Genomic DNA, 143,093 nt, shown 5'->3' on the forward strand with positions numbered 1-143,093 from the left:
GGGCTTCCCTGGTGGCGCAGTGGTTGAGAGTCCACCTGCCGATGCAGGGGACACGGGTTTGTGCCCTGGTCAGGGAAGATCCCACATGCTGCGGAGCGGCTGGGCCCGTGAGCCATGGCCGCTGAGCCTGCACGTCCGGAGCCTGTGCTCCGAACGGGAGAGGCCACAACAGTGAGAGGCCCTAGTACCGCAAAAAAAAAAAAAAAAAAAAAGGAAAAAAAAAAGGTGGGCAGCACGGGGGCCTCCACGTGGACCCTGATGTCTTAGTACAAGTGACTGTCCTCAGCAAATAATGACAAGTGCAGAAACCATGTTACGTCTTAATTTAAAAATCCACGTTGGTTTCTGCTTTGAAATGCTCTCAGTTTAGTGATCTGATATGAAGATGCAAATTCTTTCAGAAAACAGTTTTTGTCTGAGAACAGTATTAAAATGGTAGGTTTTTAATAGTTTCTAGGAGAACTGCTACCTCCATTGCCCCCTCTCAATAGAAGAAAATGCTCAAGGAACAGCTTTTGACTTCATACTGGTCCAAAGTGAGAAACCGCTGTCAACATCTGGGTGGAGATTCCCCACATCCTCCAGCTCCAAGCTGGTCCCTGTTGGAATCCTCGGGCTGGGGGACATGGGCTTTGTTCCTGGGTCTGGCCGGGCTGCCCACACGCTGACAGTCAGCTGTTTGGAAATCCTTAGGCATCCCCCCGGGAGACTCTGTGTGACCAGAAGCCAAGGTCCTTGAGGAAGGGGCAACAAGTTCTCTTTGCTGGGCCCGGACCTGAGCCTCCAGCTTCCACCAGGCCCCCAGACCACTGGAGAGGCTTCGCCCACCCAACACAGACTCCCCCTCCCAGAAGTTCTGTCACTCCTGGTCTCACCTGCCTTCTGAGTCCTGGAGGAAAAGCCAGGAACAGTAGGTGGGGAGACAAGAGCTTGGAGGCCAGGGGATCACATTCCCCTAGAGAAGCGCAACACCGGCAGCCAGAGCCAGGACTTTGTTGCTTGAACCTGGACAGCTCGGGGCAAGTCTTGCTCTCCAGCAGGAAGGGACGCATCATGCGTTCGTTCATTCATCAAGCGTCTACCACGTGCCATATACTCCGCGAGGTGCTTCTACAATATGAGGGTAAATACAAATCTAATTTAAAACTTAGATCTAATTTAAAAAGGGAAAGAGAACTTCCATCCTCTTTAGCATTCCCTTTAGAAAACGTGAAATTGGAATGCTTTCTCTGTCTCTGAGACGTATGTAAATCTTTTTAAAGGCCAAATGAGCCTGTTGCTAGTTTTGCAGTTGCAGCGGGTCTTGAAGCCATCCCTGAAATATGAACATCAAGAAGGGTGGCCCCCTTCTATTTGTCTCTGTGGGAGTTTTAGCCTAGGTGCTTGGCTCCAGAGGTAACTTCCTGCTGGTTGAAAAGATCTGAGCTGTTTTATCTTTCCTTCAGCTAAAGACAGCTAACCTATGTAATAGGTTGTATCTGCTTGGCTGCATGAAATGGTGAGACTTCTTTCTGTCTTTGCAATCTCTTTGGTGGATGCCTGTAATGTGCATGCAGCCTGGTTCAATATTTATTCAATAGTAAAACTGTTTTCTTTCTCTTCTACCTTTGTGGAGTTTTTCTGGGTTGGCAGGTATCTTAGTCAATTTGGGCTGCAATAGCAAAATAACATAAATTTATTTCTCACAGTTCTGGAGGCTGGAAATCCAAGACCAGGGTACAGCATGGTCAGGTTCTGGTGAGAACCCTCTTCCAGGTTGCAGACTGCCAACTTCTCACTGCGTCCTCACATGGTGAAAGGGACAAGCTAGCTCTCTGGGGTCTCTTTCATAAGTACACTTATTCCAATCCTGAAGGCTCCACCTTTATGACATAATTACCTCCCAAAGGCTTCCTGTCCTATTACCATTACCTTGGGGGTTAGGTGTCAACATATGAATTTACAGGGGGACACAAACATTCAGACCATAGCAGCAGGAGAGTTTATTTTTAATTACTTGCCCAACAATTGGGATGTAGCAGTGAACAAGGCAAAAATGGTCCATGCTTTTAGAAGGTTCCAATCTATTGGTTTGAGGCAAGATGCAGACAACCTTTAAACACTGAGTAAGTGAACATAGAGTTAAGTATGGGGACAACCCTGAACAATAAGAAGGTCCCTCTTCCCAGGGCCATCCAGGCCCTTTTTCCTGGGGGAGAAGGGCAGGGAGGCCTGTTACCAAGAGAGCTTCTCCTGGGTTATTAGCAGATCAGCACTGGAAGTGTTACCCAGAATACAGGTAGAATGAAGACAAAAAGACCAAAAGAAAACTTGATTGACTGTAAACTCTGCTGGCAGAAGGAATATACTGTGCTAAGATGCAAAGGAAGAAATCACAACAGAAAACATGAACAGATGTGATTATATAGGAATGTACAACTTCTGTAGATTTTTCTTTTACCTTACCATAAGACTTATCCAAGTATGGAAAATATTTACAGCAAGATTATATAAAGGGTTCATAAATGCTGATAAAAACACTAAGCCCGGGACTTCCCTGGTGGCGCAGTGGTTAAGAATCCGCCTGCCAGTGCAGGGGACACGGGTTCGAGCCCTGGTCCAGGAAGATCCCACATGCCGTGGAGCAACTAAACCCGCGCGCCACAACTACTGAGCCTGCGCTCTAGAGCCTGCGAACCACAACTACCAAAGCCCGCCTAGAGCCCGTGCCCTGCAACAAGAGAAGCCACTGCAGTGAGAAACCCTCGCACCGCAACAAAGAGTAGCCCCCGCTCGCTGCAACTAGACAAAGCCTGTGCACAGCAACAAAGACCCAACACAGCCAAAAATAAATAAATAAATTTATTTTAAAAAACAGACAACGCTAAACCCTTAAAAATAAATGGGCAAAGGATAAAAACAGACCCTTCTCAAAAGAGAAAACACAGTATAGGAAATATATTCCACCCAGAAATAAAAACATCTGCAACTTAATCCAGCAATGAGAGACTATTTCTCACCTCTTATCAAATAGAGCACCTGTGAAGGGCAGGTGCTGGAGGTAATACAGAGAGGAATGGAATCTAGTGAGTCTCTACGAGCCTATCATCCAGAGGGCGGTGAATAAGGGATCAGACAAGTGCCGTCTAGGAATTTAGGTAAGCGCCTTAAGAGGCCCCATGGTGGGGTACAGAAGGAGAGATGCCCTGCCTGGAGGTTCAGCTTTGGGGAGAAGTTTTCAGGGAGGACTTGGCCTTGAAGGAAGGTGATTCATGGACAGGGAAGACTAGCAGAGGAGGAAGAGCCAGATGACAGGAATATATTCACTTGGGCTGAAGTGTTGTGAGAGATAAAGCTGGAGAGAGAGGGGTTGCCATACTGCAGGGCGTACATTCACACTGGGGGTGGGGCTGAGTGTAAGGCGGGGTCAAGCTCACACCCTGGCCCCAGTTCCCAAAGAAACAACCCTTCCCTGTCCTGCAAAGGAACCTCCAGACCTCAGACAAGCCACAAGCCCACTGCCCAAAAGTAAGTCCTGCCCTGCCTAGGCCTCTACTTGGGGGCCTGAACACCAGACCCCAGGGGACAGGTGAAAAGAAGAATCATTGTTGTGGAAGCATATTATTTGTAAGGGAATTTAGCTACAAAGGGAGCACATTCTTTTTTTTCTTTTTTTTTTGTGGTACGCGGGCCTCTCACTGTTGTGGCCTCTCCCGTTGCGGAGCACAGGCTCAGCGGCCATGGCTCACGGGCCCAGCCGCTCCGCGGCATGTGGGATCTTCCCGGACCGGGGCACGAACCCGTGTCCCCTGCATCGGCAGGTAGACTCTCAACCACTGCGCCATCAGGGAAGCCCAAAGGGAGCACATTCTTGGTGAAAGTTAGGCTGGTTTGTTTTGTAGCACTCTGACTCTCCTGTTTGCACTGGAGGGCCACACATCTTCAAAGCTATGAAAGGAAAGCTTCGGTGCCAGATAACAGACTTTCAGGGTGCCATTTAGTGACAAAGATAATGAAGTTTTTCAATGACAGGGTTCAAGTATAAGTGGGGTATTGTATGCCCACATAAATTATGGCTGAGCCAGGTTAATTTTTTTCTAGGGTTACATATGGATGAGAAAAAGGGTGTTAGCATTTTTATGAGGTCACAGAATGTCAGGGAAGATGAATGTCTCTGGTGAACTATATCATGGATGGAATTTAATCTCCCAGATGCCTCTGAGAGGACAGCCACCCACCGTCTGCCATTCTTGTGTTAGAGAACTTGCTAAAAAACTCACCTTCCGATGTGGACGCCCATGGACTCACTCCTCATGGCAGAAAAGGACTGGTAATCACACTCCTGTCCCTTTGGGATGCTGGACCAAACAATGAGAAGTGCACATGCCTGTGACCATACGCACTGTCTTCGTGGGGTTAGAGTCACATTTCAGGTCCCACACCCAGAGGCCCTGCGATAGTGCTAGATTAGTCACAGATTAGTGTTTCACAGCATTCCTCGGGGCTTACAATAAGGCTTTTCCCAATTCCCCAATAATGTGGAAGACAGGGGGGAAAAGATTGTCCTCTAAGTGGTATCAAACAGAGCCTGGAAAGAATACCTAATCAGGACTCTGTCTGATCCGTCCCTGACCACCACCAGCCTCAACAGAGAGAATGGCTAACATTTGTGTACAGATTTCTGTGCGAACATATGTTTTCTATTTTCTTGGGTATTTACCTAAGAGTGGAATTGCTGGGTCAGATGAGAACTCTGTGTTGAACTTCTTGAGGATTGCCATATTGTTTTCCAAAGTGGCTGCACCAGCAGTGTATGAGGGTTCCGATATCTCCACATTCTCACCAACGCTTGTTATTATCTGTCTTTTTGATTATAGCCATTCTAGTGGGTGTGGAGTGGTACCTAATTGTGGTTTTCATTTGCATTTCCCCAATAAAAGATGTTGGGCATCCTTTCACGTGCTTATTGGCCATTTATATATCTTCTTGAAGAAATGTCTATTTGGATCCTTTGCCCATTTTTCGTGAGTGGTTTTCTCCTGACACAAAACACATGGTGTCTTTTCCAACCTCACTTTTCCAACTTTCCAACACCAACTGTGTGTCCTACAATCTAATCCTATGCTGGCACTAAGTACCTGGAGTGAGCATCAGATTCCACAGGTTTAAGAGCTCAGTCCTGTAAGACTGGCCCACTTCAGACACCAGCCACAAGTATCAAGTCCCCAGGTCACCTATAATTCTGTCCAACTTGGCTACAAAGTTGGAGGCTCCCACCTGCCCCAGGTTCAATGGTTTGATAGAATGACTCATAGAACTCAGGAGAATGCTAATGGGTCCTGAGCACAGGGGCCTCTGTCCCTGTGGAGATGGGGGTGTGCCACCCTCCTAGCATGTGGATGTGTTCACCTAACTCAGCAGCTCTCCAAATGCCATCATTTAGGGATACTTATGGAGAACTGTGCCCATTGGTGATTAACTCAGTCTCCAGCCCTTCTCTCCTCCCTGAGGGTTCCGCGTGAAGCTGAAAGTTCCAAGTTTCTAATCAAGGCTTGGTCTTTCTGGGAACCAGCTCCCATCCTGAGCTACGTAGAGATGTGCCGAAAGTCACCTCATTAGTAACAAAAGATGTTCCTATTACCCTTATCACTCAGGAAATTTCAAGGGTTTTAGGAGCTCTGTGCCAGAAATTGGATTGGATTATTTGCCTTTTTATTATTGAGTTGTAAGAGTTCTTACACAGTCCCTTATCAGGTATAAAATTTGCCCATTCAGTGGGTTGTCTTTTTCTTGTTGGTATCTTTTGAAGCACAAAAGCTTTTAATTTTGAAGAAGTCCAATTTACCCATTTTTTTTCTTGGTTTCTTTTTGGTGTCACATCTAAAAAGCCATTACCAAATAAAGGTGATGAAAATTTATCCCTATGGGTTTTTTTCCTAGAAATTTTATAGTTTTAGCTAATATTTAGGTCTGTGATTCGTTTGGGGCTAATTTTGTATTTGGTGTGATGTGGGTATACAACTTTAACTTTTTTGCATGTGAGTTTCCAGTTGTCCCAGCACCATTTGTTAAAGACACTGATTTGTCTTGGCACCCTTGTGAAAAATCAATTTGACTGCAATGTAAGGTTTATTTATAGACTCTAAATTCTATTCCATTGATCTATATTTCTGTCCTTATGCCACTACCACACTTTCTTAATCACTGTTCTTTTTAATACATTTTGAAATTGGGAAGTCCTCCAACTTTCTTCTTTTTCAAGATTGTTTTGGTGTTCTTGAGTTTTCATATGAATATTTAAGATCAGTTTGTCAACTCCTGCAAAGAAGCCAGCTGGGATTCTGACACGGATTACACTGAGGCTGCAGATCAATTTGCGGAGTATTGGCATTTTAATATTAAATCTTTTGATCCATGAACATAGAGTGTCTTTCCATTTATTTGGAATTTTAAATTTTCTTTCAATAATATTTGAGAGTGTAAGTTTTACACTTTTGTTGTCAAAGTTATTCCTAAATTCCTAATAATTTGGTGTTATTGTAAATGAAATTGTTTTTTGTTTGTTTGTTTTAATTTTATTTATCTTTGGCTGTGTTGGGTCTTGGTTGCTGCGCACGGGCTTTCTCTAGCTGCGGTGAGCGGGGGCCACTGTTCGCTGCAGTGCGCGGGCTTCTCATTACGGTGGCCTCTCCCGCTGTGGAGCGCGGGCCCCAGGCTCGCAGGCTTCAGCAGGTGCAGCACCGCAGGCTAGCAGCCATGGCTCGCGGACTCCAGAGCGAAGGCTCAGCAGTTGTGGTGCACAGGCCCAGTCGCTCCGCGGCATGTGGGATCTTCCCAGAACAGGGATTGAACCCGTGTCCCCTGCATTGGCAGGCGGACTCCCAACCACTGGGCCACCAGGGAAGCCCCCGAAACTGTTTTCTTAATTTCATTTTCATATTGTTCACTGCAAGTGTATAGAAATACAATTGATTTTTGTGTATTGATATTGTATCTTGCAACCATGCTGGATTTATTTATTAGTTCTAATGGTTTGCCATACTTTTTTTTTTAACACTGTATGATAACAACAGGAGAAGTTAGGAAAGCTTCCTCAACCCATCTCATTCCAAAAGCTCCAAAGAACTAATTTCACATAAAAAACGAGGAATACAAAGTATCAATGTCAAATATCATCCAAAGTTTCTGTAAGAAAAAAAAAAAGAGAATAAGGAGCAGAATAACATCAATACAATGAGCGAAACTATACCAACTATACCAACTCAAGAAAAAAGACGTTATAAAATTTAGAATTAGAAAAACTCAGAAGTGAGATGACAAATTTAGGACAAATTTAGAAATAAAAGAAAAATAAACTCAGAAATAAAGAATCAGAAGAAACAAAAGAGTGAATCAAACGATGCCTCATGAGAAATAGAATGTGAAAAGTAGAAAATATTTTAAATCCAAAAGAACACATAAAGGGATTTAAGAGAAAATGATAAATATTGGAAATAGGCAGAGGAGTTCTGAAAATGAAATTCCTAGCAAGGGAACAAAACAAATACTAAAAACTAAAATTCTAGGAAACTTTCCTGAAATTAAAAAAAAGGAAAAAAACCCATTTGATACCTACATTGTACTAGTCAGGATCCATTTAGGAGAGAGAAACCACGAAGTAATTTGAATAGGGAAAGTTTCACATGAAGAATTACTAACTATAACAGCAGACTGGAATAACGGGGGAATGGCTAGTAAAGAGTAAAAGGAACTCTAAAGAATACAAAATAGCAGATAAAGGCAGAAGCCTCTACACCTAGGTCTGAGACAGAGGAACCAAGAAGAGGTCCCTCATCCCAGGGCGGAGACTAAGACCTTGGGAGAGGACACAGCTGTGGCTCACTGAATGGTGAAGTCAGCTGAGGCTCTGAAGCCACCCAAGGGGATGCCAAGGGAAGCTCCCCAGCGGGAGGTGCTCTGTGCTGCTGATCACCAGGCACAGCTGGAGCTAAGAGCTGCATGCGCTGCATTAATCTGGTGCATGAGGCACGCTAGAGTGAAGAAGGGAAGCCCCTTCCTCCTCCATTGCTCCTAGAGCGCCCTCTACTGACAAAGTTTAACATTGGGCCAGCCCTCAAAAGGAAAAACAGGTACAGGGTCCACTTCCATGACTGCACAGAGTAAAGGATGGCTTTGGGAGCTGAGACACAATAGATTAATAACCTGTACATATTAATGTACATATCATGTATTAAAAGAGTACGTGATATACCAGAGAAAACTGACTCAGAATGAGCAACACCAAGACATATTTTAGTAAATATACTGGATATTAAAGGGGAAAAATCCTTTAAACATCGATGGGGAAAGGAACAAGTGACTTATGAAAGGACAAAATTAGATCATCATCAGACTTTTCAACAACAATGCTTGGTACCAGAGGAAAATGGTGTGACCCATCCAAGAGGGCAAAAGTGTGAGCCAAAGAAAACTGACTTTATACCCAGGAAAACTATCAAGTATAAAAGGTACAAACTGTTATCAGTGTACAAGAACTCAGGGAATATTGTTCCTATGAACTCTTCCTGAAGGATTTACCAGAAAACAAGCCTCAGACTGACAAAATTACTTGACACTTCAGCATAAGAACTAGTGGACAGCATTATATACATAATTACTTGGAGAACCAAAACTATATGAGGCTTAAAAGGAAGAGAATATAAATGTGGAATCTAAAAAAACAAAACAAATAGACAAAACAAAACAAAAACACACTGTTGGACACAGAGATCAAACAAGTGGTTGCCAGAAGGAAGGCGGGTGGGGGGAAAAGAGACAACAGGGATTAAGCGGTACAAACCTCCAGTTAAACAATAAGTAAGTCACAGGGATGTCACATATAGCATAAGGAATATGGTCAATAATATTGTAATAACTTTATGGGGAAAGATGGTTACTAGACTTACCACGGTGATCATTTCATAACGTACGCAAATGTCAAATCGTTATGTAGTACACCTGATCTAACATAATATTGTATATCAACTATATTTCAATAAAAAACATAAAATAAAATGGAAGAGAATATGGTATAAGAGGGCTATAAGCTCGACTGATGTAAATATAGAATAGCTATAAAAAAGAGGGTGAGGGGGCTTCCCTGGTGGCGCAGTGGTTGAGAGTCCGCTTGCCGATGCAGGGGACAGGGGTTTGTGCCCCGGTCCGGGAAGATCCCGCATGCCGCGGAGCGGCTGGGCCCGTGAGCCATGGCCGCTAAGCCTGCACGTCTGGAGCCTGTGCTCCGCAAGGGGAGAGGCCGCAACAGTGAGAGGCCTGTGTACAGCAAAAAAAAAAAAAAAAAAAAAAAAATTGGGGTGAGAACTTTAAAACTATTTTCGCTTATCATTCTGGTGGTGGCAGCATTAGTATTCCCTGTCGTGTGTGTAATGTTGCCTGAAACAAATGAATAATTATGGAATATTTTAACTATCATCCCCTGTGTCCTAAAAATCAGGATTCTCAGTGTGGAAGAAAGGAGATGCAGCTGTAATTTTTTTAAAGATTAAATATAAAATCTATAGTCCTGAAATTTAATTGGAAATAACAGTATGACCTTACGAGGGATTTCATCTACCATTCTATCTATACCTATTAGCTCTGACCACTGAAACGACCTAGAAACCATGACCAAGCCAGTAGCAGTGAGCATCCCTGGAGTACACATTGCGGTCAGGAAATGCCATTTCCCACTAAAAGTCAGGGCTGTGTGGAAAATGACTGACTACTGGTCTGAGGAGAAAGTGTACAGAAGGAGCCTGGAACATCTTGACATAAAGGACAGCACACAAGCCATCACAGGAAGGTTATGTGTAGACTAGGGTAGTCTCAAAAGAACACAGGAGCCCACCCACAGATGCTCCCACTGGCCAGAGACAGGCCAATTTGAGCTTTGAACATAGTAATAATTACAACAAACTACAACTCACCAAATTTAGTTAAATCCATGAGTTCACAATGATATTGAAAAACTGAACTGGTCACCTCCAGAGAATAATAAGGAGCCAGTCTATTATTTTGCAAACTGGCAAACATAGCGAAAGAGGAAAGCATTTATCCTGCCTCTCCTATGTGAGCTATACCATGGGGTAACCTCATGATAGATGAAAGAAAGCATCTGTTTATAAAGAATTCCAGCAAGTAAATGAAAAAGAAATGATGGAATTAGAATATCATGATCATTTTGTAGCAGTGGCAGCTGTGGTTCTTTTCATTACCTTATGTAAAACACGGGAACAGTCTCATCAATGTTGCCATCATCTGTTTACCTCAGTATATTTCCTCAAAGCCTGTTTACTCATAAATTGTGTGGAGTGACAAAATTAATAGGCAATAAAATGTGAATCACAGCACAGTGAAAACAATGTATGTCACCATTTTGGACCCCCAGGGAAGTAATGGATCTAGGGGCTGAACCTCCAAGGCTAAGAACACCCAGAAAGAGGCAGTTGATGAAGGAACACATCACACTAGAGTCTCGTCAAAAGGATAGAAGCTGGGTCTGGTCGAGCCTCTAGATCCAGCTGACAATGGGCAGCAAACACAGCAGGCAGCAGAGCATGCCGAGAGGCCCCATGAGTGGGCAGCCAGCAAAATCCAGACTGTGGGAAACACTGCAGTCAAATGGCCTGGATTCCTCAACCAATAAAATGAAAGGAAAAGAAAGGGATGAAGGAAGAACCTGTGGATTAAAAGAGGTAAAATATGTGGGTTTTTTTTAAGGGGGCATGACTGAACCATAGTCTAGGGATGCACACTTGGATGATGAAACTGTAAAGAAACAAAAGGAAGTGACTGCAGTAAAAGCCAGGTAGTGGTTACTCTGCAGTGGCAGAGAGGGGCTGGGACGGGGACAGGGAATGTGGAGGAGCTGCTGGGGGCGGGGGGGCTGCAACGTTCTACCTCTCGGATTACAAGAGCATTTGCGGTGTTTGCCTTATTATACTTCATTAAGCTCTACGTTTGTCTTGTAGAGTTTTCTGTATCTATTTCATTTCACAATAAAAAGATTTTTAAAACAAGGAGTGTTTAAGAATTGATGCGTATCTATTAAAATACATCGCATACCACAATGGTATGAACAGCATGCTTGGAGAAATGCTGACCTTTTCCATAAACCTGAGTATCTTGGGGTGCTAGAAGCCACCTGCCCCAGGACAGCCTCTCTCTGAAGACCTCTGTGTCCACTTGGAATGGATGGACTTCATGGCGGTGAGTAGGGAGGAGTACAGCAGGAAACTGTTGTCCGTACTGGACAGCAGGAGGGTACAAGGGGCAGCCAATGGGCATGGTGTGGTAGGGTCGGGGGGGTCCTATCGAAATATATCCCCAGCCCTACCGAACATATGCAGCTAAAACCCAGGATCCTGCTTCAACCATAGCATCTCCTCTGCCGCCCACTGGGCCCCTGCAGACCTACACCAGGCCAGTGGGAGTGACTAGAGATGCCATAACCAGGTTAACATCCTGAGGCGTGTGGAGATCTGCAGCAGAACGGTGTTTTAGAGACACAAACTGCTACTGTGGTAGAGACCTCCTGTCCAGCAATCACTCCCCCTGATGCAAAAACTGCACACCCATCCCAGTAGTCATGCCTCTACTATATGGTCCTGTCCTCCTGGTCATAGCTGATTTGACCAGGGAGGGACTCAAGACTCCATGTCAAAGATGGAAGACATCTGTGGTTTACTGTCCAGCATCTATTTCCCCTCTCTCAGGTAACATGACCTCAAATTCCTTTTCAGACACTTCCCCTGTCCCATGTGGTCAGGGGGGACACTTCCCATCTGAGATTAGATTAAACCAATAAATTATCCCAATCACGAGGTGTTCATGGAGGGGTTAGGAGTCCAGGCATGAGCCAACCAATGTATCTCATTCTCTTGGCCCTGCGATTGGTTGAGACATGGGCACTTGACCCAGGTTGGTCTAATCAGAATGAATCTTACAACTTATATAGGGAATGATGAGATCCCCCCACTCCCTCTCTTCTTCTGTGTGATGTGGGGTGAGGATGAAAGGTCTGGAATCGCCACTGCCACTGTTGGGATCTTGAGGGAGGGTGCCTGAGAAAAAGGCCAGAACTCAGAGGTGCGCAGAGCAGTGGCCGGTACAGAGAAAAGGAGTGAGCTCTCTGATGACATCCTGAACCGCTGGCATCCGTTCAGTCATTCCTCTGGATTTTATTACATGAACCAATATTCCTCCCCTTCCTTTTCTTTCATTTTTTTTTTTTTTTTTTTGCGGTACACGGGCCTCTCACTGTTGTGGCCTCTCCCGTTGTGGAGCACAGGCTCCGGACGCGCAGGCTCAGCGGCCATGGCTCACGGGCCCAGCCGCTCCACGGCATGTGGGATCTTCCCGGACCGGGGCACGAACCCATGTCCCCTGCATTGGCAGGCGGACTCTCAACCACTGCGCCACCAGGGAAGACCTCTTTTTTTTTTTAAATTGAGCCGGTTTGCATGAGGTTTTCTGCACCTTGTAATTGGATGTTAGGGTTAGGAATGTTGAGGCTTCAAGTAACAGAAAACTCTACTAATGATGACTTAAGCAGACATGGGTACACCTTTGGCACAGAACACAAAGTCCAAAAGATGGTGATCCAGAGCCGCTCGTATAGCTCAACAATGTCATGCGTGCATGCACACGCATGAGCACGTGGAATCCGAACAAGGCCTGAATTATATCAAATTTCCTGGTTAAAGTTATGTGAAATGTTATAATTGGGGGCAAGTGGGTGAAAGGTACACAGAACCTCTCTACTATTTTTGAGACTACTTCTGAATCTACAATTATTTCAAAATTAAATGTTTTTTAAAATAAGATATGTAAGTGCATAGACAATTCTGCGAATGATTTCAGGGGCTTCGCATCTCTCTGAGGCTCACCTAGCTTCCTACAGTGAAAGGCTGGGGCAGCATTCACTGGCTCTCTCCTCTCTAAAACCTCACATTCCTGCATTACCACCCAGGCCCTGCCTATTAAGTTGCTTCAATTTCCCAATGAGACAGAGAACAAGACAGCTCAGAGAGAGAGGTTGGCACATGTGAAATTTATTCAGGTACCTTTCTGGCGGGTGGGGCACACATTTGTATGCACACACACATCCCATACTCTGGCAACAACCTGGGTCTACCATCAGACAGAATTCATTTACCACTCTGGGACCTACAGTTTTATCCCTTCAAAGTCATCTTCTTGTCCCAAGCCCACCTACAGACTTTCAGACAAATAACTCAATTTGGAGAGGAAATTAACCCCATTATCTAAGTTCCCCTAGTCCATTGATGCCAAGGCCCCAGGGCCCAGGCTGTGTCTTTGTCCAAAATATACTGTTCAGGTTCAGGCTCCAGCACTATCCCCTTGGCACCCTGATGCACTGCTGCCCTCTGCTGGTTGTTTCTAGGTAGTACTTAAAAATTCATATAAAAAAAGCAATGACTCCAGTGGAGAAATGAGTAAAGGACAAGAACAAGAAAGTCACAAAAGAATAAATGCAATGGTATAATCAGCATATGAAAAATAGCCTCACTGGTAATTAAAAAGATGTAAACTACAACATCAAGGAGATAATACTCCCCTCAGTCAGGTAGGTGGCTAATGGAAAAAAATGACAATGTCTATCTAGTGCTGTCCAGGGCTCGGAACACATGGTTCATCACAAGGCACACATAGAAGTGATCACCTCAGCAAGGCACCCTGGGCTCCACTGAGTCTCAGGGGTGGGAAACGTTTATACTCTTGGCACCTGTAACTCACTCGGGCTCTGGCACCCTGGCGCCCTGTTGTGAAGCTCCGGCTTGCACAGTTTGGAGGAATGTAACTGAGCAAAGCTTTCTGGAGGAGTAGCTTGGTTCCCTGTAGCAATGGCCTTTAAAATCCAAACTACTCTGAATCTCAAACATTCCACCTCGAGGAATTTTTCCTAAAGCAGTTATCAGACAATCGAGTGAAGGAATTATAACCAGAAGAGCCAATCTTCATGCCTCCACGTTCTCAGGCAAGGTGCCCCCATTCTCCCAGAAGCCAACCAGGAAGCCATGTCAAAATTCACAACCAGGCATGTGGTTTCTTTAAGGCTGACCTCCGAGAGGCTGTCTTTGCTGCTTGAAACCCTTCCCCAACCTTCCCTCTACGCTCACAGGAATGGGGCCAGTTTTTAGTTATTTTTATCTTATTTATTGCCCATCTCCCCACAGAACAAAAGCTCAATGAAGTCAGAGATGCAGTCCAGGAGTTCCAAGGGCTGACCAGCAGCGGGATAGTGACCTGAGGCCCCAGGAGCCAAATGAGCGCTGAGGAGCTACAGTGTTAAACTGACCCAGTGGGTGAAGGACCACGTGCTCGCCTCCCAAACATGCTAGAGGAAGGTGACAACCTGCGAAAACAGAAGAGTGACTTCTGTGTTATGTGTGTGTAAACCCCTGCGTGAACAGGGATTTTTTTCACAGGGTTATTTACAATAAAAGACAATACTGGATGACCCTTTACAAATTGACATCCACAGGTGGAATTCAAAACAAGGGGGTAGCATTATTCTTATTGACAACTATTCCAGGTAGCCAGTGCTGAGTAACAAGCCACTCAAGCTTGTAGCTTAGACAACAGCAGCACTTATTTTCCTCATCAATCTGCAGTCTGCAAGGGCTGGGCAGGGAGAACTCGTCTCTGCTCCATTTGGCCCTTGCCTTGAAGGCTGGATGCTGGAATCATCTGAAGGCTCACTCACTCCCAGGTGGCACCTGTACTGTGAAGACCCTTTGGGCATCTCTCTCCCTCCTTCTTTCTCTCCTCTGCTCCAGCCCTTGCCCCTCCAGGTGACGGTCCAGCAGGGTAGCTTCAGCAAAGCCAAGGGACCCCAAGGCATGCATCCCATGAAAGACAGAGCTGCATGGAAGCTGCGTCGCCTTTTCTAATCCAGCTTCAGATGTCATTCAGCATCACTTCTGCCACATTCTATTCAATAGAACTGTGTCACTGAGACAGGCCCACATTCAAAGGTAAGGGAATTGGGCTCTCTCTTTTGTGGGAGGAGTGTCCAAAAATTTGTAGACATATTTTAAAACCACCACAGCATGGAAAGACGTTCACAATACATTAAGAGAAAAAAGCAAATTACAGAACAGTGTGAACAGCCTGGCAGAGCTAGTAGCCCCTTTGCTGTCCACACCACACCTAGTCCCAAGACCTAAACCCGGCCACCTCAAGCCTCCCTGCCTCCCAGCCTCTGGAGGTGCGGCCATGCCTGAGCTTCAGGGTTAGTCTCGGAGTGGGATCTGGATATAAACCCAGCTCCACCATGTCGTTACTCAGAGCTGTTTCCTTAGGAGTAAAACCAGAGTTATAACAGAACCGACCTTAGAGTTGCTGTGAGGGTCCAGTGAGCTACCCTAAAAGCATTTAACCCGGCACCTGGCACATAACAAGTGCTCACGTGCTGTGGCTCCATCTGCACAAGCCTCGCCTGGTGGAGGCTACACAGCTGGAGCCAAGCCCCTGGTGAACAGCTTGCGGCAATGACAGGACGCCGCGCCACTGCTGTAAGCCCCCAAACGGCGAAGTGCCACTCCCACTCCCCAGAGCTCTGGGTAAGCAAAGACGCCACCCTCCATCCACAGCAGGACCAGACTGTGCGTCCGCTAGTTCCCTCCCATAGGACAGGCATTGTTCTGCGTGCTGAGCACCCCGCCACGCAACGCAGACAGGAGAGGAGACCACAGCCCCTGCCCTGGAAGAGCTCACACTCTGGCAGCGGGTGCAGATGACTGAACACGGGGCTATACTGTAGGCAACAGGCGGGGGCGCAGAAAAAGATGTGGGGCACCAAACGTGCAGAGGGAGGCACTATCCTCGGCAGCGAGAGGTTACAATAGGGCTTCATGGATGAGCATGTGACAGGTGGACGAGGAGGAGGGGAGGCAGGAAACCCAGGCAGACGGTACAGAGGCACAGAGGTCATACGGGCAGACGGGCACCCAGGCAGACGGTACAGAGGCACAGAGGTCATACGGGCAGACGGCATGGCGCTTTCTGAACAACCGTTCAGGGAGACTGGAGACTTGGGGTGAGGAGAAGAGGGACACGTGACATACAGCTCGAGGGATTTCTCAAGCTCTGACAAACCTGGACTTCATGGAGGGGAGGACGCTGGAGAGTGTGCAGCAAGGACTAACACTGAAAGAGGACTTGGGAGGCAGGGGGAGGCTGCACCGACTGCAGGAGAGGCTGCCGCCGTAGACAGGGAAGTACGGAGGGGCTGAGAGACGAGGGAGGCACAGGGGGGAGCGGGGGAAGGGAAAGGCAAGGAAGTGAGGGTGCAGGGCTTGGGGAGGAGGGAGGACCAGCCAGCACAGGGATAGAACACTGGGACGTGGCAGATTTGGGCTTGCAGAGCTATCAGCCTATTTCCTGGGGTCCACGTTGTTGAAAGATCTCCATTCTAACCGAAAGCATCAAGATAGAGGGTTCTGAAATGAAGTGTGCCAAGATCCTGACCACCAGTGGAACCCAAACATCTACAACAAAAATACGAACATCAGTTAACAACCACTAACACCTGTGCTCATGGCAAGTCTGGCTTTGCCTCCTGTAATCCTCACAATCCCCCTAATAAGGGGATTGTAATCCGTCACAATCCCCCTACTATTGTGCTCCCTTTGCAGAAGAGGGAAGAGGCCAGAGCGGAAGGTCACACTGCCTGCTACAGGTCTCTTTCCCCTAACCAGCAGGACACACTGCCTCTCACTGGCTCTGCTTCACCCAAGACTTCAGGTGTTCAAGAAACTTGTCAGGTGACTGAAGGGCGCTTTCCCTGCACCATCAGTCACCATTCAGATTCACAGCTCATTCTGAATGGCCAGCAGCACAGCATGACCACTGCTTTAGTGGGAACACCCTGGTGTATTTACTGAAATGACAATGTGGTCCCTGGACTTAATATACATAGTACTTTATCATGCTAAGGAAGCATCTCTTCCCTAGCTTCCTAAGAGATTTTATTAGGATTGTATATTTAACTTTAGAGAATTCATCTATATTCATAAACCAGATTAAGAGAAAAAAACCTATCATTGTTAGATTTTGGTATTAAGGCTCAACTAGAAACTTTTTTTTTTTTTTTTTGGCCGCATGAGGCAGCTTACAGGATCTTAGTTCCCTGACCAGGGATCAAACAAACCCGGGCCCTCGGCAGAGTCTTAGCCACTGGACCACCAGGGGATTCCCTAGAAACATTTTTTTTTTTTTTTTTTTTTGGTGGTACGCGGGCCTCTCACTGTTGTGGTCTCTCCCGTTGCGGAGCACAGGCTCCGGACGCGCAGGCTCAGTGGCCATGGCTCACGGGCCCAGCCGCTCCGCGGCATGTGGGATCCCCCCGGAACCGGGGCACAAACCCGCGTCCCCTGCATCGGCAGGCATGCTCTCAACCACTGCACCACCAGGGAAGCCCGAAACATTTTTTTTAAATTGAGTTTTCCATTCCTTCTTTTTTTACAAAAACCTATTTAGCCTATGATGATGAAAGGAATCACTGAATCCTTTAATAACAAGAATTCACCCAGTAAACAATATGAACCCAGAGCCTTGTTAGATACATCCTCAGTAGCTTTTACATTTCATTTCTTGATTTTTAGCCAGTTCCAGTATTTTATTTCTTGAGTGAATTACAGTCACTCAATTTTCCAGAAAATTCTTTTTATCATTGAATTTCAGATAGATTGATAGTGGGTAACATCTTACAGTTTTAAAATCCTAACTGTTCCCTTTATTCATTTATTGTCTTTTATTAATTAGATTTTCCAGGTATATATCTTTCTCATTATTTAAAAAACCCCTTAGACTAACTTTTGATCTTGCCGGTTAATTTGTTTCTGTATTTATCTTCATCATTTCCTTCCATATACTTTCCTTAATCTTGTATTTTTTAGCTTTCTTTGGCTGCCTTCCTAGTATATAATGGGTATCCAAAGAGTATACTGAATGAATGAATGAATGTTCAAAGACGTGAAGTGGCAGAAAAATGGAAAAAGGATGGGTTCAAAAAATATAAAAATAGAATTGTCAGGATGTGGTGAATCAGACACAGGGTAGGGAGGAGTTAAGGATGAACCCCAAGTTCTGGCTCAGGTAACTGTTTTATGGACTGAATTATCTTCTCCCCAAACTCATATATGTTGAAGCTCTAACCCCAATGCGACTGTATCTGGGGCTAGGCCTTTAAAGAAGTAATTAAGGTTAAATGAAGTCATAAAGGTGGGGCCCTAATCCAATATGACTGATGTCCTTATAAGAGGAGGAAGAGACACCAGGGATGCACATGCTCAGAGAAAAGACCATGTGAGGACACAGTGAGAAGGTGGCATCTGCAGTCAAGGAAAGAGGCCTCAGGAGACACCAAACCTGCCAACACCTTGATCCTGGACTTCCCAGCCTCCAGAACTGTGAGGGAATAAGCTTCTGCTGTTTAAGCCCCCTGGTCTGTGGTGTTTTGTTATGGAAGCCCTATAAAATAATGCACTTGGTGAACTGTGGGCACCATTTGCTGACTATGTGAGCAGACCTGGGAGACAGCAAGTAGAAATGCCCAGTTGTCTGTTGACCATATGTGTTGGCAGAATGAGCCAGAGATAGAGATTTGGGTGTTATAAATGGAAGTGGAACACCATGGGATGTTTACACAGAAGTAAAATAAGACAGTCACAATGAAACTCCAGCAGACATCTCCACAGGACTCTAAAGGAAGAGACGCCCCTGAAGAAATTTTAGAATAGGCAGAAAAACACATGGAAACCCCAGAGAGATTATTGGGGCCGTGAAAACTAAAAGAAGAACACATAAAGAAGTGGACTCAACATTGCCAACTGTAACGTAAAGATCAAGCCAAATAAAGACCAAAAAGGTTAGCAAGTTGGAGATCTATGGTCTCCTTGACAAGAAAACCATCAGCAGATGGCTGGCAGTAGGAGTCACGTGGCAAAGGGTTCAGGTGTGGATGAGGGAGGAGGTAGAGACAGAAAGGGTAGACAACTCTCAAGAAGCTTGTTTGATAAGAAGAAAAAAGTGGTGGCTGCAAAGGGACGTCAGGCTCAGGGAGGGTCTCCTTAACGTGTGAAGTTCTCCATCACATACAGCCACTAGAGGAGAGGCCAAAGCCACGAGTGAAAACCCTTGGGAGAAGAGGTGAGGCAGATCAATACCACGCAGGTGGACAAACGACACTCCCATGGAAGGAGGGTTGCCTTTTCCACTGTGATAAGAACAAAAGTGTAAAGGGTGGATGTAGATGATTCTGTAGGTGGAAGACAGAAACTGACAGTTTCCCCACCTAGTGTGATTTTCACTCTGAAGTAGGAATAGTCATCTGCTTAGAGTGAGAGGTATGGAGTAACTGGTTTTAAAAAAACAGGGAGGGCTTCCCTGGTGGCGCAATGGTTAAGAATCTGCCTGCCAATGCAGGGGACACGGGTCTGGGAAGATCCCACATGCCGTGAAGCAACTAAGTCCGTGAGCCACAACTACTGAGCCTGTGCTCTAGAGCCCGCGAGCCACACCTGCTGAGCCCACGCGCCACAACTACTGAGCCCACGTGCCTAGAGCCCGTGCTCCGCAACAAGAGAAGCCACCACAATGAGAAGCCCGCACACCGCAACTAAGAGTAGCCCCCACTCGCCGCAACTAGAGAAAGCCCGCGTGCAGCAACGAAGACCCAACACAGCCAAAAATTAAATAAATTAATTAAAAAAAACAAAAGAACAGTGAAACTTAACAGCTATAGGGAATGAATGAGAGCTGACAAGGGGCATATGACGTGATGGCCCAACAGCTCTGAGGAGCCAGTTTAGAGACGAGTGTAGTGGCACCACCCTGCGGTTGTGTGATTTCTCCAGCGGTTGTGTGAGGGTGTTGTATGAGGCCCCAATCTCTTTAGATCTTCCTGTGTTTCTCTGCCTGTTCTAAAATTTCTTCAGGGGCATCACTTCCTTTAGAAGCCAGCTGAAGGTATTTGCTAGGGTTCCACTGTGACCTTCTTATTTTACTTCTATACATTCTCCATAGGTTATATGATTCACCCCCACGGTTCCAGCCCATTTCCTATGACTCAAAAGTTTGTAAAGGTAACTAACTGGATGAATCCATAGTAGGGTTTTGCTAGGAAAAAGCAATGTAAAGACAGGCACAAATGACCCCAAGAAGATCTGGGCTGGCTCCTATCTTGGCTCTCCCCATCACTGCATTGTGGGTTTCATCCTTAACCAAAAGACAACAGTTCTCATCCCTAATAGACCCAACATTCCTTTTTTATAATGAACACGCATTATACCCACTATTATTGCCCTGAGGTCATTATAAATAACCTGCTTAACAGACATAGGTTTAAAAGATCCATCTAATGCCCTCAGGGTAATGTAAAGGAAATGTAAAATGAAATTTATAATAAAAAATATATTTCAGGGCTTCCCTGGTGGCGCAGTGGTTAAGAATCTGCCTGCCAATGCAGGGGACACGGGTTCGAGCCCTGGTCCGGGAAGATCCCACATGCCATGGAGCAGCTAAGCCCGTGAGCCACAGCTGCTGAGCCTGCGCTCTAGAGCCCACGAGCCACAACTACTGAGCCCATGTGCTACAACTACTGAAGCCTGCACGCCTAGAGCCTGTGCTCCACAACAAGAGAAGCCACTGCAATGAGAAGCCTGTACACTGCAACAAAGAGTAGCCCCCACTCGCTGCAACTAGAGAACGCCTATGCGCAGCAACGAAGACCCAATGCAGCCAAAAATAGATTTTTAAAATATATACATATATTTCAATCTGTAAATCTCAAGCATAACTACAAGAAAAGAACTAATAAAGCAGTCAGATGTTCATGGCTGTATACAGGTCCCCAGGAAGACAGGTACAATCAAGTACTGAGCAGGGTATGCTATACTTGAAACTCAAACACAGGAGCACTGTGACATTCCATCAGGTCCAGTAAAAATCAACCAATTGCTACATTAAAAAAACAAAAAGTGGGCTTCCCTGGTGGCACAGTGGTTGAGAGTCCGCCTGCCGATGCAGGGGACACGGGTTCGTGCCCCGGTCGGGAAGATCCCACATGCCGCGGAGCGGCTGGGCCCGTGAGCCATGGCCGCTGAGCCTGCGCGTCCGGGGCCTGTGCTCCGCAGCGGGAGAGGCCACAGCAGTGAGAGGCCCGCGTACCACAAAAAAAAAAAAAAAAAAAAAAAGTTTTGAAGTCTCAAGCTATGAGAATAATGACTTTTAAGTACAAAAACTGGAATGTGGTTTGGTTTCAGGCAACCCAGCACATGAAAGATAGAGAAAACAGCAAATACGTAAAATATCACAAGCTGTTTGTCATATTAGCTTCTTTGATAACTACCCTTCCCTATCACTCTAAAGTTTGGGGATGGAAGTTCGTGACCAGTGGTGGTCATCTTGGATTTGGAACACAACAGCCTGTACTTGGGGGCTTTGACCACCTCCCTAATGTTACCCAAGAAGAACCATAAAGCCTCTCATCTGGAAAGAAAGTAAAGAAGGCCAAACAGGCCCTCAGGGAGCAGACAGCTTAGAGTTAAAGTAGCCAGAGCCAGGCGGTAAGCACTGCTACCAAGCGAACTGTTCATACTGCAGTGTCTCCCTCCTGACCTAAGATGCTTCCCTGTTGCTGAGGACACCTCTTCTGAACACTGTATTTTTATGTCAAACACCTATGCACATTTCAGACCCAAGCATACTAGACGGGAAACTGCAGAGCTCGGAGGCCTAGCCTCCTGCCAGAGTCCGACAGAGCAAAGAACATTCCAGCTGTTCCCACAATTCCTGGAGCCCCACTGCCACACTCTCTGCTTCCATATAAAGGGGCTGGGTGGGTTTGGGAAGCAGAGGCTGCGATGTGTTGGGTGTCAGTTAAGAGCAAGATGAGCCCTCAGAGGAATAAGCAGCTAGAAGGGTACCAAGGGTCAGTCTGGGGAGCAAACTCTAAATCAGAATGCAACACAGAGAAGACGGCAGGGCACATAAGTAAGGAGATCCAGGAGGCTTCGTTTTACCACTGAACACCAGGGTACTTCTCACATGCAAAGTGAGGATGACTGTAACAATACTTACCCTTACCAACCTCAGGAGATTGTAGAGCACTTTATGAATGTTGCTCTTATTACTCTTTTTTAAGGAACAGCAGACCCATGGAGAAGGTGAACCTAGAGCTTCCTAGGGCCTGGGGCAGTCAAACAACTAGTGGTCACACATTTCATACAAGTGAGTCACGCTTCCTACCTAGTCCACTCCCCAGTGGGAAAGATAAGGATGGAAGACCACTTGCAAGAGTGAGAGTGACTGTTTTGTCTGGAAAGAATAGCTGGAAAAAACCTATAAGGCTGGGAGGTGTTTTTGAGAAATACGTTTCCAAAAATTTCCCCAAAATGTGTTCCACTAAATACTACCAAAAAAGGATTTGGTGGTGAAATCAGTGTTGGGAACAGGCTTCCTCCCCCAGGCCTTCTTTGAGACCTTAACAATGAATTTCCAGTGAGGATATGGGATGCAGGATGTGCCGAATTTATTTAACAACAGAACCCCTTTTCCACAGAGCATCTATCAAAGGGTTTCATGAAACATACTTTGGGAATTAAACCCTCCAGCTGGGCATAATGTTATATGGGGACATAAATCATAAAAAGGGAAACAAGAGTATTTTGTTAACATTTGATCAATGGTAGGCAGCTGTTGGACATTTTGGAAAAAGGAGAAATCCATTTTTTAACCATGGCACTGAAACAGTATCACATTTTCCCTGAACCACCCTAATTCTAGCCCCTCAAGATCTACCAGCTATGCAACCTCACATTCCACAGTCACATACATTAAATCTACTTTTATTTTGTTTTCTAAAATGTGCTTTTTCTCTCTTTAATATCAGTCCAGGACCTCCACCTCCCCTTAAAAAAAAAAAAAAACACCACCACACGCACACATACACACACCCCACCCTCCAACCAGGTGAAACTCCCCGGCGATTAGTCTATAACAAATATTGACACGAGGGGGGAAAAAAGCATGTTGAAATGTATTAGAATCAGAACCTGTACAAAAAAAAAAAAAAAAAAATTAAAATATAACCTGAAACTGTTCAAGTTCAGAAAGGCTAGTCAAGTCCTTTTCTCTTGCCAGGAGAATGCCATCATCAGAGGGCTCTGGGTCACCAGCCAGGGAGGGTGGGAAGAAAGAAACAGAAGCAGCAACAGATCCTTCACCAGATAGAGGGGCCTCAACACCACCATCCCCACCACGGATGCAGCCGGGAAGAATTAAAGATCTCGGGAGAACAAGTGTTGGCAGACAGCCCCAGTGGGCAGCCGGGGCCTTGACACCAAAAACCAGTCTGAGTAGTCAGAGGCAGCAGGGAGCGAGGCCAGCGGAGAACACCAAGCCGGAAGAAACTTCCGCCACCCAGCAGACCCGCAGCGACCCCTACGGGTGCTCAAATTCCAGAGGTTAATCAGCCTGGTGCTCCCAACTAATGAGAGACTGGAGCTGGGCGTAAGAGGCTGAAAACCCGCAGGTTTAGTAAACATAGCCCAGCATCACATCCCTCCATGGCCTGATCTGAGCTGCCAACAAGGGATAAGGCAGGAGAGGGAAAACAAAGCATTCTGATACCTGGCTAGAGCGCCTGCACCATGGTGGGCACTGTGGCACATGGGGCTGGAGAAGGAGTGCCTCCCGTCACTCAGAGAGGGGCCTCCTTTGCAGTCATCCCTGTGGGCCAGTTAAAGCTGCTTCCAGCTTATGACCAGCCTGACAAAATGACACGAAGCAAAAGAAAAACTGGGAGGGATACAAGCCCTTAGACAGAGACAAGAACCTCCTGGAGGGAAGCTGGGCAGTGTCTGGCCCTGTTGGGATGGCATCCGTGGAGCCCCTGAGTCTGAAGGGAGCAACTGGGGAAGAGGGAGTGGGAGAGGGAAGGGAGTTAACGGTTCTTCTGGAACAGTACCAATGTGGGGGGAGGCGCTGGTGAGGGGATGGGCAGGTCTGGAACTCATGGAAGGTAGAGAGGGGAGGAAATAGGCCCTTGGTGTCCCCTCCCCACCTGACCCAGGCCTGGTGAGTGCCAGCTGCCCCAGCCGGCCCTAGTGGCGGCTGGAGACCAGACCTTTCACTTTGGACATCTTCTTAGTGGGCTGCCTCTGCTCAGCATGGGGGGGACACTCTCGTTCAGCCAACTGTTGCTCCATCTCCTGAGCTGAGGAGGACGCAGTAGCTTTGAGTGTCTTCTTGATGTTGGTAACCTGGAGGGAGACACAGAATTGGTGTGGTCAGCTTGTAAGCGCCAGAAACTCACTGCAACTTGTTCTCGCTATAAGGGGGGCCACTCAAGGGAAGAAGCCAGAATCCTCTGCAAGAAAATCTGAGATTATCTTCAGAAACTCAGATGAGGAGAAACAAGCAGGGGCTGCTCATGGAAGATACATGGAAATGAGTCAAGCAAAAAAGTGGAACTAATGCTTTCTTGGTTGAAAATGGGGAATAAGCCAAGTGGTAGTGGACCATTTGGCAAAAAGGTACAACACAGCAAGTGAAAGAAAGCACTGGTTAAAATGGCCATAGAAAAACAAAGGGTGACACAAGATGCTATACTCAGCTCATTACTGTTCACATATGAAACCACAGATATTTTCACCAGAACTTTGGGAATACAATTCCCGAATTCCCACGAGCCCTTCTTGAATAAGCAACTAGAGGATAAACTTCAGCCAACTAAGTGACAAATGACAAAAAATGTAGTAAAAGAAAAATGCGACCACAGTACTGTTTTCAGCATTCCTTTCTTCGATTAACAGAAAGGCTCCGAAATATTTAAGCAACTCCTAAGCATATCCTATGCAATATCTGTGTACTGCTCTAGGATGAATGTTCTACCATTTTTTAATTAGTTCCCAGTTTGTTTTTCACTTATGTATGGTGCTCCTGTGAACAGCCCCCCATGTTTACCTTTGCATACTTTTGTGAACACCTGTGGAGGACATATTCCTAGAATTGAGCTTTCCACATCAAAGGGTTTACACATTTTACTTTAGTAACGATTGCCATACTGCCTTCTGAAAAATGATTGTACCAACTTGTCCTTCTACCAATCGTGTACTCCTGTGCCCGTATTTACACACATTCCCCAACACCAATTCTAATGGATTGTTCATGCCTTTGCCCTTCAGCTAGCTGAGGTGTATTGGTGCAGAGTGAGGTGTATGTTTGTCGGTAAGAAAGTAAAGGCGGGGACTTCCCTGGTGGTGCAGTGATTAAGAATCTGCCTGCCAGGGCTTCCCTGGTGGCGCAGTGGTTAAGAATCTGCCTGCCAGGGCTTCCCTGGTGGCGCAGTGGTTGAGAGTCCGCCTGCCGATGCAGGGGACACGGGTTCGTGCCCCGGTCCAGGAAGATCTCACATGCCGCGGAGCGGCTGGGCCCGTGAGCCATGGCCGCTGAGTCTGCGCGTCCAGAGCCTCTGCTCCGCAACGGAAGAGGCCACAACAGTGAGAGGCCCACGTACCGCAAAAAATTTAAAAATTTAAAAATTTTAAAAATTTTTTAAAAATTAATAAAATCTGCCTGCCAATGCAGGGGACACAGGTTTGAGCCCTGGTCCGGGAAGATCCCACATGCCGCAGAGCAACTAAGCCCGTGTGCCACAACTACTGAGCCTCCACTCTAGAGCCCGCGAGCCACAACTACTGAAGCCCGCGCGCCTAGAGCCCATGCTCCGCATCAAGAAGCCACCGCAATGAGAAGCCCGCGCACTGCAACGAAGAGTAGCCCCCGCTCACCTCAACTAGAGAAAGCCCGCATGCAGCAACGAAGACCCAACGCAGCCAAAAATAAACAAATAAAATTTTTAAATAAATAAATAAAAGAGATATTTGTTTTTGTTTCACTTCAGTGTATTCTGATGGCCTTGGGGGAAAGGTTAAGAAATGTGATTTCTCCGTTATCACCGCTTTATAAAATAACAAGGTTTGTCCAGTTTGATATGTTTTCTAAGCATTCATTCAAATGCCTATTTACCTCCTCAAGCAGCTTTTTCTTATAGAAACTATCTCCCAGTAAGCTATTATTTCAGGTGCTCAGTGACCCTGGTAAGCCAGAAAAAGAAATGAGACTTACCCCAAGGAAAAACCTGGTTTGTTCTGCACTTCTGACACGCCACTCAAGACCCTGTACCTTCCTTCCCTTCCACAACATGTGCCCTCCACTCGAGCCACGCTAGTCCCCGGCCTCACACCCGGAAGCAGTCATTTCTTCTGCCTTGTTGCCTTTCCTGCACCCTGTTATCCCAGCCTGGGCAAGCCTCCTCCTTCGCTAGCCACCTCTGACCCTACCTCTTCCACAAACCCGTCCTGACCACTAGCCTCCCCTCAACCTATATTGCCTGGCAGCGCCCTCTCACTCTCGGGTGGTGGCATCCTGTGTGCTGTGTCTCCTCTGTGTTTCAGGAGTTCACATCTAGCTTCCAGTAAGACTATGTACTGACAAAGTTGAATCCTCCACAGTCAGGTAAACATGCCATAGGGAAAAAGAGGGCTTCTTGGGCAAGTGTCTCTTAGCCTAGGAAACGAGGCCCTTTATCTTAAACAAGGCCTCAGCCTGGATGGGGGGATGACGTGGCTCACAGGGGCCCTATTATGGATATGTCATGCTCAATCAGTTTGATTGTTAGCATTTTGAACACAGGGAACTCACAAAGTAGACTGCCGAGCCAATAACAGACTCTCATAGTTGAAGGGGAGTTAAGAGTCAACTAGCTTTTCGTAATAGCTGTGCAGGTCTACCTGCAGATAGCTCCTTCCGGGATCCAAGAGTGGCCACTCATGTAGGTCCACCAGTTAAGCCCATCTCAGCTTCAAGAAACAATCCTGAGAAGTCTAACTGCTCTTGCACAGAGCCGCCCTTTAAACGACGACTAGTATCCCGCAGACTTGTCTTCTTTGGCCTAAATGCCCTGATCCTTCTAATTTTCTTCCTTGAGTAGTCTGGCTTGCAGGCTATCCCCATCCCATTACCCCAGATGACCTAGAGTTTGTCAAGCCCCTCAAATCATGGGCCTCAGGAGTTTTCAGGTGGGACTGCGCCTGCTAACAAAATCACAGCCTAGTTCTACTAGAGACGTTAAATATTCAGGCAAAAGGAGAAAGAAGAGAGTCTTAGGGTAGGAAAACCTCTTTGAGCTATGGGGCAGAGCAAAGGGAGACAACAGAAGTAGAGTGCACAGTGGGGAAAGGGTTACATAGAAAAGAAGAACGGGGAGATGGAGAGAAGCACACTCTTGGCGCACCACACAGCCAACAGGCTCAAGATCTGTCACTAACTTAACTCCTGGGGCATTTTCTACATAAAGAAAAACAGGGCTTACTTTGTCCAATTATGCTCTATTACCTACCTGACTGGAACACAGCCTATTTTGTGAATGCAGCAAGAACTACAGATTGACATTCCAGAGAACATCAGACTTATAAGCACACTGAAATATAAAGAAAAATACACTCCAAAATCAAATGTAAATGAGGAGGTGCTTTGTGGAGGTGATCATTACCTCCCCTCCAGGGCATTTGCTCAGAGGTAATGACACAGCTCATAATGTTATTGTTCTATCTCCTCCAGGTATGCTGGAATTGTAACTAATTATGCGCTATTTCTGTGAAAAACTAAAAGGAGAGAATATTCTTAGGCAGTTTGTGATAGGGCTGACTTCGTTAAGAGGGAAGACTCTTAAAGCTAATACTCAACAGAAGATAGCTGCTGTTATAAGATTTTGGGAGGAAAACGTCAAGATTTCCCCTCTGGGAACAAGCAATCTAACTTAAGGACAAGTAAAGAAAAGATCAACTCAGTTGAGAAAATGACTATACAAGTTAAGTCAAGGGCTTCCCTGGTGGCGCAGTGGTTGAGAGTCCGCCTGCCGATGCAGGGGACAGGGGTTCATGCCCCGGTCTGGGAAGATCCCACATGCCGCGGAGCGGCTGGGCCCGTGAGCCATGGCCGCTGAGCCTGCGCGTCCGGAGCCTGTGCTCCGCAACGGGAGAGGCCACAACAGGGAGAGGCCCGGGTACCGCAAAAAAAAAAAAAAAAAAAAGTTAAGTCAAGAGTAACGGAAGCATAAATACAAGCAGAATAGGACAGAATTACAGCTGTGTTTGTGGTAGATCTGTTTTATTTTCAAGTCAACAAATACTTAGTGAGCACCTTCCATGTGCCTTCAGCTGGGGGACGGTCAGCATCCCTCACATAGTAGCCAGATCATGCATCTGTGAATGGAAAAATTGTCAAGGCTCTGGGCTTTGACCACACTCCCACTCTTCTCGTACCTGTCTGTTCTAGATTTCCTAGAAGATTATTAAATTAGTAAACTGTTTTAATTGGTAGCGGAGGTGACCTTGGAGGTTTCCTCAAATTTCTTTCTCTCAAACTTAATCAAATCTTTACTGCCACCTGGTGGCAGCATCAGGCTCTGCCAGCTGTGTTTTCCAGCAGTGGGCCGCCGCGAGCTAATCCATGTGTGCTGGCTCTCATTTAATAAACATAACCTAAGGAGCCCACACTGTTGTCTACGTATTGGTCGTGCCTCAACATTAGGCAGTGCCTTCTTTCATCAGATGCCATTTTTTCTGGAAATAAACTTCAGCCATTCAAAATTCTAAAACTAGTATCATTCAGTTTTGCAAATGACCACAGTCAAGCCCACCACCTGCCACACAATTAGCAACAGTCCGAGCACAATGGGGCAGCCAGTAGCGATCAGACTCCTCCTCCTGTGCCACCAACCAGGTTTAAGAGTGTTTCAGGCTATCCCAGGTCAGGTGGGCATTTCGCCTCCAAATCTACTGTTTCCAGGGTCTGATGTACAGGGAAGAATCAGTGAATACTGTCCTACTTTGCTCAGACATCAATCCCAGGTCAGAGAAGAGAGCAAAATATTCAAGAGGGGGATCACAGAGCTTATTAGAGAAGCTGCAGGCTTACTTTCCTAATTGCATCTGTCTTTGACTAATGCTAAATTAAATATAGTTCACACTTCTTTGGCTAGAAGTAGAGTTAAAAATTTACAGTGGATGGAACATTCACAGCGTAGGTATGCATATATATACAGGGATGTGTGTATCTGAAATAAATGCACTCTAGTTCATGGAAGCAGAGTTCAGCAGTCCACTGACACCTATAGGGTGTGCCTGAAATATAAACACTCATTTGAGCACCTATTATGTGCTCATTAGGCATGGGACAAGGAGCTGGGCTTACAAAGACCAGGTTTTATTTTCAAGGAGTACATATAACAGAGCAGGGGAAATCTTCAAATTTTACAAATCCCCCTTAGAAAGGCACAACTACTTATTTCTTATGTTCCTTAGCTGTAACTCTGGGTCCCATTCTGCTACACTCTAGGATACCTGACTTCTAAAATTCATTAAATACCATTAATGCTTCAAGCTCCATCACGCTAGAAAAGGACTTTCAGTGCTAAAATTCTGGTCTTCAGGGCTCCAAACAAATTGGGAGATGGCGCCACAGGTGTCCAGGCTATAGGCAGACAAACACCCACTAACTCAAGGGCTGGAGCCTGCGTCTCTCCCAGAGGCTAAAAATGTCCTGAACAACCAGGCATCTAACACCACAATCACACACTTTTATCTTCACCTGCATTTCATCCACCAAATCTTTTCCCTTTTTTCTTTTTTCAAGATGAAACATATCATGCATTTTAAATGGTTACAACATACACATACAGATTAGAGAAGAATACAAGGAACACTGTGCACCCACCACACAACCTAAGAGGCAGAGCAGCACCGGGGCCTTGAAGCCCCATGTGCCCCAGCCCAGACGCACCCCGCCCTCTGCCCCGCCTGGTAACCACCATCCCTCCATCCATCTTTAAGACCCATCCCCAAACTCGTTTCTTTTGCTCTACAGCTGCAAAGTGCGTGTAAACTGAGGAATTACAACATTCCGCTCCCCGAGCCCGCTCACGCTCTGGTGACCAGGAATCAGAAACGAGACGGACAGCACCAAGAGGAGGGCCTGGGTCACACTCGCCTCTACCCCAGCACCTCACCCAGTGCCCACGAGCGAGTGAGTGCTGTTTCATCTACGCCAAGATCACAAGACAAGGGACAAACAGGGATACCCTGGAGTGGGGACAGGCGTTCTCTTCCTCACCTCGGCCTCTACCTGCTGCTGAGTTCGGCTGTGGTTTTCCTTGTACTGGTTGGCTCTCAGAACTTGCTGCTCGATGCCCAGCAGGACTGCCTCGCAGCCATCGCACCTATATAAGAGATAACCAGCCCTGAGCCCCAGAAAAGCCTGGTAGTTGTCCTGCAGCCTCCCAAGTCTCCCTCCCCGATTCCTTAGAGACTTCCTGTAACACTCCGTCTGCCAGCGCTCTTGCCCCTTCACTCCTTCCAAAAGACAGGTGTTTCTGAATACATAACATAGGGCATGTGGAAACAAACATGGAGGATGTGGGGTGGTTTCTTAGAATACAGCTTTAATTTCCAACCTTTGTATCCCATGGGAAAGCTTCACGGACTGTGCAATTAAAGGAATTAGGAGGGACTTCACAGATGGCACTGATTAATCAGTTTTCTCAATAGAAAAATTTATTTTCTAAAAGCATCCTATTTTGAAGATTGCCCTTTTTCTCAGAAGTGTGTTACTTCCCAACTGCCACCCCCTCCTCATTATATCATTTTCCCCACTTTTTATTTTGAAATTTTAAATACGTTAAAAAAAAAGTTGAAGGTATAGTACAATAAATAGCCACATACCCTCCACTTCAGAGTCAACAGTTGGGAACATTCTGTGTATTTGCGGTGCCGCTCTACATACCAATTTTGTTTCAAATCTAACTCCAATGCATAAAAACAAGTTGTAGGAATTCATACGAGTAAACATCCTGGAATGGGGGCTAGAATAGGCCCTCTGGATGCAAACACGTTGAAGCCAGACTATGGAGGTGAAAGACGGTGTCAGTCGTCTCAAAAACGGAAAAAGACAGCCAACTTTAGTGGGACTGGAAACCTAGATTTTGTATGCCAGACCATTTTCATGTTAGGGGTGTTTTCTAAGTTTATTTCCCATTTAGTCTGACTTCACCGTTTTAAAATCTTTTGAAAGTTACTGCTTGTGTCAGATGTTGTAAAGGGAAGGGGTCTGGAGTCACACTTGGGACAGAACCTGGGGTAAAGGGTGGGCAAGTACATGCCTGGGGATCCAACAGTAGCTGAAGTGAGGGAAACTTAGGGGGCTGTGGACCCCCAGAGGGTCAAAGCTGGGCTGTACATCCCTGGATACACACCCCTAGAGGCTAAGCCAGAGAGTCAGTCTGTACATCCCTGGATACACACCCCTAGAGGCTAAGCCAGAGAGTCAGTCTGTTTAAAGACAAAATGAACCCCAGCCCTCTGCACAAAGTCTGCCTACTCTGCTTCATGGCCTCCGACGTGCCATGTGCCGCCTGGGAACACACTCTCCTCACCTCCAGTTATACTCTCACCCTGGCCCTCCTTCACAACTCAGCCTTGAATCACACCATGACAAATCCATGTAGAACGTGCAACAGCTCTTGCGAACATCAAATTCCATTAAAATGGAGTACATGCAAATGTTCCACTTCCTTTTATATACCAGAATATGGTTATCAAATATTCAGTATATGAGTCTGTGTTCCAACTTAGAATAACCCATTCCTTGTCTTTAATATCCTTCACAATGTTTTACAAACACTAGCCCAATGTTACTGATGCCGAACTTGGTTCTCTTATCCAAAGAATCTTACCAACACTAATTCCCAAGCTTGGTCAAACACTGAGGGTGAGTCTGCAAAGCACAGGATCAGTGTCACACAGCGAGGCTTCAGAGGCTCCACCTGCCAACTCTGGGCATTTTACAGCCTGCTACTAAACAGTCCCCAACTGCACAGGACAAGAACTATTTTACAACCATGGCACTAGGAAGCCTGAAGTGATTCCTACTGCCACACAGCTGTAGTCACAAATGCAGCCCCACTCCCTAGCTTGCTGTCCCAAGGCCCCAGCTCCCAGGCAGCCCCAGCTGATACCTGGAGACCACATTTCCCCAAACAGAGGCATAGAGGGCATGCTAGGTATCCCCTCCCTAAAGAGGGGGGCACCTCCTTCTTTGAGCCTCACCATTCATGCAAGGTCTTGACAATATTATTGATATCTTTCTTTCGGATGTCACGGCCAATGCAGAAATCCACTTCTAGCAGCTGGTTTCGCTGATCCAGCTTGCCCTGGATGATATCAGTGTAGACAGCCTCGATGATGAGGTCTTCCAGTTCCCGGAGATTCCGCATCTCCAGGTCCTTCAGCAGCACGGAGTAGGGGATACACTATAGATAAGGTACATGTGATGTTTACAAAAACCATTGGTAAACATTAAAGAAAATTCAGGTTATTACTCAGATAGCCAACATATGCCTCAGGGCTTTGGGAAATGCAGTCTAGTGGTAATTATTAACATCTATGGCAACAAGAGATGGATAAATGAGCTGTGAGACCCGTGGGATCCAAACAAGACCCACAGCATCTAGGAATGCGTTCTCCTCCATCCCCTGCCTCCTGGACTTTGCTCAGCTTCCAGCTTTCATGCTCTGAAGCACACTCTTAGAGATCCCAAAGACTCTTTCTAGAGGAAAAAGGGATATCCTCAGAATGTGGCACTCTGCTGCCTTTTGGAAGCTGGCAGAATTTGTATAAGACGCCAGATCATCAAAAAAAACTCCAAAGAATCTCAGACACTGGACCCACAAACTGGCTGCTTGCCCAGCAGAGCACAATTAAAAATCTTACAGTCTAATGCACCCACCTACAGGTGACCAGTGGATACTGCAAGCTCAGAGGTCATCCTGAAGTTTACATGTTTTCTTGGTCTCTGACAACCAATGTCAATTCCCCAACAGTAGTCCTGTAATGGACTGTACCGACATTCTGCATGACTCCAAGACAACTGGATATCTAAATACCAGTTTTCTGTAAATCCTATGACACATCACTATTAGTTTGAAAATTAACACAGCAATCAAATCTGCAGAAACAGGAGGAAGATGTATGAGGAGAAGAGGGCAAACATACCTGGGGGTTTTTCTATGACTAAAGGTCTGAAATCCAGGGTTGGTACAGGGGCTTAGAATGACAGGCTGGACAAAGGATTAATCTCCAAATTATACAAGCAGCTCATGCAGCTCAAGAGCAAAAAAACAAACAATCCAATTCAAAAATGGGCAGAAGACCTAAATAGACATTTCTCCAAAGAAGATATAGAGATTGCAAACAAACACATGAAAGGATGCTCAACATCACTAATCATTAGAGAAATGCAAATCAAAACTACAATGAGGTATCACCTCACACCAGTCAGAATGGCCATCATCAAAGAATCTACAAACAATAAATGCTGGAGAGGATATGGAGAAAAGGGAACACTCTTGCACTGTTGGTGGGAATGTAAATTGATACAGCCACTGTGGAGAACAGTATGGAGGTTCCTTAAAAAACTAAAAATAGAACTACCACACAACCCAGCAATCCCACTACTGGGCATATACCCTGAGAAAACCATAATTCAAAAAGAGTCATGTACCACAATGTTCACTGCAGCTCTATTTACAATAGCTAGGACATGGAAGCAACCTAAGTGTCCAGCGACAGATGAGTGGATAAAGAAAACGTGGCACATATATACAATGGAATATTATTCAGCCATAAAAAGAAACGAAATTGAGTTATTTGTAGTGAGGTGGATGGACCTAGAGACTGTCATACAGAGTGAAGTAAGTAAGAAAGAGAAAAACAAATACCATATGCTAACACATATGTATGGAATCTTAAAAAAAAAAAAAAAAAGGTTCTGAAGAACCTAGGGGCAGGACAGGAATAAAGATGCAGAGGTAGAGAATGGACACTTGAGGACACAGGGAGGGGGAAGGGTAAGCTGGGACGAAGTGAGGAAGTGGCATGGAAATATACACACTACCAAATGTAAAACAGATAGCTAGTGGGAAGCAGCCGCATAGCAAGATCAGCTCGGTGCTCTGTGACCACCTAGAGGCATGGGATACGGAGGGTGGGAGGGAGACGCAAGAGGGAGGAGATATGGTGATATAAGTATATGTATAGCTGATTCACTTTGTTGTACAGCAGAAACTAACACACCATTGTAAAGCAATTATACTCCAATAAAGATGTTAAAAAAAAAAAGAATGACAGGTTGCAGAAACGAGGGAAAAAGTCGCTCCTACTCTTTGCTACACTTGAGAAGTTCATGATCAGGACAAAAAAAAATTCAGGTCCTCATTTCCTAACAAAATAGGCCTCCCACCTGAAGTGCCCAGCTGAGAATCAGAAATTTGTGATTAGGCCAGATAAAATAATTTTAGCACGTGAAACAGCAATCCAAGAACAAATATACATCTCTCCAGCTCAATCACAGAGGGGAAATGCAAAAAGCAAACTTTTTCAAAGGCACAGCCCCCCAAAACTTTATAGATATTTAGGCTGGGATTGGGCAGAGAGCCAAAAATCAACTATAAATTAATCAAACCTGGATCTTCTTTGTTAATGGCTATAAGCAGCTGGTTGCACATCTTCTTCTAAAAAGAAGAACTCAGAGATATAGTGGAGTGGTATCTTACAGAAGGTTAGGGTCAGAAGTTAGCACAGAAGGCAAAAATTCCAATTAGTATAATTAACCTTGAAAATCCCCAGAGGAAGGCAGCATATTAAAAAATCTAAAAAAAAAAAAAAAAAAAAAAAATCTATCTCTCAGTAAGTTCAACATAGCAAGTTTTTCCTCCAGCACAGGAACAGTTCACTGTGCACTGAGCAACAGCTGAAGCAGTTAACTTGCCTTGAGATGCCTTGCTGTTTGAAAAATCTGTATCTTGAAACAGCAGTCTCCTTTAAGCATGGCAAAATGCTCACAGCACGTGGGGTACCACGGCATGCCAGAACTGAGACCTGCTGATTCACAATCACTCCTGGGCATACTTTTCCTAAATGGAATGGTGAGTAATTATCTACACTATTTTAACTGTTATCTTTTTCTCTTTTGTCCTTTGCCAGGCAAATTTTATGCATTTATGATGCAACTCAACTGTGTGTAGATGGGAGTTCCCACACTGATGCCAACGTGACACCTGCCTCGAGGTAAGGAGGAAGACAGGAAAGGGTTTGGATCGTACCTTCATCCTTGACGCCAAGCTCACGATGGTAAGGTGTTTCAGCTTGTTCTGCTGAGCTGTGCTCAGTTCTGGCAGGCTCTCCTTGTTGGCTGCTCAGTCCCACCCACCACAAAAATCAAGACACAAAATAAAATTAGGATTTCTTCATGGAATAAGCACACCAACTCCCCACATCAAACATGCTATTGAATCACTGTCATGACTCTGCACTTATTCACTAGGCAAATGTTCCATAAGCACCTCCCATCTTCTCTGAAATACCATGTGCTACCAAAGAAGACAAAACTGAATCTCTACACACAAGAAGCTTAGTCTCCTAAGAAGCCGGGCATGAGTGCACAAAACGGCATGACAATTCTCTTACTGGAGTACTATTTTCAACATGTCTTCACTGAGCGTCTGTTATGTCCAATGCACTGTCTTAAGTGATGCAAGGGGAACAGACGGGGCTTGTCAGGGCTGCTACACTCCGCAACTCCAGGAGCACCAACTACCACCCAGAGTTGTGCAACTCAATCGCCCTGGACTTGTCCTCAGTCTTACCATCCAATGTTTCAACAGCTACAAATGCAAGAGAACTACCAGAAGAAAGGTACAAACTACCAGAAGAGAACAAGAGGGTGAGGAGGTGGGGGAGAGGCAGAAAGGGAAACAGAGAGAGGGGGAGAGAAAAAAGAGAAAGTGCAAGTGAGTGCAGTCACACTGGGGAACTGGGGAGGTACAGGAGACAAAAAGAAAGAAAGGTGGACTATGAGATGATCCTTGAAGGACAGGCAAAACTTTAGCAATAACAATAATAGCAACAGCAATGGCACCAGCCAAGGCAACGTATATGGCAAGCTTTACTTAGTGTAAGTGCACACACAGATCCGTTCATATACACACACATCCAGTTAGTCCTCACAACAGCCCCACAAGACAGATTCCAAATGTCTTCAATTCCTTATCCATAATGCTGGATTCCAAAAAGGTGAATCCACACTGCTTTTGCTCCCTTGAGCACAGTGCTGAAATTCATTTGGTGGCAAATCATGACCTAAATTGAGTTAGGCTTTTTATCCCACTTGTTGTGAATATTCATTTGTTTTGCTGCAAAACTGTGAATGTGTTTGACTACCGGTGCTGCCCACACCTCTCGAGGGTGTTACATAAAAAAGTATATGCATCATATTACCTTTTTAAAGTCCCCAAAATTCTAAATTATGAAACATCTAGCCCAAGAAGTGCAGATAAGGGATTGTGGACCTTTTTATTACTCCCATTTTACAGATAAGGAGACTGAGGTACAGAAGACCATTTAATTTACCAAAGAACACACAACTATTGAAGTGGACACAGAATATAATGCAAGAATCCTGGTTCTAGAGTCTGTAAAATGCTGCTCTTTAGTGAGGATGGAAACAAAGGATACACACACTGGAACAAAGTGAAGGTCAGAAAAAGCTGGCAAGTGGCAAACTGTCCAGTCTGGCAGCAGCACCGAGTAAGTAGAAGTGACCATGGAGAAAGAAAATGAGAAAAAAGGGGAAGTCGAGGACATAGTAGAGAAGACCCTGAGTCACACCACTAAAAGAAACTGCCAGGCCTATATCATTATCACTAAAATAAACTAGGGAAGCCAGACAAAAATGGCTTGGGTGGAAGGTAAGTTAGTGTCTGGACATTCATGCACCTCATTCCTGATATTTAAGATTCTAATTTATCAATACAATGACTCAAATGATCTACAAAAGAGAATGGGGTAAGTAGATTATGGAGTATTCGATTATGGAATATTAAAAATGACTACAAAGACTTAAAACGTGGATAAATGCCTATGAAATAAGTGAATAAAGCAAGATATAAAATGGTACACATAATCTACTTACACCTACATATCAGAAAGCACAAGCACAAGGAAGAAAAGTCCAGCACCATAATGCTAACAGCAGTTTAATGGGAGTACAAGTGACTTTTTTCCCTGTTTTCCAAACTTTCTTCAATATGATGATAGTATTTAGATAATATTTACAACGCTTAAATACTTTACAAAGTATTCTGACATTTCACAACACTCCAAGTGTTCTACAAACACCAGTCCTCAAGAATCTCATCTGGAAAATAAACAAGGGCTATATTTATGGATGAGCATAAACATAGTCCCCATTTACCCACTAGGAAATAAAAGGCGGGAACGAAAGTCCTCATGCGAGGTCACTTACAGAGCACAGTAAAATGAGAAACAGCCAGGTTAGGAAGATACCACCCCATGTTTTATATCCCAGACCTCAGTGACCCTCATGAAGGCAACATATCCAGACAGAGCAACAAAATTAAGAAAAGTCTTTGGAGGATCTTAACCAACTCACCTATGTAATCTGGGTATGTTCCATAGGCAAACAGATTCAGCAACTGCAAATAAGCAGCATTACCTCCTTCTGCAAGCTGAGGAGGAAAAAAAACAGCAGTTCACAGACCGAGCTACCAATCACTGCAGTGTTCAAGAAGAGGGCAGGTGATCACATGCCACAGTTCTGACCGTTTTATTGCTTGGTCCCTGAGGTCCCTCCCAACTCTTTGAGTCTTTGGGAAAAAATAAATAAGGCCCCAAGTTTAATTTTTCTCTCTGAGGAATACATGCTTTATACTGCACAGAGCATGCCCAGGAGCTACTTTTGTCACACAGACGCACACACACACAAAGCAGTAAGCACTGGGAGCAGTTCAGGTTTGCTCAGGATTCCCCTGCCATCAAAACAGACTGGAGGGACTTCCCTGGTGGCGCAGTGGTTAAGAATCCGCCTGCCAATGCAGGGGACACGGGTTCAACTCCTGGTCCGGGAAGATCCCACATGCGGCGGAGCACTAAGCCTGTGCGCCAAAACTACTGAGCCTGCGCTCTAGAACCCATGCACAACAACTACTGAGCCCACGCGCCTAGAGCCTGTGCTCCACAACAAGAGAAGCAACTGCAATGAGAAGCCCGCGCACTGCAACGAACAGTAGCCCTCGCTCTCCACAACTAGGGAAAGCCCGTGCACAGCAACAAAGACCCAACACAGCCAAAAATAAATCAAATAAATAAGTTAAAAAAAAACCAGACTGGAGCAGTCTTGTCAATATACCAGCTTGGCGGGTACAGCACAAGCCACTATCAATCCAAACTGAAAAAAGTGTAGGGTTGGCTCCAAGCTTCAGGACTACATGTGGACTGTGAATGCTGGAGATTAGCACAGCATAAGGCGTGACAGAACAGCCCAGCTGCGACAGGAAACCAGGATACCAGCCCCAAATAAAAGTTTTCATTAGAATTACTTATTCCTCGCTAATGCTAATGGCAAAGAGCTATCTGTAGAAGAAAAACGAAAGAGATACTGTTCTGCCAGGAACTGCTCTACTCTGCTCTGCTGCCAGTTACCGTAACTGGGTGTTTCCCTTACTCACAAATATGTACCTGTTACTCTTCCAATTTACCAAACTCAATAAAGTCTAAACAGGAACCAAGTGGTATTCTGTGGACACCAACAATACCACTTGATTTTAACCATCTTTTAAAAAAAGCTTCCAAAAACTATGTCTGTAATTTCTGACCACTGAAAGGCAGCTAGCTTATTCCCAGCTCACATATGGAAAAAAACAAACTATGGGAAGATAAGGGTGATTTGCTAAGCACTCCAACGAGAACTCTAGCATCTGAATACCCCAGCCTACTGTCTCAGGTTACCGAGAATCTCCTGAGGTCCTGAATCATAAGTGGAAGAGACCATCAAATCTAGCCCCCACTTTTCAGACAGACGATTACAAAACTAGCCATAAAAGACTATTTTCTCTAAAGCAGACACTCCAAAATTTCTCCCACTGGCCTAAGTCAACAAGGTCTTTCTGGCTTTAATTTTCATCCATCTCCTCTTACCCAAACTTCCATATGAAACAACCACCTGGCATATTCATTCAGGCTTTTCACAAACTTGAAGAAACACACTACCCTTTGGTCATCTCTTCTTTTGAAAAATGATGAGCTACCAAGCCATGAAAGAGCAGGGAGGAAATTTAAATGCAATATTACTAAGTGAAAGAAGCCACTCTGAAAAGGCTCCATATGTATGATTCCAACTACACAACATTCTGGAAGAAGTAAAAAGATCAGTGGCCAGGGATTAGAGGGGAGGAAGGGATGAAGAGGCAGAACAGAGGACTTTCAGGGCAGTCAAATACTCTGTATGATACTGTAATGGGACATGTCATTATACATTTGTCTAAACCCATAGACTATAAAACACCAAATGTGATCCCTAATGTAAACTATGGTCTTTGGGTGACAATGACGTGCCAGTGTAGTTCCACACTGGTGGCAGGCTGTTCATGTATGAGAGCACAAGGTATATTAGAACTGTCTGTAACTTCCTCTCAACTTTGCTGTGAATCTAAAACTGCTCTAAAGAAATAAAGCCTATTAAAAAAAAAACTCAGTTTTCTTAAATTTCCCTCACAGGATTCCTTTTCTATCTCTGGTAATTAAATTTTTACTGAAAGTCTACTGTGTGTCAGGCTACATAATAAGCTCTAAGGAAAACAATGGTGAGCACAATAGATCTTACCGTCACGGAGCTTACAATCTAGCAAGACAGGCTGACATTAAACAAAAATTTACAATTAAAAAATAAAACTAGGTGCTCCCCTGGTGGCGCAGTGGTTGAGAGTCCACCTGCTGATGCAGGGGACGCGGCTTTGTGCCCCGGTCCGGGAGGAGCCGCGAAGCGGCTGGGCCCGTGAGCCATGGCCGCTGAGCCTGCGCGTCCAGAGCCTGTGCTCCGCAACGGGAGAGGCCACAACAGTGAGAGGCCCGCGTACCGCAAAAAAAAAAATAAATAAATAAAACTAGGTCTTCCTGTTTCCAGCTATTGCAGGGAGAGGAAATGATGCCACTCCACACACCTGCAATGGATGATCATGGGGAACTGCTCAAGTTTACTAACCAAGAGGAATAAGCAGATGTACAGCAGCAAGTCCAGTAACGTGAAGACCCATACTCCTTCTGCTACAACGGGCTGATTCACAGCAGGGCTACAGGCATGCAGCCAGCAGCCAATGGCAAAGGTGTCCTAGTGTCATGAAGAGAAGATCTGGCCAGCAAAAGTCAGCCACCCCATATGTGTGGACCACCATCAAGAAGAATGCCTGGGCGACACTCAGTAGCATCGCGCACATGATCCACAAGAACAAGTACTGCCCAGATCTGCACATGGTGGCCGTCAGCAGAGCAGGCACCACCCTGGTCAGCCAGGAAGAAGCTGTGATGGTGAAGAGGAAGCCAACGCACCCTACCAAGAGCTCCTGAGCACATCCTCCAAAGTAAGAAGATGTCACCAGACTTTTCGATCAATCAATATAAAAGTATCAATCAATAAATATAAAAATATCCAAAATGGGAAGTAGAGGTTGAAAAAGTATAGGTTGCTTTACATGTCTGTTCCACCTGGTTACTCTTCACCAGATCTTCTCATTTTTAAGGCACAACAACCAAAAGTGATACCCAAGGTTTTAATAACAACATCAAACAAGCAAACAAAGCAAAAAGGACTACTTCCCAGCTTTTCATGTCATATCTTTTTTTTTTTTTTTTTTGGCCAACGTTGGGGGAAGATGTGGAATCTTTTTTTATTTTTTTTATTTTTGGCTATGTTGGGTCTTCATTTCTGTGCGAGGGCTTTCTCTAGTTGCGGCGAGCGGGGGCCACTCTTCATCGCACGGGCCTCTCACTATCGCTGCCTCTCTTGTTGCAGAGCACAGGCTCCAGACGTGCAGGCTCAGTAGTTGCAGCTCACGGGCCTAGTTGCTCCGCGGCATGTGGGATCTTCCCAGACCAGAGCTCGAACCCATGTTCCCTGCATTGGCAGGCAGATTCTCAACCACTGCACCACCAGGGAAGCCCTGTCATATCTTTTTTACACACCTTCTTCAGCACAACACTGCCCTTTTCACAGGAACAATACATTCTTTTTTTAAAATAAATGTATTTATTTTTGGCTGCTTTGGGTCTTAGTTGCTGCGCACAGGCTTTCTCTAGTTGTGGCGAGCAGGGGCTACTCTTCATTGCAGTGCACAGGCTTCTCGTTGAGGTGGCTTCTCTTGTTGCAGAGCACGGACTCTAGGCTTGCCGGCTTCAGTAACTGTGGCACGCGGGCTCAGTAGTTGTGGCTCGTGGGCTCTAGAGCGCAGGCTCAGTAGTTGTGGCGCACAGGCTTAGTTGCTCTGTGACATGTGGGATCTTCCTGGACCAGGACTCGAACCCATGTCCCCTGCACTGGCAGACGGATTCTTAACCACTGCGCCTCCAGGGAAGCCCAACAATATATTCTTTATTCATGCCCATCTCATGTTCGATAACAAAAATTTTCTGCTATGTATGTATCTGACCAATTTTCAATGTCTATATTTGCACTGGAGGTTTTTTGTCCCTAAGAATGACTGAAACTACCCCTGTTAAACATCAGTCCATGCTTATACTCTACTTTTCTAATTCATCAGGTTCAGTTGGATTTTTTCCCCTATCTTTCGAATTACTAGCAACCCAATCAAAATTTGCCCCAAATTCAGATGAAAATATTGACCAGAAGGAGCCCAGGACATTATCCTTGCTCTCTTCCCCTGCCTCACCAATTCCTCAAAAGGATATCTCATGGGTCCACAATGCTTCAGCATGGAAATTCCTTGGAAACTTGGAGAATCACAGGAAGGTTGAGAACAAAGAAGACAGAAAAATTGTTTAGAAACTGCTCTTACCTCCTGCACATTGGCCAGCTCCAGCAGTTCTCCGAAGACATATACTCCAGGAGCCTCCAAAACTTGGCTTATGAGAGCAGTGAGGGCTGAGCCACTGGTACCTTTGGCTAGTAAGATAAACTGTTCCAGGAGGTTACTTGAGGGTTTCTGTTCGCCTGCCATTCTCTGGTCTTGAGATCTGTCCAAAGAAAAGTATTTCATTCTTCCTTCTCCTTTGCAAAGTCTATGCCTATTTAATGCTGGATTAGACATCAGAATACTTTAATTTTACAGTATTCAAAAAGGAAAAAACAGCTCCTCAGTCCAGATCTCATTTTGTGAGATGGGTAGCGTTTAACTGGGAGTTAAAGGGATTTTGTCCTTATTCTGAGGTTTAAAATACATTTAGTAAAAGCCATTTCATTCCATCTGGCCCTTTGCCAAAGGCAGCACCTTCTAAGCCCTTAAACCTAACCAGGACCTCAAGAAACACACAGGAGTATCTCAGTAGGTGTCTTATATCTACCTCATTTTTAGACTCTGGTTAAGAAGCAGAGAATCTTGCCAAAACACAGACGCAGCAAATGTAAGCAAAAGCAATCAGTTACAGCTTCGGTGTGTCATTAGAATCCCACCTATTGCCAGATGCAGATAAGGAAAGACAAAAAGCAGACAAGAAAGATGGCCCATTTATCAAATAAGTCATTGATCAGATAGAAAAAGGGGGAAATCATCTTGAAAGATAAGCAGCAACATATTCAAACTAAGAAAATACACACATACATGCTGTGTAAGTCCATGAGGAAAATCCCTTTATTTGGCCTCCTACTGATATGTGACATTTTACCAAACACGACTTCAGAATTTGTATAAAATCTCAAGAAAACAATAAAAAGATTTGAGAAAACAATGAAGATATACTATTGCCACCCTGAAGACATTAGGACAGGAGGGTCCCTCAACTGTATAATCTACTTACTACAAGCTGGGTGTGTGAACACACACACTGCGTATCTATTCTACAGGAGTTCTCCATGAGAAAAGATTACTCCTCCAAAAATGATAATATACTGGGCAGTGTGACAAAATGAAGAAGTATAGTACAGTGAAAAAGACAATAAATCAAAAAAGGTTAGCTTCGTGAGAAACTAAGTTTTCCTCTGGAGGCAGGCACCAAGAGTGGCAGCCCTTTCACAGTACTACAAAAGCAAGTATGTCGCTTCATCCAGGATTACCTAAGGAGGTCTTGTCGGAAGCAGCAAAAATGAAGTGCTAGGGAATAAAGGTTGCTGAGGGAAGGGGAAACTGAGGGGAGAGGGTAGGAAGGAGATGTCGGGGGAAGGTGATGGTTAGGAGAGGAAAAACAAAAACCTCTCTTCCAAGTGGACACGTGCGAAGACATTGAATGACAGGGCGTGGAGATGGAGAAGGGGTAGAAAAACGGACAGAACTTCGGTCCCTCAAAAAAACCTCGGCCTAAGGAGCAAAGTCCGCGGGGGCAAAGAGATGAGGAGGCGCCGATAATCGCTGTCTTCTGGAGTGGGAGAGCCCGAGGAGGCGGCTAGGAACTCAGGGGAGATGAATTCCCGTCCTAGGGGGAGGTGCTATTTTGATGGACGGCAGAGGGGCAAAGGAGCAGCCTTTACGGGTGGGGAAGCGAGAGCAACCGCGGTGCGGATGCTGAGAGTCGAGGACTGGGGTGTACTTCAGGGCGGGTGGCGTGTTCCAAGCAGAGCCGCGGGTGCAGGGTGATGAGCCGCGGATCGCGCTCCCCGGAGCGGGGGCGGGGCGGTGTGGCTGAGGGCTTTTCCCACGGCTGGCGCTAAGCCTGACGGCCCAGACGAATCTGGCACGCCGGGCCCCACCCTCTCGCCGGCCCCTACCTGTCCTCGCCGCCTCTCCGTCCTCTCGGTCGCTGGCTTGGCCTCCCGGCGCCTGCCCGCAGGTTGTCAAGCGTCCATGATCGGCCCGGCGTCCGACGCTTTTCTGCCTCCGCCGACCCGTTGCCCTTGCGGCTCCCCCGGAAGCCTCCCGCCGCTGCACTCGAGTTCCGCCCACACTAGGTTCCCCCGCCGCGTTTGCAGCCTCAGATCTCCAGGGCGGCCCCGGCCGGGGAAAGTGGGTCCCGAGCTGGGCTGTAGCCCAGGACAGGGTGGGGGCCCTGAGGAGAGGAATATAGCCTAGGCAGTACTTGGCCCCCCCAACCATCGCCATCACCATCCTGGGCCCTAAATCCATCCTCTTTGGCCGAGCTTTACCCTCAGAAGTTCCGTAGGGCGACTGTGGCTACCCTCGGGGTACAGAGACATACTAAGCCTAATAACTACCGTTTACTGAGCGTTTTTCCATGTGCCAGGTGCTGTACATTGTCTCACTGAATTCTCATAATAACTCTCGGCCTGTCATATTATTCCCATTTTTCAGGTGACATAACTAAGCCTAAAAATCCAAAAGCCAGGGACTTCCCTGGTGGCGCAGTGGTTAAGAATCTACCTGCCCATGCAGGGGACACAGGTTCAAACCCTGGTCCGGAAAGGTCCCACAGATCATGGAGTAACTAAGCCCGTGAGCCACAACTACTGAGACTGCATGCCACAACTACTGAAGGCTGTGCACCAACAGCCTGTGCTCCACAACAAGAAAAGGCACCACAATGAGAAGCCCGCGCACCGCAAAGAATAGCCCCTGCTCGCCGCAACTAGAGAAAGCCCTCGCGCAGCAACATAGACCCAACACAGCCATTAATTAATGATTTAAAAAATCCAAAAGCCGGTAAGTATGAAAGTCTGCTTTGAGGGCTTCCCTGGTGGCGCGGTGGTTAAGAATCCGCCTGCCAATTCAGGGCACATGGGTTCGAGCCCCGGTCCGGAAAGAGACCACATGCCGCAGAGCAACTAATCCCATGTGCCACAACTACTGAGCCTGCGCTCTAGAGCCTGCCAGCCACCACGGCTGAGCCCACGTGCCACAACTACTGAAGCCCGCACACCTAGAGCCGGTGCTCCACAACAAAAGAAGCCACCGCAATGAGAAGCCCGCGCACCACAACGAAGCCCCTGCTCGCTGCAGCTAGAGAAAATCCACGCGCAGCAACCAAGACCCAACTCAGCCAAAAATAATTTTTAAAAAAAAGTCTGCTTTGAAACCCAGGCTATCTGAAGCCAAAGACCATGCTCTTCATCTTTATTCAGAAAATATTTTAAAATAAGCAGAAGATGGGTTGAGCCAACAATGGTTCTGTGACCAAAATGACATCCGTGGCGTTGCATTTGGTACTTACCAACTCCCCTGGAAGATGGATAAGAATGCCATGTAACTGAACACTTAGGCTGGTTCCTTTAAAGTATACACCACAGACTTTCAGGTCTTGAAGATGAGGAAAAAAACCCTATTTACCTTTCCTGCATTCGAGTGCAGAAATTAGACAGATACAAAGGAGCCGAGCACCAACGCATTCATTTATTTTAAAATTTTCTTTAGCACATATTATGTTCTAGAAGTTTATATGAAGATAAGACAAGGTTCTTGCCCTCAAAAAGCTTCAATGTGTTAAGTGCTATGAGAGAGAGATGACAATACTTCGGAAGCACAGAAGAGAATGTGTTGAGGAAGAGAAAGTGGGCATCTTATGGGCAAAAAGGGGAAGAAAAGAGGGCAGTGACCATAGTCACAGAGGCCTGCACTGTGCAGCATACACTAATGCAGAGAAGAAACCCACAGTGACTGGAACCCAGGGTTCAAGGGTAAGAAATGAGGGCTACAGAGCTGGAGTCAGGTCATCAAGGTTCTTGGAAACCACATGCACAGCCCTATACCCAGTAAAAATCTAAATACAGCAAAGTTCCTACCTGGGAGAGCTCAAGGTTCCTGGGAGAGACAGGTCCATCTGGCTAGGACAGATGATGCCACAAGGAGCCCCAGGGGTACAGATAAGGCTCTCCTGGCTGTGTCCTGGAGAGAGGTGGTTTAAGGAAGCCTTCTGGAGGAAATGAGGCTTGAGTTGAGCCTGGAAGAAAGAGCAAACTCTTTTAGAGTTTGTTTGTTTGTTTTACCTTAAGGGCACTGGGGAGCTATTTAGGGTTTTTAAGCTGTGGAGGGGTCTGGATAATTGCCATTTTGGACACTAGCTGCTATAGGAATGTATTGGATGTGGACAGAACTGGAGGCTGGGAAATCCTTGAGGTGACTGATGTATTCCAGTTAAGAGATTGTGAGATCTTGAACAAAGGTAGCTGCAGCTGGGCATGAAATAGAAGGGACATTGTTGGAGACATTTAGATACCTCAGAACCTATCAGACCTGGTGACCAGTTGAATGCAGGGATAGAAAAGGAAGATACCCCCCAGGATTCTGGCTGGGGAGGCCAGAGCTGTCTGGAGGTGGTGTTAGAGGACAGGGCTGCAGAGGAGAAGGAGCAAAGTCGGTGGTAGAAGGAGAACAACTAAGTTCTGTTTAAGTTCATAAATATTCCAGCTGTGCCTCCCCGGCCTCCAGAATAATGTCCAGACTCCAAGGCTGCAGTTAAGGCCCTTCTCAGTGTGCCTCCCTCCTACCTATCCAGCTTTGTCTCGCCCCACCTCATTAGAGCCCAAACTCCATGCCTTCCCGGCCTAACAGGACTCACATCTTCCGTCTCTGACACCAGGGCCTATGCTCAAACTTGCTCTCTCTTCCTCTTCGCAGTGCTCTTCCCTCATATTTCTTTGTTCAAATTCCACCAACCATGTAGGCAAAGATTTAAACAATGCAAAAAGCACTAATCATAAAAAGGAAGCACTGAACTACGGCACTTGACTAAAATGAAGAACTTCTCTTCTCAGAAGACACCAGTACAAGACTAAGAGGCAAGCCACAGACTTGGAGAAGATATCTACAAAGCATGTATCGGACAAGGAACTCCATATCCAGACCATATAAAGGACAACAAATCGATAAGAATTAGCCCAATTAAGAAAGTGGGCAAAAGACCTGAACAGGCACTTCACAAAAGAGGACATCAAGTAGCCAACAAGCATGTGACAAGGGCTCAACACCAAAGACAATGTAAATGAAAATTATAACGAGATACCACATTTAGCCAAAATGGCTAATATTTTAAAAACTGACACCACCCTCTATTGCCAAGGGTAAGAGTCAACTAGAACTCTCTTATGTTGCTGGTGAAGGTGAAAATTGGTACAAACATTTTGGAAAACTGGCAATATCTACTATTGCTGATCGTATGCCGTCCACACAAGCCAGCAACTCCTCTCCTAGAAATAAATGCATGAATCCACAAAAAGAAACATTTAAGAATGTTCACTGCAGCTTCGTTAATAAAAGCCAGAAACTGGTAAATGAAAACCAAAATGCCCATGAACACTAGAGAAGGTAAATGGTGCTACACACATACAATGGAATACTACTTAGCAATTAAAAAAAAAAAAAGCTACTGCTACATACAACATGGATGAATCTCACAAAAATATTGATGAAGGAAAAAGGCCAGACTCATATTGCACTTACTGTATGATTACATTTAAATGAAAGTCAAGAATAGCAAAATTGATCTATGGTAATAGAAGTCAGAAGAGTGGTTATCAGGATGGAAGGATGCAGCACTAACTGGGCAGGGGCACCCTGGGAAGGGTGCTGGAAATGTTCAGTATCTGGATTTGGGGGTTGGTGACAGGTGTATACATATGCCAAAACTGTGCTCTTGCTGTATGTGTTACACTTCATTAACAAAAAAAATTTACAGATAAAACTTTTTAACACAGAAAAATATCCTACCCATGCCACCTCCTCCATCAAGTTTTGCCAGCTGAAATATATCTTTCCATGGGGGCCTCTGTAGCATTCTAATGTCCTTTCTTTTGTGCCATTCATCACAGTTCATCTTGAATTTCAGTGGAGTCTCTTTTTTTCCCTAACTAGATGGTTATCTTGCTTGTGGCAGTGACCATGCCTTTCACCTTCTACCAACAGAGAGTCTGGCAAATAACAAAAGCTGAAAAAGGTGTTTGTTGAATTACATGGAAGGAAAACTTGGGTGGGTGCCCAGATAGGCGAAAGGGGTACAGGAAGAGGAAGGAAGGCCTAGGAAAAGAGATAGCAGATCTCCAAGGAAACCTTAAGATACAATTTTACCTAGTTTCTGAAATCGTATTAAATGTCACCTTGAGTAAAAAAGAACAAATCAAAATACCAAGTCTTACCTAGACTGTGGATAAACAAACATTGCACTCCTTCACTTGCAGGAAAGCCACCAAATAAATGTTTACCTAATGTCGACTGAAGAAAAATGCACAACCTAAAAGTTGTGAGTTATGTTTTATTTGGGGACCTTACTGAGGACTATAGCCCAGGAGACAGCCTCTCAGATAGCTCTGAGGAACTGCTCCGAAGAGGTAACAGAGGAACCAGGATACAAAGGACTTTTTGCTGAAAAGAAAATATGTAATTCAACACCAAAAGATTAGTGCTAATCAACAAAAAACAGACATCTCAAATAAATGATTTTAGTGCTTTTCTATGTATGGGAAGATGCAAGTGTCTGAGCTCATTGAAATTATTCCTTAGATATGCATCTTAATTATCTGGGGCAAGTATCCTGTTTTTCTCCATCCTGAATTCCCCTCTGGGCCCATCTTCAAGGGTGGCTTCAGTGGCTGATGGCTTGATGGTGGCCAAAAGTTGTTGTTGTTTACTGGAATGGCAGGCAACATTGTTTACTGAAAATGGCAGACAACACCTCTGGGTGTTTCAACGGTGATGGGAAGACTTCACCAAGGAGAGTAAGATCGCATAGCCATGCTGCTAAAAATATCATCACCCTAGTGTAGTGGAAAAAGCCCAGACTGCAGGAGACTTAGAGCCGAATTCTAACTCTGCCCCAACTTGCTGTGATCCCTCAACAATCTCTTTGCCTCTCTGGGCCTCAGTTTCTTCATATATAAAAATAACAGGGGTTGGATTAGCAAATTCTCTGAAGTCTAACTGTACTGATATTCTGAGTATACAATCGATATCTCTCTCAGTCCAACGCAGGAGCACACCAGAAACCCCTGCAAAACACCTAAACGGCGCCCCAGGCCAACGAACAAGTACGACTTGAAGGAGTCATTTGTTATATTATCTTTCATAATTTAATCAGTGTTTGTGTTTGTTGTTTCGTCCTTACCATGATTTGCAGGAGATTTCTGAGTTCCATGCAAATAGAAGTTACCTCTCTGTGGGCTGTCATCTTTTGAGGCTGAAGAGGATCTTCCCGCCTGGTTTCAAGTCTAGGGATTCAGAAACCACGAAACCTACAAGCAGGTTTATGAACTTGCGCGCATTGCGCGGCACACTGGAATCTAAGTTACAGAGGAATTGAGTGCAGGGGATGCTGGGATTTGTAGTCCCTGGGCTTTCTGTTGCGTGTTGGGATCTGTGGTCCCCCGGGCTCTCCCCTGGAATTCTGGGAAGTGTAGTCTCCGCCACATCGCACAGGGCAACCTGCCGTTATCTCAGAGCCCTACTGTGCCCAGCGGCAGGAGCGGGCTCGAAGCGAGCGTCTGCAGATCTGAAGCCAACCCTCCGCAGGGTCAAACTCTAGGCAACAACACCAAATGAAAATTTTGTCCTACGGGACTTCCCGGGAAGGGCCCTTCCCATTGACGCTCTCCGTCCCCCTGCGAAGCCGCTGAATGTTTCTATTGGTTGATCAAGATGCCAATCGCCGAGGCAGGCTTTCCATTGGCTTCAGAGCGGGCGCTCCGAGGCTAGAGGGAAGGAGAAGGGATCAGGAGCGGGAGCTGAGGGAAAAGAGGTCGGTCCGGGTCTGGACGCTGTCGCTGCTCGCCCGAGGTCTGCAGGCCGGGCTGCGGCTCAGTCCTCGGCTCCAGGGCACAGTCTACGGAGGCTCCGCCGGGCCAGCGTGGGAGAGCCGCAGGCGGCGGCCGCCGCATCATGTCAACCAAGGACGAGCGGGCCAGGGAGATCCTGAGGGGCTTCAAACTGTATCCTCCCGGGAGCGGGGCTGGGCCGGGAGGACTTGGGAGGCGGCCGCTCACTGAGGAGACCGGCCGGGGGCGGGCCGCGCCAGGTGGGCACCCGAGGAGAGGGCGGCGGGAAGGGAAAAAAGGAACGCCGTCCCAGGCCGCCGGCGGGACCGGGCGCGGGAGGCGGGGAAAGGGGCGTCCGGAGGGAGGGAGGGGAGGTTGATGGGGGCCCCGTGGGTAGAGGCGGAGGAGCCGCGGAATTGGGCTGAGAGAGGGGCCGGGCGTCGGAGACAGGTGTCGAGAGGCGCGCTTGGGTCCGAGAAGAGAGGCCGGGAAGGGGCTGCGGCCCGCAGGGGAGGGCCGAGGGGGCGCGGTGGGCTGGCCTCGAAGCCTAGCTGCCTCTTTGGCGGGAAGCCCACCAGGGCAGCAGGGAAAAGTGACTTGGAGCGAGTGACCTTGTGTGGGACAAATGCAGGCGCTGGTGTTGAACTCTCTCGGGTTCTCCCCTCCTACCCCACCCCCCACCCCGGTCTTGTTTCCACAACTTCTCTTGCTCACTTGTGGCTTTTTCCAGGGTTGGAGCGGAGGAAGGTGGGGAGTGAGAAGTCCGAGGTGGACCTCATCTTAACTCTGTCTTGGCCCTTGGAGGCACTGGACGGTCGCTGCTTCTCCCTCAGATCCTCAGTTTTCTTTCCAGCGGAATGAGAACCCTAAATTTGCGCGTGCGAAGCCTTGAGGAGTTATGGTTTTGCACTGGGACTCCTGGCAAAGGTGTCTGCTCCCTCGATTTTGTGTGGTTAACGCGTAGACATGGTGGAGCTGTCCAGCAATTATTTGATGACGTTGGGGACACGGTAGCATTTAGCAGCATATCGAAATCATTGCCTCAGGCCTGTGGTGGTGCCGCGGGTGCAACCTTCTCCCCTTCCGTAGTGAAGCTTTGTGTTTTAATGGAATGTTAATCTGTGACCATATGATGCAGATAAAAAAACCCAATCTCGTTCATTCCAGTCTTACATTTTCCTGCTGACCTTAATCTCTTCTTACATCCTATGGCTACAATATGGAACACTCTTAAATTCGTCTCTCAGTGACGATGTAGGGTTCCTCTCCTGGAGGTTTCGTCAAGCACCGTTCTCTGAGCTGCCAGTGTGTTTCCACAGTGTCCATTTCACCCCTGCAAATTTTAATTGCTTTGTCATAATCAGAAACCAAGTTGGTAGTAAGTTTTAGAACACAACAGCAAAAAAGTTACAGGAAGTTTTGGATGTACAAATGAAACTTTTCAAGTGGAAGCTGACCTGCTGTGCTTTTTTTTTTTAAGGGAAGGCCCTTAAAAAAGGCCTTTACATACTGCCATTCATGATGAACTTTCAGTACTTTTATGCAGTGATGTTTAGTAACAGCCTCTTTTATAGCTCCATGTACCTTCCCGTGTTTCTCTTCATAATAGTGCCTATAAGTAGATAGGCATGGCTGAAGTATTAGAAAAGCTATGACATGGATTTTATTTTTCCCTTAAGTAATTTATATTATTACTTAACGTTTATGCTGTAAACAGTAAACTGGAGACTGGAGAATTGAGAGATTTCACAAGCCATGTTTTTGTCTGGAGTTAACATTGTTGCTGAAAGTAAGAGTCTTTTTAATGGCTTTTGAACACCCCAAAAAGGGAAAGTTTGAGCTTCTCACCTTCAGTCTTGTCTCTTGAACCTTGTTCAAGAGAAACTTTGGCTCTTGAGAAAGAGGCTAAGGGACAAATATGGAAAAGAATAGAAAGCAGAATCTGTGTTGTTTAGTGCATCAAGAAGCAGGTTTTCAGGGAAAATTTGACCTGGGCTGATTAAATCACAAGGGAAGCAGCCACCAAAAAACAGTTAGCATGGGAGCAAAGGAATGCTCATCCTCTGGTGGCCTTTATTGGCATCTGAGAATTAAGAGAGAAAAGGAAAGGAGTTCTAGGATTTGTTACTACCTTCAGGAGAAAATAAAATTAACATTTTAGTAAGAAACTACCTGACTATTGTCCACCTTTTATTGCATAAATTGTTTTTCTGAACTTTCACAGCATCTGTTTCTGAAGAGTTTTTACTACAAAAAGAAATCGCCATTTTATTCTTCTGCCAACAATGTTGATAATCCTCATTTGCCACATTGACTATGTTGGGCTTTTTTATTTTTGTCAGTTTGAACAACAGATGACATCTTGTTTTAATTTGTATTTCCCTGATGCCTAGATCCCTGGAGAGGTCATATAGGACAGTGGTTCGGTGCTATACTGGCCTGTAGAGCTACACTCTCAGCATTGGAATTCTAGCCCTGCACTCCTGGTTGTGTGTCCCTGAGCAGCTTCTTTAACTGCTGCCACAATTTCCTCCACTGTAAAAAGGGATAAAAATAATACCTTATCTCCTAGGGTTGTTGGGAGGATTAAATGAGTTGATATTGAAAGCACGTAGCCAAGCTCCCGATGCCTAGTAAGCATTATGTATTAGCTATTATGGTTGTCGTTGTTGTTAGTAGAGAAGTCACGGAATCTTCTGTTTGGCCATTTCTTTTTCTTCGTGAATTGCTTGTTGATATTGAATTGTTTATTTTTCTTACTGCTTTGTAGGTGTTCTTTCTTGTAGTATCAATCCTTTGCCTGTATTGTACGTTGCACATCTTTTCTCTCAATGTATTGCTTGTCTGTTTTTTGTTGAACAGAAATTTTAAATTATCACTTCAAATTCATCAATATTATTCATGTGGCTTCTGAATTTTGTGTCTCGTTTAAGAAGACCTTCCTTATCTTCAGGTTAATTAAATAGCCTATGTTTCTTTCTCTTTGTAATGTTTAGCTCTTTAATCCATCTGAAATGTATTTACACAGATGGTATGTGGTAGAAATCTAACTTCCTTTGCTATTTGGATAGCCAGTTGCCCACTACTGTTTCCTAAGTAGTTAGGCCATCCTTTCCCCTCTGTTTTGAAAGCTATCTTTGGTGTCAAATACTCAGTCTTCATAAGACATGGGTTTATTTTTGGAATATTTCTGTTTCATCGGTCTGTTTATCTCTTCCCATTCCTTTCCTGTACGCATTAGTTCAATTATTATAGTTTTATAGTATGATTTAGTACAGTTTACAATAGGATTGATATGTCATGAACAGAGTTATGTGTTTGAAGTCATATTATAAGTTCCTTGTAAATATTCATGCCCTTTTTATACAAATAGAAGCTTGCCCATATGCCCATAATAGATACTCAGTAAGTATGAATAACATACTTCATAAATCAGGGATAGTCTTTGTGTCTGAGAGAATTCAACATAAACTTTTGTATTTGTAATAAGTCTTTTCAAAAATAAAATATTAAAAAAAAATTTTTTTTTTCTTTTGGCCACACGGGCTTGTGGGATCTCAGTTCCCTGACCAGGGATCAAACCTGTGCCCCCTGCAGTGGAAGCTCGGAGCCCTAACCACTGGACCGCCAGGGAATTCCCAAGATTTCTTTTCCACATCATCTCCACCCCACTGCTTTTAGCTCATACACATTAAGAGTCTTACATTTATTTCTTGTTTGTTAAAAACATAACATTTTGTAGTTATAAACTAAAGTTGTGAATGAAATATTACTTGAGGAACAAATATGATTCTCCTGCAAAGTTTTGAATTTGAGTATTTTAAGTAGCTGATATGGAGATTTTGTTTGTAAATCCTGTGTTCCCCATTTCATTCATTCAACAGAGGTCTTTCGGGAGACTTCTGAACAGGCACTGTGCGCTTAAAGGACATAAAAATGAATGAGTCACAAACCCTTATTTCCAGAAGTCTAACCATCTTTGTGTCTGTTTAGAAGGGATATCTTCAAAAGCAATGCATTTTTTAAAATAGTATTGAATTTTTCTTTTACAAACTCCAGCTACCTAGAAATGACCTTTGTTAATATTTCAATATAGCCTTCTGATGTACCTAATGTTTAATGTGTTTCCTTTTATTAAAATGGAATCATAAGTATTATTTTGAAACTTTTAAACTTAATAAATTTACCACGTTCATAATTTTCGAATATAGTTGCTTTCAGTTGCTTTCAGTGACATAGATTTGTCACTGAAAGTCTTATACTAGTTTTCTAGTATAGGCTGAAATGCCCTGTTCAGCCTGTTCAAATTACTTTTTCCTCAACATAAATCCATAATTTTGTTAAATTAATACCAAGAAACTGACACATTGCCATAAGAAAGGATTATGCTTTTATGATTTCATTATTTTTGATCCATCTGGAATTTGCTTGGGTATAAGGTATGAAGCAGATTTAATTTTTTTAAAGATTAGCTAATTGTCTCCATTTCTTTCTTTACTTATACTCCAGATATTAATATAATATCCAGAATATAATTGACTGCCTGCAAATCAATAAGATAAATATTTAACTCAAAATGGGCAAAGGATATGAACAAATAGTTCACAGAAGAAAGGTGCAAATGACCAATGAATAAATTCAGAGATGTTCAACCCTATTAAAACAACAGACTATCCCTTTTTTCCCAATTAACTGACAAAAATTTAAAAGACTGATAATATTCAGTGTTGGCAACTATTGCGGAAAAGGGATGCTTCATTTGCTCTGTGTGTGTGTGTGTGTTTGTGTGTGTGAGTGTGTGTGTGTGTGTGTGTGTGTGTGTGTGTGTGAGAGAGAGAGAGAGAGAGAGAGAGAGAGAGAGAGACCTTTATGGAAAGTAATTGATATCTATCAAAAGTTTACGTGTAAGTGCAGTAAAGCAGAGAGCTGTCATCAGTAGACTCTAGGTTCAGACTTTATTACCCCACCACTGTGACCCGAGGCGGAGCACTCAAACTCTGAACCTCACTATCCATTTCATTTCTTTAGAGGGTTGATATGAGCGTTAAATGAGACTGCATATAAAATGCTTAGTATAGTGCCTCGCATACAGTAATAAATGTTAACTGCTGTATTATTTTTTAATTAATACTTAATATTATTAACGATAATAATAGCGTTAATATTTCTGTAAAACCACTTATTTTTCTGAGGTATAACCAATGACTTCATGCTATTATTCGCTTTCTAACTGAGCAACTGTAATATCTGTTTTGCCTCTGAAGAAATTAATCAATTGAGAAGCATTGTTGTGTACCTAGTGTTTAACTTGTTTTCTAGCAACTAATCACATTCCAATTTATGGCAGGTGAGCAAAAAAAGAACCAGTTTGGCTCAGAAGGTTTCTGAAAGCACCTTTCACTTGTGTTCTTGCATTTCCTCTCCATAGTTTGCTCCTGGATCTCCCACATTCTCTTTCTCACAGCACCTTGATCTTTAACTACCTCCAGTCAAAAATAGTTGGCTTTACATCTTCTATTCACTTAGATTTCCTTGTTAAGAGTAGTAGACTGTTGAACTTTTCTTGAATGTCAGTATTGCCTGAGAGGTGCCTTGGCCAAGTGTTAAAAATGAGTCTGGGGTTTATAATTCCTAAAATATAGTTTTTATCTTATCAACCCAAATTTTGGGAAAGCAACCAAAACATACCACCCATACAGCCAGTAAATACACAGATTGTGTTGATCACAGATTGTCTAGTAATAGACTTCATGTAGATTGTGATCAGTAGTTTGTTCTCCAGAATCCTCCTGCATGGGCTCCGAGAAGTTGTTATCGTTATCCTAAATGGATTAAATGACTATAACGTCCTATTGATTTTGTTATTTAGGATTTTTAAACAGGAATTGCTGCTTTTGCATTTGGGGGAGGAATTTGGAATATAATTAGATACTTATAGTCTTCTTCAGACCTTCTAAATTTCTTTCCAGGATTGTGTTTCTAGTGAAATATTAACCTCTGGAAAAATGAAACAGAATATGGTAAGACTCTCATGGAAAATTCTGGTTGTATCATCACTATATTTGATAAAGGACTGTCAATAGGGCTGAGGTTTGCCAGCGCTAGATTCTTATTAGGCTTGACCTCACTTTTGCCTCACAGGCTTCACTTGTCAGCACTCTGCATCCACAAATCCCCATGTTAGAGGAGGCCTTGACTTCTTAAAGTATGGACCTGTCCCTATTCCTGAGCTTTAGCATCATAGGAAGATATTGTAAAGGCAAGGCCATCTTTCTAGTAATCTGACTGTTCCAGACAGTCAGTTTGACAGTTTCTAATATAAAACTCAAATTATCAAGATTTTAGGAGCAACATTCTTCTTTTGCTTTTGATCTGCTGATAATTTTGAAGCTGAGAGGAAAAGCAAATATATTTTCTTATAGTCCAATATCCATAAAGATCTCAGTGGATTGGACTAAATAAGCACGCTGTTTATAGAGGAATTTGCTTAGGCTGCTGTGGGCGGGGAGGGGTACAGCAAAGTGGAACTGGTCCAGAGGAGAGGCACTTGAAACATGTCAGTACAATAACTGGAGAACTGAGGAGGATTAACCTGAAGATGAGTTGGGCAAAGGATATGAGTGTTCTAAAGTTTAAAAAACTGTACTAGGGGCTTCCCTGGTGGCACAGCGGTCAAGAATCCGCTTGCCAATGCAGGGGACACGGGTTAGAGCCCTGGTCCAGGAAGATCCCACATGTCACGGAGCAACTAAGCCTGTGCACTACAACTACTGAAGCTTGTGCTCTGCAACAAGAGAAGACACCGCAATGAGAAGCCTGCTCACCGCAACAAAGAGTAGCCCCCACTCGCCTCAACTAGAGAAAGCCCGCGCGCAGCAGTGAAGACCCAATGCAGCCAAAAAAAAAAAAAAATCTGTTCTAAAGAAGAAAAAGTAAATGTGTTCTGTGTGGCTCTCAGAGGATACAAGGTTAGAAGTTACAGGGGACAGAGTTTAGCCCAGTTTTAATAATTAGAGTTACCTGAAGGAAAAAGTTGTTTCAGAAAATATTTTAAGCACCAGATGGATGCCTGTCCATCAGGAGTATTGCAGAAGGAAATTATGTATGCATCAGATAAGGCATTAGAGTAGATAAACTCCAGAAGGACTCAAATCCTTTCAACACTGCAATTCTTTGATTTGGTGACAACCTTTCTTAGTTAACAAGGACTCTTTTCAGCAATATTTCTATTAAGGTATGTACTACACCTAAAATAGGCAAAACATTTTTTTGTGTGATTTGATATAATTAAAACATGATATTGTTTCCTTTTTGTTTTTCAGACAACTCTTTTTAGATTAATACTACTCAGTATTAATGATGTATTTTGTTTAGTGCATTGCGGATCCACTGATTTCAAAGTTAGGGAGAGCAATTTTTGCCTCTGAATTTGGATAAAGTCTAGAGAACTAAACATAAATAGCTCTAATATAAATAACACTTTAAATATAGCCACAAGAAGAAAGGGGATAGCCTAATAATATTTGACATTCTTGTAGTCTTTTTCAGTTTTTCAAAGTACTTTCACATATTATTACATTATTACAACTCTACACATTATTATCCATACTTTATAAATGGGGGTAATAAGGATTGACAAGGTTGTCACTCAGATAAAGTCAGAACCTTAATTTAAACCTTGGTTTGTCTTTCTACAAACTACTGTTTTCTATAGTATACCGTGATTCCTCTCTGGAGAATTTATTGTTGTTACCGTATTATCGATTTTGAGTTTAAAATTTTTCCTCAGTGTTTAAGTCACAGATTTATTTTTCACTTGAAAATTATTCTCTTCCATAGTGATCACATCCCCTGTATTCTTCTTTGTTTTTCCTCACCTCTCAGATACAGAGGGCAGGATTTAGCTTGGGATAAGGAAGAATTTTCTAACAATTAGCGTTAGCTGAAAAAAAGACATTTTCCAGAAACTATTGAAGCAGCATGTATTTTTCTGCTAGGGCTGCCACAACAAAATACCAAAATACAACAGACATTTATTTCTCAACAGTTCTGGAGGCTAGGAAGTCCAAAATCAAGGTACTGACTGATTTGATTCCTGGCTTACAGATGTCCACCTTCTCCCTGTGTCCTCACATGGTAGAGAGTGGATGGGCAAATTGTAGGAGTCATAACTATTATACCATGTGTGGCACCGCTACCTGTCTGACTGTTCTACTTGGAAAGGGTGGTTCATAGATCACTGCAGGGAAAAGAAAAAAAATTTTTAAGGGACTAAATGTGAGAATCAAGCCTGATCACTTACTTTCATGGAATAAGAAGTAAGAGATTTAAAAGCCTTTGCTTTTGAGCCACCTTCTGTGAGAAGGATAAAGGCAGAGGCCTTACTGCTGCCACTTATCTGGTGGTTCATTCAGACATGTGTTAACAGGGTCTATAAGTGCCAGGTAATTTGCTAAACCCAAGAGATACGAAATGATAAGCCAGTTTCTATATCCTAAGAACTTTTATGAGGGAGGGAGGGAGAGACAGAGACAGAGATGATAACAATCAAAATATAGTGTGATAAGTGCCTAGTAGTATAAAGTACTGTGGAACCTCAGAAGTAATGTGGGACCCGCTGCTGAAGGTGTTCTGGAAGACTTCAGAATTATCATTTGAATCGCATCTTGGATAATGAGTAGCTGTTGAGCAGTTTAATTTTAAAGATACTGGGGAGGACTTCCCTGGTGGCGCAGTGGTTAAGAATCCCCTGCCAACGCAGGGGACACGGGTTCGATCCCTGGTCCAGGAAGATCCCACATGCTGCGGAGCAACTAAGCCCGTGCACCACAACTACTGAGCCTGTGCTCTAGAGCCCGCGAGCCACAACTACTGAGCCCATGTGCCACAACTACTGAAGCCTGCATGCCTAGAGCCCACGCTCCGCAACAAGAGAAGCTACCGCAGTGAGAAGCCCGTGCACCGCAACGAAGAGTAGCCCCCGCTCACCACAACTAGAGAAAGCCGGCGCGCAGCAACGAAGACCCAACACAGCCAAACATAAATACATACATACATACATACATAAGTAAAAATAAAGATACTGGGGAGTAAGAGAGAAAGGAAGGTGATGGCATGAAAAATGAGGGAAGAGAGGATTTCAGAGGGGAGTTGGGGTCAAGAATGAGGAAGAATGAGGATCAAAAACAAGTCCTTGAAATTGCTGGAAATTTCATTCACTCATTGAATATTTGAGACTACTGAAAGTCCCATAATACCTTGTAGGTCACTGGTGATCTTTTTGAGAATAGCAGATTTTGAGAATAGTAGCTATTTGGGGAAACAAATTAACTATCATTTGCCAGGATTAAAAAATGGATACTAGATGAGGAAATAAATTCAGCAAGAATAGATTACTCTTCCAAGAAATCTGGTGACTTGAGAAAGCAGATATTAGGGGAGTAGGTAGAGAGATTTTACTAAAGGATGGAAGTCACTTATTTAAGCTTATCCAGCTTTGTGCAAGTTGCTTAACACCTGTAAAACAAAGATGCTTGCTCTGTCTGCCTTACAGAGGTGTTATGAAATTTGAGTGGAATAATATATGCCAACTAACTTTAAAAACTATAGCTCTATAGATGTATTATGCTTACTATAACATTGTTAAAATTATTTAGTTATCTTTGTTTTGAAGTTCAGGGTTGCTTTCTATTTTGCAAATTTGTAGGTTTCAGGTTTCGGGGTGTTGATAAAGCCAGAGTCTTAGTGATCCTTTTTTTTACTCCAGATTAGACATCTGAAGCCTTTTTCACAATTCTGGGAAGTAATTATGGCTGTTGGAGTGATAGCAAAATAAGCCCCCTAGGGCTTCCCTGGTGGCACAGTGGTTGAGAATCCGCCTGTTGATGCGGGGGACACGGGTTTGTGCCCCGGTCCGGGAGGATCCCACATGCCGCAGAGCGGCTGGGCCCGTGAGCCATGGCCGCTGGACCTGCATGTCCGGAGCCTGTGCTCCACAACGGGAGAGGCCACAACAGTGAGAGGCCCGCGTACCGCAAAAAAAAAAAAAAAAAAAAAGCCCCCTACATGACACGTATGTCCCATTTGAAAGCCAAAATCATCTTTGGCTTTGCTTTTTTTTTTTTAAAAGATGGTTGTAATTTGAGGAAGTTGATTTCTCAGTACTGTAGCATTTTTAAAGCTAGGTAAAATTCAGGATCTCCAAATGTGGATTTCGATAGGATTTAAGGTAATATCCCCATTCTTCTGAATAATGTATAAGAAACAGTTGCTGACCCTTTTGGGAATGCACCTCAGGAAAGTGCCTTCTGTTATCTCTCCTTCGATCAGGTAGTTCTGGGAAGCAAATAAAAATGCAAAGGGAGTCTCTATGAATCTCTTTGGTTATGTCTATTCTAGTTTGTTTCTGAGCAGTTTCAGGCACATAACTGCACATATATCAGTAGAATAATAGACCTACTAGAAAAAGAAAGGTTTGTTTCACTGTTTGACTTTGCTAGTGAGAGGACTGTGTTATGTTTCAAATAGCGATCTTTTTCTCATTACTAACTTTCTTGCCTCCACTGGTTCCCAGACCAGTTTGAATTTTGATTGTATGCTTTCCAAGCATAGTACCTCTGCCAGGGCCAGAGTATCATTTCACAGGCATATCACCACTGATTACAGTGCTGCATATTATGTTTCAAGGATACTGAAACCAGGTTTCTCAGGGATCCGTTTATATTTTCTCACCTTGTCCCCATAAATAGGAAAAGTACCACAGGGAAAAATCACTGGGAACTTATTGGTCAAAGAAAGATGTTTAACTGCCGATCAATTAGAACTGGTTCTTAAAATGTACCAAAAAATAAGATGATCTGTATAACCAATGCTAGTGCAGGAGGAGCCTAAGAGGAGGGCTTTGATATTTAAGAATTAATGAAAGTGGGAGTAGGAGAAGGAAGTGAGTTCAGAGAGTGAACAAAGAAGAGAGAGTTTGAGAGGGGAGAGATCATAAAGGCAGAGTGTTAAAGGACAGAGAACAAGAACAAAAAGAAAAAAACACAACCAAAAACTAGGTAAGCAGAGCCAAGGAAGGCATTCCTGTGATGAAAATGTTCGGGATACCACTAAACAGAAACTCCCTTTGTTTACTGCTGGTCATTGCAGCTGCTTCCACCCCAGAGGAATGAGAGGGGGAAGTTTTTCTTCATGCCTGTGACCTTGGTATTGGAGCTTTGCCTCCTATTACTCAGGTCTGCCATAGTAGACATTAGCATATGTCATTTGTGCTTAGTCAGCCATTCTGCCTGAAAATTCTAGCCACCTTGAAACTCCTCAGACTACAGGTAATGAGCCACATGCCCATGTATAATTTACAGGTACTCTGCCAAGTCGTGAATACAACTTCAGAATGGGCTTTTAAACTCGAATGTGTTTTTACCTGCAATTTAACTTCCTGACTTAACTGTTCTCCTTAAGGAGAATGGGGGTTTTTTGGTTTGTTGGTTTTCGCTGAGCTCCATCTCTAGTCTGGCCTTTCCATAGCCTGCTGAACCCTGAATGAGCAGCTCTCCTTGTTTGGCTTCTAGACACTCTTCAGTGAGCCTTGATTTCTGGTTGCTCAGCCTGAATGAGAATTCTAATCAACCCCTCTGACTCGCTCTCTGATGCTCAGTGTGGTTCAACACATATTTGAGAGGCAATTACGTGCTGAGCACTGAGAAGAGAAGGATAAATAATATAGTGCCAATGGAATTTGACTTGCAGACTTATATGCATGGTACGTTCTGATAAGTACTGTGACGCGAGTATAAACAAGTGTACAGGTGCACTGAGGAGGAACCAAAACTTTGCCTCAGGGTGTACCAGGGAACGTAATCAGAGAGGTTGACAATAGCACTGGGTTCTTAAGGAGAGTACTGGAGGGTGGGATGCCCATTCTGGTGGGAGCGGAGCAGCGGTCTGCTAAATACTCAAGCAAAAGAAGATATTGTCTTTGGGAAGTAGAGCAGTTAGGGATGGCTGGAGGATAGGCTGTGCCTAGGAGCTAGGGTAGGAGGTGACTGGAGAATGCAAAGGATGGCAGAGACTAGACTTGGTGTCTTCCTCCCTCCAGTAAGGCTTGAGTTACCCTCTTAACTTCTTCACTCCAGACTTATAGCAGTTCATTATACCTGCTACCCTCCTGGTTGCCTGTTGATTTCCTGTTCTTTATTAAATTGTCCTTTCTACTTGACCTACCTTCCTATCTCACCCTTCTCCATTGTTCTTTTAACCTATTATTAACTTACAACCTTTTTTAAAAATCAGTATTCCCAAACCTATTTACAAAGCCTGAACTTATATGTTCCTCAGAAATGTGTGTGTCTGAGGATGGAAGGATTTTTTTTTTTTTTTTTGGACAGTCACATAGGATTAACCGTGCCCATGTCAAGCAAGAGCAGAGGTCTTTCTGTCCTCTAGAACAGAAATTTAAAGCTTCTTAAACTATTACTGGTAGCAAACTAGGTTTTTACTTCTAATCCTTTACAGACTGATATTTTTATAAAATAACTAAAATGAATTATTAGAAAAATAACATAGAAAATAAAAGTCAAAAATTTTATTATTAGAATCAACATTCAAATTACTCTGCTAAATTGCTATTAAAATTTTTAAATACTTGTCACATATATGCACTACCAAATGTAAAATAGATAGCTAGTGGGAAGCAGCCTCATAGCACAGGGAGATCAGCTCAGTGCCTTGTGACCACCTAGAGGGGTGGGAGGGAAACGCAAGAAGGAGGGGTTATGGGGATATATGTATACGTAGAGCTGACTCACTTTGTTATACAGCAGAAACTAACACACCATTGTAAAGCAATTATACTCCAATAAAGATGTTAAAAAAATAAAATTTAATTTAAAATAAATAAATTAATACTTGTTGCAAACTGGTAACCAATGCCTTCACAAACCAGCACCAGTCTGTGGACCATATTTTGAGTAACACATCTGTAGAATCCCCAGTACAACGAGTGCCTGATACACAGTAGAATTCAGTGCATGTTTGGGGAATAAATATGTGGATGAGATGGTTAGCGTGATTATAGTATAGGAGGGGAAAAATGATAGTGGCAGCTCTCTTTGGAGAGTTGAAGGGAAATGATTTAGTGAGAAAGTAAAGAGTACTCTAGTAATGTTACCCTCCATGTAAAATAAACTTTTTGTCATCACTCTCAGAGCATTGTTCCTTTGGCTCTCTCGTGAGGCAAATATGTACTAGTAAATCACCTTTGTGAATTTATGAGAAATATTAGTTTTGATCTTGCCAAAAAATATAAAAGTTACTCTGAATGTTTGCAGAAAAAATGTCAACCTGCTTATCTGAACTAGGTTTTAGGAGCAATTCTACAGTTGGCAAGGATTGATTTCAAATACTAACCCCTGCTCTTTAAATGAAAGTATTTCTCTGTGTTATAATGTGGACCATACTGCCAGATGCTTTGCCTGCCTGAGATTTTCTCATTTCCTTTTGCATGTTCTCAGAAGATAAGCTGAATAGGATAAGAAGTCTTTATATCAAAAACTTTGTAATAAACAAGACTTCTATGTCCATTAAGGTAATTTCAGATTGATTATAACACTGCAAATTTTCAGTACTTAAAAGCAAATTGTAAGGTCTTGAATCCCTTTCAAATAAGGAATTCATGGCATCATTCAGGGAATAGAAAAGCAAGAGGTGTACTTTTTAGTATTTGAACACATAGCTGCATTTCAAGGAGATCATTAATTTGAAATATTTAATTAATTGAATGCAACTTATAACAGGGAAGTTTTTTTATCATAAACAGAGTTTTGTTTCCATTGTGGATCAGTAAAGTCAGCCCTCCATATTTGTGGGTTCCACATCCTGGGGTTCAACTGCATATCAAAAATATTCAGGAAAAAAAATTCCAGAAAGTTCCAAAAAGCAAAACTTGAATTTGCCATGCCAGTAACTATTTACATAGCGTTTACATTGTATTAGGTATTATAAATATTCTAGAGATGATTTAAAGTATGCGGGAGGACGTGCATAGGTTGTATGCAAATACTATGCCATTTTATATGCAAATACTATGCCATTTTATAAATAAGGGTCTTGAGCATCCACAGATTATAGTGTAGAGCTATGTTTACCAGCTGTGAGTTCCTGAGAAAGGTGTTTAACTTCTGAGAGCAGTAGTGTTTCATGTGAGTGTCATTATTAAGTGAGATAAGATTGAAAAATAGAAAAGAGAGGGGCTCTTAGGACAGTGCTTAGCATGTGCATTGAATGTGGGTACTCAGATATTAGTTCTTTTACCCTGCCTCCTCTTTCGTTGAAAGACCAGCTTTAAGTGATTAATGTAGCCAGATGCCAGATAAGGCTGGAAATATTATTCACCTTTTCCCTGGCCTTGTGTCTGCAGTTATCAAGTTGAACAAGACTGCTAGGAAGCTAGCTCTGAGAAAGGCAAGAGTTAGGACTTTCTTTATCTGTCTGCACTGGTAATGAATCATAGATTAAGAATTATTTGACCTTTACAGCATTGTTAGGCTACTATAATCAGTGGGGTTTCCCTTAGCCTTTGGAGATTTTATAGAAACTCAGAAGAGAGACAAGAACCTCAATCTGAAACTGATTTCTCCCAATCCTGACTGGACTGGATTGTCCAGCAATACCCCTTATCATTTGAATGTAGAAGAGACCAACCCCTCAACTAGTACTAGATCTGTTATCTGGACATTCTTGTGCCTTTATTGATTTTATATAGTTAGAGTGGTTCAGTAATTTCTGGAAAGTTTGCCTAAGCTAAAAAAAAATTGTGTCTCTAGGCACAGAGCCTATCCTCTGTAATATGTCATCTATCCATCAAGGATATGTAAAGGATCAAGAATCAGGGACCCCCAAAAGTAAATGAGTTCTGACCTGTGGAATACACTAACAGCATTATCTGAGCTGGCGTTCCACACCAGAAGGCATCCTGTATTCTGCAGTGTTTGAAGTGCCTTTCTAGCCTCGTGTCGTGGAAGAACTGCTTGTCCTGTACCACAAGCTTAGGGATCATGACTTACTCTTCTTCTGTCCCCCAGTCTTGAGTGTAGTTTCTCCCTGGTACAGACTGGGCATGCAGGAGGCCTGTTTATGTCATATAAATGTTAAGAGAATGGTTGTTGAAATCAGGTACTCAAAAACCAACTTTATGACTTATTGGCTTTGTGACCTTTAAGCATGGTACTTGCCATCCCTAAACCACAGATACCTCATCCATACAAGGGCTATAATAATAATACCTATTTCATAGGGTTGTGAGGATTGATTTAGATGTGGATAAAGCACTTAGCCAGTATCTGGCACTCAAGACATGTTAACTATCACCATTATACAGTAAATAAGTGCTGAATACAAGGATCAGTGGGACTATTATGGTTGTGCGTGATTCTGCCAAAGATTCTTACATCCAAGAGATGTGTAACATGAATCATCTGGCATCAGAATTCTTGCATTTCTTGGTAAAGTCTTCCCCTTTAGTTTCTTCTGTTTATTTAAACAGAGGTTTTCTCAGATATGGCCCATTTGATAATGTCTGATAAAGTGTACCAGCTGATTCATATAATGCCCCAGATAATTTTATATGAAAGTTTTCCTATTTTATTGGTTTTAGAAATTATTTTGAAGGAATAACAGTCTGATGGTGACTTATGAATACTTTTATATTAAATACTTACTTTGTCATTCTAAAAAATATGCTAAACATTTCTAATTTCCATGGGAAAGCCCTCAGGAAAAAAAAAATCCCTCTGCCGCCTTTTTGTTACGTCTCTAGTGAAGTTTAGAAATTCGAAGAAGAGTATTGCCAAGAAGCTGCAAAGAGACCCCATGTTTGAGCTTCCCACATTCTTTCTGCACACAAAGAGAAGCATTTGGGCAAATAGTCCACTGTTTGTTGTTGGTTCCTAAAGCACTGGCAGGGGAGACTTATGCTCCTGGGGTCTCTTATGTCCCAGGAGGGAGATGATGGAGGATGATTATTAATCTACACCAACTTCAGTTTATTAGCTGTACTGGTTCCCAAACATGGTTTTTTTTTTGGTGTTTTTTTTTTGCGGTACGCGGGCCTCTCACTGTTGTGGCCCCTCCCGTTGCAGAGCACAGGCTGCGGACGCGCAGGTTCAGAGGCCATGGCTCACGGGCCCAGCTGCTCCGCGGCATGTGGGATCTTCCCGGACCGGGGCACGAACCCGTGTCCCCTGCATCGGCAGGCGGACTCTCAACCACTGTGCCACCAGGGAGGCCCCCAAACATGTTTTTGACAGTGAAATATTCTGCAGGTTCTCTTGTGGTGTTTCTCTATCCATTTCCAGCACGGCAGCCAAAGATTTTATTTTTTCCATAACAATGTTTTACACATTTGATTTTTTTTTCTCATACTGCCCACCTCTCTTGTCTTCTAAGCTTGCTTGCCCTTCTTTGTGCACACAAACTATATAAGCTCCAACGACTGTTTTCCCCTGAAAAATGTAGTTATTCCAAACTTTCTTTCAGTCCCCTAAAATCTTATTTCCTAGAAACATCTTTTTCTCCTCATATCAATTCTTTGTTCATCCGCTGTAGATTACCCCTTCCTGGCTGGCATAGAATATGGGCTTCAGTGGCTATAATTTTTTCTTTCCATTCTTTAAAAGAGTTTTCTTTCCCAGAACCCTACAGCTACTCAGAGTATGATCCCTGAGCCAGTGCAGAATCTCAGGTCCTATCCTGAACCAGAATCTATATTTTGACAAGATCCGCACATGATTTGTATGCACATGAAAGTTTAAGAAAGCACTGCTGTAAATCATGTTTTGCTCAGAAGGGGGAAAGCTGGCAAGTAGTGGTTCTCAACCCTGGCTGTTCAGTGGAATCACCTGGGGAACTTTGAAAAATACTGATGCCTAGGTACCATCTTCAAAGATGCTAGTTTAATTGGTCTGGGGGGTGGTCCAGAAATTGGGAATTTTAAACGTTCCCCAGGCAATTCTAATATGCAGCCAAGGTTAAGAACCACTCTAGTGCATGAATCTTAAAATTTGCCCTAGTTTCCTAGAATAGCATTATATGTAAATCAGTGCAAAACTAATGACTAAGTAAAAGACTATGTTTTTTACATTTACATTTATTGGGAGGACATATATATACACATAGAAAAAATTGGAAATATAAACACTAAAATATTAAATGGTAATCTCTGGTTTATAGGATTACAGCTATTGTTTTTTTGTCCTCTATTTTCCAGACTTTCTATAATAACCATGAATTCTTTTGGTAAAAAATCCTCATATGTGTATATATACTTTTTAACAAATGTGATCACATTATATGTATTTTGTAAACCTCCTCATTTTAAAAAAAAGTTTATCCTTTTTCACACATCAGTATATTACAAATATTTTCTCATACCATTAAATATCATTTACATAGGCTTTTATATTGTTTAAAGTGAATCGTGACCCAGGATGACTGGATTTTTACTTAAAAGGTATGTTTATATACTGACTAGAGTCTTTTGAGAGACTGACTGTTTAACTCTTGGAAACCTTTAGTGCTTGGAAGCTTTCCTTGTCCACAGAAGGGAAGATGTTTAAATGGAGATGTCAGAACTGCGGTGAGGTCAGATCAGACCTTCCCAGAGGCTTTTGCAACTGTCATCAATTGAGTACCAGCATTTTTCTGAGCACTTAAACCTAACACATAGAACTTGACTTTACCATCCCAGAAGATGCTGTACCCTAGGGAATCCTTAATGATGTTTGTCTCGCAACCTATGTGTCCTATTGGAGGGCATTATATTTCTGAACTTCCTCTTCAAATCGTTTTTGGTTTAGTTGGAATTGTGCTTCAAGACAACTAATATCTATTACAGTTTGAGTTTCCTCTGCATTAATGTGTACATTTTGATATGAAGAGCTGGAATATCCTTTGAGCAACATCTTGAAAACATCAGTGGTATATAGTTGGCCAGGCTATGTTGTAATTAAAGAAAGTCAAGTACCTCTTTTTTCCTGAACTTGGGAATAAATACCAGTCCTCCAGCTTCAAAAAAAAATGATCTGCCTTTTCCTCTTGGCTGTTCTATTCCTGACCCAGTCCAGTTGCATTGTATGGGAAAGGAATAATTTTGCTAGTGGTCTCTTTACAATCAGAAGAAAGGAGATACATTCTACAGTTGGGGAACCTTTTAAAAGATGCACAGTAGCTGACTCTGCAGGGGAAGAGTTCTGCTTGTCATCTTTTTTACTTCATTTAACCTTTTCTCTACCAGAATCTATATATAAAAGGTTCAGAAATATACAGTTTTTAATTTCAGAGAAATAGGCTAAATGTTTTATTCACAGATTTGTAGTTCTGACTAACACAGCTTTTAAACTTAGCAGTTCTTCTGAGGAGAAAGATTCCACAACACTTCACAACCTAAAGACTTCAGGAGCTGTACCTACTGACTAAGGTCATGAGGGGATGTGTGTTCCTTTGAGTAGTGTTTGATCTGAGGTTGTGCCTAACCTGAGACAGTAGTGCTATCGACCTTGGCTATCTTGCCTGGTTATGCAAATCAGGAAGAGAGGCGACACCTGGGTATGGCACAGTATTGAAAGATGATACAAGTTAGTGAGTGGATATTCAGCTTTGGAGGCATGTTTTAGACACTGATACTTATCTTATCTCACAAGACCTGATCACAAGCAAGCCAAAGACGATACTTTGTACAAGCCTCCATTATAGATAGTACTTCTCACATTGCATTGTAATTATTCTTTTACCTGGTGGTTTTCCCTACCTGGAGGAGAACTCCAGAGAGCATGTACAGAGTCATGTCTTATTAATCATAGTATATCCTAGCCCTGAGCCTAACACTCATAAGTGTTCAGTAAATGTTAGGCAAATGAAATGTCCAGTCAGCCATGTTATAATCCAAAACCCTTTGGTCATTCAAATGTGGATTAACATTTTTTTTTTCTTTTTTTAAACCAATTGTAAGTTGATCATTACTTCACACCAGTAACTGTTTAACAACTGTATAGTAGATGACTATTCTGGACATTCTGGAGGGAAAATAAAGAGGAAATAATTAGGAAAACTTCTATCTAAAATTACATCAAAATTTGGGGATTCAATTTTTAGACCACATTTATTTATGTTCAGAATGGCATTGTGTTTTGGAGGATGTGCATATACTGCACTACGTGTCATTATAGTACCTTAACTCTTAAATAAGATATGAAAACACAAATTAAGAAAAGAATATTTCCCTGGCCACTGATGTTAGTATATAAGGTAAATTAAATAGATGAGACACATGTTTGATGTTTGGATGCCTAGCAAAATTATTGCACAAAAGCATTATTTTGACTTCTTAGCTATTAGTCAGAAACACTGTAGTAGTCAGCTTAGAATTTGTTCATCCTGAGTAATTGTTTTTTTTGGTCATGCCATGAGGCTTATAGGATCTTGGTTCCCCAGCCAGGGTTGAACCTGGGGCCAAGGCAGTGAAAGCACTGAGTCCTAACCACTGGACCACCAGGGAACTTCCCGAGTAATTGTTTTTTTATTTTTTTAAAATGAAATATATGATTGAGATTAGTGTAGAATAAATATATGTTATAGTACATATTAAACTATGTTTCAATATGTACCAAATTGCTATTTTAAATTAGTTCCTAACACTATATGTAAGAGAAAATTCAACAAGAAAAAAAGTGTATTTACTAAAGGAATATTACTAAAGGAATATTCTATACAAAAGAGCAATTCCTTTTATTTTATTTTATTTTTTTTTGCGGTACACGAGCCTCTCACTGTTGTGGCCTCTCCCGTTGCAGAGCACAGGCTCCGGACGCACAGGCTCAGCGGCCATGGCTCACGGGCCCAGCCGCTCCACAGCATGTGGAATCTTCCCGGACCGGGGCTCGAACCCGTGTCCCCTGCATCGGCAGGTGGACTCTCAACCACTGCACCACCAGGGAATCCCAGAGCAATTTCTTTATAAACTTAGAAGGTGGCTTAGTAGAGCAAGACCCGGGTTCTGATCTGCCTATACTTCTCACTAGCTGTGAGGCTTTAAGTGCCTGTTAATGTCTCTGAGGCTGTTTCTTCATCTGTAAAATGGGTGTGATACCTGCTTCAAGAGGGTCAGCTGAGATAGTAGGTATAAAAGTGATTTATGAACTTTAAGGTACTACACAAATGAATGATGGATTTCATTGATGGCCTTAGTAGATTTGATAGCCTAATTCTGTATTTTTTTTATTATTAAAGTAATGGTTCAGAAAACATTAGGGTGGAAGGTGGATTTGGCATGAGAAATTACTACTAGGCTTTTCCTATATCTAAAGAGTTCATATGCAAACCATCCCTTTTTTGTCATTTATAAAATAAAACTTCAAAAAAAAGGTAGAACAGGTTGTGTTAGACTCTCCCGCTCGTGTTTTTTAAATTTTTTTCTAAATTTATTGAGATAGAATTGATATATAATATGTTTTGGTTTTTTTATTGAAGTATAGTTGATTTACAAAGTTGTATTAGTTTCAGGTGTACAGCAAAGTTATATATATATATTCTTTTTCAGATTCTTTTCTATTATAGGTTATTACAAGATGTTGAATATAGTTCCCTGTGCTATACAATAGGTCCTTGTTGTTTATCTCTTTTATATATAGTAGTGTGTATATGTTAATCCCAAACTCCCAATTTATCCCTCCCGCCATGTGTTTTTTTGTTTTTCAGAATAGATCCAGACCAAGAATATTTTAACTTTCTGCTGGATCCTTTCTAGTCCTACAGATTCCTTTTCCACATACTTACCAAGTGTCTCTCTGATTCTTTTCTGGATTTTTGCTTTTTGAAACATTTTATGATCCTTTCATTAATTTTGAAGGCTTTTTCTGATATCTCTATAGTTCTTTTTAAAGTACGTATTTAATAGCTTTATTAAGATACAATTCACGCATTTAAAATGTACAATTCAGTGGTTTTTAGTGTATTCACAGTGTTGTGCAGCCATCAACACAAGCACTTTTGGAACATTTCATCACCCTGAAAGAAACCCTTGTACCCATTAGCAGGCATCCCCTGTTTCCTCTACCCTCCCACTCCAGCTCTAGGAAACCATTAGTCTACCTTCTGTCTCTATAGATTTTACTATTCTGGATATTTCATGTAAATGGGACCAAAGAATATTTAGTCTTTTGTGACTAGCTTCTTTCACTTAAGATATTGTTTTCAAGGTTCATCCCTGTTGTAGCATGTATCAGTACTTAATTCCATTTTAATTCCAAATAGTAGTCCATTGTGTGGATATACCACATTTTGTTTATCCATTCATCAGTTGATGAACATTTGGGTTGTCTTCACTTTTTTTGGTTATTATGAGTAATGCTGCTATGAACATTCATGTACAAGTTGTTGTGTGAACATATGTTTTCATATCTCTTAGGCATATACCTAGGAGTGGAATAGCTGGGCCGTATGGTAACTCTGTTTAACCTTCTGAGAAACTGCCAGACTCTTCCAAAGTGGCTGCACCATTTTACATTTCCAACAGCAGTATATGAGGGTTCCAATTTCTCTACATCATCATCCACGCTATGTCTTCCTGAGAATACTTATCCTAGAGGGTATAAAGTAGTATCTCGTTGTGGTTTTAATATGCATTTCCCTGATGACTAATGATGTTGAACATCTTTTCATGTGTTTTTGGCTATTTGTATATTTTCTTTTTTAATTTCTTTTTTTAATAAATTTTTTTTTTTGTTACTCATTTATTTTTGGCTGCATTGGATCTTCGTTGCTGCGCGCGGGCTTTCTCTGGTTGCGGCGCACGGGGGCTACTCTTCATTGCGGTGTGCGGGCTTCTCATTGCGGTGGCTTCTCTTGTTGTGGAGCACAGGCTCTAGGCATGCAGGCTTCAGTAGTTGTGGCTCGCAGGCTCTAGAGCACAGGCTCAGTAGTTGTGGCACACGGGCTTAGTTGCTCCATGGCATGTGGAATCTTCCCGGACCAGGGATTGAACCCGTGTCCCCTGCATTGTCAGGCGGATTCTCAACCACTGCACCACCAGGGAAGCCCCTTTTTTTTTGAATTTTATTTTATTTATTTTTTTATACAGCAGGTTCATGTTAGTTATCTATTTTATACATATTAGTGTATATATGTCAATCGCAACCTCCCAATTCATCCCACCACCCCCACCCCGCCACTTTCCCCCCGTGGTGTCCATACGTTTGTTCTCTACATCTGCGTCTCTATTTCTGCCCTGCAAACCAGTTCATCTGCACCATTTTTCTAGGTTCCACATATATGTGTTAATATACGATATTTGTTTTTCTCCTTCTGACTTACTTTACTCTGTACAACAGTCTCTAGATCCATCCACGTCTCTACAAATGACCCAATTTCGTTCCCTTTTATGGCTGAGTAATATTCCATTGTACATATGTACCACATCTTCTTTATCCATTTGTCTGTCGATAGGCATTTAGGTTGCTTCTATGACCTGGCTATTGTAAATAGTGCTGCAGTGAACATTTGGGGTGCATGTGTCTTTTTGAATTATGGTTTTCTCTGGGTATATGCCCAGTAGTGGGATTGCTGGGTCATATGGTAGTTCTATTTTTAGTTTTTTTAAGGAACCTCCATACTGTTCTCCATAGTGGCTGTATCAATTTACATTCCCACCAACAGTGCAAGAGGGTTCCCTTTTCTCCATATTTGTATATTTTCTTTGGAGAAATGTCTGTTCTGATTCTTGTCCATTTTTTAATTGGGTTATTTGTCTTATTATTGAGTTGTAAGAGTTCTTTATAAATTCTGGATACAATTCCCTTATCAGATTTATGATTTGCAAATATTTTCTCCCATTCTTTGGGTTGTTTTTCCGTTTTCTTTTTTTTTTTTTAATACTTATTAATTATTTATTTGTTTTTATTTTTGGCTGCGATGGATCTTAGTTGCGGCACACGGGATCTTTGTTGAGGCATGCAGGATCTTTCCTTGCGGCATGTGGGCTCTTCGTTGGGGCCCGTGGGCTCCTCTCTTATTGTGGCGCATGGGTTCCAGAGCGCATGGGCTCTGTAGTTTGCAGCATGCAGGCTCTCTAGTTGAGACGCACGAGCTCAGTAGTTGTGGCACACGGGCTTAGTTGCCCTGCAGCACGTGGGATCTTAGTTCCCTGACAAGGGATCAAACCCACGTCCCCTGCATTGGAAGGTGAATTCTTTACCACTGGACCACCAGGGAAGTCCCTTGTTTTTGCATTTTCTTAATGGTTTCCTTTGAAGCATAAGGGTTTTTAACTTTGATGAAGTTCAATTTATTTTTTCTTTTGTCACTTGTGTTTTTCTAGTCTGTCATATCTAAGAAGGCTTTAACTAGCCCAAGGTCACAAAGAGTTACTCCTATATTTTTTCTAAGAGTTTTATAATTTTAACTCTTACATTTGGACCTATGATCCACTTTGAGTTAATTTTTATGTATGATGTGAGAGTTGGGGGTCCAACTTTATTTTTTTTTTTGCATGTAGATAGCCCATTATCCCAGCACCATCTGTTGAAAAGACTATTCTTTCTCCCATTGAATTGTCTTGGCACCCTTGTTGAAAATCATTTGACCATAAATGTGAGGTTTATTTATGGACTCTCAGTTCTAGTCCATTGATATATATGTCTATCCTTATGCCAGTACCACACCGTCTTGATTACTGTAGCTTTGTAGCAAGTTTTGAAATCAGGAGGTGTGATTTGTCCAACTTTGTTTTCTTTCTCAAGATTGTTTGGCTACTCTGAGTCCCTTGATGTCCATATGAATTTTAGAATCAGTCTTTCGATTTCTGCAAAAAAAGCCAGCTGGGATTTTGATAGTGATCAAGTTGAATTTGGGAAATATTGCCATCTTAACGATATTTGAACAGTCCTCGTAATTCTTTTGACCTACAGGAGAGAATAACAAAAAGCACTGTAGAGAAAAAAATTCTTTGCCCTCCTTCCACAAGCAAAGAGCCTCTGAGCAGAATTTGACAAGTGGATGAATGAAGGGCAAAACCTCAGAACCCCTGTTGGTCGTCCATCAATCCCAGTCTCCCAACTCAGGGAGTTAACATACACTGAGCCTTAGCTCAGTGTATGTTAACTCTCCGAGACATGAGAAGTCTGCTTTTTGTTGTTGTTGTTTTGTTGTATGGCTGTTTGTTTCTTTTCTGGTTGTTTTAGAGGAGTTCTTTAACCTTTATCAGCCAAAACAGTTTTATCTTTAGTTAGGGAGATAAAATTTGCAGGTTTCACTCAGAGGAAATGCTTTTTCACAGTCTGGAAACTATAGGCTCCTAAAGAGGCCTAATGTGTAATGATTCCACTGGAAATCAGTTTGTAAACATAATTATAGTATCAGTTAATATAATGGTTCATTTTTGTCTTTCTTCAATTCTTACCAAAAAAGAAAAAAGAAATTCTAATTGCATGTACTGGCACTGTCATCGGAGTGAAGAATAAATTAATAGTGAGGTCTGTCCTTCCCTTGCCCTTTAGGGTTTTGTCTTTCTGACTCTTAAGACTCACACTCTTTTAAACGTTACCTTTGGGAAAAGTTGGCCTCTTCTGTACTCAGAAGGCTTGGCTCTTTCTATTAAGAGCCTCCCTTTTTTTCTCCTCAGAAAGGGTGCTTTTTGCTGATGGAAACCTGGTTTTTGTTCTTGATGCCTTATGGCATGATTTCTGACTCTGGAAATGATCTTCCTCTCTTCTTGTAACAAAACATGGGGCTGCTAGTATGCTTTCTTTCTGAAAGTCAAAGGGTCATGGTGGTCCCTGGAGGAAAGCCCAGGCTCTGGCTGTTTGGAGAGTGATGCTGAAGCCGGATCTAGTGACAGTGCTCAGTTCTCCCTGGGAGAAATCTCCAGGTGAGGGAAGACCAGACCTGACTCATTAGGACTGCCCAACCATCATTCATGAAAATCCTAGGCAATTTTCCATCTTAAAAATAGACCAATCAAAGAATCACCTGCATCTTCCTTCTACTCTTTACTAGCTGTTTAATATTAGGTAAGGGTTTTTTGTTTTTTGTGTTTTTTTTGCGGTACGCGGGCCTCTCACTGTTGCGGCCTCTCCCGTTGCAGAGCACAGGCTCCGGACGCGCAGGCTCAGCGGCCATGGCTCACAGGCCTAGCCGCTCCGCGGCATGTGGGATCTTCCCGGACCGGGGCACAAACCCATGTCCCCTGCATTGGCAGGCAGATTCTTAACCACTGCGCCACCAGGGAAGCCCTAGGTAAGGTTTTTAATATCTCCAAACTTAGTTTTCCCATCCAGAAAGTGAAGTGATAGAGCGGTACCTAACTCATGTGGTTTTGTGTTTGTAAAGCCCCTAACACAGGGCTTGGCACATTGAGTGTTAAGAAGTATAAAAAGTTTAAATATAAGAGAGAAAACAGCAGTGCTCACAAGCTATTACCAGCTAGTAAGAAAAACTTTACACTCAGAGAAAAGAGGGTGTTTGGACAATAATAATGAATACTAATCTAGTGAGTTTCCAGGCACTACTACTAATCTACTCTGTTCCAGGCACTGTATTAGTTTTACGTACATCAGTTCTTACTGAATCTTCACAAAAGTCGTAAGAGTATTTATTACATTTTGGAGTTGAGGCAAACTAAGCCTTAAGAAACTAAGCCCAAGGTCACAAAACCATTAAATGACAGAGCCATGATTATAACCAGGGCTGTGAGTTTCCACGCCTGTGCTTTAACTACATTGTATACTGATGAGGGAATGAAACTGAACGTGAAAGGTTGCTAGACTATGGAGAAGTAAAAAGGAAAGGGTGTTTGAGTGTGAAATCAGCTTAGGAAAAGCACAAAAAAGGTTTTGGGGGTGGTGTCACATATAGGGACAGGTCTGTGATTGAACCACTTTGGCTGGAGCAGATGTTTTTGAAGTGAACCAGAGACACCTCAGGGTGGCGGATGAGTGTGTGTGTCTATACTTGATCCAGTGACAGTAGAAAGCACTAAAAGGTTTTTGAGCAGGGAGGAGACATGATCCAAGTGATACTTTAGAAACAACAGTCTGGCAGTAGCATGCAGATTGGATAGGGGGGAAAAATATGAAACTGCATTTTAATGGAAGAAAATAGCAGGACTTGGTGACTGACTGGAAAGGAAGGTCAAAAAGGTCAATGCCCGAAGAAACAAAGCCCTTGGGCAATTTTGGCACCAAAATAATTTTGTAAAGTCAGAAACCTTGAGAATAGGCTATAAATGACTCAGTGACTCCATAAACTTCCTGTACCCTCCCAAAATGCAGGCTCCTCCAGGCACCAGTCCTTTCTGGTAGTCTCATCCCCTTGCCTTACACTCCACCCAGTCCTCCCCAACACCACCCTGTCAGAAAACCCTTTTCCATCCTAAAAACAGTCTCTTCCGTCCAGGAGCTCTTCCTGGAGCCCCCACCACGTCCTGCCTGCTTGCCTCTCTGAAACCTGATCCTCCCCCAGGGAGGCACCTCCCTTGGAAACCCTGGGGAGACAGCTCTTTCTCCCTCACCTTCTGTGAGGGCCAGGCTCAGGGGGCCCGTTTGACAGGTGAAAACTTGCATTTCCCCCATGTTTTGCCTAGTGTTCTTTTGAGCCATTTTGTCTTTTTCTTACATACGTGCTCCTTGTATAGTAAAGACCTTGTCCCTTTGCTTGTCATATTATAATTTTCTAGTTTTTCATTTGACTTAACTTTGTTTATGATGATTTTGAGGTAGCAGGTGTTCTATGGTTTTACTTTCTGAGATACTTTTTAAATTAACTTAACTCAAGTAATAAACAAATATATTCATCTTGTAAAAACTTAAAACAGTTTGAATAAACTAGTCTGCTTTAATCTCTGTCCGCAACCCTAGTACTCTCCCTCTCTGGCTGAAACCATTCGGGTCTTGAACTATTGTTTTTCAAATTGTATACTCTTTACTCCTTTTATGATTTTTTTTCTTTTGCATGTCTGTTTAGAGGGCTTTTTCATCCTTAGGTCACATAAATATTCACATATATTTTCTTTATATCTAATTCTTGAGGCCAGTTGTAGTGTGTTATAGTAAAGAATGTGAGATAATTAGTCATTTTTCTTCAGTGATTTGGAATATAGCGTATAGTATAGAAGTTTTAATATACGCTGGGGTCACGACTATGTTTTCTAGTATATCGTTGTGCCTATTTTTATGCTAGTTCCATAACTAATTATTGTAGCTTGAAGTATTCGTTAGTGTACTTCCCACCTACATGTTCTACATGCTTTTTCATCCTTGAGGTTTTTGAGGGGCCTCCGTGTTGCATCCTCCTTTGCCATACCGTTACCAACTCTTTTCCCCTCCTCTCGAAAATAAAATTCTTTTTTTCTCTTAAATTTTTTATAAGGTACCATTACTTTTCTAGTTACCTGGGTCCAAAACCACCACCAGCTGTTTAACTCAGCAGCTGGTTAACTGGTTAACTCTTCTGCATCTTTCCCCCACCCCGAAACCTATAATTCTCAGCATGAGAGATAAACCACAAGGGAGGACAAGAAATCTCCTCCTTGTGACCCTTTCTACAGTTTCTCTTTAACTTCATTTGGAAATAAGGCCTCTGTTTGCCTTATTTCCCTATTGAAATCTTTGTTATATTACTGAATATCATTTACTTCGTTATCACTAAGGAAAAAAACTAAGTGATAAAGTTTAAACATAAGTAAAGTAAAACAACAGTGGAATATTGAAGGCCATAAAGAAAAGCACAGCCTTAGAGTCTTAAATGCTGTCTTAGAAACTAGTAGTGTGGCTGTACATATGGGTGTCTGTTTTTTTATCTTTAAACTTCGTTTTGAAATAATTTTAGCTCACAAGAAGTTGTGAAAATAGATCAGTGAGTTTCCTTGTACCCTTCACCCAGTGACCCTCAATGATAACAGCTTACATAGCCACAGTATATTACCAAAACCAGGAAATGGACATTGGTACAGTACCATCAACTGTTGTTTCCCCGGGTAACATACGTTCTAGGATTACCCAGAGAGTCCATTTGGTGAATAACCATGCAAGACAGTTGTGGAACCAGCTGCTTTTCAGCTGTCGTATTTACAGTCAGACTCAGCAATGTGTATTAGAAGAAGTGAGAAGTGGAGCAAAGAAACATAGAGGGTAACAAGGAAGCTAGTGGACCTTCTTGTCAAAGCCAGCTCTACAGAATTTCCTTATTTTCCTTCCTCTGACAGACATCTCCATGTTCCCCAAGTGGCCAACCAAAAGTTTCATGGAATAGCAGATTGCTCGTCCTGTTTGGTATGTTCTGTCCCCAGTTTTACCCTGTTTCCAGGAGAGGAGCCAGTAGTCAAGTTAGGCAGGGGAGGGAATCCATAATCTCTGCTGTTGTTTCAAGTGAAAAGCAAACCCTGTAGCCTCCCCTGTGGCTTCTGTCTGAGACAAAAGAAAATAATGTGACAGGAGCAAATTGACAGCAGCCTCCTCTGCCAGCAAATGCTAATATAGCAGAGAATTTCAGGTTCTCTTGGTTGTATAAAGTTAGTGCTGCCCTGGAAGTTGTTTCCCATATAGATAATTTGGTCTTGGCCCTTGCTTGAGGCCATATTGAAAGTGTATGCTAATTATGAGGTGTCATTGATGTGACAGTGATGCACTCCAGGTTCTTTGGCTTAAAAACACACAAAAAATGTAACTTTATGAAGACATCAAAGGAATTCTTTTTTTAAGAGAGAGGTCTTGTGCGGTAGGGAAAGATATATTACAGTGGTGTGACAAATTAAGTTCTAGCTTTTAGGTGGTTCAGATCTGAAATATGACTGTATCTAAGTGGGGTATAATCTTCAGAAGTTATCCAATATGACTGACATTCTTTCCTATCACAGTGAAGACTTACCATAGATGTGCCCTGCCTGAAGAAATCACAGTAAACAGAAATTCACTTATAACTCTCAAATTAGGGCTTTAAACATTAATATTACAGAAAATTTACTCCATTTATAAGGTAACTTATTTGGTACCTTTAAAACAGTAAATTCCTGCAGAGCGTTTTAAACCACTTAATTTTTTTTCATTAAAAAAAAATACCCTTCATTTTCACACAACTGTTTTAAATTGCTAACATTAAATTCAGATGTATGAAAAAGCAGGCTCACTCTCTCTGTTTTTCTTTCTTTTTCTCTCCCCCTCTCCCCCTCCCCCTTCTCTCTCTCTCTCTCTCTCCCCCCTTCTCTCTCTCTTCTCTCTTTCTCTCTCTCTCTTCTCTCTCTCTTCTCTCTCTCTCTCTCCCTCTCTCTCCCTCTCCCTCCCTCTCCCTCTCTCTCCCTCTCTCTCCCTCTCTCTCCCTCTCTCCCTCTCTCCCCATTCCTCTCCACCTCTCCTCTCTCTCTCTCCCTCTCTTCTCTCTCTCCTCTCTCCCTCTTCTCTCTCTCTCTCGTCTCTACCTTTCAATCTCTCTCTCCTCTTATATTAAGGAATCTCACAGGATCTTAGATGTGGTACCTTTTTCTAGTTAAATGTGTGCATTCAAATGACCAGCAAACATATTTATCTTTACAAACTATCCAATCTCTAAAAATAGTATGAAAATATAAAGGAGACTGTGCTATTTATTTATAATAATAATTGCCCATTTAAAAATGATTCCTGGGCTTCCCTGGTGGCGCAGTGGTTGAGAGTCTGCCTGCCGATGCAGGGGACATGGGTTTGTGCCCCTGTCCGGGAGGATCCCACATGCCGCGGAGTGGCTGGGCCCGTGAGCCATGGCCGCTGAGCCTGCGCGTCCGGAGCCTGTGCGCCACAACGGGAGAGGCCACAGCAGTGAGAGGCCCGTCTACCTCAAAAAAAAAAAAGAGAAAAATGATTCCTTATTGTAAAGCAATTATACTCCAATAAAGATGTAAAAAAAAAATTATTCCTTTGTACTCGGTCACATTTCAAGCTAATAGAGCTAATGGTCTTTGTTGTTTTCTCTGGCATAGTTTAGGAATGTGCCCTTGTTTTGACTTTGGTAGCATCTTTAAGAGATTACATTTTCCAAAGTTTATAATTCTAAATTGTTACTACAATGGCAGGAAAAGATTATTTCTAGAATTTGATTATTTTTTAAGGAAGACTGAAAACGATAACCAAGTTCTAAGTAAATAAGAACAGTACAGTAGGGACCCTCCTGGCCGTCCAGTGGTTAAAACTCCACACTTCCACTGCAGGAAGTGGTAACTTAAGATCCCGCATGCCACAAGGCACGGCAAAAACAAACAAATTAAAAAAACCCAACTATACAGTAACTCTAAGATACCTGTTAATAAGTGCCATGAAAAAGAGATAAATTGTACTTTACAAAGTAGAATAAAAATAAAATGCTAATTAAGAAATTAGTCCCTTTTTTGCCTTAATTCAAGCATAATCCTAAAATAAAAATTCTTCCTAAGAAAATGTACCCTATAAAAAACTAATATTGACTACCATTATGTAGAGTACCCTAGACCTAATAATTTGTAAGCGATTTCTTCATTGTTCATCCTTCTTAGCCCTATTACCCCCCCTCCAAAATAAAATTTTTGCTAATTACTTTTGGCACACTGGAAAGGTACTGATTGATGTGACACAAAAGCCAGGAACTCACAGCCAAAAATTTCCCTGTTTTTGCTATAAACTCAATGAGTGGGAACACTTCTGCCCTCAAGAAACCCATAATCAAATTAGGGAAACAGTAACTAGTACACAAAACACCTGCTAAAAGCCTATGAGAGTTCAGAATAAAGGGAAGTGTAATGGGGAGCAAGTACTAGAAAATCAGACAGAGGAAGACAAAAATAGGCATTGAGGAGGGCCGTTTGGCAAGTAGAAGCTCATTTTTAACTCTTGATTCGTTCGGAGATGTCTGGTTATAGTGTCTGTTTTAGCCAGGAGGTACAAACATGTGGCCTGGTAATTCTGCCCCTCTGTTTATAGAAGCCGCACACACTGCCTTTAGTGAAGTGAAACTAGTGACACCAGAGTTGACATGGCAGAAGCTGCTGCAAAGATTAATCTGATCAAATTCAATAGATCCTACTGGAATTCTCTCCTTCTGCAGAAGTTATTGTATATTAGAGTAGTGAGGAACCCAGGTCCAAATCATCACTAAAGAGAAAAGCTTCCAAAGAAAGAAAGAAATTCAAATGACCTAGAGCATGAAAAATTAGGCCTGTCCTTTGGTTAATAATTAGGAAGTGATTATTACCAAAGTTATTTGTGCTTTTATTTTTAAGTAATATACAGATTAAAATTTTTTCAAACAGTATAAAAGGTTATATAGTGAAAACTAAAACTTTCTTGCAGTTTAAAAGCTGGACTGTTTTTTTTTTAAATCAAGTGGAGGAATAAATTATATATGAAATAGGGAGCCTCTACAGGCTTTAAGTGGGAGGAATATAGCAATGACAGAGGAAGTGAAGATTTCTGGCAGTTTGCAGGTTTGGTCAGAGAAGGAAGAGAATTCCTATAAAGCCTTCTGGATTTTTCATCACATTAGACCTTTCCCACTCCTAGATTATAAAAAAGATTCCCACATTTCCCTCTGTATTTTTCCCCTTCCTTCCTCCCTTTATTCCTTCCTTCCTTCCTTTTTTAACTTTGATCTATCTGAAATACATTTTAATGGAAGGAGTGAGTTAGAGATTTAATTTTTCTGTATGGCCACCCTTTTGTCCTAACACTATTTATTCACTAGTCCATCTTTTTTGCCGCTGATTTTAAATGTCTCTATTAATATATACTAAATTCCGTATGATTTTTTCTATTCTCTTCCATTGGTCAATTTTCTGTTCTCTTCCATTGACCTGCCTAGTCACGTTCAGCTCTACACTATTTTAATTACTATAGCTTTATAAGTTTTAATATCTGGAAGGATGTATTTCTTGTTACCTTTTGCTTGTTACTCTTCAGGATTTCCCTGATGATTCTCATATTGTCCATATGAATTTTAAAATCAGTTTACCTGGTTTTTTAAATATCCTATAGTTAAACTTATTTGGATTGCATTAAATTTACAGATTAATCTTCATGACATTAATTTTTCCATCCAAAATTAGGGTCTTTCCATTTATTTAATATTTCTTTTGTGCCCCTCAGTTGCATTTAGAGGGTTTTTTTTCTTGCAGAGCTTACAACTTTCTTGATATGTTTCTTCCTAAGTATTTAACTTTTTTGTTCCTTTTGCTTGTGAGATTTTTCATTCCATTATATTTTCTGCTATTTGTTAATATAGTATTAATTTGGGGCCAAGCATCCTTATTTGTTTATTATTTACAGTAGGTTTTCTTTTGATTCTTTTGGGTTTTCCAGATATATAATCATATCACTTGCAAATAATGATAATTTTATTTTCTCTTGTCCAATTTTTATATTTCATATTATTTTCTCTTATAATTGTATTGTCTAGTACCTCCAGAATAAAGTAAATAATAGTGGTGCTAGAAGGTATCTCTGTCCTACTTCTGACTTCAAAGGGAATGCTTCTGGTGTTTCCCCATGGCTTACTTTATACTAGCATCTTTATTTCTCCTTACTCAACACTTCTTGACCCATTCTCTTCCTTGAAAACAAAATATTTCTTTTCATCCATTGTTAAAAATGTATATTCCTCTTCCATAGCCTAATAGTCACCCTCAACTCTGCATCATCCAAAGACTGCAAACTCAGGGTATAGGAGAATGAGCAAACTAAGGGAGACCTGAACTACTAATGGTTGAAAGAATTAAAAGCTGTATTTTACCTGTGAATCACTTCATGAGCAGTCAGCTTCACCTAGAATAGGAACCAGTGACTGAAACCAGAATTGCCATTGGCTTGAGCAGTTTGGTGTTTCTAGAAGTGCTGAAGACTTAAGAGTTTTTCTGAGTCTTTTTACAAATAAGTTGTTTTTCATTTCATTAAGAAAAAAACATGGTAATTTTTAAAGTTGTAATAGAAACAAGGGTGAATTTTAATCTTTGGAGGAAAGGGTAAGAAGGAGCACGAAGACTAAGACAGTTGTTTTATCGTTGCTTTATTCCCTTTCATGGGGAGGCAGCGGGAACAGTGGAAGAAGCTTAAGCTTCAGAGTCTGACCATCTTTCCAAATCCTGGGCTGCTGCCTCTCAACTGTGTAATGTTGGTTAGGGTACTGAACAGCTCTGCTTTGTCGCCTTTCTCTTAGTCCCATCACATGATGAGAAGCTGCCATTTTTGGGAACAAGTTTTGCTCTACAACATTTACGGCATTATATGAAAAGGACAAAGGGTGTTTCCTTCTCTCGATGGAAGTAAAGACTGGTCACACTTGATGTATTTTAGAGAGATTTTCTTGAGGTGATATGGGTGCCTTTGCTCTGCAATTGGTATATCTGGGGCAATTATAGCCAGCTTCTGCCAATGATAATTATTGTGTCTTTTTTACTCCCATTTTCCTCCATCATGGTTACCTCCACAGGGGTCCTCTAAGCTAAAGAAAGGTTTCTTCCCACCTCCTTTTATCAGCTTGTCTGGTGTGGCCTTGTGGTGATCATAACACTTGATTAGGTCCCCAAAAGGCCACTCAACTCTCTTGATCTTTCTGGTTCCTCTCCTGAGAGACTTCAAACAAGTGCCCAAGCTGACCAGAGAGCGTAGAGTTGCATGGGGCATAGTATATTCACTGTGCCTAGATGAGAATGGGGTACAGGAAGGGATAGGAAGGGCTGTGAAGCAGAAAGGGAGACTAGAGAGATGTTTGTGCCACAATGTAAAGAATTTTAAATGCCAAGCTAAGAAGTTAGGAAGTTTTCTCTGAAGTGAAAGTCTTTTGAAGGTTTATGAAGAGGAAGTAATGATATGATCCAGCTCGTACTTTAGGAATGTAACTCTAGTCACAGTGTATTAGATTGTAAAGGCTAGACAAGTGGAACTTCAATTTTATTGCACATAGAATTGCTTTTTTATTTATTTATTTATTTTTGGCTGCATTGGGTCTTCCTTGCTGCGTGCAGGCTTTCTCTAGTTGCGGTGAACAGGGGCTACTCTTAGTTGCGGTGCACAGGCTTCTCATTGAAGTGGCTTGTCTTTGTTGGGGAGCACAGTCTCTAGGCACCCAGGCTTCAGTAGTTGTAGCACATGGGCTCAGTAGTTGTGGCTCGCGGGCTCTAGAGCGCAGGCTCAGCAGTTGTGGTGAACAGGCTTAGTTGCTCTGCGGCATGTGGGATCTTCCTGGACCAGGGCTCGAACCTGTGTCCCCTGTATTGGCAGGCGGATTCTTAACCAGTGTGCCACCAGGGAAGTCCAGAATTGCTTTTTAAAATGAGCATCCCCTGGGACTTCCCTGAAGAACAAAAAAACCCCAAAGTTAGCAGAAGGAAAGAAATCATAAAAATCAGATCAGAAATAAAAGAAAAAGAAATGAAGGAAACAATAGCAAAGATCAATAAAACTAAAAGCTGGTTCTTTGAGAAGATAAACAAAATTGATAAACCATTAGGCAGACTCATCAAGAAAAAAAGGGAGAAGACTCAGATCAATAGAATTAGAAATGAAAAAGGAGAAGTAACAACTGACACTGCAGAAATACAAAAGATCATGAGAGATTACTACAAGCAACTCTATGCCAATAAAATGGACAACCTGGAAGAAATGGACAAATTCTTAGAAATGCACAACCTGCCAAGACTGAATCAGGAAGAAATAGAAAATATGAACAGACCAATCACAAGCACTGAAATTGAAACTGTGATTAAAAATCTTCCAACAAACAAAAGCCCAGGACCAGATGGCTTCACAGGCAAATTCTATCAAACACTTAGAGAAAAGCTAACACCTATCCTTCTCAAACTCTTCCAAAATATAGCAGAGGGAGGAACACTCCCAAACTCGTTCTACGAGGCCACCATCACCCTGATACCAAAACCAGACAAGGATGTCACAAAGAAAGAAAACTACAGGCCAATATCACTGATGAATATAGATGCAAAAATCTCAACAAAATACTAGCAAACAGAATCCAACAGCACATTAAACGGATCATACACCATGATCAAGTGGGGTTTATTCCAGGAATGCAAGGATTCTTCAATATACGCAAATCAATCAACGTGATACACCATATTAACAAATTGAAGGAGAAAAACCATATGATCATCTCAATAGATGCAGAGAAAGCTTTCGACAAAATTCAACACCCATTTATGATAAAAACCCTGCAGAAAGTAGGCATAGAGGGAACTTTCCTCAACATAATAAAGGCCATATATGACAAACCCACAGCCAACATCGTCCTCAATAGTGAAAAACTGAAAGCATTTCCACGAAGATCAGGAACAAGACAAGGTTGCCCACTCTCACCACTCTTATTCAACATAGTTTTGGAAGTTTTAGCCACAGCAGTCAGAGAAGAAAGGAAATAAAAGGAATCCAAATCGGAAAAGAAGAAGTAAAGCTGTCACTGTTTGCAGATGACATGATACTATACATAGAGAATCCTAAAGATGCTATCAGAAAACTATTAGAGCTAATCAATGAATTTGGTAGAGTAGCAGGATACAAAATTAATGCACAGAAATCTCTGGCATTCCTATACACTAATGATGAAAAATCTGAAAGTGAAATCAAGAAAATACTCCCATTTACGATTGCAACAAAAAGAATAAAATATCTAGGAATAAACCTATCTAAGGAGACAAAAGACCTGTATGCAGAAAATTATAAGACACTGATGAAAGAAATTAAAGATGATACAGGTAGGTGGAGAGATATACCATGTTCTTGGATTGGAAGAATCAACATTGTGAAAATGACTCTACTACCCAAAACAATCTACAGATTCAATGCAATCCCTATCAAACTACCACTGGCATTTTTCACAGAACTAGAACAAAAAATTTCACAATTTGTATGGTAACACAAAAGACCTCAAATAGCCAAAGCAATCTTGAGAACGAAAAACGGAGCTCTAGGAATCAGGCTCCCTGACTTCAGACTATACTACAAAGTTACAGTAATCAAGACAGTATGGTACTGGCACAAAAACAGAAAGATAGATCAATGGAACAGGATAGAAAGCCCAGAGATAAACCCAGGCACATATGGTCACCTTATCTTTGATAAAGGAGGCAGGAATGTACAGTGGAGAAAGGACAGCCTCTTCAATAAGTGGTGCTGGGAAAACTGGACAGGTACATATAAAAGTATGAGATTAGATCACTCCCTAACACCATACACAAAAATAAGCTCAAAATGGATTAAAGACCTAAATGTAAGGCCAGAAACTATCAAACTCTTAGAGGAAAACATAGGCAGAACACTCTATGACATAAATCACAGCAAGATCCTTTTTGACCCACCTCCTAGAGAAATGGAAATAAAGACAAAAATAAACAAATGGGACCTAATGAAACTTCAAAGCTTTTGCACAGCAAAGGAAACCATAAACAAGACCAAACGACAACCCTCAGAATGGGAGAAAATATTTGCAAATGAAGCAACTGACAAAGGATTAATCTCCAAAAATTTACAAGCAGCTCATGCAGCTCAATAACAAAAAAGCAAACAACCCAATCCAAAAATGGGCAGAAGACCTAAATAGACATTTCTCCAAAGAAGATATGCAGACTGCCAACAAACACATGAAAGAATGCCCACCATCACTAATCATTAGAGAAATGCAAATCAAAACTACAATGAGATATCATCTCACACCAGTCAGAATGGCCATCATCAAAAAATCTAGAAACAGTAAATGCTGGAGAGGGTGTGGAGAAAAGGGAACCCTCTTGCACTGTTGGTGGGAATGTAAATTGATACAGCCACTGTGGAGAATAGTATGGAGGTTCCTTAAAAAACTACAAATAGAACTACCATATGACTCAGCAATCCCACTACTGGGCATATACCCTGAGGAACCATAATTCAAAAAGAGTCATGTACCAGAATGTTCATTGCAGCTCTATTTACAATAGCTAGGAGATGGAAACAACCTAGGTGTCCATCATCGGATGAATGGATAAAGAAGATGTGGCACATATATACAATGGAATATTACTCAGCCATAAAAAGAAACGAAATTGAGCTCTTTGTAATGAGGTGGATAGACCTAGAGTCTGTCATACAGAGTGAAGTAAGTCATAAAGAGAAAGACAAATACCGTATGCTAACACATATATACGGAATTTAAGAAAAAAATAATGTCATGAAGAACCTAGGGGTAAGACAGGAATAAAGACACAGACCTACTAGAGAATGGACTTGAGGGTATGGGGAGGGTGGAGGGTAAGCTGTGACAAAGTGAGAGAGAGGCATGGACATATATACACTACCAAACGTAAGGTAGATAGCTAGTGGGAAGCAGCCGCATAGCACAGGGAGATCAGCTCGGTGCTTTGTGACCACCTAGAGGGGTGGGATAGGGAGGGTGGGAGGGAGACGCAAGAGGGAAGAGATATGGGAACATATGTATATGTATAACTGATTCACTTTGATATAAAACAGAAACTAACACACCATTGTAAAGCAATCATACTCCAATAAAGATGTAAAAAAAAAACAAAACTACCTAACTCTTAGTTAATACATATCAGTGTAAAATGTGAGTGAAGTAGAAAACCAGAAGGAATTAAAGTTAGGTTTTATTTGAAATGCTAAATCTAAGGGAGCCATCCCTGCCTTTATGTTTTCCAGGTTAAGCTACTCAAACCCCTAAATACAATTTCTGCTCTCTGTATATCTAATATTTAGTATAAACATATTTAGAAGTATAGAGTAGAATTAGGTCTTACCTGTTCTCTTAAACAGATGAAGATGGGAAAAGAAATGCTGATTAATATATGAGCAACAAAAAGCACTGCAACAGATATTCTGGGAATTATAAGGTTTTGAGTGAGTAAAACCAAAATCAAACATTAGCTAGGGCTTCCCTGGTGGCGCAGTGGTTGAGAGTCCACCTGCCGATGTAGGGGATGCGGGTTCGTGCCCCGGTCCGGGAAGATCCCACATGCCGCGGAGCGGCTGAGCCCGTGAGCCATTGGCCGCTGATCCTGCGCGTCCAGAGCCTGTGCTCTGCAACGGGTGAGGCCACAACAGTGAGAGGCCCGCGTACCGCAAAAAAAAAAAAAAAACCATTAACTAATACCACTAACTTTTAATTTTTCCCTATTGAATATTATACAGCGTTTAAGATAATGTGCTTTTATTAGAGAATTTGAAATAGCTCAGAAGAACTTCCTTTTTTTTTTTGCTTTTTCCAATCCTGAATAATTATGATATAATAATGTCCTACATTTGTATCATGTTTAACAATTTATAAACCATTTTTGTAGGCATTTCATATAATCCTGCAATAACCTTAAGGCTTTGGTATTATCGGTAGTTGACAAACAAAAACTCAGGCAGGATAAATGACTTATCTAAGATCACACAGCTATTATGTGGTAGAATTGAACCCTAATCCAGGTGTTCTGCTCCAAACTAATTTTGTTTTCTTCTCTGTCAACTTTTCCTTGTGACTATATACTAATATACATTGTGGTCTCTATCTTCCCCCCCACAGTCCAAATGAATCCCTGAGACTTATAGGTGAACGCCTTAAATAAATATTTTTAAATAGATCACTTAGTGTTGAAACATTTTCATGTTGCAGATAAAAATTTAGGTATCAGAGCACAGTCGTTTGATAATAAAACGAACTGGACTGATATAAATAAATAATTGGATTTAAAAATAAATGGGAGAAAAGACCAATCTCCACTGCATAATTCCAAATAATTTATATAGTTAGTCTTACCATGGGGAGGTGGAGTATAACTCCCACACCATAATTTAGGCTGTGTACAGCAGCTACCTTCTAAGAGTAAAATATGGAAAGAAGGGAAAAAGACTGTTTACAATGGAGAAGACTGACAAGCACTGCCTCAGCCAAGCGATTGAGGTCAACATCATGTTGGTAGTATGTGCCCTTGACACGATGTGATGAAAATGGCACTTTACATCAGTGATCTTCCTCCCAAAACCCACAATCATGAGAAAAAACATCAGACAAACCCCAACTGAGGGACTCTCAGGAAATACCTGACAAGTGCTCCTCAACAAGGTCATCAAAAACAAGGGAAATCTGAGAAATTCTCACAGCCAAGAAGAGCTTCAGGAGACATGACAACTAAATGTAATGTGGGATCCTAGGACAGAAAAAGGACATTACATTAAAACCAAGGAAATCTGAACAAACTGTAGACTTTAATTAATGATAATGTATCAGTGTCGGTTCATCAGTTGTGACAAACGTAAATGTTTATAATAAGGGAAACTGGTGTGGGCTACATGAGAACTCTACTATTTTACAGCTTTTCTGCAAATCTAAAACTATTCTAAAATTAAAAGTTTATTTAGGGACTTCCCTGGTGGCGCAGTGGTTAAGAATCTGCCTGCCAATGCAGGGGACACGGGTTCAATCCCTGGTCCGGGAACATCCCACATGACACGGAGCAACTAAGCCCGTATGCCACAACTACTGAGCCTGTGCTCTAGAGCCTGCGAGCCACAACTACTGAGCCCGCGTGCCTAGAGCCCGTGCTCTGCAACAAGAGAAGCCACCACAGTGAGAAGCCCGCGCACCGCAATGAAGGGTAGCCCCTGCTCTCCACAACTAGAGAAAGCCCACGTGCAACAACAGACCCAATGCAGCCATAAATAAATAAATAAAGTTTATTTTTTTAAAAAAGACTAGAATAGAATAATACTTGGTAAACCAATTCCCTTCTTGGTGAATTGCTATGAATCAAAATGTTATATATCTTCCATCCTTAGATTGGTGTCAGAATGGGAGTTAATATCACTAGAGAATTATCTCAATATCATTGCAAATTATCCAGCTTGAGTATGAATTATCTTGAAGGAAATGAGTAAAGTTCTTTGGTTTTAAGTAAAGAAAACCCACAACATTATCAGAATAATGCCCAAATATAAGGTGACCCTGAGTATAAGGCAATTTCTTATCTTTCCAATGAAAACATATTTTTACATACATATTTAAGATCATAATTTTAATAAAATAATATATGAATTTAGAAATATTATTTCCCTCCACTTGTCCCTTTTTATGAAACAGTGTTGCCTAAATTTTTTTACATGCAACTTTGATGTCAATATTTGGCACCTAGTAGGTTGTCAGTAAGCATTTATTGAATGAATGATAGTTTGAGATCATTGAGATATATGGAGAGCCCTGGATCACTCTGAGGAGCCATTGAAGGTTTTTGACCAGGAAGCTAATACACAAAGGCGGAGTGGTATTTAGCCTTTTCTCAGGGGAAGTGGAGATATCACAAATCTGCTTAAGGGAGGCCAAGGTGTGGCCAGGTGTTGGCCTAGGGGCACAGACGGAGCCCTGACTTAGGAGTCAGGCAGATTTGGATTTAGAAACTGCTGGAACCTGAGTGGTCCCAAGAGTCTCTCTGAGGAGGTGCCACTGAAGCCAGGACCTGAGGGTGTAAAGAGTAAGGGCAGAAGCTCTTGGACGGGCATCACCCAGGCAGAAGAGACTACTGTCTCGGAGACAGAAGAAGGAGCCCACTGTGACCAGAGGATAGTGACTGGGGACCTTGGAAACCATGGAAAGGACTCCATTTTTTTTTAAGTGGAAAGGAAAAAATGGGATTGACATCTAATTTGCAGTCCTAAAAAACCACTTCCTTCTGTGAGGAGAATGGGTTGGAGGAGGAGTCAAGAATGGAAGCAAGGAGGCCAGATTGGAGATGATAATTAATAATAATAATAATAGTTAACACACTGCTTACTAAATGCCCAGGGACTGTTCTAAACACTTTACATGAACCAACTCATTTAAGTGTGCTTCCCCGTTAGCACCCTCTTTCATTCTCGAAAGTACCACACATTTTTTTGAAGTCTAGTTGCTGTACAATATTATATAAGTTACAGGCATACAATAAATATAGTGATTCACAATTTTTAAAGGTTATACTCCATTTATAGTTATTATAAAATATTGGCTATATTCACCATGTTGTTCAATATATCCTTGTAGCTTATTTTATACCTAATAGCTTGTACCTCTTACCCCCCCTACCCCTATATTCCCCCTCCCTATTCCCTCTCCCCACTGGTAACCACAGTTTGTATGATAAATTCCAGGAAACTATGAATCAGCCAATTAACATTTTCAGAGGGGCTGATAGTTGGAGTGTTCAGTCTCCTCTACCCATCATTTTCAAATCATCCTATGAAAGCCACTAACCAAGACAACTCTACAGTACAATATGAAGGTAGGAAAAGTTGTGGAATCTCATCTCTAAACTTCCTGAGGCCCTTCCTTTTTGTTCCCTTCTGTCTTAACCCTGTCTCTTGGTTCTGAGTTTATGTGGGCATTTCTATTTGTCTCTTTTTCTCAGTGTCTTTTTTTTTTTCCTTTAACTCTCTCCCTTGAGTCTCTTTCCCTGTTTGTGTGTGTTCTGTGTTTCTTTCCTCTTTACCCTCTTTGCCTTCCCCATTCCCTCTCTCTATTCTCTTCCCTTCCCCTAATCTCATTCATTCTTTCTTCCTCCCTCAACTGGCCGGTGAGGTACTGGCATGTACAGTGAATGTGTTCTGCTTGATATATAAAAATTGATATTGACAATTTCCGTTTAAAACTAATTAAGGCTCCCAAGAGCCAGTGTACTCCTTCCAAAATGCTTCTATAGATGATTGTTACAAAGTATTTTAAATCTTTTTATCCCAGTTCCTGCCTTCACATCTCTGGAGGAAATTTACCTAGTACGCCACTCATCTAACTGGTTTCTTCCAATCCCCACACCTTCCCTTCTTACTCCACCACTGCTTAGGACTGCTTCCTTTGCCTGCCTAGTTCCGAATAGCGGCTACCAGGGACAGCTCTCTTCCAAGCAGAGGCTCCCTTGGTAACGAGCATTCCTTTGTGCTCATCCTGCATATAAATCACCAGGGAGCTTTTAAATGAGAAAAGACCTGGCTGACCCAGAAGGTGGTATTTATAAATAGTCCTCCAGCCCCCCCTCTTTAAAGCTTGTCCACCTAATCCTCTCCTCTCTCAAGATTGGAAGTGACTTGACCTTTGAGTCTTAAAACTCAGGCTCTTTTTCTTTTAAAAATCTGGTTGGCAAAAAGCTGTTAAAACAAAAATGTTCTCGGCAGGATGATGATCAGTCATGAGAGCTTGCCTTTCATTTCTGACATTTTCAGCCAAATATGCTTCCTCTTCTGTGGACCAATTTTTCACATTGTTATTATTTTAAGACACTTACCTCAATAATTTTTATTTCTTTTTACTGATAGGCTATCATGGATTTGTATTTTTATGATTTAGAAAGCTGTTCCCAAATGCCTGCAGCTCTATCATGAACTAAGAGCCTTCCTTTTCACTCCTAAAATCACAGAACTTGGAGGGGCTCTAAGTAGCCTCAATCCCAGCATCACTGGATAGAGCTCTGTTATATTTCCCTAATGTTGTATTATTTACTGAAGCTAAAATCTCATAGGTTTTTGTTAGGATTATGAAATGAAGCACATGATGTAGACACTAATAGATAGTGTCTATTTACCTAGTACCCCACTCATCTAACTGGTTTTTTCCAATCCCCATGCTTTCCCTTCTCACTCCACCACCACCTGCCAACTGCCTTCTCTACCTGAGGTCTGTCCCCAGCTCCTGCACTGGACTGCACCTAAATCATATCAGACCACATATCTGATTAGGGTACATGCAGGAACTGCCTAATTGTTGAATTGGCCAAAGATTTTTTTTTTACTATATTTCCCAAAAAGATAATTAAGTCCTTAATCTGATTATTTATAAAGAGAAGAGATGCTTATATTAGACAAACCATGTGTTTTTAGCAGCCTCTCTCCCTTGTTATAAAATGGAGGAAACTTAAATTCACTATCCACTATCAGAGAGAATACTCTAATTTAAGGCTGTTTTCTTTTCATCCCCTAACAGATGGAAGAGTAAGTCCTGGTCCCAGGCTTTTCTTCGCTGACTTGGGCCAGGGGTAGTAATTCTTTTTCTAGAAGCTACTAGGTCTGATCCATCTGTTGCTTTGTGGGGAGAACCCTTCCCCAAGGCTTTTCTTGCAGTCGTTTTGCTGGAATGTCCTACTTGCATGTGAGCCTGGAACTTTAGAAGTAATTTTAGTTCTGTTATTTAATTTAAGAAAGTTTGGTGTCCAGTGTGGCTGTATTTGTACATAAGAGACTATCTGTAGAAAAAGAATAAAAAACGTGTACACAGCAGGTTGAATAAATACTGTGTCTTCTGAAAACCTTGGGCTTAAGTGTCTAAGGCAGTTCTGTTTAGATCAGCGCTCAGCGTGGACTTGCTAGAGCGTAGTATCTGTTGTTTTATTTCTCCAGTTGGGGAAGCTGTCTCTTAATATATGGAGACTCTAGAATGGGTAAGAATATGTGTAAAAAAAAAAAAAAAAGAATATGTGTAGTAATTAGAATTGTAAGACATGGCCTAAGCAAGTATGGATACTTTTGACTTGCGTTTGGATTTAGTTGTTAAAAAAAAGTGGTGTGTAGAAATATGAAACAGAGGAGAGAAAACCACGTAGGTACAGCAGAGCAGCAGTATTCAGCAATACAGTGAGCATACAAGGAGGGTTTATTAGGATTATACACACGGAGAGGAGAGTAGCACAACGAACACAACTTCAAAGCAATGGTGGGTTCATGTCGGGGGACAGTGCACAAGCAGACCAAGGGCATAGGAAGTTTAGGGTACCCATCACATTCAAGGCACACTACTAGATAACCCTTGGTTCTCTTTTGTGACTTCTTTTTATATAGCAGCAAAACTTAGAAAGAATCTCTCCAGAGGGTTAAATGTAGTACCATTAAGTACATAATGATGCTAATCAACTGTGTTGTTCAGGGTTCTTCACTGCAAGCTACCAAACAGTAGGAAAGGCCCTCAAAGGCTCTCTGGTGCTTTCAGAACTGACTGAAGTTGGAGGAACAGGGGAAACACTGCAGAAAAGGTGGGGTTGGCACTACCTGCTGCCCCACCCTGAAGAAATGCTGACTTTTCCTCAAATCCTTGTGTGACTACAGCTTCAGGGTCCCAGGTGTCCAAGCCTAGGTCACGTGCTTGCCCCCAGCTGCACCATGACCAGGAGAGAAGGATCTGGATCTTCTAGTTGCTGTAGTGCAAAGCAGTCACTGCCTCCCATGGGGGAAAGGAGGCTGCAGGGTGCTGGTTTGGAAGAAGGTTTGGTTGCTAGACAGCAAAAAAAAAAAATAAGGCATGTAAACTGTATCTATCTGAAGCTCAGTGTCTTCACAGATATTAACCATCTTTCTCAGGCTCAGCCAGCATGCATGGAGAATATTAATTTCATTTTCCTTTAATGATTTGTTCATTGTTTTTAAAAACAAAGACAAAATAACTTGGGACTATCTTTTTAAATTCAGTCTTTATCAAAGTTGTATGTGTACATCATTTAGAGTCATAGTTCTACCCAGTTTCTAATGAAGAACAGCATTCCATGTGCTCCCATTCCTATTTTCTACTCCCCAGAGAAAACTATTTTCAATTCTTTCTAGCTGATTTATTTGGTATTAATCTTGATATTTCTAAATAGCACACTGTGGTGATGTCTTAATGTTTCCGTTTGGGGCATTATTTATCAACTTCCCACGATGGAAATGAGTTTTGTTCTTTCTCAACACTTTATGCTTAATCACACATACACTCTCTTCTCCTTCCCCCATCCTCCCAGGATAATTGTATTGGATCCATAGCCTGTGTTTTTATTATCATTACATCGACACTGTTTGCAATGAAGCCATGTAGTATAATGTGACTACTACTTTCTCCACCTTTGATTTTTCCCTGATGTTAATAATTGTCTTGGTTTTTTAATTCATTTGCTTCAATTTTCTATACTTCTCACTGACGTGACCCCCAAATCTCCCCTAACTGAATAAATCCTCTTTCCATATAAACACATTAGATATTCTATGAATTTCATCTTTTTTTTTAAATTTCATCTTTTAATTTTTGGGGTTTTTTTGGCTGCACTGGGTCTTCATTGCTGCGCGCGGGCTTTCTCTAGTTGCGGCGAGTGGGGGCTACTCTTTGTTGCAGTGCGCGACTTCTCATTGCAGTGGCTTCTCTTGTTGCGGAGCACGGGCTCTAGGCGTGCAGGCTTCAGTAGTTGCAGCAATGCGGGCTCAGTAGTTGTGGCTTGCGGGCTCTAGAGTGCAGGCTCAGTAGTTGTGGCGCACAGGCTTAGTTGCTTCGTGGCATGTGTATCTTCCCGGACCAGGGATCGAACCCATGTCCCCTGCACTGGCAGGTGGATTCTTAACCACTGTGCCACCCGGGAAGTCCAAATTTCATCTTCTTAAAAAGAAATCTCTTCCTAAGTGTTCTGACTTGCTCCTATCTGGACCCTGGACCAGTCACCCTCCAAGCCTGCTAAGGAGCTATTATTGTCTTGGGGTCTCCTTCAACATCACTCTAAGGACCCCTTTACCTGTCTCTTGTTTTAGATCCCTTGCTTCCTCGATTCAGTGTCATCCTCTTCCTTGGTCTTCCCTGTCATTTTGAAGGAGCATGTTACCATTCGTTTCTTTCTTTTTTTTTTTTTTTTAATTATTTATTTATTTTTGGCTGCGTTGGGTCTTCGTTGCTGCTTGTGGTCTTTCTCTAGTTGCAGAGAGCAGGGGCTACTCTTCGTTATGGTATGCAGCCTTGTCATTGCGGTGGCTTCTCTTGTTGCGGAGCATGGGCTCTAGTTGCGTGGGCTCTAGTAGTTGTGGCCCATGGGCTTAGTTACTCCACAGCATGTGGGATCTTCCTGGACCAGGAATCAAACCTGTGTCCCCTGCATTGGCAGGCAGATTCTTAATCACTGTACCATCAGGGAAGCCCACCATTCGTTTCTTGCGAAAGTAAAGGTTTTTTTAGTTTTAGGAATCATTTCCTTGAGAATTTTAAAGGCACTGCTCCATTTTTTTCTGTCCTCCAGAGTCCCTGTTGAAAAGTCTCATTCATTCTGATTTTGACCCTTTGTGTAACAACTTATTTTCCCTCTGGAAGCTTCTCTTTAACCTTGATGTTCTGCAAGTTCACAATGATGTGAGTTGGGCCCTCGCTGGACCTTTTCTTGAATTCATTTGTTTGATGACTTCCTCTCCTTGGTGTTTTCTGTTCTTTCTCAAATTCCTGCTAGTTAGATGTTGAACCTCTTGTACTGATGTCCAGTTTTGCATCTTTACTCTCCTGTTTTTTATCCTTGTAGTCTTTTTCTTTTTCTTTCTGAAATAATCTCTCAACTTTGTCTTCCAAACCTTGTGTGGAGTTGTTTGGTTCTGCTATCAAAATGTATATTTTCCTAGAGGTTTTTTTGTCCTCTGAACATACTTTTTTTATTTAATTGGTATTGTTGATGCATTTATTGTATGATGAGCAATACAGAAACAAGAAAATATAAATATGTAAGTTAGAAGGCATTTTCTGACTGAAAGAGATAATCAGTTGACCAGTCTCAAAAGTTGTAACCTTGAGCCAAAGAAAAATCACCTAAAATACACAAAATTCAATGGTATACAATTTTTAGTACAGTATTTTTAAGGATTATGTTTTTTTTAAGATTTTTTTTTTTTCTTTTTTTTTTTTGGCTGCTTCGGGTCTTAGTTGCAGCACACGGGATCTTCGTTGAGGCATGTGGGATATTTTGTTGCGGTGCACGGGCTTCTCTCTAGTTGTGGTGCATGGGCTCCAGGGTGCGTGGGCTCTGTAGTTGTGGTGCGTGGGTTCCAGGGCACATGGGCTCTGTAGTTTGTGGCACTCTGGCTGTGTAGTTTGTGACACTCAGGCTCTCTAGTTGAGGTGCATGTGCTCAGTAGTTGTGGTGCACTGGCTTAGTTTCCCCGCAGCATGTGGGATGTTAGTTCCCTGACCAGGGATCGAACCGATGTCCCCTGTATTGTAAGGTGGATTCTTTACCACTGGACCAGCAGGGAAGTCCCTGTAAGGATTATGTTTTGCTGGTTGTTTTTGTGTTTGTTTTTAATGCTCATTTTTAAAAGTTTATATCTTCCTCTGTAGTCTTTTTTTCCCTCTAAGTTGCTTTTCTTCCTCTTTGTTTTGGTCTGTCTTTCATAGTAAATGCTTTCTTGAGTTTCTAGTGATCCTTGGTTATCTTCTCATATTTAAGAGCAGGCCACTAAAAAGCTACTTGAGAGGTCTGAACTTGTGAGTAAAGCTTATGGACTGTGATCTTCACTGTAGGGCAATCTGCCTGAGTCATTTACTGGAATTTCTCTCATATCTGTTTCTTTAGGTCTTTTATCTTGGCTGGTCATATTCTGTTGGAAAATTTTAAATTTTGCACTGTTCATTTTCTACCTCTTTCTTGCAATTTCTAGATGTGTACAGTCTGAGTTCTCATGTTGTAGACAAAAATATCTCCCCTGGGTCTCTGCTTTTTCCTTTAAATGCCTTTTGTACTCTCCTAAACATTCTTTTTTTTTTTTTTTTTTAAATAAATATTTATTTGGCTGTGCCAGGTCTTAGCTGCGGCAAGCAGGATCTTCATTGCCGCATGCGGCATCTTTAGTTGCGGCATGTGGGATCTAGTTCCCTGACCAGGGATCAAACCCGGGCCCCCTGCATTGGGAACATGAAGTCTTAACCATTGAACCACCAGGGAAGTCCCTCTCCTACACATTCTTATTGGCTTTCTTGGCACTTAGCAGTTAGGCCCACTTGCTAAAAAATAAACAAGAGTTGATAGGAGCAAATCTGAAACACCTAGAGTACAAAGTAGGAGTCACTTCAGTGCCTTGTTTTTCCTTAATATATTGATCAGAAATTGGATGAACCTTCGGGATGCTGAGACAGGGAAGATACTCTGGCAAGGAACAGAAGACCTGTCAGTCCCTGGAGTGGAGCATGAAGGTACTTTCCACCCTTTGTCTGCACAGGGCTGATGACGCAGAGCAGGCCTAGGCATCAGGGAACTGAGTTAATGGAGACCCACCAGGGGACGGGCCTCTGCAGGCATAGCACGTCAGTCCACGTGGTGCTGAGATGTCTAGTTTCTTTCTTATGTTTCTTTCTCCTACTTCCCAAAACCCACCTCGTGCTGAAATTTTAGCATTAGAACATACCCAAAGATACAAAGATCTCAACTTTTTTCTGAAAGAAACTTTGTGTTTTTATCTCCCTGAAATAAAAGAAAAACCAAGGGAACAGAATAGAAAGAAGGTTCCCATTCAGCCCCTTTCCTGATAAGAGGAGCTGGGTACGGCCTTTAGATGCACTAAATCTATTGTTCCTTGAAGATCTTTCAGTCAAATGCACTGGACCAGTTTGGGACCTCTGCCTTTAATTAAAGTGTAATTCTGTTACCAAGGCATTTTATGAAATTTAACATAGATAATATACGCTCTAAATCATCTCTAAGAAGCTCCCAGAAATGCTTTCAATATTTCTTTTTCTTTACCAGCCCGTGTTCCCAAGAAAATCCTCAAGTGCAAGGCAGTGTCTCGAGAATTGAACTTCTCTTCAGCAGAGCAAATGGAAAAATTCCGCCTGGAACAAAAAGTTTACTTCAAAGGGCAATGCCTAGAAGGTATTCTGCTGCCAACATGCCTGAAATCTGGGCTTAGGGACAAAATCTGGACAGGGACAGAAGTCAAGACCCAGTGAACTAAAGCACTGCTTTGATAACATTTATTTTGCAACTCAGTTTGTGATAGGGTTCCTACACCCTGGCAGACTGGGGAGCCCTGGCGAAAAGAAGCAAAAACAAAGCTGGCAACTACAAGGGGCTCTGAGCCCAACAAAAGGGTTACTGACCCTGGAGGGCCTGAGGGTGGTGCCTGCTTTGTCACTGGCGTGGTATTATAACATGGTCACAAGGAAGCTGCTGGTTAGGGCCTGGTACAGTGCTCTCCATACCGTCTTGTACAGATTTGACTGGCAAGGCCACTCTGCATTGAGTTTTTACCGTGAAGTCTAAGAGTGTACATATGTGTCTTAGAGCTGAAATTCCAAGTGAAAAGGCCTGTTCTGTACTTCCATACTTCCTGGATGTATATAATTTACATCCAGCCTACTGCTAAGAAAATATTGCTGGCCCTAGTGCTTTAGATCCCAGAGCATAGGGAGCAGGCCTCTAGTGTGGTTCAGGGGACACAGCCTGAAGGGGGCTTCCATGTCCTTTCTTATGCCTCTGGCCTGGGAAGTTTCTGATGGCTTCAGTGGTGCTTCCTGGGGTAGGAAGAGGCTTGCCCTAAAGGATGGGGACATGGAGCCCTGAGACTCTGCCCAGGGTGCCAGCTCACCTGCTTTTCCTTCTTCCTTCAGAATGGTTCTTCGAGTTTGGCTTTGTGATCCCTAACTCCACAAACACCTGGCAGTCCCTGATAGAGGCAGCGCCCGAGTCCCAGATGATGCCAGCCAGCGTGCTAACGTGAGTGAGCGGGCCGCAGGAACTGTGGAGGTGTCTAGAAGCAGGAATTCCAGGCACGTGGGACTCGTGGTCCCGTTCAACAGGCAGGCAATCTAGGTTGAGAACAAGGGTAAAAGAGTATCCAGTGGTATCCGAAGTTACAGCTTACTGACTTTTGTCATGTGAAAAAGACAGTGTGATAGAATGGAAAGAATTAGAAACGTCAGATTAAACCTTTAGACTAAATTCCTGATTAACCATGACTAGCTGTGTAATCTTGGACAATGTACTTTACCTCTCTGGGCCTTATTCTCCTCCTCTCTAAATGTAGAATTAATAGTTATCTCTTACAGAGGTATAGTGAGGATAAAATGAGATGATATGGAAGGAAACTGGCATATAATATATATTAAGTCTATGCTAATTGGCTCCCTTTCCTTACTATCAAACTTCTGCTGCTCTGTACTTTGTTTGAATGGCCTTCAGTGGAATCTGGCAAAGTCCTAATTCTGTTTTAGAGGATAATATTTGGTTATAGTTTTTCAGAGACTAGCTTACAATTTTAATAGATATGCTTCCAGCTCAAAGAATAATTAGTTTGTCCTTTGTCCCCAAAAGTCAGTCAATAACTGCCTACCTACCATTTTTCTCTTGGGAAAAGATTTTAGTCTTTTAAAAGTTTTAGCAATATTGCCTAGTAACAAATTATTCACACAGATAATTGTGCAATATTGGATCATCTCTTTAAACAGGTCCTTTATGAAAGCCACATTGAATTTGTAAATAGAGGTTATTTATTTTATAAGTCTTGAATAGATTTTTAATTTGTATAATAGTACGTATTTTTATATTCCATCAACCAGTCAGATCTTGAGTTCCTTATTTACCTATTTTATAATTAATTACTAGCAAGAAGATATCTGCTGGATATTAATTACCCTGGGAAAGTACAGTGTCATATGTAGAAGGGCATTTTTTAGATTTTATTAACCATTATTTGACTTATTCTTGTCCAGGCCTGATTTCTTTCAGGTATTAACACCACTAAGTCTGTGATAACATATTTAGTTTATTTAAGTTATGTCTTACTTTTTAGAACCCCAGAGTAGTACCACTGTTACCTTTAACTTAGTACAAGAGTAGTTTGATTTGGAAACACTGAGATAACCACCAAGAAAAATGAAATTGCACACTGTATACAATACAGGTGTATTGTTTGAGGTTCTTAAGCCATAAGCCATAGAAACTGACTCTGGCTTACAGGACAGCGTTGAAAGGGTAGGGCCGAGACCTGAGAAACTCGAAAGATGCAGGTGGCAGGAACTGTGGATGGTTTCCTCAAGGAGCAGCTGTGGGAAGGATCTTGCTCAGGGGAGAGAGTCTGATTGGCCCAAATTACATCCTGTGCCCACCCCTTTGCCAGGTGAGGGGGGAGCCACTTGGTTGACCCATGGACTGGAGATAGGGTGGTTCCCCAAGAGAAGAACAGAGTGCTGTTACTCAAAGTGAGGAGAATAGATGCAGGACAGGCCAACCCACAGCTGTCCACCAGAGTAAGTTTTATAGGAAAAGATACGTCCGCAGGTTTCCATGTGAATCAGAAAGTCAGTCATATTTATAGGCACTGCTGTGTGCAAAGCACTCTAAGGGCCTTAGGTATACTGTGGATTAACACATGCTCCCTCTTATGATTTCTGAACTTGAAGAAGACCTACCTAGTCACATAAGTTAAATGTCATGTTAGACATCTAACCCCATATGGACACAGATTTTAACATCCCCAAGCCAAGGTTATAGGTGAGTGCATGTCCACAGGCCCAGCAGACCCAGATTGAAACCACTTTGTGGAAATGAGATCTGTTGTCTAACACACTCACTCTTTCGCCCTCTCTTCTTACTTATAGTGGAAATGTTATCATAGAGACAAAGTTTTTTGACGACGATCTTCTTGTAAGCACATCCAGAGTGAGACTTTTCTACGTTTGAGAGAAGAATATGTGTGCATTTCAAGAATTCATTTTTTTAGGGGGAAGGAGGAAACTGTTTACTTTTTTCCTCTATACATTTGATTTTTGACACTTCCACCCCTAATTCCCTCTACGGCAAAACCCACCTGCGGCCACCAGGGGACCAGCTCTGTGTAGGTAACCAGATGGCTTTTTTCTCTCAAGCCACCATCTTCAACTGACCAGATTAAACTCCCAATCCCGGACCAGGGCAGAGGGCATGCCTCAACTCCTTCTTGGAGTAGACACGGGGACAAACACATACCACAAGCTGTTCCCATCACCCTGCCTCCTTCTTGGGCCCTGCAGGCAACACATCTTCCTTTGGCCCCTGGTTTTGGAAAAGTTCAAGTTCCTGACCCACGTTTAGTTTTTTCCTACCATTTCTATTTCATACATTCTCATACATTTAACTTGTAAAATAGACTGTGATATTATTGTTACATAGTGAATTAAAACATATGAATTAAAATATTCCTATGTCTTTAGCATGGCATTGCTTTCATCTCTCCTTTTTTTGGAATGTGAACCTGGCTCCATGATGGGAAGAAAGACATTTAACAGACCAGACAGTAGGATCACAGCTATATTTTACTCCAGAGATCAACTGATAGACCTTGTGGTTCCTGAGTGCTTCAGTTGCTGCTTTCCAAGAAGGTACAACATACCTGAACAAGACCCATGACCTTGACATTTGTCTTTTAGATGTGATATTTCGTGGTTCTCTTCCACAACATACATGCACCCTCTGCTTGTTTGTACTGTTTTAACTTTTTCCCTTCTTTTATAATGTGCATTTGTTCAAGAAGTTTCCAGAAAGGTTAGAAGTTCTAAGTTGGTAGAGTAAGGACTCTTATTCCTAAATGAGAAACTAGAATTTTCAAAATGAAGAAAAGATCTCCCTAAACTCAACTGGAGAACAATGGGAAGGCATCCAGGATGGGGTGGGATGCTGAGAGGCCTTAAAACCAGTGGTCAGAGGAAGCCCATGTGACAGAGAAGTAGTTATATCTGCAGTGCTTCCAAGTCTGACAATAGAGAGAAAACTAAAAAGGGCTCTCTTTCAGGAACTTAGCTCTGAGCTACCAGTAGCCTTCACTGTCCTTTATAAAATACCAACAATTAAAAGTTTTCTGGTTCCTCCTGTAGTAAGGTCTGAGGCCAGAGGAGGGAAAATACACCGAGAGGTGGGCTCTCCTTGGTGTAGCCCCTGCTCCTAGATTCCTGCTCTCCTTCCATCTGTTACCGCAAAGGGCCTGTTTGCATATGTGGGTGGGGAGGAGAAGCAGTACATTTTTAGTACACTATCGCCATCTTTCAGTGATGACTCCATTCTTCACATTAGATCTGTTATCTTCAAAAGCTAATTTTTAAATACCAAACGTTGGATAAAAAAACAACAACAAGGTAAAAGTGAATCAAGCTTTTCTTTTGCTTTCCAAAACTGCCATGTCTTTTCTCAGAGTGGACCTGTCTCCTTCCCTTTTCCTGGACTATATCTTCTCCCCAGAGTCCCATCAGGGAAGGCTGTCAGGGGCCTGGACACATGCTGATGGAGAAAGGACTTCCCAGGGAAGGCTTCTCCACCCGCTTAGACCTCCTTCACTGCCCTTCTCCACTCACTCACCCAGCCAACAGTCAGGGACACACTTCTTTGCTAGCCGCTCTGAGAAAAACAAAAAGAATCGTAGTCCAGTCGTTCTTAGAAGCTTGCCATCTCTCCAGGTACATGTGCTCAGGCAAAATTGCTCATTTTATCATGAAACAAGCAAGACAAAAGAAGCGTGTGCCTCAGGCACAATACTGATCAAGGGGTTGCAAGCGTGGGTGGGATTTGAACTGATGGGAAGGATCGCTGAATGCTATGGTGGGAGGAGAAGGGAAGTGGTACAGGCCAGGGAAGAAGTCAGGCAGAAGGAGAGGGAGGACACGGGAGCTGCAGGGACCAGGGCCCTAGGTAGGTTAAGGTCAGCCCTTGTAGGGTGGGTGCTGGTCCAAATGCCTGAAAATATGGAGGGTTTGTGGATATATTAAAGGCCACAAAATGTTATTGGAAGGAGAAGCATACAGATCAGGCCTGGCACAGTGACAGCCACTGGTTCTCAGACATCTATGGCACCTGCCCACACCCAGAGATTCTGACTCAGTATGTGTGGGTCCCAGAAATCTGCCTATGGAAGCACCCCAAGTGATTCTGCTACAGGTGTTCTGTGGACCGTATTTTGAAATACTGGTAGAGGCATTTAGTGAATATTAGAGACATACCTGTGTACACTGGTGGCCATAAGATAAACTGAGATCTCCAAGCATGCTTAAGGAACAAAGGGTGGTCCCAGTTCTGCCCTGTGCCAGGGAGGGGAAGCTTTCAGTTGCTCAGGGCAATCAAGAGGAACTTTAGCGTCTTCAGAGGAGAGGACAGAAGAATCCCAGGCAGCATGGCCTTGGAGAAAGACTTGAGAGAACTTAGAGGATCTGTCAAACATAGATTTCCATTTAGAGAGTTTTGGTTAAGGTTTCCTGTGTGATGTGAGTAAACAGTCTCGTCCATCTTCCCATCTGTTCTACTGGCCAGTGTGCTGAGTGACTTCTGTGATGGAGCACATGGGGAAGCACTGAGTCTGGCCCTGGTTGGGCATGAGGGGGTGGAGGAATCACAGTCTACCGAAGAGGATCTAGCCACATTCAGGCCACACTTACAGGCCTGTTATGTATATCAGTAAGATGTCGTGTGAGGCACAGGCCGGCCTTTCCTGAGCTTTGTCCCTAGTTGAGCAATTATAAGTGCCTGCCATAAGAGAAGGACAAGGTGGGCATTTAAAGGAAGAAGAGATTACATGCAGTTCAGAAAAATCAGGAAAGCCCTCTCTTCTCTGGATCCTTCAACTCTCAGCCTACAAAATATGTTCAAGTTGCCCTAAAAAAAATAAGCTTTTATAAAGAAGGCTTTCCTTCAGTCCCACATGGCCTTCAGCTCCCGCTCCCTCCTTTCCTTTCTCTACAGATTCAAACCTCTCGGAATTGTCTCCACTCACTCTCTGCACCCCGTACCTCTCATTGACTCCTCAACCCACGGCTTTCTGGCTCTGGCCTGTGGCTTCCTCTCCTTCGAGGCATCAGTGAACTCCACTGAGCCACTGCCCCCATCCGGTCCTTCTTGCTTTATCTGCTGGGACTCTGGGAGCCTCTTTGCTGAGTGTCTGTTCCTTGCCCCTTTGCAGGCTCTTCATTTTCCTCCAGCTGCCTTGTCCCTAAAATGTTTGTTGGTGGATTTGGGATTTTTTTTTTTAGCTATTATATATTGAGAAAATGCTTGTGCAAATTCTTCTTTTTTTTTTTGGCCGCACCTCGCAGCATGCAGGATCTTAGTTCCCCAACCAGGGATCAAAGCCATGCCCCCTACAGTGGTAGCTCGGAGTCCCAACCACTGGACCACCAGGGAATTCCCACTTGTGCAAATTCCTTAAGCATTATACATTCACTGCATGCATATTTATTGAACACTTTTTATGTACCAGACACTTGTTGGACAAGATGAGTGAAGTCCCTACCATTAGATTCTAATGAGAGGAGACAGAAAGCAGATAATTTCAGATAGTAGTCAGTGCTCTGAAGAAAACAGGACAGTGCAAGGGCAGCATGTCTGAAATGAGGAGGTGAAGAAACAGAAAGAAGTCAGCATTCAGCTTTTGACCCCAAAACAGGATTGACGAGTCCCCAGCAAGTCAACAGTCTGGAAAGCCAGGATTTACTCAAAGGAAAAGATTTTTTAAATCCCTTAACCTATCATCAGCAAAGTAAGAACCAGATGTGCCACACTTGATACTACAAAGGACTCAGGGTATGACAGGGAAGGCCCTGCCTTGTGGGAGGAGTGACAGCCTCCCCTTCCACCCTGCGAAGGATGGAGAGGAGGAAGCAGGGCAAAGAGGCCCAGTGCTGATGTCCTCGCTTTCCTCCACCCATCAGGCCTGGGTGGAAAGGCTGGATAGAAACATCTGCCCAGGTGTGGGGGAAAGATGAGAACTTCCTAGAGGTTAGTGGGGAGGGTTGGCTGCCCAGCAATCCAGTAGACGGAGGCCTATTCACTTAGCTTCATAACCATCTCCCCTATAGTGTCCTCCATGCCTACCACCCCGGCCGCAGTTCCTATATCCATCTGGGGCGAGTCTAGCTGATGGCATGGCCTCCCCTTGTGATTTATCCTTCACATCACAACCAGAGAGCCCCAGGATGTGCATCTGCTCACCAATTCCTGGGTATTGTCGAGTTTATTTTTAGAATTTCTTGCTAGTGACCTGGTAATTGTTTTGCAGCATTCAAAATGCACTGTTAAAATGGTCCTCAAAGTGAAAACATTAAATGGCTTAGCAGTTCTTTTTGGTGCTTTTGTTTGGTCTGAAACTGAGCAGCTTCAACTATAGCTTTGAATAAACTGAGGGATGCAATGCGGTGGACTGAGAAGCAGAAATCTGGTAAATATACTTGGTTCCCAAACCATATACACCGAGGCACCCCGGGCACTGCAGCAAGTTCACAGGGCTGCCGTAGGATCGTTTAGTTTTTTAAGGACATGCAGTGATACGGGACATCTGTCATACACTGCTCAAAATCAACGTGAACAGGAAATGAGGGGAGTGGTGTCCAATCTGATTCCAGGTTTGAGAAGCTGTGCAGTGCCCAACAGGCACACACACTCCATTAGTAAGTCACTGTGATGATAAATGAAATAAAAATATTTTTTTCTCTCAATCTATGTGGCTTTTCTTTTTCCAAAATAATACAACAGCTACTAAGTTAGGACATAAATACTTAATAAGTTGTTTGGACCTAACTACTTAAGTAGAATTGTTAGTTATTTGTTTTGACCTAGTTGCACCGTGAAAAAAATTGCTGAGACACAAAGATTACTGTAAACAGAGAGCGTTCGGGGATCTCTGATAAAGCCCTTAGTTTAAAATTATGCCTTTCAGAGGATTAGAAACACACATGCAGGGACTTCCCTGGTTTCCCAGTGGTTTTCTGTGCTCCCAACCTCGGGGGCCTGGGTTCAACCCCTGGTCAGGGAACTAGATCCCGCATGCGGCAATGAAGATCACACATGCTGCAACTAAGACCCAGCACATCCAAATGAATTAAATAAATAAAAAAATTTTTTTAAAAAGAAAAGAAACCACACGCACACAAACATCACTGGCAGCAGTAGCATCAAATGCATATTGACCACCCAGCTCTGAACTCTGAGACAGCCTTTGGTTCCATGGAATGCTTTTTTTTTTTTTTAATTTATTTATTTTGGCTACTCGATGTGGCATGCGGGATCTTAGTTCCCAACCAGGGATTGAACCCAGGCCCTCTGCATGGGGAGCACAGAGTCTTAACCACTGGACCACCAGGGAAGTCCCCCATGGAATGTTTTTATTTTTTTTTAATTAATTTATTTTATTTTATTTATTTTTGGCTGTGTCAGGTCTTCATTGCTGCACACAGGCTTTCTCTAGTTGCGGCGAGCAGAGGCTACTCTTCATTGTGATGCGCGTGCTTCTCATTGTGGTGGTTTCTCTTCTTGTGGAGCTCGGGCTCTAGGCACACAGGCTTCAGTTGTTGTGGTGCATGGGCTTAGTTGCTCCGCGGTATGTGGGATCTTCCTGGACCGGAGATCAAACCCGTGTCCCCTTCATTGGCAGGCAGATTCTTAACCACTGCGCCACCAGGGAAGTCCCCCACCATGGAAGTTCCCCACCATGGAATGCTTTTAAATTGTTGCACTTATTGAAGGAAATGTATTCAAAGTTAAAAAAAAAAAAAAAAAAGGCATTTACTCAAATTTCTTAGAATGACTTTATAAGTGACTTGGTTTATTCAAATCATCCCCCAAATAACTCCTCTCAATTACAAGAGGATAAGCAAGATTATTGTCACTTGAATGTTTCATATATATTATAATGATTACTTTTGTGTTGGGCTAAAGTGTGTATTTTGAGCTATACAGTACGCTCTCTGAATGGTGCACAGGACACCCCTGTATAATCAAGCCGTACATGATTGGTCTACCTATTTACAGAACTGGAATTTCATTTCACTGTTTTGTGTTATTACAGAAGCTGATAATAGTCATTGGTTTTCTTTCATGGTACATTGTTGGTCATACGTATTGGTTACTTGGGGCCCAACCCTTGGCCAGAGTTGTAATCCACGTTATCTCTTCTGGCAGATTGTCTACTGATTATTACTCTTTTAATTGGCTTGTATTCAGCAACGATCTATAATGCATCTGGTAGAATTAGGCTAAGGTTTTTCTTGGAGGGTTCACATTTACTTAAAAGTAGACGTTTTATGATATTGAAATGATTTTATGACCATAGTGATCCTCAAGCATTTCCAGGCTCAAATGATATCATTATGGCACAGAATTCTGGGAGCTCAGTTGTGGATCTGGTGGCATTTTGAAGGAGGCGCACAGTCATTTGCAGAGGAAAACCTTGCCTCTGTCCACAAACACCTCCTCTGCCTCCCAGGCAGTCAAGTAGCCACTGGGAGTGCCCACTGAAAAATGTCATTGCATAACAAGAGACTACCATTCAGAAGTCAAGGGACTTCCCTGGTGGCTCAGTGGTTAAGAATCCTCCTGCCAACGCAGGGGACATGGATTCGATCCCTGGTCCAGGAAGATCCCACATGCCGCAGAGCAACTAAGCCCGTGCGCCACAACTACTGAGTCTGCGCTCTAGAGCCCACGAGCCACAACTGCTAAAGCCCACGTGCCATAACTACTGAAGCCCGCTCACTCTAAGGCCCGTGCTCTGCAACAAGAGAAGCCACTGCATGGGCTTCCCTGGTGGCGCAGTGCTTGAGAGTCCGCCTGCCGATGCAGGGCACACGGGTTCGTGCCCTGATCCGGGAAGATCCCACAGGCCGCGGAGCGGCTGGGCCCGTGAGCCATGGCCACTGAACCTGCGCGTCCGGAGCCTGTGCTCCACAACGGGCGAGGCCACAACAGTGAGAGGCCCGCGTACCGCAAAGAAAAAAAAAAAAATGGATTCAGACCACACTGTCTCCAAGGAAAGGAATGAGCTCCTGGGGAGACATGCTCACCACGAGGCTGACTAGTAGAGCAGCTCACCAGGGACAATGTTGACAGAGGGGTCAGAATTGTAGAAACCACTGTCACTTCCTCCTGCGACTGGAACCCACCCTTCCTCAGCCCCTTCAAGGCTAGGTGACTGCCCAGCATCGCTATCCAGCAGGTCATGGCCCCGGGCTCCAGTGGAAACCACAAGAGTCAGACTTGGGACATTGGAGGGAAACTGGCAAAAAGGACCCAGAGAATAACTATGTGAGAAGGGGTAGAAGTTTTCCTAGGATACAGAATGGCATTGAAGCTGAATTTCTATGTCAGAAAAGTACGTACATATTTTGTGAATCTTGATATATAGGGTCAAATGCTTTCTAGAAAGGTTTGTATCAGTGTCCACCCTTTGCTGTCCCTCACCCTACTGATACCAGTCACCTCCTGGGCTGTGTTGACAAAGGGCACTGCCATGAGCACAGGGCCTCCAACCACCTGACCACCTGCAGCCGAGGGAGCCTGCATGAGGCTCATGCAGGCCTCTAGGAGCCAGGCTGTGGAACCGCTTCCCAAGAATCCTTTCCCAAAGTCTGCTTAGTTCAGCAAATATTCCCTGAGCCCTGGTGATGGTCCTTGTGCAAGATCAGCTTTTTCTAGACATGACTGTCCTTCAATATGTTAATAGGCTTTCTGTGAAAAAATTCCAGGTCAAAAAAACTTGGGATGAGCTGCATGCTAAACCTTATTCTTGGCAACTCCTTGGTATATTAAAAACCCAGTGAGTTCCATGGAAAGAAGACACTTTTTAACACTGTTTAGCCCAGCACTTTTCCAAACAGGGGATCTCACCTCTCAGGCACAACTTGGGGCAGAGAGACAGTTGGGAGGCACCAGGCTGCATAAAGATGACGGGTCTCACCTCTTATCCAGGAGCCTCCCAGAGCAATTGAGTTAGTTAAATGAGACTGTTTGGCTATGAGGCACAGCTGGGAACACTGGAAGTTCAATGAGTCCCTGGGAGATCAGAGGACCAGAGAGTACTGGGGTTAGAGATGAGGGAAGGGGGCGCTCCAGGCTGGTGATGCAAGAGGGGCAGCTCAGATGACCCTGGGCCCTCCCTTCCCCGCTGGCTGGGAATGAGTGGAGCAGTACTCTGCAGTCCTGCTGAGAGATGGACAGCTAGCATCATAGCCTCTTCTGAGGCTGATTCACCTCCCTCTGTTCCCTCTCAACCTGGAAACCACACCAGAGAAGCGATCCCCCACACATATGTGCTCCTCCCTCTTCAAGCTGTCTTTGTTCATGGAGGCCTGTTTGGCCTTGGAGACTGGAACCTGGAGCCCTGTATTCTCCTGTTTCCTAGTATGACTCAGAGACCACAGAAAACCCACCCTGAACCAGCCCAAGCTGGGAAGAAATTTACTGACTTGTATAATTAAAAAGTCCAGAGATTGTTCTAGCTTCAGGCATTGCTGGACTCGGGCTCAAGCGATGTCATCAGGACTTAGGGTTCCTCTTCCTCTTGGCTCAATTCTGCTCCTATGTGTGTGGGCTGCAGCCTCAGCTTCTCACTCAGCTGCCTCAGTTCAAGGCTCAGGCCCAAGTTTTTTCCCTTCCCAGCAACTCAATCAAAGATCTCAGGGCTCACTCTGATTGGATCAGCTTGGGTCGTGTGCCAGCTCTGAGCCAATCAGTAGGCATTGGGGGGTGGGAAGTCTTCAGGTACTGTTTGGCCAGGACTGAGTCACATCCTGCCTGTGGGGCATGATTATGATTGGGGGAGAGGAAATTCTCCAGGAGGCAAACTGGACAGTTTCAGGAAATTATTGCCAAGAGAAGGGTGAAGGCTGCTGGTGGCAAAAACAACAGATGTCCCGAGTACCTTCTGGAATTCTCACCAGCATCTGCTTCCTGCAAGGGATCTGCTCCCTGCCGAGAGCCTCACAGCTGGGCCCCAGCATGGGTGCCTGTGAAATGAGCTTGTCTCAAATGACCACCTGGCACTTCTTGTTGCCATGGGCAGCAGGCTTGATGGAGAGCTCATGAGGGCATACACCCTTCCAAGCTGGGTTCTTGGCTATGCCCAGGACTTCATGGAATCCACACCAGCCACTGGCTGCTAGGCCCTCTCCATAAATAATGCACACATCATTCACCCAGTATATAAGGTCAATGTCCCAGGCAGCCTTAGAATGTTTCAGCCGCATTTCGTAATTTGAGCTTTCATCATCTCTCTGAGCTCAGATCAGACCCAGGCTGAGGTCTCTGGAGAGGAGGTACCTGAGGACAGCCCTGCCCTTGCTTTCAAAGGCTTGAGGTTGGGAGGGACAAGCAGCCACACTGCAGAACTGGACTGCCCCAAGTAAAGCTGTTACCGGGCTTTTCATCCTCCTGAAGCAGCTCCCACCAGGAGGGAACCACAGGGTGGCCAGGGGCCTGAGGCAGGGCAGGGCTGGCCTGCATCCGGGACACAGGAAGCCACAGCGGAGGCTGGACATCAGGGCCCTGGTAGGACTGGATCTAGGAGGGCTTTGGGCCCCTGGGCCAGCAGTGGAGCTGTGGAGAGGTGACCCCAGATGCTGACACTCACGTCTGGGGCAGACTGGCAGGCAGCTCAGAGTTCCAGGGAGTGCAGCTGGGAAGCCCGGACCCCCACCCCCAATTCCAAGCAGCTGAAGGCCCTAAGGCTGCACTCAGGGCAGCAGCCACTGTGAGCCGTCCTACCATAGGGCCCAGAGACAGCCAAGAGCCGGGCCTGCCCAAGGCGGGTGTTCTGCACACGAAGCCTTTGAACAGAACTAAACAAGAGGGAGCCCAGGGGTCCAGAACCCAGGGAAGGTCCATGGCTCCACAGGAGCCAACCCTGGCCTCAGCTCTGGCTCTGTCTGGGGAGGCCTGGGGTCTCCCCTCCAGGAAAAAAAGGACCAGACCCCTGAGACGGGCTATCAGCGGCCCAGAGGGAAGGCTTCGGAAATGAGCACCGACTTTCATGTCTGACTGAGGTGCCAGCAACAGAGAGGGAGGAAGAGCATGTTGCTGGGGGCTGGGAGTTGCTGTGGCTGCGTTTCCTAGGTCCAGGGGCCACTGAAGGTCTCTTTCCTGGACTGAGCAGAACGCAGGGGAGCCGCATGCAGTTCCCTATGCCCACCAGAGGGCGCCTGTTCCTCACAAATCTTCCAACTTGGGCTCCTTGGGCGCCCTGTCTGCCCTTGGAGGGGGACGTTAGGAGTAGGATCAAGGTGACCCTGGGCCCTGAGGGTCCCAGGTAGTGATAAATTGTGTACTAAGCTCCGGACTAGAGAAAAGTGGGTTCTGCTGAAGGCAACAAGGGCCGTTCCAGACCAAACCTTTGGAGGTATGAGGCAGTGCAGATGGGAAAGGGGAGCTTTCCCGGGAGCTCAGCGCAGACGTGAGACCCTCAGAAAGGCAGCTCTGGACCATGGCACATGCCTCATGCTATTCCCTTCCTGAAGAGGAGGAGATGATAGAGGCCCAACAGAGTTCAGTTACTTGCTCCATACGAACATGGCTGCATGTCTGTGTCTGGACAGGGCTAACTAAACTTCTGTCCTCCTTTCTGGGGGGTTTGGGGGTTATAGTTCCAAACTGGGTTACACCTGATCCCAGCTCCATATGTCATCTGTTATGTGGTCTTCCTAGACCCCTTCCCCTGCCTTGGAGACCGCCTCTAGGCCCCCTCTAGGGCCTGGGGAACATCCTCAGGACGAGCCGCCCTGGGCAGCAGGACAAGGAACATCTGGTCTTGCCTCGAGGGGCCAGCAGCCCAGCCTGGCAGGGCACGTGGGATGGGCACACAGGGTCAGAGGGTCCCTGGTCCCAAAGCCTTGGTCAGGCCTTGACTCAGCAGTTAGGGGATAGCTCAAGGGAACACGTGCAGCCTGGGGCCTCCACACTGCATCCTCACTCCACACTCCACAGGCTCCAGCTCCTGTGAAGGGCGAGGCCCTCCCAGAACACGGGTGCCTGGCAGAAACCACAAGTGTGGGAGAGATGAGGTGTGGAATGCCATCCCACCACCAGGAGGTGTCCTGCTCTGGCTTTCCTGCTCCTCTCCGGATCTCTGGAGCCTAGAACAGCGCCTGGCACAGACAGAGCATTTGGTAAATAAGTGAGTGGGGGGATGAATGAACAAATGAATGGAATGGACAGAATACTTACCATGTGCAGGAAAACTTGGTGAGTAAGAAGTGGCCCCTGACCTCAGTGGCGGACAGCCAAAAAGCACACAAACAGGTAAATATACAAGCTCACATTGCTTGTATGAGAATTGCTGTGCGGCCAAGGGAGAACTGGGGACTAGGGAAGGCCTCTCTGGGGAAATAACGTTAGTACTGAGGCCTAACACGGAGCAAGTAGTGAGAAGTCTGGGAGCAGGCATTCCTGGGGCGGAAAGAGCAAGTGCAAAGGCCCTGAGGGAGGACCAAGCTTGCCACGGGCACAAGGAGGCTGATGTGGCTGGTGAGTAAGGGAGGCCGGGCAGAGGGAGAGGTGGCCCTGGTGTCGGAGCTGTCACTTACTGGGAGGGACTGTGCCCAGTTTGGTGGGCTCCCTGGTGTGACTAGGCTTGTCTCTCCTGCCTATGCCCTCGCCCTGGCCCACTGTGTTCACACCTCAGCCTTGGTTACTCTGGCCTGCCCAGGCCTCTCTCCCGCCCTCCAGACCTGTGCACACAACAGCCTCAAACACAGTGAGGCCACCACGTGGCACCAGACCTTCAGTTCCTGCCCCTTTCAGGTGTGCCAGAGGGCTCAGGCCTGAGCCTGGGATCCTTGGTGGGAACTGCGTCCAACATCCAATTATGTCATCCGAGTCTAGACGCTTTACCCCACATGATGACCCAGTTCTCTCCCTCCCAGCACCTTCCCTTAATCCAGTCCCCTCCCCAACACTACCTCCGCAGATGTCACTTTAGTGCTTCCCAGGGAGTTTTCCTATTTAAAATCTCCACGCTTCCCCAAATCCTACCTCCGTACCTGGCTCAGATTGCCTGTCCCTGCCTCTACCTTTTGCCCATGTGCCCTCTGTGGCCTCCTGAATCAGGGCTGCCCACGCACTGCTCCTCCCCCACAAAAAACAACCCCCACACGCATCTTTTTTTCATCCTCCTGACCCTTCCAGTCTCAGCGTCAATGCCACCTCCCCCGGGAAGCCCTCCCTGCTTTGTCAGTTCCTCTTGTCCTTGTGCCGAGAGCACCCGTATCAATAGCCCATCTTAAGGAGTTGTAAATTGATACCTGGTTATTAACATTTGCTCCCCCCCATTCACACACCCTCACCAACTTGTCTTGAAGACAGATGACTCCTTAATGCAAGTGGTGGGGGCCTGAGAGGGAGGGAGGGAGGGAGAAGGGTGTAGATGAAATACCCCAGTCTTCTTCCATCAGGAGGCGCTGGGGTCCCAAGGCTATGCAAGGAATGCCACGTGGCCAGTGTCAGAGGGCAGGGGTGAGGAGGGAGAGTGTGCAGCTTCTGGGTCCCTACCCCATCCTCTGCCCAGTCAGCCCCCCTGCAGGACAGACTCGGGTACTCCAGGCTGAGGAAAGTGCATTCAGGAGGGACAAGAGGCAGCCAGTGTCATCCAGCCGGCAGAGGTGGGTCCTGCAGCCTCTCCACCTTAAAATCAAATTCCAGGCTCCAACCCTGCGGTTTCAACCCTCCCTGACCCCTGGAGAAGGCATACCACACACCATGGGTGCTTGCAGGGAGCTTCAGCCCATGAAGCTCATCTGTGGGCCCCAGAAGTTTCTTAGAGTGCTCTGAACAGTCACCTCTCTCCCTGAGGGCCTGAGTTTGAGGTCACACTTCGTTTGCTCTGACTCACTGCTTACCTGTCTATCAAAACAGCTCACCTACCACCCCTGTGTTTAAGAGGTAGGGTGCTGCCCCCTGCTGCCCCACCCCACCAGACACCAAGGTATTTGTTTCTCCTGGAGGCCAGAGTTTGGAAAACGAGGGCAAGGCTGCATTATTGCCCTGGAACTATATCCTAAGGGACCAGAAGGTACCACATGTCACCACCAGGGGGAGCCATTCTGTGGCCAGGAAAATCCAGTAAGGCCTTTGAGGTGAAGGACCAGCTACCAGCTGCCCACACTGGGAGGTGGCATCTCTGGGATCTTTGGCCCTGGGCTCACACACACCCCACCCCACCCCCTGGTTCCACAGAGGGCAGCCCCACTCATAGCCCGTTCCCCCAGAGTGCCTGGAGATGTATACACCTCCTGCCAGGGCAACCGGGTTAACGTGGCAGCACCCAATGACAGGGTCCTGAGAAGAGGCTCCCAGTACAAATCAGTAGGAGGGGACTAACCTGGTAAGTGGCTCCCCTTCCAGCCCAAAGCCCCAGCGGTCCCACCACATCCCACCAGCCAACTGCAGCTCAGTCTTAGACTAGCATGGCCACCCACCAGACCCTGCTGCCCAAGGGGCACATCTCCCCGCCCCCCCCGACTGGTGTCTTCAAATCCACTGTCCCCAGGAAGGACAGCTGGGCCAGAGCTCAAGATCCTCCCCTCTTCTCCTTGCCCCCGAAACCGAAAGAAGAAAAACAGAAACCAGAAGAAACCAAAACAGAAAAACCAGGCTTGAGACAGCTTTGTTAGAACAACTCAGCAAAATAAAATTCCGGTTTATTGTTGGACAACATTGTTTCACACATACATCAAACAGGCCAAAAAAAATAAACAGCAACTTCATAGACAAAAAAAGGAAAAAAAAGAAACCTTTTATCTTTGGCCTTTTTAACCATCTCATACAAACCAACTACTTATAGTACAGCTAAGTACATACACAAAAAAAGTTACTGGAATGCTCGGAATAAGATTGTTTTTTTGTTGTTGTTTTTGCTTTTTTTACAAGGTTTTTTTTCTCCTTTGAGATTATAATGAACATGGTCACACCACAAGTAAAGTCAGAAGTAGGACAGAGAACGCTCCGAAGGCTGGTTTGGTCATCCGAGATCATTAAAAATGGCTGACCCCCTAACAATATGTACAAAAATATAAAATGTAAATAAAAAATACAAACAAATTTTCCTTTTTAAAGTACTTTAAGAAAAAAAGCAGGGCCTTGGAAGTTTTGGTTCTTTTTCCCTCCCCTGTTGCAAATTCGCGTTGTGGTTTTGGTTGGGTGGTGGAGAGCGCGTGTCATCTGCGGTGGCACTGCCCGCAGTGGGCGGGCGGGCAGGCGGGACTCTCTACTCGAAGGTGACCACGTTTAGATTCTGAGACGGGAAGTGGAGGGTGAATAGGTCACGGTGGCCTTTTAAGTTTAACTTTTCCTTTTTTGCTGTCTAGTCATCCTCATCGGTCTTCTGCTTCTTGGTGTCAACATCGTCATCCTGGGAAGGGAAAGATGGTCAAGGTCCCTTTTCAACCCACCGGGCCCACCCACCAACTGCCTCAGCTCCTGCTGGCAGAGCCAAGACAGGCACAAGCAGCCCCAGAGGCCTCCGGGAGGCTGGGCCCATGTTCCTTCCTGTTCCTGCTCAAGATGAGAAGGGAACCACTCGGGACCACCCACCACACCAACTACAACTACTCAAGTCCCATCAGCCCCTCCAGTTTTAGTGCCTCAGATCCCAACCCTCTCACCGCGTCAAGCCAGACCAGACCCACCTCGTCATCTTCAGCTGCCCGTTTGCCTGTAGCGGCCTCAGCCTCCTCATCTTCATCTCCATCCTCTTCCTCACCTGGAGAGAATGAAGCCCAGGTAAAGCACTCTGCCTTCCTTCGCCAACCAGGGAGGGTCTTGGTGTTCTCCCACGCAGTGGCAGCCAGAAACAGGGAGGGGACAACAAAACTACAGCTCCTTGGGCAAGCTCCCAGTAACAGTCTTGGCAGGATGGAGTGCCCCTGATCCGTCTCTGCTGCCTGACAAACTGGGCCGTCAGGGTACCCACACTGCCCATTTCAGATATCTTGTCTCCAGAGAAATGAAGGCGCAAGCAAAAGCCAGAGAAGCCGACCAACCGATCAGTGTGTGGACGGCACTCTCCAGTGGGAGTGTGACCGTGGTGTTTGGGGCACAGCTCCACACCACTAACCTAAAGCAAGGAAAAAGAGGCCAGCTCTGCGGGTGCAAGCCCCGTCGTAGGTGGTCCATTCGATCTGCCCCCCTGCGGGGAGCCCCCAATCCCTCCCCACTTGCTAGAGGACAGAAAAAGGTACCCCCCCAAAAAGAGACAAAACTACTCACCATCACCTTCCTCCTCCTCCTCCTCTTCCTCCCCACCTTCCTCCTCTTCTTCATCTACCTCATTGTCGGCCTCCTGCTCCCCATTTTCCTCGTTCTCCTCGACAGAAAACAGACCAGCTTACAGATGAGGACAGAACATCACTCTGCCCCATCCCTTCTTCCAGACCCTGCCCAATGCTTCTACAGACCAGACCACCTAAGACACGCCCCCTGAAGCTCCACCGAGAGATCCTGACACGTAGCTGTCCAAGGCCTCAGCCCCCCCCCCCGCCCCCGGATTAAGCCCAAAGTCTAAGTAAGGAATCTTAGCCAGGAGCTGCTACGGGGTCATGTCCAAGGTAGACACTCACAGCATTTCCGTTAGCAGGTGCCTCTCTCCCATTCTCCGCCTCCTCCACAACTTCCTTCTTCTCTTTTAAGTCCTTCAAAACGGAAAAGGAAGCCAGTCAGTCTTTTGGGCAACCCAGGGCTGCCAAAGGAGCCCAGGTCTTCAAGTACGAAGGATGCGGTGCTGATCTGGATGGCCAAAGCTAAAAACTGAATGTTACAGGTGGACGGAGCACAGGATACCGAGTGTCTATGGTCAGGATTTCGTCCTACTTCTCAACCCTTAAAAACAAACACACTTTAAAAAAAGGGGCCCACCACGGCTGTTCCCCCTGCGGCTTTACTCATGCTCCTTAGGAAAGGAGCCATGTGGCACCACAGCCCGAAACCTGTCTGGCCGGGCGAACGAGCCTGGGAACACTTCACTCACACTCATCACGTACTTGTTTCCAACCAGAGGGAACTCCGCCTCTCACAAATCCTTCTTGGAAGACACCAGGTATGTGCCGTAAATAAATAAGGCAATGGGGGGGAGGGCCCTGACACTGCGGGAGGACTCCCGTGGGTGGACTAGCCTGGGAAGGGGATGGGAGGGAGCTAACCGGCAAAACCGGGGCAGCAGCCTCGCCAGCCAGAAGCCCCGCAGCCGAGCTCGAGCTCCAAGCCCTCGGCAGCGCAGGACCTGGCAAGCGCACGGGTTTTTTTTTTTTTATCTGAAGGAACCGGAATCCCACCAATCCCTCCATACCCAACAGCTGTCCCAGGAGGTGGCAGACCGATGCCTGGAAATGGGCGCGGTCTCAGAGGACGCTCTCCTCCTGGGCCCGAGAGAGGCCTTTGGGCACTCAGAGGCGCGCCGCCCGCAGCACCCTATTTCCGTCCCTGCCTCTCTCGCCCGTCCGCGGGTCAGCTCTGTGTCCGTCGGACCGCGCCTCGCAAGGCGGCCACGGCCCGGGTTCCAAAGGGCAGCGCCGCCGCGGACACTCCGAAACCCCTTAACTTTTTCAGTGCGGCAGACTCCGCCGCCATCACAGACGTCGAGCGGCGCGCGAGCGGAAGGCGCTCAGCCGCCGTCCTGCGAACAGCCCCCGGGCACCTGCCGGCCCCGTCCTCCAGCTTCTCCCCGTGCAGTCCACAGCGGACCCCGGCGCCGCCCGCTCCCGCCCCCTGGTGGCCGGAGCCCCGGGGAGCTGTGGGGGCGGGGAGGTCGCGGCGCGCAGGCGCGCACCCCCGCCCGGCGGGTTTTGCGCGCGGGCCTCTGCACGCACCCCGCGCGCGGAGCACGTGGCCCGGAGCCGCCGAGTGCGCCCCTGACCCCGGAGACCCAGCGCCCGCGGGCGGCACTGGCACCGCCGAGCGCGCACCAGTTGGTCTGCTGTCTTTCCCGGCCTCTGGACGCCCCCGCCGCCTCCCCGCGCAGACCTAGATGCGAGGTATCTAAGTCTCTGCATTTGGCGGGCAAAGTCCCGCGGGAGGCTGCCCCGAAGTCCGCGGGGCCTTTTCAGTCCCACAGCCCGAGGCCGTCGGAGACGCACTCCACAGGGCTATATTGCTCTTAAGGGGAAATCACCTTAGAGGAAAACGAAAGCCCGCGTTGGGTAGGGCTGACCCTCCCCTCCGAACTAGTTCCCCGGCTGGGCCCAGTGAGGGCCGGAGGGAGCCCCTGCGGAGATCCGGGTCCCAATCTCCGCTCCTTCGGGGGAGTCGCTCCTGGGAAAGAACCAGAGGTGACGCCAGGGGTACAGGGGTTAAGGAGACGCCAAGGTGACTCGCGCCCGTCCCTGCAGGGGGGCACGACAGTGGCGCGGACAAGGGCCGAAGGATAAAAAAGCGATCCCTCCTGAAAGTACCGTGGTCCCGCCGAGGGCGGAGACACTCCCCGGGGCAGGCAGCGGGACCGATGCGGCGCGCAGGAGCGGAGCTGCGCCAAACGCGCAGGGCCTCAAAACCGAGGGCAGTGAACCCGCAGCACCGGGCCGCAACAGCCTCTGGTGCCCGGTTCGACTCCGCAACAAGCCAGTCGCGGCCGCAGCTTTTGTTCGCCCGCGTAGCCTCCGGAGCAGCCGCAAATACGGTGCCCCCGGGCAGCCGCGGGGGGCGCCCATCATCGCCCCGGCGCGCCGCTCCTTCACTTTCCATTTCCTCCCCTCCGGCGCGTGGGCTCGCCTCCTCCTCAGTCAAGCCCGGTATTGCTGGAGAATTATTGAAGCTGGGCGGCTGCTCCCGGCACACTGCCCCCAACCCCGGACGCCCACCCCCACCTCCCCGAGGGCACCCAGGGCGGAGAAGACCTTCACACCTCCGCGGAGACAACCGACGTCGCGGCCCGCCGGCCCGCCGCCCCACTCCGCCTTATCAGAGCTTAGTCCAGATAAGCCTCTTCGGACCCACTACAAGGCGCGAAACGCGGCGGTCCGGCGCCGAACAAAGAGCAGCGCCACCGGCGGGCGCTCGCCGCGGAGCCGCCACTTCCCGCAGCCGGTCTGCGCCCGCACACGCGCCCCCCCCAGCACTTCCGATTCCAAACGCGCCGGAGTTTCAAAGTTATTTCCGTGCGCCCCGCGGGCCGACGACCCCCAGCCCGGCCCCTATCCTCCCGCCGCCACTCAGACGAGTCCCAAACAAGTTTCGAGAGCCGTGGAGCAGCCTCCCCTCGAGCCTCTCAGCCTCCGCGCCAGCCCCTCCGGGTCCCTGAGGGGCCCCGGCCCACTCCCCGACGGGCATCACGTTTGCCCGCGGTGCTTCCCGCCCCCTCCCCCGCAAGCACAAAGAGTGGGCTGCCTGGGGGCCTAGGCTGGGGGCGGGCGGGCTCCCCGCAGAAGGGAGCAACAGCGGGCTCGGGGTACCCAGGTGCCGCGCGCCAAACACCGCTCCGGTGGTGGCGGCGCGCGAACCCCAAAGGGGCGGGCGGCGTCTAACCTCACCTTGGTGGTGATTTCGGAGCTGGTGTCCACGGCCGCGTCTGACATGATGGGGCACGCCGGTGATCCGATGCACGGATTGAAAAGAAAGCGGGAATTCGACGACTCTGGCGATAAAGCTGCCGGAGTCCGCGGCGGCGGAGGAGGCGCGCGGCGGAGGTGGCTGCGGCGAGCGCGGAGCCGGACACAGGAACAATGCAAAGATGGCTTTTCAGAGCAGCCAGTGGAGAACTCACGCGGCGCCAGAACCTTTAATATAGATTAGTGGGCGGCGCTCGGCCTCCCTTGCCCGAATGCTATTGGCTTGCAGCAGGGAGCGGGCGCTCACTCATTGGCTCGATTCCGAACAATGGGCAAGCGTGCTTAAAGCGGCAGTGCCCTCGTGCGTCCCGCGCTGCGCAGTCGCCGACCGTACTGTCATTCAAGGCCCGAGTTTGCTGGGTCTCGTCGGCACCAACGCCGTGGGGGAGGGGCGCGCGCTCGCGCTCGGGGCACGCGCTCCCGCCGCTGTTTTGCTTGGGGCTGCTGACGCAGAAAGCCAAAGCGCGGCAAAGCTGCGCGCCCAGCCCCCGGTCCTCACCCCTCCCCGCGCTTGCTCGGAAGAAGTGGGGGAGGAAAGAGGAGGAGGCTGCCGGCCCACACGACGGCTGCCAGCGAGGGGGAGGGGAAGGCCGGGTGCTGGGCTGTGCTCGCCCCGGGCGGTGCCCTGCACATTGCCCGTATGCCCACCCCCCGCGCCTTGGCACATCCCACCACGAGCTGTCCCAGCGCAAGTCGGCGGAAGCCCCACGACGAGCAATGAGGGCGTGAGGCTAAGACCCGCGTACTTGGGGCGCCCCGTCTTCTACCAAGTCCACCTCCTCTGCCCAGCTCCCGGCGCCCGGAGTCTGGGGAGGTGACCCCGTCGTCCACTCCCAGCCCCGGCGTCTGCCGCCTAAGCCAGCCTACGAGTGGGTTCCGTGCCAAGCACGCACACTCGGGGATTCGTGCATCGAGGGGACTCGAGAGCCTGTGTAGGCTCTGCCCTCGAACAGGACAGCCCGCGGGCGTCGCACCACACAACGGTCCCCGCACTTTAGGTTTCTGGTTTGCGCCTGCCCCGAGCGGTCACTGCCGTCGCGACAGCTACTGGGATCCTTCCAGGGCCCGGCCTTCGAGTCTATCGCTCTCCCACACCGCTTAAGACTCTGCCAAGGGCACATGAACTTATTCTTTGCGGGGTTATTCGAGGGAAAATAATCGTCCCTTAGACCAGTTGATCTAGTCCTTGGGGGCTCCATGAAGTTTGGGGCGCCATTTAGGGAACACGCGGAGCCCGAAGAAGGGAACCATTAAGACGCCACACTCAAGATGGCGTTGGACTCGGCAAGCCTGGCGTGACGTGGCGACCCAACCCACTCGGACTATCTGAAAACCGTCGGCGACACTCTCCTTATCACCGTCGCATTTGGCTGTCGAACTAAGAAACCAGCTGTGTGGGAGGAAAGATTAGAATAAGTGGAAAGACGGTCCAGGAAAATACCTGTGCCACACACAAGATGGCGACAGATAGGGTTCATCCCCGTGTTGCCAGAAGGGGACGCCCGACACGGAAGGCGGGACTCGGGAGAAGCGAGTGCACACTGGCTGAGAGTGGCGGGCGAACACAAAGTTGACGCTTTGCGTCTTGCCATTGGCAGGTTCCGCTGTCTGTCTCTTGGGGCCGCCGATTTGGGAATGGAGAAAACCCGGAGTCTGGGATTATGGAAGAGGGACGGATGCCAAGTCCTGCAGTGCTTGAAGTCGGGGGCGAGAGGAGAGGCTGAGTGGGTCGATCTTCTTGGCTTTCTTAGCTCAGGGGCCAAGTGGCCCCATTCCCACCGCGAGACCCCGTTAACTGAGCTCACCCCGCACTCTCCCGGCTGCCTCCCCAGGCCCCGGACTCGGCTGCCCAGCTGCGAGCAGGCGCGTAGGGCCACCCGGATCTGGGTCCCCTCCCACTCCCCCTGTCCCTTGCGCCTCAGGCCGGCATCCCCTTTACATCTGCCAGTCTGGCCGCTGGCCTGTGGGGGCTTTCCCAAGCGAATTGTCCTTTAGGGAGGGAGAAGCCCGGGCTCCCTGTCCTTTGGCGGGGAGAAACGTGGGGCAGGTGCTGGTCAGGGCAGGGGCACGGCGCCACCTCCCGCTGCCTGGCGGTCGCCATCCCGTCCCTTTTACGCAGCGGCGGAGGGGGCGCCCTCCGGGTCCCCGCCCTGCCCCAGGGCGCCCCAATGGCTGGAGGTGGGATTTTCCCCAGGGCGGGCGCGCGCCAATCCAAGGGACTCGCAATGGTGAGGACCACGAGTCCAAACCTTTTGTTCGGTCCACTCCCGCCCGCCATCAGTTGCCTTCATTGCGACGCGGACCTGAGGCCGCCCTTCGCCCCAGAGGAGGAAGGTTCTCCTTGGCTGCTGCAGCCGCGACCCTTCCTTTGTGTCACATTATCCGAGACGTGGAGGGATTGTGCGGTATCATAAATGGGGTAGAAGAGCGCCTTTTACCTGCGGCGCAACCATTAAACTCTGGTTACCCTGGAGGGGATTGTTTGGTCCACAAAACCCAGATGCATTGAGAGCTTGTTCTGTGCCGCATTTAAGCGATTGAGCCTTCTTCCCTGTCTGGATAGTGGCATCGGGCAGTCTTCTCTGTGTCCACGGCTGAAGACTGGACGTGACTCTTCTGGGTTCTGGCCATTATGGGGGGCCAGGGGTGGGGGTGGATCCAACTGGATGAATGTGAATTTCCCTCGAAAAACTGCTTTGCCTGGCCCTGTGCCTATGCAGCTAACTTTGCTAGAAGTGGGTAAGGAAGGCTCATGTCCACCTGGTTCTGGAACCAGCATTTACCTTCACTGAGCACTGACTGCCTGGTGTGTACATGGCAGTAAGCCTTTGGCTCATGCTTCAAGCATTTTCATTTATTCTCCACACCTTCCAAAGTAGGTAGGACAATTATAGGGTTGAATTATATGAAATTGATGTTTTTTATAGGTCAAAACCAGTTGAAAATCGGCAAATTTATAGGTTCAGCCTCTAATATTATATCACTCTCCTTTTAACAAGTCAAGAAAGCCGACCAAGAGGGTACTTCCCTGGCAGTCTAGTGGTTAAGACTCTGCACTTCCACTGCAGGGGGCACGGGTTCGATCCCTGGTCAGAGAACTAAGATGCCTCATGCCAGGCGACTGGCCAAAAAAAAAAAAAAAAAGAAAAGAAAAAAGGAAAGCAGACCAAGGGACCTGGAGTAACCAAGTGAATCAGTGACTAAGTTGAGGCTAAAAGCCTAGAATGGAGGAATCTGTGTTGTTAGATGAGCGATGGATCAGAAGTGGCCTTGGAGGACTTCCCTGGTGGCGCAGTGGTTAAGAATCCACCTGCCAATGCAGGGGACACAGGTTCGATCCCTGGTCCTGGAAGATCCCACATGCCGCGGAGCAACTAAGCCCATGCGCCACAACTACTGAGCCTGCGCTCTAGAGCCCACAAACCGTAACTACTGAGTCCGTGTGCCACAACTACTGAAGCCCGCGCACCTCGAGCGTACTCCGCAACAAGAGAAGCCACTGCTATGAGAATCCTGCGCACCGCAACGAAGAGTAGCACCCCCCCCCCCGCACGCAACTAGAGAAAGCCCACGCACAGCAATGAAGACCCAACGCAGCCAAAAAAAAAAAGTGTACTTGGACCTCCATCTTGCCATAGAAGTGTGGTATTTGACAGCTCATAAGTGAAGGAGTTATTTAGGCTAATCAAGAGCCTCATTCCTCCAGTGACACGCAACCCCGCCCCTCCTTTGCTGTTTCTGAACGGGGTGTTCTTCCTATCCCCTATCACTTTCACTTACTGGATGCATCTCTGCCCTTTGCTGCTTCTGTAGCCTTTCAAACTCCCCCCCACCCAAAGACAAACTGGTATGCCCTGGTAGCCCACATTTCCTGTCCCTGGTCTGTTTACAGCCTGAAGTGCACTGGGCTTAGGTTAGAGCTGCTCTAAGCCAGGGGACCCAAATGGCCTCCAGGCAAGTTTTGTTTTTAGGGAATTTGCGTTAGGGACACTCTCAGTTGGACAACAGGCCTCTCTCTGCCGGCCTGAGGCACACATTTTTTTCGCTTGCCTGACCCTGTAGGCACGTATGTTTGCAATTCTCGCTCCTAAGCCATTTCCAACATATTCCTAATTGTTCATCTCACAATTTTGATTCCCAAGAGACCAGAAAGAATATAAATGCTGTTAAAGCTGCCTGGGTTCAAATCCCAGCCCTGCCACATGCTAGCTGTGTGAATTTGGGAGAGTTACCTCCTCACCTCTAAAAAATGAAGGTGACAAAAATAGTACCTACCTTCCACAGTCATGGTGGGAACTGAACAAGTTAATATTCAGAAAGTGCTTAAAATAGGGTCTGGCACATCCAGGAAAACTGTCAGTGTTCTCAGGATTCCATCTTCCAGCTGCCATCTGTACCTAAGTGGGCTGGTTTCACAGTTTCGGCAGGACTCTGGACAAAGGAACAATGTCTTCAGAAAATTCTTCCCATACTCAGTGGGAAATGAGGGCACCAGCCTAGCTGAGTTTCTGGAAGCCTATGATTCGGTGCCCAACATGTTGGCAGCCCCTCTGGCCTCAGAGGAATGACAGAGTCTGAGAGGCACCCTGAATGGAACAGGCCTCAAAAAAATCCCGCCTTTAGAAACCCAGGACTTTCAGGCTGTGGTTTCCTTGCCCAGGCATCAGGGCCTGGGGAGCTTCCAGGGGCCTTTCAACTCTCCCGCCCTGCTGAGCCCAGCTGGGATTGTGTAAGAGCACCCCCCACATGCCTGCTCTCTTGTGCAGCACGCCTGGGCCTGCCCGTTCTCCTGCGGAGCTCGGCCAGAAGGCCCTGGTACCCACACAGGTCTGGCCACCCAAAGGCTCCTTCCTGGCAGGGAGAGGGTGGAACATCTCTTGAAGTTCAGGGCCTGCTCCCAAACTGATGGCAAACTGGAGTCCTGGTTGGAGGCGTGCTAAGGACGCAGGGGGAGGTGTGCGTGCTCTGTACAGTGCCACTGCCGCCCCCTGAGCACACTCATGCCATGGTGTCTCCAGGAATCTTCTGCTGGCCTGTGCCATTTCCCAGCATCTATCGAGCGTGTGTGGGCCTATCTGCATAGCTCGAGTGGGTGTTTTGCTTAAGCTCTGGGTACCGTTTGTGAGTGCGTGGGCCCAGCATCACGGTGGCAGGTGAAGGTGCCAGCTGGGGGAGCACGTGTGTGGGCGCACGCCCTGTAGCCCTGCCTGGGATTGCCTGCGACAGCAGTGCGCCTGAAGAGAGGTTAAACACGTACAAGGAGGCAACCCTGTGCGGCAACACTCAGTGTGACCACGAGGAGACATTTTACGAGGCGTCTCCACACCTGTCCCTTCCTGCCACCCAGCCCTGCATGGAAACCCAGCAAGACAGGAGCCAAGAGCGGGCCCCAGCTGAGGGTCTAGGTGCTCTAGGCCAGGCCAGAAATCCCAGTGCAGTTAAGCTTGAAGTTGGGAGAGGCAGGCTCTTTGACATCTTGAACCTTCCTCTTTCCTCTTCTCTGTTAAACTCAAATGGGGGGCTTCCCTGGTGGCGCAGTGGTTAAGAATCCACCTGCCTGTGCAGGCGACACGGGTTCGAGCCCTGGTCCGGGAAGATCCCACATGCCGCAGAGCAACTAAGGCCGTGCGCCACAACTACTGAGCCTGCGCTCTAGAGCCCATGAGTCACAACTACCGAGCCCATGTGCCACAACTACTGAAGCCTGCGTGCCTCGAGCCCATGCTCCACAACGAGAAACCACCGCAATGAGAAGCCCGCGCACGACAACGAAAAGTAGCCCCCGCTCGCCACAACTAGAGAAAGCCTGCGTGCAGCAGCGAAGACCCAACGCAGCCAAAAAAAAAAAATTAAAATTAAAAAAAAAAACTCAAATGGGTCTTTTCCACCTTTCCTTCACCCCTGGCGGAGGAGCCCCCCCAGTCTTGTTTGGGAGGAGAAGGTATGAGGGATGGAGGACCCATCGCCAGCCAGGAGTTGCTCACTGTCTTACACCAAAGGGGGGTACAGACAGGGTAACCAGCTCTCCGGGAGGCAGAACTCTCAGTGCTACAACTAGGAAACTCCTGGATGCACCACCGGACACACTGATTACCCTGGTCGGGTCCTTATTCACACACTGGTAAGTATGGCATTTCTCAAGAAACCTATGACGCACCGTCAGGAAGAAGGGTCCTGTAGCCCTCAATCCCAAAACAGCTTCCCGCTTGGATTCTGCTTCTCTACCGTGGAGAAGCCAGGGTGGCGCTGGGAGCGTTTGGTTTGCACATGGTAGAGCAGAAGGACTGAGGGGCTTAGGGAAGACCACAGAGCAAGCTGGTGACGCTGGGACCAGGACTTCCCGCACCCTCCCAGGAGGGCTTGCAGGTGCCACGTGCAGTGATGGTCGCGAGCATAGGAATCTGTTGGTTTCCAGGTCCAGGTGGGAGCAAGGGTCTCTAGAACTGTGGGAGGAGATTTCAGTCTCCTTTAAAAAAATGTTCTCTCCTCCAAGAGGTTTTCTGAGAATTTCACAGGGGAGAAAAAGTGAGGCTCGGGCTTCCCTGGTGGCGCAGTGGTTGAGAGTCCGCCTGCCAATACAGGGGACACGGGTTCGTGCCCCGGTCCGGGAAGATCCCACATGCCACGGAGCGGCTGGGCCCGTGAGCCATGGCCGCTGAGCCTGCGCGTCCGGAGCCTGTGCTCCGCAACGGGAGAGGCCACAACAGTGAGAGGCCTGCGTACCACAAAAAAAAAAAAAAAAAGTGAGGCTCTCACTTGGACAATTCTATAGGAAAATCTCAAAACAGGACGAACCATTACCCCAGAACTCAAACCTCCCCAGGGAAGGGAAAGAAAGTTGGCAGCACCTTTTCTAGGGAAGTGCAAGCCCCACGTGCATTTAAAGCCTGGGAGGAAAGCCAGAGCTCACGCACCTGAACTGAGAGCTCCCCAGGCCTCCTCAGCTGCAGTGTGTTCTCAACACGCTGCATCGTGGCCAGGCCTGGAACTGTACCGTTTACTGGCTCTTAGCAGCTTTCTCCAGGGCAGGCCACTCTCTCTCGCCACTTAGGTGCTTGAAGAGTGTTGCCTCAGAAGCATAGGCCAGACATCTCTGCATCCACCTGGCTGCTGGCAAGGCCTCCGTTTTCCCACTCGCTAAGCGGAGGGTAGAATATGACGCAGGTCCCAGGGAGACAACAGCATGGCTGTTGGTCCCCACCCCGTCCTGGCTTGTTCACAGGGCCACAGTGCTCTGAGGTGCAAAGTCCTTGGCCAACACATGGTTTTGAGACCCCCTGAAGTATTTATCACCTTGGTAGTAATCAGTCTCCTCTTGGGCCATATGTGATAGGTGGGAGGCTTCCTCAATTAAGATTTTCGGGACGATAAAGTGTATTCCAGAATGTTCTTCAGAAGCCACCAGTACTATTAAACAAGGAGCATTCCATGATGGAAGTAAAATGTGCTCTGAATACCTGTAGAAACAGATAAAAGGGAAATTAGAAATTAATGATTAATGTTAACAAGTGAGCCTGCATGAGATGAAACAGCTCTAGAGCAGAGCAGGACAAGCCTTAAGAAAAGCTTAGCTGAGAGCCCCAGCTTCTGCTTACGTAAAGCTTTCAGCCTCGTGGAAGGCCGTCGCCTGGCAGTGGTGGGGACTCTCCATGATTCCTCTCCCCAGTCCTACCTCTCTTCCTCATGGGGCTACCAGTAGGAGTGGGGCGCACCAGGGGCTGGGGGACCCATTCCTAGGCTTGATGGACGCTCATTCTAAGCAAGTCCCTTTACCCTCCCCACCTTGTTCGCATCATCTGGGCTGAAACGAGAGGGGATTTCTGGGCGTATTGTGTAAGCATTCCCCTCCCTGCAGGCTGGGGTGACAGGGGCAGGTCTGGTTGTGTCCTCGCTCGGCATGGCCCTGTGCATTATACATCTGTCTATACTTCAAGAAATGACCCTTCAGTTGCTCTGAATCAAATGGAACTGTGCCCGACGACCCACTGAGCCAGCCCCGATCCTGGGCGTTAACGCCTGCCCTGTGCCAGAGGAGAAGAGAAGAATTGAACCCGCTTCAAACAGTTACGGCAAACGCCCCTGCAGATGGAGAGGATGGGAAAGAGCCTCGTTTTATAGATGGAGACCCTGGGACCCAGAACAGGAGCCCGATTTGCCACCAGCGTGGCCCCTGGCCAGGACTAGAGCCCCCTCGGCCCTGGCTGTCAGGGCTCCATGCCACCCACCCTCCTTCTCGATGAATGACGGGCCCTGGCTGACACCAGCTCTAAAAACCCAAAGGCCGGGGCAGACCAGAGGGGTCAGGGGTGCTTCCGCGAGCAAGTAGGGCTTGACAAGAGCCTGAAGTCGGGCTAAAAGGTGAGGGAGAGAGCAGGGGCGAGACAGTCTGGGCGGCTCCAACATGGAGACAAGCCACACGGCCGCCCAAACAAGAACGAGGGGCAGGAGGGTCAGAGGGAAGAGGGTACTTCTGAAATCTGCCTTGCTTCAACCAAGCAGAGACATTCCAGATGTGCCCTTCCACCTTAAGGCATGGCTACTGGGCTAGAACCCTGAAGACCTGCCGCACCGGGACGGAGCAAGTGACACAGCTTCAACCCCGGCACACTGAGGTGTAAGCGGTAGAGAGGCCACGTGAGAAAGGCAGCTCCTGTTTACTGAACAAAGTCTGGGTCAGACATTGTTCTGAATTCTAGACCCACAGTAGCTCATTCAATCCTATCTGGCTCGTTATCCCCACCTCACAAAAGAGGAAGCTGAGGCACAAAGTGGGTGGGTGTTGCCCAAAGTACATGGCAGAGCTGGGCTTTAAAACCAGCTGCGTATATGGGAAAAGAATTTTTAAAAGAGTGGATACATGTATATGTATAACTGATTCACCTTGCCGTACAGCACAACATTGTAAATCAACTAGACTCCAATAAAAATTTTAAAAATAAAGAATACAAGTGCCCTCTCTCTCTCTCTCTCTGTCTCTGTCTCTCTCTGTCTCTGTCTCTCTCTGTCTGTCTCTCTCTCTCTCTCTCTCTGTCTCTGTCTGTCTCTGTCTCTCTGTCTCTCTCTCTTTGTCTCTCTCTCTCTGTCTCTCTCTGTCTCTGTCTCTCTCTGTCTCTGTCTCTTTGTCTCTCTCTCTCTCTCTCTGTCTCTGTCTCTGTCTCTCTCTGTCTCTGTCTGTCTCTCTCTCTGTCTCTGTCTCTGTCTCTCTCTGTCTCTGTCTCTCTGTCTCTCTCTCTCTGTCTCTCTCTGTCTTTGTCTGTCTGTCTGTCTGTCTGTCTCTCTCTCTCTATTACATATATATATATGTAAACAGGTGCAGCCCCAGCTTTCAAAGGGAAAAGTCACTGGTCATAGGCGATCCTATCCTTATCAGCCTGTGCCCACCCCGCCATCCTCGAACCATGGACAGGATCCTGGGCTTTCCTCTGTCGATGGGTAAGGCGTTTATTTTCACCAGCTGAGGCGCTCGCTTATCCCCCAGCAGATGCCCCTCAGGTTGCAGAAGGAGCAGAGAAGCCTCCCCAGATGAGTGCTTTCTGGTTGAGGCAAGATTCTTTCTGGTGGGATATGATATCCTGGCGGGGGGGGGGGGGGGGACTGCGTTTTGCAACTGTTTGCTGCTGAGAGCTCACCGGAAAGTTAGCCTGCTGAAAACTAAGTACTCCCAGGCTGCTTCATTGAGCTTTTTCGTGACATCAGTAGACAATTGGCAACAATGCCTTAAACATTTCTCCAGGCTACCATTGACCACGGCCTTGCTCTGGGCTGTGGAAGCACAACATTGCACTATGTTCCTTTTACAGCAACCCACGGGACAAATTCCTCTCAGGTCTCAGCAGGGCAGTGTAGCCCGATGGTTAGAAGCACAAACGCCAGGTCCCGCCCACTGTCCTCTTGTGGGGGGCAGGAGCCCATCAGACCAGGGTTCCTCCTCTTCTGCCTCTGTGTCTTAGCTTGAGTTCTTGGACACGATTTAACCTCCATGAGCGTCAGTTTTCTCACCAGTAAAATGGGGATCAATTACACCCTCCTAAGACTTCTCCTGGGGAATTCCCTGGTGGTCCAATGGTTAGGACTCCTCGCATTCATCGCCGAGGGCACGGCCAGAAAAAAAAGACTTCTCCCGAATAACTTGCTTCAGTTTTTCTTTATAGATCCTCTGTGTCTTACAACTAAGCAATGTCCTTCTCTGTCTGGGCTGCCAGAAGCCCAGCACCCACCCTGAGGGCCCTTCTGGGTCCCACCCCGAGGCTGATGGGACTAACTAGCCCTACCCGCTCTTACTCTTACCCTATTTTCCCTTAGCCCAACTTCTTCAGTGATTTTTTTTTTTTTCCTGTTGGCCTTTAGGTATTTTTACGAACTTTAGAACCAAGGCCTAAATTAATTAACATGATAATTAAACAAGCTGGAGCCCTTTATAGCAAAGCACTTTCTCTCAGGTTACGCCCTTTAAGCCTCACACCAATCCTCACACCAATCCAGGTAGGTGCCCCATTATACAGAAAAGGAAATGGAGGCCCCCGGAGGGAGCTGGTGGGGTAGAGACAGGTCATTCCACGTCACCCCGGCCGCCCAGCGCCGGCCTCCCTTGGCCCCTGCCCTGGCCCCTGAAGAGGCTGCCCCCAACTCTTCCAGCCCTTCCCAGCATCCCCTACCTGCCCCGACGTGGCTGGGTGATTCTGCCCCTCCCTCACACTTCCCTTCCATCCCACTCCATTTCCCTGTTATCATTCTTTTGTCTTTTGGGGGACTTTCCAAGAAATGGCAAAATTCATTGCATTATTTAAGGATGAGGGAAAAATCAGCCTCCCCTCTCCATGGCCCCCTCTATGGCACCTACACCACCTAATTCAGAGTTGGCTCTCTCGTGACGGGAATGTTCCTAATGCTGGCATGCTATTCAGCCCAAGGAAGTGTGGTCCAACCCTGCCAGGAACAAGCCGCAGGAGCCCAGAACAGGAGCCGCCCACGGCCTCCTGCCCCTTTCCTGGGACTTTCAACGTGGATGCTCCCTGGATGAGCCTGGGCTGGTCCCTCAGAGAACCCAAAGGCAGGCTGGGAAGACCCACCGCCCCACCTGGCTCCCCCTCACTCCCTGAACTGGCTTCCTAGGGAAGGCCCAGGACCCCAAGGGGCTCACAAATTCTCAGTGAAATGCAGAGGGGACACTCTTCAAATTCAATTCCCAGCTGCCGTCTGAGGCTCAGAACCTTGAGTCCAGCTGAACATGTGAAGCCCTGGATGTGCCCACGTGGGCCTGGAGCTGAGTTGGGGTCAGATGGAGAGAGTGGAATTGCTTGCAGGATGTGGGGAGGGGGATTTGAGCTCTTCCAGGACACTGGGCAGTGGTCATTTTGTTCACATCTCAGTAAGAAAGCAACCCATGCACTTCCCTGGTGGCGCAGTGGTTAAGAATCCACCTGTCAATGCAGGGGACACGGGTTCGAGCCCTGATTCAGGAAGATCCCACATGCCACAGAGCAATGAAGCCCGTGCGCCACAACTGCTGAGCCTGTGCTCTAGAGCCCACGAGCCACAACTACTGAGCCCGTGTGCCACAACTACTGAAGCCCACGCGCCTAGAGCCTGTGCTCCACAACAAGAGAAGCCACCACAATGAGAAGCCCTTGCACCACAAAGAAGAGTAGCCCCCGCTCGCCGCAACTAGAGAAAGCCCGCGCACAGCAGCGAAGACCCAATACAGCCAAAAATAAATTAATTTTTAAAAAAAAAGAAAGAAAGCAACCCACAACTTAGAGCTTGTTGGTAACTTTTATTATTATTACTTGGTGGTAATTTTTGTTCTCAGCTTACAAAGCTCATGATGGTTGCCTTTCAAGAAACTGTGGCCGTGAGGTTGATGGTGTTAGCCCCAAGGTCACCCAGCTCTGCCCTGAAGGCTCTGATCCCTGCCCTGGGGTCCCGCTCCAGGGGACCGCAGTTCTTATCTGTCCACAGTGGCTGCAACCGTGTGTAAGTCACCAGGAACCAGGGCTGCCTGCTGCCTCCAGGCTGCTGGAGGGGATAGGAGGCAAAGGGGCCGACAGGAGAGGCCAGGAAGTGTCACAGCCTGAAACCCCAGAAATAGGGTCAGGGAGCCCCAACCCTGGTGCCTTACTCATGGGCTCCCGGTGATGGGGGAGCCCGCCTCGCCTAACAAGACAGAGGCACGGGGTGAGAACGGCAGCCGGGGGCAGGCCTGGTGCTGGCCTGGAAACCCTCGGCAGACAGGCACACCCCTGGCCTTGGCCCAGCTTCTCTCTTCTCTGGTCCAGGCCCCGTTCCAGTCCTTCTACCTCCCGATTACGAGTGTGCACGTGCCTTTAAGTGCAACCGTGAACACGTAGCCATGTCTGGTGACATGTTTCGTGAGTGTGAGCCAGACGTGTGTGTTCACGCATGTGCAGACATAAGTATGTGCTTACAATGTTTGTAGTCATGCAAGCATCCCTCCCATTTAGGAGCTGGAGCACAAAGCCAGTCTCTGCAGGTACACAGGTGTTTGCTTTATTTTCCTTTGTACTTTTCTGTATTTTTAAACCTTCCCGATTGTTAGCATTCACACACACACACACTCCCTGCCCTGGTCACCACCCAGTGAGGGAGGCAGGCACAGAAGGGAAGGTACACACTGTGTGTGATGAAGGCCACAGCAGCGAGAACCTAGGGGAGAGAGCAGACAAGCTCTGCCTGAGCAGTTAGGGAGGGCTTCCCAGATGAGGCATCTTCTGAGCTGGGACGCAGAGATGAGGAGGCTGCTCCGGGTGGGTTGGGGGCCTTCCCCGCTGATCGCTCCTCCCTGCCCCACCCCCTTTCCTCCAGCAGAACCCTCCCTCCTGTGGCCCCTTGCTTTGCTGTCTCCATCTCCCATTCTCATTCACTGTGCCTCTGGGACAAGTCCACGTACCTCCCTTGTGCCTTGGTTTTCTGACCAAAACAACAACAGCAAACAAGCAAATCAAACAAACAGCTAATAATGCAGCGTATCTGGGTGAGAATGGATCCTCAGCTCCAGGGGAAGCGTTTCATTTGGCCCGGTCTTTTTCTAGAAGGTGCCGACTCACCTAAACCTAAGAACAGAAAGGGACTGTGGAACTAACCTAGTTCCACATCTCACCCTGGGAAGCATGATCCCTAAATAAGCCCCCTTTGGGGGTCACCTGGTCTCAGCCTAAATGCCTACCTGCACACACAGGTGAGCACACAATTCTGCACGGATGCCCTCGCGCCTAGTGAAATGCCCACCTCCCCACCGGCCATCAGCTCCCAGGTAGCCTCCTTGCCTCCTGCCAAGCTCCCTCCCGGTGCCTCCCTCCCCTGCCTGGAACTGAGGACACAGTGGCCTGGGGCCCAGTAGGCCCTATAGCCTGGGGAGGGGTGAGCTAGGCCGCCTCCTCACTGTGTGGTCTTAGAGAAGTCAATTAACTTCTCTGAGCCTCAGTCTCTTTTTGTAAAGGTGGGAAGGGGATGAGGGAAGAGTTACAGTTGCCAACTGTAAACTGCTCTGCAGATGCTATTTATTATGATTAAACCATTTGAGAGCAATTACAGAGCGACCATCAACGATTATAGAACAATAGAGGGGAAATTGCACACATATGTGCTAGAGAGGCCCCCCAGGAAGAGCACTCTGAGCGAGTCCTCTGTGGCTGCCTTTGGGTGGTATCTCTTGGCCTGCATTCCCTGCACAAGATAAAACGCCTCTAATCCTCACAGCCAACCTGGAGACGGACCAGCCCCACATGATGACGGGGACCTGTTGGCTCAGAGGAGTGATCAGCTAGCGCATGGACAGCAGGCCGGCCCCGGAATTCAGGTTTCTGGCCACGAAATGTGGGCGCTTTCCACTCTGTAGCTGCAGTAGGACAGTTTTCAAGCCAGAGAGATTTGACAAGATATGAGTCACATGCGTTGATGAAGAGAAGTCGCATTTGCGGTGAGGGAGGGCAGTCATTCATTCAGCAACACCTGCTTCTGAACATCTATCTCCTGTTGAGTAAATGACAGCGAGGAGGGGGGCCATCAGAGGATGCGTGTGGGCTCCTAAGGGCTTCTGTGGCAGAGACCAAGCTTGTGCCTTCCCCGCCCGCCTGAGTTCTAAGCAGGGCCCCGGCCCGAGGCTGGCAGGGACTGGCCCCAGGCAGTTACCAGGAGCCTCCTATACATGGGCAGAGCCTCTGGTTTTCATCAAGACCAGTTAAGTGGATCCCAGGGCTTCGGTTGAGGGGGGCAGGAAGGCACAGAGGGAGGAGGAAAAAGGATGAGGGGGCCTCCCTTGGGTCACTCAGGGTGCCCGGGGGACAAAGGGAGTGGGATACAGAGCCTGGTGGGGTGGGCCAGGTTGGCGGAAGCAGGGCCGGGCGCAGGTCCAGGGCCACCAGGCCTGCGTGCGGGAGGGGCCCGCGGATGGATGCAAGCACCACCCAAGGGAGTGGGGAGCAGCCTGATTAATAGGATGGTGGGGCAGATGGACGGGCAGCCTGGGCTGCTCTGGGCACCAGCCTCCTGCCCCCCAGTCTCCAGTCTGGCCAGTGGGCTGGGGGGCAGGGACTCTGCTGGCCTCTGGCAGGGGTGAGGCTGTGGTGAATGAATCACTGGCCAGTGCCAGGAGTCTGCAGGCCTCAGCGCGCACTCCCCGAGGACCAGCTAATTCACTTGGAGCGAGGCCGGCCGCTAATGCTCAGAGCAGCCTGCCTGGGCCCTGCCGAGCCCCACGCACGGCTGACCGCTGAGCAAGGGGCCAGGCAGCAGGGGACAGGAGGGCCCACCCCTGCCGCAGGTTTGGCCAGGGCTCCCCACCTGCCTGCAGAAGGGGCAGCACTGCACTTGAGGGAGAAGAGACCCCTTCTCCGGGCGAGCCTGAGTCTGGGAGTGGAGGGGAGGCACGGACATCCTCTCCTGAGCTGCAAAGAGCCTAATTATGGTGGACAACTAGGAAGGGAGTGGGGAGGAGCGGATGGGGAGGCCCAGCGTCGCCCTCCCCTCCTGGAGAAGAAGGAGGAAGAACCAGGTTGAGAGCTCAGCCCCACCAGGAATAGACGCTCACATCCCCGAGAAACCAACCGCTTGCAGAACGTGGCCTGGCGTCTTGCCAGCCTCTTCCTGACATGTGCTGTCTGCTGATGGCACAGGTGCAGCATCCTCAGGCTGCCCCCATCCTGTCCATGTCCCAGGGTTTAGTGAGCACATACTGCGTGGCCCTCTGCTGGGCGTCCTAACGCTGCCCCAAAGGCTCAGCCAGAAGATGGGTCAGCACACAGGAATCACAGCAGGGAGCCAACTTCTACACACTGTGTGCTGGGCCCCAAACCAGGGCTCTGCTGCCTTGTTTGTCCTCACATCCACCTGCAAGGAGGTACGAACTGTTAAGGATGCCCATTTTACAGATGAGAAAACCGAGGCTCAGAAGGGTAGAGTACTCACCCAAGGCCCTTAACTTGTAAGCAGCAGAGGCAGGTCTTGAACGACTCCCGTGTGTAATCTACTTAGCACAACCCCAGGATTCTGGGTTTCTGGGTGGGAGGTGAGGGAGACCTCAGGCGTCTGTCCTTAGAAGATCAAAGGCCTTACCGGTGGCTCGATGGGGCCGGAAGAGCTGAGCACTGGCAAAGGGGGAGGGTGTACGGCTTGCCTTTGGGATTCTTGCTCCCATTTCAGTGTTCCTGGGCAGTCCCCCTCCAGGGGAGAACACTTAAATACGCAGGGAGACAGTGGGGCAGGAGGAAGGGCTGCAGGCCTGTGAGGGGTGTGGGCTTGCCAGGCCCTGGGGGCTGCATGGTCCTGCCTGCACAGGCAGTGGGCGATGGGCCGGCTCTCCCTCCTTGTGGTCACTGCTGTTCCTGTGCCTGGCACTGGCCTTGAGCCTCGGTCCTCCCACTGTCCGGTGGCCCCCCAGGCTCATCTTCGGGGCCGAGATGAGTGCGAACGATCAGGGCCCGGAGGACTCTATGGCTGGGTGCTCCCCAGGCACATTGGCCTCCTTCCGGGTGGGGGAACAAAGGGGACCTAACTTAGGAGGGTGGGTGGCAACCACGCACTCTCCCTCCTGCCAGGGCTGGGTCTGGAGGGAAGAGCCCTCGGGCGCCCTCTGCCGGCCTGGGGGCTCTGGGAGGAAGGAGGTGGCAGCTGCGGCCCTAGATCAGCAGTCCCTCCTCCTGCCCTAAGGCCTGGCTGTGTGTGCACTGGTGAGTCCCAGTGTGTGCACGTGTGTTCTGTGTGTGCAAGTGTATGTACATGTCTGTGAGGGTCTTGTGCACGTGTCTGCAGATGTGTCTGTGTGCATATGTGTGTGTAGGTGTGTGTATATCTGTGTCTGCATAAGAATGTGTCAGTGTGTGCACACCTGTGCTTGTATTTGTTTGTGTGTGCAGGTGTGTTTGAGTGCCTGAGTCCATGCCTGAGCGGGCCTGTGTCTCTATGTCTGGTGGGTGCCTGTCTGTGTGAGGGTGTGTGTCAGAGCACACATCTGTCCCCCTGGGCTCGGGTATGGGTGAAAGGAGCCTGGCTTGCCTTGAAGCAGTTGCCTGTTCTGAAAGCACTCTGGCTAGGTGGTCCCTGGAGTGGACAGCTCATGTGGGCATCAGTGGAAGGCTGGGAGGGGCAGAGTTGACCGCTGGCCACTCTAATGTTTATTCGGTGCTTACAAGGAGAAAGAGAGGAAGATACTTGAGCCCTCTGTCCCTAAGGAGCTTTGCATGTGAGCAATTATAATCTAGCATAATAATTAAGATGATAAGGACACTGGAGGTGCCTGCAAAATACAGGGAGAGCCCAGAAGGGCCTAAACTGGCCTGGAGCAATCCCAGAAGGCTCCGTGGGGAGGGCAAGCCTGAGCTGAGGCTTGAGGGGGAGGTAAAGCCTGAGAATTGAACAGGCGGGCAAGGTGGATGAGCCTGTGAGGGCCCAATGGGCTCAGGACACAGAGAGCAGAGAGTCAGAGAGGGAGGCGGGGGGCGTGCCAGGGAGGCGGAAGCTCTTCTGGGAGTCCAGTGGGAAAAGCAAGACCTGAGAGGTGGGCCGGGCGCAGGTGCCCTGATTCTGCCTGGTGGCGGAGGGTCACTGAAGGAGTCTAGGCAAGGTTGAGACTGTCCATTATGAGTGTAGATGGGGGCCCTCTGCCTCCTGGCAACACCTGGAGGGAAGGCCCAAGGTTTCTCCTTCCGGGGTGTGTGGGCCCTGAGTCAGGCACCCCTGCCTGCCACATGGAAGCATCTCAGGATGAGTCTGCTTGGGGCACACACACTGACCACAAATGCTCAGACTTGGGCCCCGAAGTCTGATGGAGGTTGAGTGCTGCGGGGATCATCGTTCTCCCCCTCCAAGGCCCAGCGGTGCCCACGTTGCACCAGCTGCAGAGGCCTCCGGGCGCCTCTTTTGCCATCAATGCCTCCTCTGTGGCCTGGGCCTGGGAGGGTGGGCCGGGTAAGGGCTTGGGCCGCAGCCAGCCTGGTCCCCTCTCGGGGTGGCACTGGGCCGGCCTTCTCAGCACTGGCCTTGGGGTCTTGTGGGCATTCTCCATCCTTAGGGCTCGGTGCCCCTGAAGCCTCCTGCCAAGGCTGGTCCTGTGCTCACTTGTGAAATCCCTGAACACACACTCATTCAGGCTCAACAAAACGGGCACCTGTGCACACACTTGGGATGGGAGAAGAACAGCTTTATTTCTCTGCCCTCCAACAGCCTTTGACGTCAAGCGCCGCTCACCATCTAGAACATGGTGGGGTGCTGCCTTCGTGATCCCACCCCACCTTTTCCCTGTGGCACCCAGGCCTTGCCCGGGGCCCTGGAGCAGCTGGAAGCGGTTTGCTCTGCAGGCCGCCACCCCAACACCCCTTGTTCTTCCTCAGCCCCGCCCCTGCTCAGGCTGAGCTTGGGCTCAGGGACACATCCTGAACTTCTGGACCGCCCCCGCCTGCCCGCAGCCCATCAGCATTCCCACTGTGTGCGCCACCTCTCCCCACCCCCAGGAAGGGCAGGAAGCAATGGCGTGCTCCTCTGACCACGCGGAGGCCGCCGTGTGACTCAGGAGCCCGAGCCCCCATCCCAGCCACCCTTCCCTCCCACTAGTGACAAGAGTTCGCTTTCGGGAGAGCTCCCGCGTGCGTTACATCATCCAACCCTCCCAACTAACCTGCCAGGGAGGCCTCTTCGTGCCCCCAAATTACAGCTGGGGGAGCTGAGGCCCAGAGAGGCTCAAGGTGTGGATTGGAACACAGGCCTGTGTGACACCCAGGACCCCTGCTGTTACCCCTACACCAGGCCCACCGCTCCCGCACATCCAGAGCCACCTTCCCTCCTCTCACTGGGCTGTGGTCACGGTCTCCCCACTGCCCTGTCCATCTCATTGCTCCTTGCTCAGCATCCTCTGTGGTTCTCATGGACTCCAGGATAAACAAACGCCTCATTCACCTTGGCATTCAAGGCCCCTCTGTCGCCTGGGCCCAAGCCTCCTGCTGGCTGCGCTCCTGGGCCCCTTCCAGTCCCATTGCCAAGCCTTTGCACTGCTCTCCCGCCTCCCTGGACCTCCCTCTCTTCCCTTCCACCGCCTCCATTCCCATTCCAGTCTTGAGAGGAGAGTGAACCGCTGAGAAGGAAACTGAGGGGAACAGTCCTCTCCCCAGCTGTGTTCTGGCCACAGGGTGGACGTTTCATCGAGGCTGCTGCCCGCGAAGCTTGGCCCCCCGCTCCTTAGGGACCGGCCGCAGAAGCCCAAGGCCCCAAGGCGTGCAGTTTGCCAGGTCCTGCCTCTGTCTTTGGAGCCTGGCGCCAGGCTGACCCTCTTTTGGAGCAGGTGTCGACAGGGAGCTCAAGCATCAGGGGACAGAGGAGTGGTGAGTGGAGGCGAGTGCACAGGAGCTGCCATCCCCTCCTGGCGCTGCCTTTCCCAGCCCCTGGGAGCTGTTGCTACGCTGGCACACACTCCTGCACAGGCACAGCACGTCAGCTGCACCCACAGCCCGCATAGCACGAGCTGGCTGTGGGGAGGGGGCAGCTCTTCCCCCTGGGGAGAGGCCAACAGGCCAGCCAGACCCTGGGTGCCGATGGAGCAGGGACCTTCCGTGACCCTTCAGGCGTGCGTCACCGGTAGGCGTTCCCACTCCTGACACCCAGGGTCCCAGCTGGTCTTCCTCGGGCCTTGCTTATCTGCACCCTGTCTGATGGGCCACCCAGGGGCCCTCCTGGCATTACTGGGGGCCAAGGAGCTGCCAGGAGCCTCCCAGCCTTCCCCCCAGCCCTGGTCTACCATTTGCCCCTGTGGGGAGGCCCCAGGGCCAGAGAACTCTTCCAGGTCTCACGGCTGGGAGCCTCCTCTCCTCTCCAAGCTCCAGGCTCTCAGAGCTCCTCTAAGGGCCTTCATTCTGACCAGGAGCTCAGAGACTGGGGGTCTGGGCCCGCTCTGAGTCCTTGGGCACCCTTGGGCTCCCCTGAGCTCCAGCCCTTCCTGTGGGCTTCCCCAGGGTTGCTCTCAGGATGTGTGTGGCCTAACGGGGAGGATTTGAGCCTTGGGCTGAGGCGCCCAGATCACCCACATTGGGCCCTTCCTCCCTCCCCTGCTGCAGTCCTAGGAGCAGATGTACAGCTGGGTGCGAGGAGCGAGGGCCCAGAGTGGGGGGCGGTGGAGGGAGGGGCACGATGGTGCTGGGCAGACTCCTCAGCTGGCAGAGGCTCCTGCCAAGACATTGCCCCGCCCCTCCCCCCGCCCCTCCACTCATTATCAACTTGGGGTTTGTGTGCAAACAGCAGCTGGTCTCTTTTGTCAGCCTCCCCTCCCCCCCTCTCTCCCCTGCCCCTTTGCTCCTCCCCCAGGCCTCCCGACTGGCTCTGCCCTCCCAGGCCCTGCCCAGCCCCCAGGTGATTTAGAAGCTTAGGCTCTGAGGAGTACCTGGGAGGCGAGGCAGCCTCTGCCCATCCTTGGCCCTGGGCCCTAAGTTCTCCTCTAGCCCTTCAAAGACACGATATTAAACCCATCTGGGACATGAGAGCCAGAGAAGGTAACAAAGCCAAAGTCACAGAGTGGGCAAGTGCAGAGCCAGAACCCAGACCCAGGTGTGCCTGTTTGCAGAGCCTGTTTGCAGAGCCTGTTTGCTGAGCCAGTCTACTCCCCAGCCTTAGCTGTTCCTCTGGTCGCCCCAGTGCCTGGCATCACTCCTTTTAGGGGCCCTGGCAAGGTGGACCCACTCCCAACCTCCTGGCTGTGTCAAGGGCTTCAACTGAAGTACTGTGTGCCTGGGGCTGTCCCAGGAAGGCAGGGCGCCGTCAGTTACACCCAGGATTTGAGACTGGATGCTGAGGGCAATGGGAAGAGGAATCTTGCAAGCAGTGGGCCCTGCAGACTGTGGAGGCAGAGAGCAAGAGGCCAGTTAGGAGAAATGGCGAAAGGAGAAGAGCGTGGGCCAAGGCACTGGCCCTGAGAGAGTGGGGCAGCCAGACCTGGGGCCACAGACGTGGTCACAGTGGATAGTGAGCAAGGGGGTGGGGAGGGGATGGCACCTGGGTCTCTGGGCTGGAAAATGGCAAGGATGTGAGTCCTTTACAGATATAGGGGCAGGTGTGGTAGGATGAGGACCTTGGGTTTGCGACAAACTGGGTTTGAGCTGCTTGAGTGATGTCCAGGTGGAGGTCTCCAGGGGACCCAGGAGACAGGTGCGGGCAGGGCAGGTGGAGTTCTGGGAGTGGATGAGCTCACGGAAGGTGGAGAAAATGAGGGGCGAAGGGGACTGAGGGTGGAGTTCACGGGAGGGGACTGAAAGGAGGGGGAGGAAGAGCAAGAGGAATGTCCACTGTTTGGGAATTTGGAAGTGGCAGGGACTCTGGGAGGACAAGTCCATGGCATGGCTGGGGCTGCAGCCTGTGTGGCGACCAGGCACTCACTCTGTTCTGCACAGATTTTAGCTCTTTTAATCCTTACAGCAGACCTGGGGTAACAAGCCTCAGCCTCAGGTGGAACCAAGATTAGGCCTGAAGGTGCTGTGTGACCCCCGAGTATCTGGAATGAGGGCTTGCTGCTGCCGAGTCTCAGTCCCTCAGTGGTTGATGCAGATGCCGCAGACCCAGACTAGAGGGGACACGTGACGGGTGAGTGAGGGGGACACGGGAGGGAGGCATGTGCCACCCCACAGGCGTCACAGAGGATGCAACCGCCAAGGTAGGTCTGGAAGGAAGGCTCTGAGTTCATTAGGTGCAGGGATCTGAAAGGCAGCAGTCAAGGAAGCAGCCTGAGCAAAGGCAAGGAAGCGGGAGAGAGCGAGGAAAACCGCGGCCCAGGAAGGAAAGGTGGGGCCTGAGCTGGACCACTGCCCAGTCCTGGTGCTCACTCGTAGCCCCCAGCCCGTGATCAAACTCCAGCCTCTCCAAGGAGCTTTTCTGGGGCTTTGGCCAGGCCAACTAGGGGCAGCTGTGGGCACACGAGTGTGCAAGGCCTGCGCTTGGCGGCCGGGCCCCGAGCGCTCCTGGGGCAGGCAGGGCGGACCCGGCACACACGCGCGTGCACACACCGCATACACGGACACTTGCATGCAGCGTGGTCCGAGCTGGGCGGAAGTTGCAGGGCCGGAGGCCGGGAGCCCGGCCGCAAGGGCCGCGCCGGGGGCGCCGGGGCTAGCGGGAACAAAGGACGCCGTGGGGTGGGGGGTGGGGGGCGGCCGGGCCGGGCCGTGATTGGCTGCTGGGGTCGTGGGGGGGCCGGGTCGGGCGGTGATTGGCCGCGGCCTCAGCGGGCCCCTCGTGGCCAAAACCCCGAGCACCGAACTGTGGCCCGGGACAGCTTGTACCCCTCCATCTGCGCCGGGGGTGGGGCGCAGGCGGGGGTCGGGTTCCTGCCTAACCCCCCCCTCGGCTGGCCCTTCTCAGAGCCTCGCAACCTGTGCACGCAACCCCACCCTCACCCCACCTCGCGCCCAGCTGCGCGCGGAGTCTCTCGGGACCCAGGCCGGGAGGCCCTGGGCCACCGCCCCGCGGGGACGCCCGAAGGGCAGGGTCCCCAGCACCGGAGGGCCGGGGTGCCCAAGTGGAAAGGGGCTAGGGCCCAGGAAGCTGCCCCTTACGAGAGGCTGGACTGGGAGAGGGGTCAGAGAAGAGAGAACACTGAGGACAAGCTGGGGTTAAAACGAGTAGAGGCGGCCATGAGCTGAAGGAGGCTCAGAGGAGGGTGTTTGGATGACCTGAGGCCCGGGCACCAAAGCCTGGCAGCTTGGGGAGTCGCTGGGGCTGATAGCGCCGCCCCAACGCCAGGTAGAGTCCCGGCAGGGCTGGGAGCAGGGGCGGGAGTTAACTGAGCTCACTGCCAGCCAGTCCACCGCTTGGTGCTTAAGGATTTAGGATGAGGGGACTTCTCTACTCCAGCCCTCTTTCCCAGCTGCCTGGGAGGTGAGAGAGAAGGGGTGGAGCGAGGGAACCAGGCCACCAATCACAGCCTCGGCTCCTCTTTGAATCTGGCCTGGCGGGCTCGGGCTGCCGGGCGCCAGGTGTGCTGCCGCCCTCTGTGTCCCCGCTTGCCTGCCCAGGCATGTCCCACTCCACCACCCACCCTTTGGGAGGCCCTGTGCCCCACCCATCTGGTTCCCCTATCTGGGACTGAAGCTGGACCCTGCTTCTGTCCAAGGACCTGAGTGACTCCAAACCATGCCCCTCTCCCAGCCCCATTCTCAGCTCTGCACAGAGTCTTAAGCTACAGGGCACAGCTGCCTCCATCTCCCCAAGATGGCCACCAAGGGTCCAATGGTGCTGGGAGTGGAGAGGGTCAAACCCCATGATTTGCAGCAAGAGTTCTGGCAGAGGGCTGGTTCAGGCACAAGCTGTGGGACCCAGGGCAGGCCCCTTACCTCCAAGGTGGCTCCTTCAGCCACCAAGATGATAAGGGCCTGATTCCAGGTTGTTGTGAGGATTAAATGAGAGCCTGGGAAGGAGGGGGCTTTGTGTGCCGGAAGCCTCAACGTTTAGGAGGGGAAAGGGATGTTAGCACTCTGTCCCGGTGCTGGGGAACAAGTAGCCAGACAGGGTGGGTGGGACTCCTGGGTCCTGCCCTGTGGGCAAGGGCCAGGGTGCCAGGTAGCATGGGAGAGACCAGTGCAGTGCCACCCCCGTGGAGCCCAGAGCCCCATGGGCCCTAACCAGAAAGGGAGCCGGAGTTGAGGCTTCCTGGCCCTCACACCATTCCCAGGCTCTCTGGGAAAGATGGGGCAGAAGGATCTGGGGTCTGCTTTTCCTTTATCTTCAGCCCCAAGGGTATGGCG

At 46.5% G+C, this 143,093-nt stretch overlaps 3 protein-coding genes across 6 annotated transcripts; 1 reads left to right on the plus strand and 2 right to left on the minus strand.

The window, feature by feature from the left end:
* Positions 1 to 22,575: 22,575 nt before the first annotated feature.
* On the minus strand, positions 22,576 to 49,330 carry COPS7B (COP9 signalosome subunit 7B). Its single transcript, XM_082658519.1, has 8 exons — positions 49,170 to 49,330; positions 45,856 to 46,013; positions 42,029 to 42,206; positions 37,615 to 37,690; positions 35,267 to 35,355; positions 32,214 to 32,416; positions 30,223 to 30,328; positions 22,576 to 24,308 (listed from the first exon to the last, which is right to left on the minus strand). The coding sequence occupies exons 1-8, from the start codon at positions 49,230 to 49,232 to the stop codon at positions 24,150 to 24,152; spliced, it is 1,032 nt and encodes a 343-aa protein (XP_082514645.1). The 5' UTR covers positions 49,233 to 49,330; the 3' UTR covers positions 22,576 to 24,149.
* A 434-nt stretch (positions 49,331 to 49,764) lies between these two features.
* PDE6D (phosphodiesterase 6D) lies at positions 49,765 to 101,741 on the plus strand. Of its 3 annotated transcripts, XM_082658327.1 has the most exons (6): positions 75,020 to 75,096; positions 78,062 to 78,128; positions 97,661 to 97,749; positions 98,300 to 98,425; positions 99,163 to 99,268; positions 101,152 to 101,741. In XM_082658327.1, the coding sequence occupies exons 3-6, from the start codon at positions 97,668 to 97,670 to the stop codon at positions 101,231 to 101,233; spliced, it is 396 nt and encodes a 131-aa protein (XP_082514453.1). In that variant the 5' UTR covers positions 75,020 to 75,096; positions 78,062 to 78,128; positions 97,661 to 97,667; the 3' UTR covers positions 101,234 to 101,741. The 3 variants fall into 3 exon arrangements, with proteins under 3 accessions (XP_082514452.1, XP_082514453.1, XP_082514454.1); XM_082658326.1 differs by lacking the exons at positions 75,020 to 75,096; positions 78,062 to 78,128 and adding an exon at positions 49,765 to 49,989; XM_082658328.1 differs by lacking the exons at positions 75,020 to 75,096; positions 78,062 to 78,128 and adding an exon at positions 90,954 to 91,087.
* A 13,193-nt stretch (positions 101,742 to 114,934) lies between these two features.
* Positions 114,935 to 120,020, minus strand: PTMA (prothymosin alpha). 2 transcript variants are annotated; one of them, XM_082658365.1, is made up of 5 exons: positions 119,788 to 120,020; positions 116,887 to 116,958; positions 116,537 to 116,633; positions 115,957 to 116,030; positions 114,935 to 115,679 (listed from the first exon to the last, which is right to left on the minus strand). In XM_082658365.1, exons 1-5 carry the CDS (start codon positions 119,830 to 119,832, stop codon positions 115,632 to 115,634), a joined length of 336 nt encoding a protein of 111 aa, XP_082514491.1. In that variant the 5' UTR covers positions 119,833 to 120,020; the 3' UTR covers positions 114,935 to 115,631. The 2 variants fall into 2 exon arrangements, with proteins under 2 accessions (XP_082514491.1, XP_082514490.1); XM_082658364.1 differs by having other exon boundaries at positions 116,537 to 116,630; positions 119,788 to 120,005.
* Positions 120,021 to 143,093: the final 23,073 nt, after the last annotated feature.

This window comes from Grampus griseus, assembly GCF_964374135.1.
Source record: "Grampus griseus genome assembly, chromosome: 7".
Classification (NCBI taxonomy): Eukaryota; Metazoa; Chordata; class Mammalia; order Artiodactyla; family Delphinidae; genus Grampus; species Grampus griseus.

Coding starts and splice junctions, on each gene's coding strand:
- COPS7B (XM_082658519.1), bottom strand. CDS start 49,232: ATGACAGCCCACAGAGAGGTAACTTCTATTTGCATGGAACTCAGAAAT. Junction 37,691..42,028: donor AGCTGGCCAATGTGCAGGAG/GTAAGAGCAGTT, acceptor TTTCCTCCTCAG/CTTGCAGAAGGAGGTAATGC. Junction 32,417..35,266: donor GCTTGGCGTCAAGGATGAAG/GTACGATCCAAA, acceptor CCTTATCTATAG/TGTATCCCCTACTCCGTGCT.
- PTMA (XM_082658365.1), bottom strand. CDS start 119,832: ATGTCAGACGCGGCCGTGGACACCAGCTCCGAAATCACCACCAAG. Junction 116,031..116,536: donor GGAGGAGGAGGAAGGTGATG/GTGAGTAGTTTT, acceptor CATTCTCTCCAG/GTGAGGAAGAGGATGGAGAT. Junction 115,680..115,956: donor GGGCAGCTGAAGATGACGAG/GTGGGTCTGGTC, acceptor TTCCCTTCCCAG/GATGACGATGTTGACACCAA.
- PDE6D (XM_082658326.1), top strand. CDS start 49,940: ATGTCAACCAAGGACGAGCGGGCCAGGGAGATCCTGAGGGGCTTCAAA. Junction 97,750..98,299: donor CCCTGGAGTGGAGCATGAAG/GTACTTTCCACC, acceptor TTTCTTTACCAG/CCCGTGTTCCCAAGAAAATC. Junction 99,269..101,151: donor ATGCCAGCCAGCGTGCTAAC/GTGAGTGAGCGG, acceptor TCTTACTTATAG/TGGAAATGTTATCATAGAGA.